The sequence below is a fragment of the Anopheles coluzzii genome, chromosome X (genome assembly GCF_943734685.1).
Source record: "Anopheles coluzzii chromosome X, AcolN3, whole genome shotgun sequence".
Classification (NCBI taxonomy): domain Eukaryota; kingdom Metazoa; phylum Arthropoda; class Insecta; order Diptera; family Culicidae; genus Anopheles; species Anopheles coluzzii.
Genome location: NC_064669.1, coordinates 18,581,477 through 18,725,655, shown reverse-complemented (window position 1 = coordinate 18,725,655; position 144,179 = coordinate 18,581,477). Strand labels below are relative to the sequence as shown.

Genomic DNA, 144,179 nt, shown 5'->3' with positions numbered 1-144,179 from the left:
AATCGAGCAACGCGCAAACTGTGGTGCAAATAATAGTTTATCGATTTCCTTAACACCACAAACACACAAACACACCTCCGTGTGTACGTATTGCGTTCGTGTGCGTCCGCGTGTGTGTTTGTGGGTTAAAGTTTACACATGAGAATGCGCGAGACGTTTTGGAGGATTTTGGGGATGTGATAGACGAGGAGCAAATGAGTAAGAGAGAGAGAGAGAGAAAGAAAGAGAGGGAGAGATGGAGAAAGGAAGGAAAAGGAGAGAGGAAGAGAGCACACAACTTACCGCGGGCCGTCGTCCAGTTGGGGCGATGATTTTGGGGCAAGGCTACCCTGTATGGCAGAGCTGCTGCCGCTGTTGCTGATAACAACGCAAGCTGCTGACTGCTAACCATGCCATGGTAGTGCGAGGCCGCCTTATGGGGTTTTCGGATGAGTTCGTGGATCATTCGTCTCCCTCCATCCCTGCTCACTTGGCAAGAGAGCGCGCATCCTCGGTGGAGATGGGCGCATGTCAGTTGGAATTCTCGGGCGGAAACTAGAGCATCTCGCTCGGGATGCTGGAAACTCGCTCGCCCCGAATGTCCTTCGTATAAGCATGCGCATGCGCTGCAGATTGGGTGTCGGATATATTCTGTTCACCTCTCGGTAGTGTACACGCTGGATTTATCTTGCTCCAACTCTCTTTCCTTCTTTCTTTCGCTTTCCGTCTCTTTCTGATCGCCGAACAGGTGGACCATTCTTATCTGATGTGAGAGTTTTGTTGTTGTTGGTGTGCTCAGCATACTCTCGCAGCATCCAACAAAAAAAAAAAAAGAGAACAAAAAACCCCTCAAGAACCGTAGCCTATCCTTCCTTCCTTACCGGTCGAGGGTTTGATTGAAAAGCGAGTTATTTATTCTACCTCCTTGGCTTGGTGGGGTGAAATTTTCCCAATGCCACAGAGAAAGGACACCACTCCCTGGGGCAGTGTCCAATCGTTTACTATCGGAATGCCGCTTTGGTCGATAATCACCAATGTAAGCAAAATGCAGACACACAAAATGCAAGAATGTTTAAACGCTTAGCCCAAGGGTAGATGGTTGCCGCAAGAAAGATCGCCTGGATGGCTATGTATGAAGACAATTTTCATGAACCGCAACAAAAAAATCACCATTTTACTATCTGAACGAAAATTAAAAGAAAAAAAAGGTAACATGTAGACGTCAATGATTCGTCATACGAGTTGAACTTAACAACACGCCTGTCATGGGTTCAAGCCCCGAATAGACCGTGTCCCCATATCGTAGGACTGACTATCCTGCTATGGTAATAAATAAGTCACTCAAAGCCAAACCCACTAGAGCTATAGGCCCAGTGGCGGATCTAACGGTAGGCGGATTAGGCGGTGGCCTGGGGCCCCGCCGATTTAGGGGTAGATCGCCATTCTATAGTATGCCGTATGAAGTATAAGTATAAGCGACAAGGGCCCCCGGTAGGGTGGCCGTTGGGGCCCCGAGGCTGGCGAGACTTGCACCCCTCCCCCCCCCCCCCCCGTCAGCAAAAATTTTATAACCTGTGACTGATGATCGAAGGGGCCCCTGACGGTGTACTGTTCAACATTCCAACAGCAAGTTTAGTGCCACTCAGTGGATTTTCTCAATAAATGGCACCGCATGGCAAGCAAATATCGACACATGGACGATTTTTGTTTTCTGATTTATTATCGAATTGTCAGCTTTGTGTTTTTGGTTTTAAATCTCCAGAAGTAACATACAATTTTGTCTTATGTTTGTGTTTGGTATAATGTTTGCGCGCATGTTGCTTATTTGCTTTCATTGTTTTAAATCGTCTTCCTTCACGCTGGGTTTCAATATTTATGGCTTTCTCGCCTAGTTACCACATTCAATAGCTTTTCTTGCAATCGATTGAATGGATGTTCGTGTATGCTTTGAATACTGATATTGTTTTGCTGGATTCTGTTTCTGTTTTCTATCAGCTCTAGTTCTCTTTAGATCTCCTCACATCAATATTTGAATGTTTGTTTTTTTTTGCAGTAAGTTAATTGTCTGTTGCACGATTATTTTATATTAAATCATCCTCTTCCTGCTCTCCCACTTCGCCCAGTTCATCCTATCCAACAGTCGGTTATACCGGAGGTTGGGCTATGGCAAACATACTATGCTTTCATTGGCGAAAGGGTATCGGACAAATAGGAAGAGTAAAATGAACATAAATGACATTTATTCGAAGAAAAACGGGAAGTAACGTATTCACATTGGAAACGTGTATCTGTCTTAAACAGCAAGGGTTCTGCTCTTGTTGACCCTTTCCAGAAATATGTAGTTCCTATCGAAGACGAACAGTGCACCCGTAGATAAAGCAGTAATGACACAAATTCACATATAATACGACACTGACGTATAATGGGATGCCTGGAAGCCACATTTTATGTGGAACCAATAACGGTGTGGTATTTCGGTACCGTGGAATCAGCTGCTAGTCCATTACCGTTGCTTATACTATTCAATCAATTAGTTATATTATATATCTGTTCTTTTAAATATTAAGATATTCTCCACCAGTTTGTATGAAAATTGGGCTGGAAAATAGTCTGCTACGGCTACTGTTTTGACTCGATGACTCGTTTTTCGTTTTATTTTTGCTTTTTCTGTGCATCCTTGGAGGGATTGCTCAACTGGCTTACCCATTCCCGCCTGATTATTTTTCATATGTTTGTGGACGACATTAGTTTAATGATGTACTAGGATGGTGGGAACAGTGGGAACTCATGGGTTGGGACAAATGGGAATATGAGCCGGCGATTTAAAAATGTCGATAATGATGATAGGAGTATGCCATGGCAAGGACCATGCTACAATCCACTATGAAGGTAGGCTGTCACTTCGCTTAATTCAGCCGGGTATGCGCACAATACTTTTGCTACACTTTCCATTCGGTGTTTAATTCTAGGTTGGTTTCGTTTTGTATCACTCATCCATGTTTTGTTTTTTTCCTATAAGATTCACAAATCGTGTTGGTGTTTGGTTGCATTGTCTGTCATAACCATTTAGACCCCCTTTTTGTGGCTACAAACATGGGTACGGTTGCAAAGTTTTTCCTTTTCCTATACAAGTCTTCCTGAAGTCTTCCTGGTCTCGCATGCAACTGCGAATGATTTGTTCTTTTTCTTATGATTAATTCTTTTGTGATTTCGTGCATAAAATGTATTGGAAGGTGAGGCTGAAGCCTTTTGAAAAAGAAAAAAAAAAGAATAGCAAGCTTCCAAAACAGCTTTGCGAGATAAAGGTGAATTTTGCTCTTCGAATAGCATACCTTTGAGCATTTTGACTATTTTATTTTATAGGTTGCGCCTTGCAGTAGGCAATCCGATTACCAGAAGCTCTTTTAAGCAATCTCTATTCGTACTAGTAAATTACTTGCCTTTTTAACGCCCGAAAAACACTGCTTCCTGGTATTAGCAAGCCATTTTGAGAGGCTGCAAATCGAAACAAAATGGAATGACTAATTCATTTCACGATTCATTTCACGAACGGTGATTGTAGATCTGTCACATGGAAACGGATTACTAGTTTGTTTTCATCTACTACTCGTTCATATAACCTCACTTTTACGATTACGTGTGTTTCCTTTTGAAACAGTTTCTTGTACTTCAAAATGGATGTTTGCGGGCATGTGTGCTGTTACCGCACTGCAAGCTGCATTTTTATATATTTATATAAAAACCTTATGTTGCTCGATGGTGCACACTGCACTGATCCACACCCATACACAATAAGAGATGCTCTAGCTACCTGTAGGACATGCCGGTACCAATCGACACCCGGATACGGCTGTTCGCACGTTACTTGATTTTGAGGGTTTTAAAAATGCCCCTCTCTCGTAAGTTTTACATGTTTTTTATATAAAATTTTCCCCTAAAAGAAACTACCTTCATTGTGTTGTATATTTGTATATTTTCGGTTCCCTTTTGCCTAAGCACTGTCTCACCCACCGCCAGATTTAACATTAATAGTTCGAAAATGGGTATATTCAGCATTGTTTCTGCGTATGCTTAGGGGTTGCTTTGTATGAGTATCGCTACCATGCCTTAGTTTGCTTTCATTAGCTACAGTAAGCTTTTGGAGAAGGAGGAATAGAGGATTGGAGGAATTGCTTGAATGTATTTTGCTCCAGTAAGCTTGTTGGGGTTTCTTTTCGACAGCAAATACGCACACGGTTCTCAAATACTGACACTGGATTTAGAATTCATTATGGAATTTGTTCGCATCTAAAACAGTCCAGTCTTTCGTCATGTCGTGTATCTGGCAAAGTTAACACTCACATACACCGATGCATTCCGCTAATACAACAAACACAAACCGGGAGTAATGAACGTTGGTGCGGTGGAAAAATATAGCGCTTACGCCCCTGAATTTATAGAACTATACAACCATGGCGAAGAGCGCCAAAGTTGAAAGTATGTATTTGCTCAGGTTGCATAAAATATAATTGTAAATAGAAAAATAATAAACGAAAGACGTAAAGCGTACACAGAAATGTGATGCGCATAGCCTACCTTTAGGCGCATCTTTAGAGCAATATGATATGGAAGTAGGCCGGGTCTGGACTAGAAACCAATCTGATGCTACTCAACCGTAACAAACCTTTCGCTGTTTCTTTCTGTGTGGAAGTGTTAACCAAATTACTAACATTTCTGTGCTGCGATAGAGTCGGTAAGGCTACTGACACAACACAGATCGCTGATTCAAATGAAAGAATAAATCCAATTTGCTCTATGTTTTGTGGGTAATTTTTTCGTTTCTTTCATCCAATTGTGGTACTATATTTCAATTGCCCTGTGTTGGAGTTTGAACCTGTTTTGCACCGTGAGGGGGAACGAGTGGAGATTATTTTCTTTTAGTTTTATCGGCTGCATTTGTTGAGATTTCCTTTTGATCTGATTTAGTCCTTGCTCATGTTTTGTTTTCCCGTTTCATTCGTGTGTTTTCTTTTCTTATTCTCTCTCATGCTGTTTTATCCCATTTCTTCTCTGTTCACTCTGCTGCTCTATCATTTTGTAACATTTTTTCTGTCATTGTGCGAAGAAAAACGAATGAAAACAGGAAAACCTAACGCATAATGCTTACTTGAATTACCTTTGCTTCATTTGCGGCAAGTGGACGAACGGGTGGAAGAAAATTCATTGCAATATTTCTTTTTGATACACCAAGTCACATAAACAGACATATGCTATTGTCGTCCTTTTTAGTTAGGGGTGTGTGGCATCCTGTGGTAAAGGATTAGGTTGAGGGCAACGAGCAACGAAGGGAGTGAAATTTCATTGCATTGTAGTTTACGTAATATACAAAATATTAGTTTGTTTTGTTCTTTTATGTATGCTCGTTAAATTATGTGATTTGGAAAACTTTTTTAAACATATATGTATATATATATATATATATATATATATATATATATATATATATATATATATATATATATATCTATATACATATATATATATATATATATATATATATATATATATATATATATATATATATATATATATATATATATATATATATATATATATATATATGTATCTATATATATGTATATATATATATATATATATATATATATATATAGATATAAATCGCTAAGTGTGTGAGGGTGCCCATGTGCACTGTTTTACCTTGCTAATTTAAACAACAGCTTGACGCAAACACACTTGCAGAGGATTGTGAATATCGACCTACATTGAACATAAGTTAGATAGGATTACAGAAAATGATAAAGGTTAACTGGCATAGACAGTGCTGCCCATGAGAGATGTTATGTAGCTCTGCGTGGAAATAAACGTGTAGCCATGTACAAACGGGCGCTTTAAATGTATGTCTTAACAAAAGTGCCTCAATCTATGCCGTCCGCATCATAATACTATCTGAATATGCTTGCTTTCCAGATTGCAAAACCGCACATAGAGACAATAAATACAGCTACCGGGTACAGAAATACATTGAAAATACGAATAATATTGTGTACGTTATTGTTTTCTTTTTCTCTAGTATTCTTCCTCTCACCTCCCTATCTCCGTATGCTTTGATAAAAATAGAGTTATGTGTATCTGCTAAATATGCTTGCCTCATGCAAGCAGTTCTACACTGCCCACCAAATTGAAGTAGAATTTTGACTAATAAGCACCTTGACTAGAAGAATATAATACCGTTGCCCCGCGTTTGTTTTCTGTCCCTACATTCCACCACGCTTCTTATTGTGCGCTTCCAGATAGCATTTTTGTTTCATAAAACAAGGTGTATGCTTATATGCTTGCGAGGTGGTGTAGCATTGCAATGAAACTCATATCCACAAATACACACCCACGCACGGTGTAAAGAGTTTTGTTTTGTTTTTATATCGCCCGATAAATTATCAAAAAAGCACTAGGGAATGAAATTGGTTTCATATCTCGGTTGTGTAATTCTGTTACTGTCCAATTATAAAAAAAAAGTTAAAAGGCTTCCTGTAATTTATTGTTCAAATCATTCAAAATAACATGGTTGTGTAGACGCAAACACGTGTGTGTCTTTGTAGGAGTGATTGGTTGTTGTATGCTTTTGTTTTGCAGCTCTCCTAGCTTGTAACATGGTTTGTTATAATTGAAACAAAATACTCAACTCATTCACAACGTATATACGTGGATAAAAAAAAAACGTCAGAATTTGTATATTTGGGGAAGAGATAGGACGGGAAGTTAAGTAGTAGGGTAGGAATAGTTTCATTACATCGCTTAAATCTCCTTTGTGCTCATGTATATTTTATGAATGCGTTACATATTTCTCTGTGTGTAATTTTTTTTGTTGCTCCAAAATTATATTACGATTATCCATATATTCTCAAATACAGGTTAAAGAGTGATTGATTAAATTGATTAGTTTAAGCACAATTAGATTTCATTTATTAAACTTAGTTCGGCTAAATATGAATTAAAGTTTGTTTCCTTTCTTACCGCGTTTATTGCGCCCTTTCACTCTCTTCTTTCCTACACTGTCCTGCTATTATTTCCCTCTTGTATCTGTTCTTCGCTGCGGTCCATAAACCCATTTCAATGGACAAAGAAGACACAAAAAACAAACACGAAAAAGGGTGAAAAAGTCACAGAATAAAAATTTTACTACAAAGAGATCGCTGCGTTATGTTTCGCTCTCTTTCTGACTCGCTCTTGACTAATCGTTCAATTGTATATCTTACTTTCCGTGTTTCCTTGCTCACAATACTCGTCCCAGCTTTGTTTGACTGCCCTCCGCATTGAAAGTTGCACTACACAGCAATAAGGTAATATTTTCATACAGTTTTTGTTTTCGTGTTTCCCATTATGCACCCACCAAAACCGCGCAACACAAAGAACGAAAAAGCCCTATCTCTCGCGAGGCGGGCCATTACACGCGTGGAAGGTAATGGCGGGCAACACATCGTACATGATTCATTTAACGTTCAAAGTAATTTGGTATTAATTTTGGAATTTTGCTACTAGGCTCATACGTTTCAGCATGTTTTCTCGCTTGCACCCCTCACGTGCCCCTGCTTCCACCACAAGCGTAGGGAGGTGTGAGGGGCAAATCACCTTACTTCATTACGTTCCGCTCCAACACACAGAGACACACACACATATTCGTACTAGGAATAACATAAGTGCTAAATTATTGAACATCTTATTTAAAACTTATTTTAAATGCTCCTGTCCCTCCTGAATCCCGTTAAAGAATCAGAACAAGATGGTACGTCCTCTCCTACTACCGCGCTCTATCTCTCTTTCCCTCTCGTGCGTTTGCACAGCGTAGCATATATTGGCTCTATTGCTTTCTCACCTCTCTGGCTACTGGATTGAATCGTTTTAGCTTAACAGCGACGTTAAATAAGGAACGCTTAGTAAAGAGCGTGCTGCCGGTGCGTACGCAAGAGAGAAAGAGAGAAAAGGAGCGAACCGCGTACCTGAAGATAAATTACTATTCATAATAATCGTTTGCATGTTGCGTACTTTACATACGGGGATAATACGATACAATTATTCGATTAATTGGAATTAAATGGTTAAAATTGAAAGGAAATAGTACATGGAACGTAATATATTCCTTGTTTGTGTCTTTTCTCCTCTTTTCCTTCTTGCTTTCCTTTGATGGCATTTTGCCATTCCGGTGTGCTAGGGTGTGTGTGCAAGTCTTCTTTGATTGCAAGTGGCTGGTTACATTTGCTTTAACTTCGGTGAGGAACAAGCTGAGATCAAACAAGTGTTGTGTTTTGACGTACTCTGAATCACAAACGCAGGCTTGCGCACACCATAATGCGTTCCTTTCTTTTTCTTTTCTTGTTTTTTTGGTTTTGAATAATGCTGATACATCGAATAATTAATAATTCATTACTCATTAAGAATGATAAGGTAAGAGATAAATACTTGGCTTACTTAGTTTGTGAGTACAGTACAGATAAATAAGATTAGAATAGAATGAGATGGAGAGACGATACAAAATAGTTATTGCCGAGGGGCACGCAGGAGAGAGTTAGAGGATTCTTCGCTCTTCCGCAAGGTGCGCTCTTTTAATTATCAAGGCGGCTCGAGCTCACTTGCCAGGATTTGTCTGCTGTATTTTCTTAGTGGGAATGTAGTACTCCACCTTAGTATGTTACCATTTCGGTTAACATATTTCAAATCTGCAAAGTGTAAACTGTGCGGGGAAGCGTAACGGGGTTGTCACGCTGAGGTTTTTAAACTTATCGTCCTCGCTCGCAGTGCGTGAGTAACGCTGCCTACCAACTAAGCGGTGATAAGTGATCAAATAAATAGGCCAATAAATAAATAAATAAATAAATAAATAAATAAATAAAGAAATAAATAAAAAATAAATAAATAAGCAAATAAATATATTTACGCGGTATGCGTATGAGAAAATAAATCGACCTAACCTAATCATAAAACTCTCCTGCGGTGATGCAACGCGGCCTCGAATGACTGCGCGTCATTTTTGTTTCCACCGTCCCCAGGTGGCATTTATATGGATTTTGCTAAACTATATATTATTAATTCACAGTTGTTCTCGAATGCCGTTGGCTTTGCTTTTTGTTCGTTTTAGATTGATTATTATTGCACATACACATTGTTCTAGACTTGTATTTCGATATTAGGCGGGAGCGCTCTCTGTAACGCGCTCTGTCACACCTTGCGAATGCTGCCCAATTATGTTTCCTTCAATTTCCTTTCTTTTCACTGCTCTTTGCTCTATACCCTCTCAATGTTTCAGACAGCTTTTGACAGCCACGATTGGTAAAAACTAGTCGGGTATAGCCATTCCCGGTTTCTATACCAGAGCGGAAGCTCTGCAAGCGTGTTCGTTTTTTTTTTTTTACATCATACCTTCCGTTTTTCACCATTCTAAAATATCATTTACATTTAATATATTTGCTTTACAAAGATTATTTGAGCGTTTTGGGCAATTTGACTCTAGTTATCAATTTCACTAAGGTGCCATTTTGGGGACTTTCACGGGGAAAAAGGGTGGAAACAAAACTGACTGCATCATTTGAAATGGCCGGCATAACCTTCGCACACGCTCACATATATAGTCTTGAAATTAAATACATTCATCCTTAATCGCTAGTAATGGGTTAATATGGCCAAGGAAATAATTATTGCACCATTTGTCGAGAAGACTCGTCATACTGGGGGTTTTGGAAAAAAAATCAAACACATACATTAGACTAGCGGGGATATCGATGGTTTAACGCACCAACTTACGGCGCTATTCTAGCGATCACTAACGTGATCGCATTGTGCGTGTTTCTGCCTCTGATTACTGTGTACGTCACATGTGCGCATGTTGTCGGTTTTGCTACTTGGGATAGTTTTGCTAGTTTTGTGTTGTTTGGTATGCAAAATTAATATTATGCTCCACACAAAGTCAACATTACAGCTCCCTGGCAAGAGTGGGACTACCGTTTCATATACAACATTCGTATGATTTGCATGTTCGTATCAAATTTGAATATTAACGTTCAAAATGAGGGTGCTACTAAAATCTTCCTGCATCTTGGAAGCCAGTTTAAACTAAAAGATAAAAAACCAATTGCACACAACCGCGTATGCAGAATCAAGCATAAAAGCGTGCAGAATGAAGCACGAAAGGGAGAGAAAAAAAATCTAATCTTAATCACAGTAAATTTTACCCATAATGGGTACACAATGGACTGGTGGGTGGTAAATGCATCAAAGTGAATCGAAAACCCCGGGAGCATAAGTGTAAAACGGTTTAAAGAAACTTAAAATTTTTCCCATTTTTAATTGGCCTTTGACTTGGTGTTGTTAGTCTTGAAGCTAACCTGCAGGACGCGGTTGCCGAGCGTGTAGCCGTTGAGCGACTGGACGGCGACGACGGCCTCGTCGTAGTTGGTCATCGTAACGAAACCGAATCCTTTGCACTTGTTCGTCTGCAGGTCCTTGATTACCTTCACGCTCTGGACCGCACCGAACGGACCGAACAGCTGCCAGAGCACGTTCTCCTCCGTTTCCGGCGCGAGGTTATACACGAAGATGCACCAGCCGGATCCGTTGATTGCGTTTGCGGATAATACTGAGCTGCCTAGGTCGCCGGTGAGGGGCGAGTAGCGGCTAAAGTTTGACGGCAGGCTTTACGGTAGAAACGGGTATGCCAGCGGAAGAGGAGGTGACGATGGCGGGAAGGAAGATACAAAAAAGCAAGAAAGAGAAAGAGAGAAAAACAATTCTATAGAACGATGTGAGTAGACAGAATCTCATGACTATGTGTTAACAAGGTGTTAACAAGGGATAGTCGCTACAGAAGGTGCGTCACTATTTCGTAGTCGCACAGGTGCGAACGGTTACTCTTCCTTGTTAACCCGCTTTTCTGTCGCCTACAAATGAGTCGCGATCACGTGCGTGTGTCTTCAGTTGTCAGACATAGCAGTCAAACGCATAGGTTGACTCGCATAGGGAGACTGATTGCAGATGTCCTCTCGGTCCGGATTGATAGCAGCTAGCTTGTTGGTTGATGGGTGCAGTTCGGATGCTTGACTAGGTTGACAACACGCACGTGTGAAGCAAATGACCACAACAATAGCAACAGCAAAAGTTACACATAAAACAGCAATCGGCGGCTTACCTGAATCTGCCGCTGAGCGGATGGATGGGTCCCGGTGGGAAGCGGCGCAGGTTCGGCGTTGGTGTTAGATACGCCGCCAGCGGTGGGATCGCCTTGTTGATGTTATTGCTAGGATTGTTGGCGAACTTCACCGTGATCGGTTCGGAGGCACCCTTCGGTGTCGTGCCGTTCAGCTGCTGGATCGCCCGTTCCGCCTCCGAGCGCTGGTCGAACCGGATGAAGCCGACGCCCTTGGATAGGCCGGTAATGTTATCACATAATATGCGGGAGGTGATGATCTGCCCGTACGCGTTGAACAGATTCTCCAGGTCTTGCTGGGTCATGCTCTTGGACAGGCCGGACACGTACAGGTTGGCGCCCTTGATCGCGTCCGAGCTTGGCCGGGCGAACGACACCTTGATCGTTTTGTTCTGCAGGCGCAGCCCGTTGAACGTGTTGATTGCTTTTTCTGCGTCCTCCGGCCGGTGGTAGTTGACAAACCCGTACCCGAGACTTTGCCCTGTGTGCGGCAAGATAAAGACAGGGGAACAATGTTAAGTGTTGTCGTGGCAGGCTCCCAACCTTCCCAACTACTTACCGGTGACTTTGTCGCGGATCAGCTTGCAGCTCTCGACATCACCGATGCTGGAGAAGAGCGACTTTACCTCCTCCTGTGTCATCGTCTGCGGCAGATAGTTTACGATCAGATTAGTCTTGCTGTCCTCCTGGCCGCTGCCGATCGAGCCGGAGCGCCCATTCTGCTGCACTGTTTCCAATCCGTTCGAGATCATCGTGTCGCCGGCTGCCGCGGTACTACTGTGTTCGCTAATCTTAATAAGATGGATGGATTCGCTGTTGCTTTCTATTTGTTCTGTTGCGAGCAGCTCGCCACAGCACGTGAGTGTTTGTTCTCTGAGTTCACTGAGTGGGGGCACCTTTGCTGGTTCGATCAATAGAGAGGGGAAGCGATTAGACAGATGAGGGGGGGGAGGGAATTGGGGGCTCGACTTTCCGGTAGTGCTGGCTGCTTTTGTGACTAGTTGCTGTCTTTCGTTTTCTCTCTCGCTATATTCCGGTACTGCTTACTACTGCTGTACCCCGTTCACCTGGCTAAGTGAATTTTCGTAAGTATTGCACGCGCGCTTTTTCTTTTTATAAACACACGCTACACACACTCTCTTGCTTTCTCTTTCATACACTCAAACACACATGCACACTCACGTCCAAACCACACCTACTCGTGTACGTTGCTTACGCTCGAAAAAACTGGAAATTGATGGGTGAGTTAAGAACAGGCTTCCTTTTCCTTTTCCTTTTTTTTATAAAGCGCTTTGCACTTTCGTAGTAAAAATTCGCTCAAACAGCCAATATACCGCGGACGATTTCTAAACCGTGGCGTGATGGGGAAGGGTGAAAAGGGTTGGTGAATTTATGCGTTTGTTTTGTTGTTGTTTTTGTTGTTTTGACTAGAATATTTAGTGGTTTTCGCTATACTTTGCTTTGCTAAATTGCTTGGCTTTCTTTTATATTCTTAAAAAATCCTCCTGCGGTCAACTTTTACACGTTTTCCACACCTATTTCGCTTGCTCGGCTCTGCCTTGCACTTGTTCGTTGCTTTGTTTACGACGGGAAATTTGTGTTAGTGTTGTACGGCTAAAGAAGATTTTTACCCTTTTATACACACATACATGTATATATAAATATATATAGTTGGCCGCTACGGGCGTGACGTAGGTGTGCACCAGGGGGTTTGTATTTTTTCTCCTCGTTGGCGGGTGTGTGTTTTCTTATCCCCCGGTTTGCACGCCGTTGGAATGTGAATACTGCAGGTTTATATTGCTTCTGCTGATCTGCTAATTCCACTGCGGAAGCTGGTCAGTTCGGCTGCTGTTTGGTTTGCCGATGTGTACGTGATCCGGCCAGTAGTGGTAGTGAGACACTCGAGACGGTACTTTCGCCCACGGACCGGGGGTTTAGGCCTCCAGTGGCGCTACTACGGCAGTCACGCGAGAGCGGTAGGGAGGGGGTGGCGGGGCGGGGATGGAATATTGTTTATGTTGTTTTGTTGTCTTTTAAATTTCACTCTTGGTTTTTTGTTCTCTTTGTTTGAATGCTAATGTTGATTGTCGTGCAGCTGTCACCTCACTGTGTCACTAGATATCGGCTTCACTCGTGTTGCGGAGGGGATGTTTCCTGGGTTGCGGAGGCTGCTGGCGTTTTTGGAAGTTGGGCACGATTCCGGCACCGGCAAGTCGGCGTACGGCGTGTGTTACTGGTGTATGTTGGTGTACGTTTGTCTGGCTATTTCAGCGCGTGGAATCTTGGGGTTGGCTACTGCCTTCGCTTCCTTTGCGTGCCTGTAGTGGTTAGCTAGTTTCGCCTCGCAAGGTTGATGGGTTCTAGCTGCTCTAGCCGTTCGTCGTGGACACGCGGTTTGGTTGGCGCTTTCGCTTACCTCCGGTTTTATTTAATTTATTTTTTTAATACTTGCTGTTTACCTTTTGTCGTGTACGCGTGTTGTAAGATTATATAATTAATCTTTACTAGGATAATTTTGTAAATAGGAAGCAATTGATCTTTTGTTTTCCACCTATTCCCCTTCTTTTTCGGTTACCGTTTTACTATGTAAATAGTGTTCTGCGTTCCGTTCTCGTTGCCCGTTTTCCGTTCGTTTCGCGCTCGGTCGGCTGTGGATGTCCTTTCGTGTTTTTTCTTCTGGTTCTTACTTCTTCCGTTTTCTGAAGTATGCACTTCCTGGTCGTTGGTTCCGCTGTGTGTATGTGCTAACGTTCTGCAATGCCGCACCGTACAGATGAACTTCTGACTTTGCCTGGTTGCGCAGCTACAGCCCTTATTCCGATCCGGGGTGTTGTAGATGATGCGAAGGAAAACGGTCGTAACGGTAATCCAAATCTCTGGTATCTGAAAAAAAACAGCGTAAAGTTAGGGAAATTCAGTTCAGAAACTTTTTTTTTCCTTTTCCCCAGCCAAGCGATGGTTCTAGCTTCCTATTGCGCGCTCCTTTGCGCGAACCTGCAAGATAGCTGGTGTGAGCTGTCTTACGGGCGTGGAAAAAAACGCGCTCCTCTACAACGAAAGGTTTCAACATTTCTTTCCCCTCGTTTTTCGAAGGGTAAGGGCGTGTATCTCCGTTTCACTAAGGTGCGCCCTTTTTGGTTCCGCTCCGTGGCCGCTGCGCTCACACTTTTTGCTCTCACTCTTACTCTCTCTCTCCCTATTTCTCTCCCGCTCTATCGCGCTACCTCTAAAAGGACTCAAAAATCGATCGCCACACTGTGCAAACCAGGGACGCGAGACGGTTCATCTGGCGGTTCACGGTGTTCGAAATTGCTGTGTAATGCGCACTCGCTGTGTTGGCTAGCCTTACCATAGCAGCAACGCCAACGCACAGTGCGGGACGGAGGGTACAAGTTTTTGGGAAAGGAAGGGCTAGCAACTTGGGCTACAACTAGCCTCTAAACAGACACTTTGCCGAAAAGATTGTCCCTTAGGGTGAAGGATACACGTGAAAGCTTGCCTCGAAATTCAAGGCTCTATTCTCGCACAATCGAACGGAACTGTTATTTAGTCCACCCGGGAAAGAAATAATGTAAAACGCACCTACTTCACACACACGCACATACACACACACATACACACAGAAAGACACGCAGCCGGAGCTCTAAGGATGAAGAAATGGTGTGCAAAATTCCGGCTAGCCTTATTTTAAACAACCATTCACCGGCGTTGTAGCACAGAACGACAGAGCGCGCTAGGCGTACTGGGGACGCTCGACATTTTCAGCAGATCGGAGAGAACTGCTCGAACCCGTGGCATTGATAAAATTTTTAGCAGCCGCACACGGCGGCTCTCTCACTTCCTGACGCTCTCACGCGGTCGACGCGATTGCGTGTGAGTGTGTGTATGCGTGTGTGTGTGAGAGAGAGAGAGAGAATACGTAAATCAAACCCGAAAAAAGGATCTCCCGCTCGTACTCATCCTCGCAAACCCTCGAAAAGGGAAAGTCCGCGCCCAAATGTAGGCAATCGACCGTTCGGAATCGTTCTCCTCTGTCTGTGTTGGTGTGCGTTAAAACGGAAGAGAGCATAAGAGAGGAAAACTATCCCTAAGGGCCCCGAACTGAATGAAGTGCCAAGAGGTATGGTTGTGGTGGTGGTGGTGATTGTGGTGCTAAAATCATATCGCACACTGTTAATTACACACGCAAAACATACGAGCGGGAGCTTACGAGCCGCTTTTGTACACGCCTTTGCCCGAATGAAGCTGAATGAAGAATGTAGTAAAAAGGTTTGTTTTTCGGACACTATACACCCACATGCACAAGCGACTCGAAAATGGAATAAACCTGGGAGCAATTCAAAACTACTGGTAAATGGACGATTGGGGATCGGTTTTTGGGAATGAGTTGATAAATCCTGCATTTGAGAAATGTTCAATAAGTATTGAGATATGTAGGCGAGTTGTAATCATTCTGATAGTAAAAAGGATTAATTTATCGATTCACAGATCTGTCTCTCTCTCTCATCTCTCTCTCTCTCTGTATCTTTTTCTCACTAGATAATGGGTTACATGTGCTTCAGGGCGTTTGCTTGCTAGCTTGATTGATCGAACAGAAAACCGGAAGCAACGTCCTTACTAGCAACAACTTTGTAAGTTCTGTCAGCAAAAATCCATAGCAACCACCGTTACATAACACGGCGAGTGCCAGCTGGGTGTAAAATTTCCTTCCGGCTCCCATTTTGCTGGTTTGTGGTTGAGTTTTAGATTCTGATTAGGCGAACATAGTTGGTCGTGATTTTTCGTGTTGCTCCTATGAAGCAAGGAAACGCCCTTTCTACCTTTTGCTTTCACGCTTCGCTAGAACATGATAAATTATGCAATTGCGTATACATCGTCTCGAGATGGCATTTGTCTGCTGGTGTGGGTGTGTGGTCGTGTGTAGTTGTATTTAGCACGGTCTCGCGCACACTCTCCTCGCCTAGCCTTTGCCCTAGTTCCCGTGAGCGAGCGAGTGCAGCGAGGGTGTGTGTGTGTGTGAGTGGGAAAAGATTTATGAATCCACCCTACATTCGCCGTCACTCGGTAAGGGGCTGGAGAGTGCGTCGACACTTGAGAATGAAAAGCACAAACCTACAAACACACGCACACACACATACACAGAAATACGGCGAGCAAAAGCCGTGAGCATGCACGCCACGAATATCCTGAGGTTACGCTCTCGCTGAACCAGTCACACACTCACACAGACCCACACGTGCGCGCCTCGTTCGGGAAAATTATACTGGAACATTCTACAGGGGGAGAATAGTAAAAAAAAACTCACATACACACACACACACACACACCCGTGCGCGCCTACAGACACACCAAGCAGGGAATGCGTCTTGGCTGACTGTGGTCTGGTTGAAGAAGCCGCGCCTGGCTACGTACGCTCTTTACATAGTGTGTGTGTGTATGTCGCGTGTCTGTCACCTCCTAAAACGCCTCCCACATGTGCGCGAGGGGGGAAGGAGGGCGTGGAGGTGGTTACATTGGAACCTTACGGGCGTTCTGGTGGTCGCAGGCTGAGGTGTTACCGTTTCTCATTCACACCGGCGTCGTTCTTACCCGCTACGTCTAGACTCTAGACGCAACCGAGGGCCATGCTGGGCTCCTACTGCTTGACCTATTTCCTGTGCGCTGTGCCTGGGGATCTTTGCGGCTGCGAGCTTATGTGCGAGGGTTGCGCACACCCTACACAGCGACGCGTTCGAAAACACCGTGGAATCCATTCGGAGCGTGAGGGCGTCTTGCTCCAGCCATGGTGAGAACACACCATATCAAGATATCAAGAACCCTGGGCGACTTTAGCGCCACTGCCACTGCCCGAAGTGTTTCTTCTGACAGCTAACTGGTACCATCGATACATGACGCCGGTACAAGGATATGGTGGCAAAGGGGACGGTTTTAATTAGGACACCGTTCCGTGCTCGGGCCAGTGCTGGACGGACAAAAAGGTGGGTAATACGCCGAAAACGAGGTGTTACCACGCTATTCCGCAATAAATAAGTGTTTTTGAGGGGGGCCGCATTAGTACTGGCAACACAGGATCTCGCTTACTACCCGGTCTGTAGTTGTTACTGGCACACATGGGTACGGTTGATGGTGAACAACACGCAAGGAAAATCATTCCACGCAACCAAAAAACGGCTGGATAACGTATAGACGGGCTGGCATCTTCTTCCATTATGGAGAACGTAGTTTTGAACGCAAGCAACCCCGCTCTGTGTAATGTTCGAGAGGCCTCACGCACCGATAGACACGTACAAGAGCAACTGTCCGGAGCAACAAATCCAGTGCTCCGGGGTCGAATGTGACCGGTCTATACGGGCATATCAAAGAGCGCACCGCTGGTGCACTTGTTTCAAAGTAACGTCCGGGCTGATGGACCGATGCGAGTGGGCTGCCCCCTTGCAAAAACAGCAAAAGAGCGGAGACACGTGCCGTATCAAGGAACGGATCTGCGGTTCTGCTAGGCTGTTTGTGCGCGTGCCCGGTCTGCTTTTTTTCTTCAAAATCCTCATTCTATTTCCATAGAAGTTCCGCGCTGTCTCACTCGCTCGTGCTACTAGTGCCACTGGTGGAAATCCCTCGTCTGTATTAAGGCTCGAGGGACACCATTCCCTCAGAAAGGATGGTAAACCATTTAACCATACTCTGGTAGCGCACAGCCTCCGATAAGTAGAGGAAGCTAGATCCATAGTAGCACTCCGTACCCACCCCAGCAAAATTGTTAGCCAAAAATCCGGTTCGAAGGACCAAATTGCAACGAGGGTGAAACAAGGGAGCGACAAGAGACCTGAGCAAGATTTACACCAGGATGTTGCAGCACTTTTTACAAGAATACACCAGAATATATCCACACACACACACACACACACACACACACACACACACACACACACACACACACACACACACACACACACACAATCCCTTACCTGCCTTCTTGCTTTCTCCCTATTCTTCGCTTGCGATAAGGATACGGAGAGGTCGCTGACACTTACCAATAAAAAAAACCTCTAGCCTTTATAGTTACGGCGAGATCCCGCACGCCTCACGCCTGCCGAGTGTGGATTGGAGTTGTTCAGTGTACGGGTTTCACCCTTGCTACTTCTTCCGATTTCACACAACAACACATTCACATACACATACACACACACATACGCAGATCTCGAAAGGATCCAACCCTTTACACTATCCGTAGCATTTGCCGCGCGCTACGTGCTGACGCGATTCGCAGAAAGTGCGTCGAAAAAGTGTTGCCTTCTTATGATGTTATTGTATGGGTTTTCCTTGTTTCGCCTTATTTCCCTTATTGTTGTGTACGTATATGAAAAGTGTGTGTGTATACATATATCTAAATGACTAGAAATATTACTTGTGGTTGCCTTATCACCTAAAAACCGTTCCGTGCCACGCAGAAGGCTCACACAACAGGGCTGGCCTGCGCCGTGTAGAGGATAAAATCAGACTGCTGGATCGCCACGCACACTCGTGGAACCGGGGGGTGGGGGTCGCTTTCGTTGCTGCGATGCCTGCAAACGAGCGTGAGCCTGCCCGTCGGTAGACGAACACAGATATCGTGTCGGGCCTGGGAAAGGTTCCGCCAGCACGCAACCATACGGGCGCACTTACTTGCTCTCTCACTAACTTTTCTCTCGTTTGCTCTATCTCGGTTTTGCTATCTCCTGTCCTGTCCAGCTCTCGGCTCGAGGCTTGTTTACTGCCACTGCGCCTGCCGTTTTGTCGGGGCGTCGTGTAGTGGTGTGCGCTGTAGTCGGCACGCTGGCCACGACATACGCTCCGAGCCTTACGCAAACCATACCGTGGTTCGGCCACAGTCCTTTGCAAGGGCAGATTCCCGAGAGTACACGACCGGACCGTAGCGCTCTTCAAATCTCCTCTGTTAGACGCTCACACGCTCTCTCTCTCTTTCTCAAGTCGCAGGATTGTGCGCCGGTCCTCGTTTTTAGGCGCTGGCAACTGGGACATCGCAAAAAGGGCAGTGCTGGCGGGGTAGCGATGTTGAGCGCCTGCTCGACACCTTGGCCAGGACTGTTAAGATGCTGTAGATGCGTGGGTTAGGACCGTAAAAAAATTGTTATTTGGATCGATTACATCGACCTGCTAGCGTGGATATGCGTGCCACGCTCCCCTTACCAGCAAGAAGCAGTGGTAGTAAAGGGATAAGCGGAAGGAGCAAGGAGTAAATCGTTTTCCCAATCGAATCCTCCCAAGGCAAAAAAAAGACATTCAAGATATACCTCTTTTTGAGAAACATTTTCATGTCAGGTTCTTGATGGTTATTTGAAATGGACCACTTGCCCATCTGCCCCAGGCTACGATAGGGAACGGATCATTTACTTACAATGGTGTGGGCAGAAGATGTTACTGGCGGTTACTGTCTACCGTATCTATTGGACCGGCATTTTCCTCGCACTCTGACACATACACTCACACACACACACACACACACACACACACACACACACACACACACACACACACACACACACACACACTCGGGCATAATAGGGTGTGAAAAATTGGTTCCCTGAGCGATAGACTAGTAAATCAGCGCAATAATCCCGAAAATCCCGGCACGAAATCTCAAAAACCGAGCTAAAACGCCTGAAACACCTTCTTTTTTTATTTCAGCTGACACCTTTTCCACACGAGATCTGGCGGGGGTGATAGCTTAGTCGGGAAACCGCTGGAATGTTCTGGACCACCACCCAGAACGGGTTCCCGCGGACCCCATTTGTCCCGCGGACTTTTTCGGTTGGGTGGGAGTCTGAGGGAGCTGTTCTGTGCTTCTAGAACCTCCGGAATTGGTTGATAGGAAGATATTTTGTCGTTGTCGGTATATAGATATATAAAAATATGCTTGCTTTATACGTGTATAGAGATGGGTACGTACGTATATCAATCAAAGACGGCACAAACTCAAAACCGCAAAATCAAGATGATGTACGAACGGACGAAAAATTAACTTGTCTAGCACGGGAAAATATACACTGGATTGAAGTTGATGCGAACAGTGAGTCGGGAGCTTAGCGAGGACCTGGCGTACGGTGCACACACAGCGAGCTACCGATCACCAATACTAACGTGCGAGTGATAGTGAGAGCGAGTGAGAGAGAGAAGTAACAAATAGAGAAAGTGGATTTTCCTTTAGAAGCGTAGGAGAGAGAGAGGGAGAGAGAGAGAGAGAGCGGGATAAAATGAGTGTGTGTGTGAGAGAGAGAGAGAGAGTATTAAAAGGCTCCAAAGGATCAAGAAAGTACAAGTCATATCCGGTTCCTTTTGCGCATCACTAACACACGCTCGTCCTATCCGGTGCAGACCGCGTTTGTGTAGTGTAGTTAATAGCAAATTGAGAGTTTGGATCCTTTCCTTGCACTACTTCAAAAATTGAAAATGCTTAGTAGTAAACTCCTTTATCATACAGCTTGCTTTCCGCTGCTAGGGATGCTTTCCAACAGGACATCAGGATATTTGTGAGCGGATATGTGTGTCACACGGACACACTCTCACCTTACAAGTAAGGCACGGCTCCCGTTCTATAGCACACGGCACGTAATACACTTGTCTCGCGGGTTTTCTCGAGTATGAACCAACCTCACAAACACTCACAACTACTTTTCACTCGAACGATGCTGATGTGGAGGTGTATCCGTGTACCCAAACTACATAAAAAGCAACAACGGGCAAACAAAAAAAACAAAATGAAATAAAATAAAGTCCACGCATGCGTGCACGTGAGCAAACGCGCTTGACCGGCACCGGTTCGAGTGGACTGTCCTTTTACCCCGTTCTCTTCCCCGTGTCCGAGCGAGTTTAGCAAAGCGATGGTGGAAATCCAATGCAATGAGTAGGCAATCATTTCGAAACCGCAGCAAAGGGTGTCCGCTTGCGCTTCGAATCTCGTTCTTGTTATCGTGTGCTCATGTGTGCTCATGCGTGTGTGTGTGTTTTGCTGCTGTTCGTCGTTGCATCCAACGGCTTTCCCAGACTTTCCGGCAACGGTGAGCTGCTGCAAAGCGACAGGGGGTTGCTGGGAATAAAACCCTCCTCCTATGTTTATGCAGCCCGTGCCGTACACGGGCTACTCGATAATAATGAAGGGAGCGAAGGTTGCAGAACGGAGCGAAGGTTGCTGAACGGAGCGAAGGGATTTTTGCTCGAGCAAAGCGTGGCCAACCCTTTTCTGGGTGTGTCAGCAGGGTGCAGGGTACAGCAAAGAAAATAAAACGCATCGATCGGCGACGATGTTGCAGCGTGACGGTGGCAGCACTTTTCCGCAGCTCGCCTGCGAAGCTGGCTGGATGCTGGAGAACGCTGGGTGGGAGGGGGTGGTCTCCCTTTTTTGGTTGGGTATTGTTTTGGACGGTTGCTTTGGACGCTCTAGCGCACGCATTACGCAGGGCACGGGGTGCGCGTTTTGTTCGGCTGTCGAGCAAATGGAAAGGTTTGCATGGAGATGTTTTACACCAATTTCGCGGAGCAAGAGTTGCACCCTCCTGTTTCGTGTTCAGTCACGGATTTTAATATTCCCGCTAGTGAAAGTTGCTGACCGGCACGCGTACACACATATGAGCGGTTGTGTATGTGTGTGTGTCTATGTCCAGCTACTGCTGGTGAGTGTATTAAGTATGCATATATTAAAACCGTTTGGCGTAAAATTTTATGCCATTTCGTTTTGAGAATTAAAATTTTAAACCCAAGCCAAAAATGCTTAAGTGTGGCTATGCAAATGCGGCACATATTTCGTAGAAACGCATTTGAAAAGGAAAACTTTTAGCAGGAAAATTGTTTTAGAACGGTGTTTTCAACACAGCATTTGTTCAGTTTCAGCAAAATTTCCCAGCAACTCTGCATGCTTCTCGCCAACAGCTACTGCGTTTCAGGCAGGACGATTTGTAGGGTGTTGCTAGGCAAAACAACAGGAAAACTACAAATTGGACGGTGTGCGAGAAAAGGAACCAAGCTAGCGGCCTAACGATATGGAGAAACTGTAGATTGCAACTTTATAACGAGCACGGCTAGATCTCCCTATCGCCCGCACAGTACCGTGGGATAATTGGTGGACGGCAATACGCTGCTTCTAAACTTTTATTTGTAGGCTGGTAAGACGACTGGCTGGAAGGCTGAAGATGTGATGAATATTTGCTTTGCTGGCTCGCTTTTACAAGTGTACTGATTCATAATATGAAGATTACAACTTTTTTGTACATTAATTTATTTGTATACACGTATATCAAAAAGAGTACATACTCAGACACGCATTACATGGTATATATTAGCTTGTATATAAATGGTTCAAATCGTTCATTCGTTGATGTCGTTTGGCGTGGATGAAGTGTACAGATCTTGAAGTGATATAGTGCTATGATATTTTACAACAATTTTAGAATGTTATAATTTTACCTTTAAAAGTAGAAAATGGGCATTACAAACAAAACAGCTAGTTTGCCAAAAGACACCAATACGCGTCATACACTTTCCTAGGGAGAGAGAGAGCTTTCCTTGAGTTGTTTGCATGCAAGCGTATTGCGTGCAAGGCGCGCCCCCTGTGTAGGCGCTTACAGCACCAACAAAGAGCTTTAGCATAACGCCCTCTAGTGCGGAAGTTTACGGACCTTATTTCTTTGGATCGGGGATGTTTGAATGATGCTGCTGTACGTTGGATGTGAAGCAGAGCAGGCTGGTTGATAAGCTAGGCGGAGATAGATGCTGAGATTACACGCACACTGAATATCATAGCGAATTTTGTGAATGAAGGTGGGTTGAAAAAAGATGAGAATCCTAGTCACACTCTAGTCGCGTAGCGTGAAGATGGCATCGAAGAAGAATAGCACCCCGTTCGTGACGGCCAGTGAACCCTTCGAGATGCCGATCTTCTTCGTGTCGGTGTTCCAGGCATTTTCCCACTCCTTCAGGATCAGCACGCCGGACGCGATGAACATGGCGCACCCGATCAGACTGAAGAACAAGTCCAGCTTCTTGTTGATCGGATTGCTCAGCATGTACCCTAGAGAGAATGAAAGAAAGAGAGAAATAGAGAGAGAGAGAGAGAGAGAGAGAGAGTCAGAGAGATAGCTTATCAAAATAGACAATGGTGGTCAAGAGGTGGAGGCCCTGGAGGAGTACTTACCGGCGAATAGTGCAATAAGAATCACACTGTACCCGACGAAAGTGCCGGCCGACAAGAGCTTCGTGATGTCATCTCGCTCTCCGAGACTTTTGTAGTGCAGTATCACACAGGTGATGGCCAGCGCCTGAGAAGAGGACAAAAAGTAGAGGTCGTAGGACGATTAAATGCTTGCCGGTCGTGCTGCGGCCCAGATCTGCCCAGACTATTATTGCACGATGAGTCAGCTGAGAGTTGCTTGAGATGACCTCAGGCGCCTTCCTGCAGATAGCTCGTAGGCAGCGTGAGCATTCGTCACCTTCTGGGGGCTGGAGCGAAAACATGCAGCGCGAATGTAGCCATGATAACGCTTTGTTGTTTGCGCTCAGCCAGCGAGTGCAATGCGCAAACATGAAGATATTGAGCAGTTTGTGATTGCTCACGAACTTTTTGTTTTTCCTTTTTTCCCCTTCTTTAAAGAATACACGAGCAGAGCTAGTGTTAATGCTCGGACCTCTCCTTCTACCCATGCATCAACCGGTCGAACTGGGTCAAGTTGAACCAGTTGCGGTGTTAGGTCTGATGCGCAGTTCGCGCGTGCCCAACGCATTTAGGCGAGCACGTGGAAAAAGTTGGTTGGTTTTTTTTGCGTGGTTTTGGAGTGCTGTTGATGTGGTTGTGAACGCATAGATGTAAACGCATGACTTTAATCATTTGCTCTCGCAAACTCAAACTGCTCGAGCAAACTCGCCTTTTCTCGGCCATCTGTTTACACCGCCGTACAAATGAGGAGCGAAAACGCGCACGTCCCCGAATTTGCGCGGGCAATTCGCGTGTTCGGAGCTCGGAAAGATTTTGCTGAGGGTGCATACAGTGACCATGGTCAATAGATTATTTTAAGCACGATCTTGCCCCTCCTACACAAGTTCTGATGTCATCGATCATTAAACCGTCCACGACGGTGAATGGTGATTAAGGCAGCTCCGCTGCAACAGCTTGAGGGACTTTGCTGTGTTAGTTTGCCTATTCAATTTCCCGAGATAGTCACAGCCACACGATCCATCTAATTACTTATTAATTCATTCGTATTTATTCTCCCTCGGCCGCCATTTTCTCCTTCTGCTCAGTTTTGACAGTCGGTTAGGCTTAAAACTCTGCGGAGGTTTGTAATTCGATGCGTTACACGCAGTCTCTAATTCCTGTGGCAACTCCCCACCAATGACCGGAAATTCAATCGCACTGCTGGTTTAGGAGCCGGTCAGTGGAAATGTAAACAATTGCTACACAAATAAACCGAAACGGAAAACACATTAACGGATGAAAATAGTAAGGGGCCACCACAAAAACAAAAAAGGCAACGATACGATGTCGATAGTTGGTGTTCGGTGGTTGGACGTAACTTCTGGGCATAGCATGGCTGGTGTTTCTTGGGGAAGATTTCAACTGTCTGGGTTGGAAATTGCTTCGCACCATAAATTTTTGCCCATAAACGCACGCACTTGGGGATGGGGAAACAGAAAAGGCAAACACAGAAGGCAGACTGTCGCCAGCAAACTGCGCGTATCGCGCCAAAGCTTCACACAACTTGATTCGGGTTCTATTTAGCACCACAAAATCCAAACACTTTGTCATTAAGGGTAGCTAATTTTTACAACGATAAAAACTTACCAACTCTAGGAATTTCACGATGGACAATCGACTCACTGCCATTGTGCTTTTTGTATGTGGACTTGTTTCTTGGGGCGGGTTGAATGTGATGCACGGTTGAACACGGTGTACAAAACAATAACAACACGGAAAAACGCACAAAGAAACACGCTCGCTGTGTGTGTTCGTGTGTGTCGGTAGAAAGTGAACCGATTGCTTGAACGTCTCGAGCACGACTGAGACATCGCCTGAACCGGGTCATCGTCGCAGGCCTGCTCTTCTGCGCTCGTGTGCGTGTGCACGCGTTGATGCGTGTGATGGAAAGCACGGTTGGTTGAGGAGTCGCGAAGAATGGGCCGGAGCACCGGGATGATGTCATCGCGCAAACCCCGTGCCGCTTCGAGCTATAGCGGCGCTGGATTTACAATGCCTTAAGGCGTGGTACAGTATATGGATCACAAAGATCCAAGGCCGGTTAGTTGAGACGCGTTCTATTCTAGCATCCGTCTTTACCGTTTCATGGCTAAATAACTATATGCGTGAGATAGTAGTCTTCTACACCTCATCGTGTGCCTAAACGTACCGATACAATTTCACGCCGTGAAGCGTAAAAAAGAAACCAAAACAAACTTGTCTAAAACAATTCACGCCTAAATGTATGTATCCAACTGTCATACTGTATGGTACGATGACATTAAAAAAAAGAAAAGCTTTCACTATTTTCAATGGAATTCTGGCCGCATGGCTAGGCTTTTTTGATGTTACTTTTTAGTTTAATCGTGAATACTAAAAATAGTTCCTCAACATTTCAGAAAGTGTAATGTTAAAAATCTAGTGATATATAATGAATTCCGTGATCGTGAAAATGTTCAAACCTTATGTTACACTCACATTTTGTCAAAAAATATGTTTGAAAAGATTAGGTTTGTTTCAAATATTTTGGTTTTATTATTATTATTATTATTATTCTTATTATTTATTGTTTAGCTTCAACGGGCCGTATGGCCGTATGTGTTCAACTAAAAACATATTTTTTGGGGATTTGGAATAATCGGAACCTGTAATGGGAAAGTTGGACACAATGCAGGGTATGATGAACACCTGTACAAAACGTTAGAAATTTAAATGGTTTACTATATTGTAACGTTCCCTATAACTTTTCGCTTCTTGGTATGTGCTTCTTGGTAAACAATAATTCATGGTCCTATGCAAAGACTGTTCGTTTAGACATCAAATTAGGAATCATATGCGTCGCTTAGGAGAAGTTAGGTTAAGATGGACACCTTAGGAAAAATGTTAAAATTCAAGAATGTTTAGGTACAGCGACCATGAAAATGTACCTATCTTATCTTACATTCATTTATTTTCAGAAAAAGTTGAAAGTGAATCTTTTAAGTTTTTACCATTTTTTATGTTTTTTGAAAACTGTTTAAGACAGACACCTGATAGGAGAAAGATGGACACCATGGAGGGTAAGGTATTCTTATTATTATTATTATTATTATTATTATTATTATTATTATTATTATTATTATTATTATTATTATTATTATTATTATTATTATTATTATTATTATTATTATTATTATTATTATTATTATTATTTATTATTATTATTTGATATTTTGATCATTGTTATCATTTAGAACCATTCATCTATTCCTGAATGTTGTCAATGTTTCTTCTTTTTGTTGATTAAAGTTGTCCGAGTCATGAAAAGATTTATATTTTAGTTTAAATTCAGAACTCATCCGCGACAGACCTGTCAGGCGGACCAAAGTTTTTTAATGACATTTTACATGTCTCACGCATAAATATATAATGCATACTTGCACATCCAATAATTACTCCACATATTTGCACGAATGTACAAACCTCAATTGAATGATTGTTTTCTGTCAAACAACCAAAACAAAAAATTCTTTATTGAGCAATTTTGAGTCCAACAACTCCATTTGGATTTGCGAGGACGTGACATTTAATCGTTTGATGAGTTGTGTCAAATCATTCAGTTTTTTTTTTGTGTATGCTGCATTTTTTTTCTCACCTTCATAGTTCGTTTTGGAGGGATCAACATTACCCTTGTGGGTGTGTGCTGTTGTGTACATTGTATTGATTGTAACAATAATTTTGAGAAACGGTGTTAACCAATAACATAAATCTCCTTATTTTTGCCTTTTAATTATACAGTCGCTGCGCTAACGCTAAAGTGGTGCTCATATTGGAATTTAGAAGTTAGTTCGCTCGATCATGAATGGTTAAACGTTTACCATTGCAACGCCATACTAGGCTTCTTAATGGTAGTATAAATTTTTAAGGTTAGTAAATTTACCCTCCTCGATGGTATATCGATACGATATTTTGAAGTAAATATATTATTTAGTTTCTCTTCTTCTTCTTCTTCTTTGGCTCAACAACCGATGTCGGTCAAGGCCTGGCCTGTACCCACTTGTGGGCTTGGCTTTCAGTGACTAATTGATTCCCCCCCATAGCAGGATAGTCAGTCCTACGTATGACGGCGCGGTCTATTTCGGGATTGAACCCATGACGGGCATGTTCTTAAGTCGTACGAGTTGACGACTGTACTACGAGACCGATTATTTAGTTTTTGGATTAATTATCGGACCTCTGCAGGTCTACATAAATAGATGTAACAATACTTAGAAACTAACCAAAACGAAAATGCTGATGAAGAAGATCTTGGAACAATGACGTATAAGTATTAAAATCGAACAGGTCACTCGTAACATTTAAAAAAATCGTTCTAGCTATCCTAGACGGTGCAACAACAAATCACGGCAGAAAAGAGCGCACGGGACCTTGCAGCAGCCCCATGTTTTTTTTTCTGACATTAAGCGACTCCAAACCAAGCAATAGGCACTGTTGATAGTAAGGAGCTTGGACCCCGTTAGACCAAGGAGGGAGTCGTAAGGCGAACCTTGTAAACTTGTGCTGAATACTTTCCAGGCGATTGATTGAACGGGTTGTTAAAGGACACCAGGCTAAAGCACACCAGATCGAATATACGGTTTTAGGCACATATATATATATATAGCCCAATATACGTGTTTTAGGCACATAAGATCATGCAACTCTTTACATTTTTTCATCATAGGTCCTAAAATAATTCAAAAACAAAAACCACCCTACGCTGGCGTGATTTTTATGCGCGTGCTGTAGATGGTCATTTCGCACCACCCGACAATTTTGCCCTGCGTTCCCCTATTGTATTCGTTCGAGAGACGTCGCTATGTTTTGACCATCGATGATCCTATGTTTTAATCCGTCCACATATTGTTTGTTATGCTGACGCTAAAATTGCTAAATGTTTAATTTTGTTGGTTGTGCGAGATAAAACTGCACGTTTTCATCATTGCTCATCGCGTTTGCAATATGATCCATGGAGAGATGCCGCTTTGTTGCAGCTGTAGCGTTGTAAGCAATTATGCTCATATGAATATGAATATGAATATGATCGTCGTGCTAGATCGGGTAATATCTTGGTTTGCACAATCAAGGCGATACTTATGCTTATGGTTCGCACCGGTGTATTTGGGTATAATTTTCTTCTTCCATGGTTGTGCTGCGCTGTAGCGGCCGCTCACGCTCTCACGCGCTCATTTTGCGCTACGAAAAGGGGGGGCTCAAGCGTTCTATACTTCCACTATTTTGTTTTGAGCTCAAAACTCTCGCTAAGCTAAATTTCAAATTTGACTGTCGCGCTCTAAACAGTAGCATTGATTCATTTGCTCCCCCGGTTTGTTGCTGCATTCCCGCCGGTGAGCCAGAGATGAGCTCATCAAGCAACGATTTTTAGCGTCAGGGACGGCGCTTGGAGCTAGCGTGCGCTGGCACGTCGATGACGGCATCGGTTGCTTAACGGGGGGACGGACGGATGATCAATGTTTGTCTCGCGATCATCGCGTCCATTCGGCAATCAAGGTGATCCTGGACTGCGTAGATGAAGCGCAGAGTTGCAGACGGTAAACATAGCCGTTTCCTTTTTTTCCTTTGTTGTCATAAATGGTGTGAGCAGCCATGGAATGGTCGATAACAGTTGAGGAGGAAAGCGTAGCACAGAACGTGTACCCTTGTGAAATAATATCCAGGGGATCTGACGTACAGTTGGTTTCTGAGAATTGTGGTTGGTGACATGACCAGCAGCATTATGCTTTCAAATATTCCAGTCACATCTTGGATTGCTTATTACGCTGCTAGGAACAGTAATGCTTAGGTATATGCAAGATGAAAGAGCTATTTGCAAAATAAAATGAAAACAACACAAAAATCATAAAACCAACAGCACAACAACAGTCAAGATTCGAAAATTTAAATAACTTAAAAATCTAAACTATTTATTCAAGTCACTATAACTCCGACTGATGAATGAATGGCACGCAAAGTGATTGATGCTAGGAATACTGAATTGAACGTATTCTGCAAATATTTGTTCATGATTTGGGGGTATGCATGTGTGTGTGTGTGTGTGTCTTTGACTGAATTACAATAGCCGTATAGCGCGCAGCTCGACCGTCAAATGATGCAAAGTGAAAAAACAGCAATGAAAAATGTTGCTGAACGAAATTCAAACAGACCCTTGGTTGACCTTGAACTGGTCTGCTTAGAGCCAGAGACTGTAATCCAAACAGGAACCAAAGTAATTAAATCGTGCATAAACAAGCAAGGGTCGGCACAACACTGCGATGTTGCGGCACTACTAGTGCCATCTATTGCGGAACACAACTTTGCCTAGCCGAGGTGCGAGCTTTCTGGGAGCTTTGCGACGGAAACTTGAGCTTTCTGGAGACTATCAAAACGGCAAAACAACGAATTGTAATGCTGAATCTTTATAATATTATCTTATAAATACGATACGATAGATAAATTCAAGTTATTACAGAGTAAATTTTCGATGTCTACTACTATGTCAAAATTGATTAAACGTGTTCAGCCTTACTGAGTAACGTCCACTGCTCCGACGTAAAACGTGACGACACTTTACCGCTCGGAACCAATGCAAAACAAAACAAAATGAAGTGAGGAGGTAAACATTGCACATTAAAATAGGTCGATCTGGGATATCGATCTGGACGGGATGCGAGTGCTTTGTACGATTGGGTGGAAATGGCACACAGCGAGGGTAGAAAGGAAAGGGTCACCGGGTTCAATTGAAATATCGTTCCCCATCTACCCGCATCCGGCGCGGACAGTGAGGAGGGATGGGAGGATGGGATGGGACGAACCATTCCTCCCGTTGGTATACCGAACCGGGCATGTATTGATTTTGCGTGCGTTTGTCCGCTGCCTATAAATTGCAATGCGCGATGTCGCGATGGCAACAAACTTTCCCGCCAGCCTTTGCAGCACGGCCTCGTTCGCTTAGTTTTCTAATTAATAAAATGGTTAACGCTCGCACCGACGCCCGAGTCCCGAGAGACGCGCTGCGTGGGAAGAACAACAAAAGCTTGAAACTTGTTAGCTGGAATTTCCATCCGATTCGTTATTCATTTGATATTTTGTTGTTGTTGTTGCTCTTTTCGTTTGCTGAGTTCAACAAAACTAACTCGAGATATTGGAAAAGCCCGTTATGTGTGTAGCAAGAGTTGGATCAGCATCATCACGTCCAACACTCGAGATTGCAGCAATGCCGGTGGTGAGAACTGATCTTGAAATCGTTGCGTCGTTCAAATTGATCCGGCAACGCAACTCCAGACGTACGTTGCTCGGAAGTACTTCAACCTCCCTCCCTATCCGCCCCGTCGCTCTCTCTCTCTCTCTCTCTCTCTCTCTCTTTCTCTATCCAGCTCACAACACACCCACTGCATGTGGCTTAGCACAAGGGGGAGCTATTTTTCGCTATCAATTAACCTCCAAACTCGGCCCGGTCTTGGGCCACCCTCATTTCATCAGACTTAATCTCGCACGTCAAGACGGCAACGGACACGCTGGACACTGGGGCACGCAATCTTCGCTGGTGGATTACGGCTGGTTTTTGGGGTGCGCGTTACTCAACGCACTGTTTTGAGCTAGATCTGGAACGGAAGGGAAAACTAGACGGAAGGGAAAACTACTGGGAAAAAGTCACGCTGTGCGTGAGGAATGATCTGCGTGTTAGTTGGGTGAGCGGACTAGAAGGAAGCAGTTCCCTATCGACGACAAGTGCGCAGCGTTGGAATACGGGTCGTCTTTTTGTCCGTTTAGTTCGGTGCTGGTCTGACTGGTGCAAGTGTACTGGAATGGCGGAAAATTCCGTTGCTCCTGCACCAAGGATACACCACAGTGTGCTACCCGTTGGAATTCATCCAACGGCACCAAGAGAGTACCGTCCGCCATTATCGATCATCAAATTTTTGGAGCTGGTAATTAATATCACTACGTCGACTGGACTTATGTGTGTGTGTTGTTGTTGTTGTTGTTGTTTGAGAAATCACCAGCTTCTGAAGAGCTGGAGCGTCCGAAAACCGCCTTCCACGATCAATCAATTGCTTTTTCTTCGCTTTGCTATCATCATTCAGTCACTGGCCGTTACCTGTACCACGCTGCACTACTACAGCTTCAACGATGGTGATCTGGTGACGGGCTTCCTGGCGACCGGGACGTTCTGTGGTTTTATCGTGATTCTGTTCACCGTCATGGCAGGTACGTTCGTTGCAGCTTGCCATGTGGTCATCGATCCGCTGTGACAGCGACTGAAATTTTTTTCAGGCTACCTGATGAAGGCGCACCTTCATCGTCGATTGAGCATCTTCTACAGCCTCCTCGGCTGCGTCTGCTTCCTGACGTCCGGTGTCTTCATTATCGAGGCGTGGGAGCATGCGTTTCGCACACGGACCCGCGATCTCGCCATCACCAAGGGCTCGATCGCGGTCATCAACGGGGTGATCTTCCTGATGGACACGATCTTTACCTTTCGTGAGCGCAAGTGAACAGCGCGCGGTCGGGGTGCTCTGGGTGCCCCACACCATCTGGTCCGACGTTTAGCGGTCGCCAGGGGTTTGAGTGTTTGGTTTGTTTTAGATGGTTGTGTGTAGCTTTGTAAAAAAAACCATGGTGTTGTTACTAACGCAACAAGCGCTGTTGGTGGATTCTGAATTTGGAACGCAATCGTGCTTAATGGTTTTAGGTAAATTGGTTTTCAAGGTGCACAATTTATATTACAATTAATAGTTATTTTTCGATGCGTGATTTTATGGCACACGTAGTTTTTATGAACAAATTAAAAGGACCTTCAAACACGATCAAACAAATAAGGTACATATTCGATAAAAAAAATTATTCGCTACGATTTTAAAGGGAAAGGGCCCATAGAGATTTAAAGGAGTTAAAAAAAACCAATCCAAAAAACTATCCAATAATAACAATAAATACCTAATATGTGGAGACCTTAACGTACGACACCGAACGTGAAATTTTATCACTGCTAATCAAGCTGGTAAATCGCGTTTTTAAGAAATCCAGAAATCCCATTTCAATGTATTATCCAAACGTTCTCACATACATTCAATCAAACTCTAGACAAAATCCGTCTACAATTTAACAGATAACAATATTTATATTTCTACGCCAATCTCACTCCGAACTTGCTTCCGATCATTTGTTAGTAAAAATTCAAATAAAAAAATATATTACTAATTAATAAACCCAACCCATGAGCATATAACAATTAGCATTAACAAGCATTAACAAACAATATTACTATCACATAGCTGAATCTAATTTTGCAAACAACTCAAATAGATGAAATGATAATAAAAGCTACCAATGACATCATGTATGCTCATCATATAGCTGTTCCAGAAACATGTCTAGGAAAAGCATAACATCATAATACCGGATGAGGTTGTATCTCTTATAAAAGTGCGCAATAAGTATAAGAAAAAAGGGCAGCGATACAGGCAATATTCAACTTACCTATAGCTTAAAGAAACCATCGACACTAAAACACCACTCTAAACGCTGCTTGGTCAGATAATCTTGAATCAAATAAACAGTGTCCGGAATTACAATGGGAGAATATAGAAACTAGTTAAAATGTTTATCAATGTGCTAAATAACTATCCAACCTCTTTAACAATATAGAAATTCGCTAATAACCACAAGAAAAATATGTAATACTATCAAACACACATTTTGAATACGCAAATTACACTACTAGCCATTATATAAGTTTAACAAAAAGAATAAATAATCTACTGCAAATAACTAATTATGTATACGATAGCCCGGAGTAAGTTAAAAAAACTGGCGATCTTTATTTATGAACTGCTGGACTAAGACTAACTTTTAGATACGGTGCTGCGTAGCTGGGTCTGTGTTTTCGGTGCTGCCAGGTCGCTTGCCGGTCACGTTGCCAACCACGTTTGTGATGATCATGTTCGCCCCGGTCCATCCGAACATACGACACCGCACCTGGTTGTCGTGGGAACCCGCTTCCAGTGGAGTTCCCGTTGGAACCTGACTCCGTGTGTGGAGTGACATCAACGCTTGCGACCGTTTGCTTACTTAGCAGCTGTGTACATATCTAACTATTTTCAATCACACCCCGTTCCAGTATTTACCTTCCAAAAAATCCCAAAAAATAGATTATTATAGTTTATAAAAAGTATATCTACATAAATCTTATAATGAAATAGTGAGTTTAGCCCGGTTACAGGTATTATCAACAAAACCTTAGATGTGTACTCAGAGCTGTGGAACCTCAGACTGCAGGGCATATTTAAAGGTTTTCATGCAAACATCGATAAACAATCCTGTTCTCTTTTTGATGTCCTTTTACAAGTACCCTATATGACCGCGGACTATCTTGGTACATGTTTCTATCCAATTCTTATCTCGGTTCATAGTCCTTCCATCTTTTTGTCTTATTTATAATATGGATAAGTGTTACTGTTGCATAACAATAGCAAATTATCGTACGTAAGTAGCAATACGGCAAATAAATAAATAAATAAATATATCAATAAATAACATTAGCAACCTTGGTCCAGCTTCTTGTTAAGTATAATCACACTATTCCGTTATCAATGACCGTTTTTGCAAACACTTACGATTTATGCAATTTTAATTTACTCGTTCTGGAATGTTGGAATTGTTGCTATAAAATGGCATGGCATGTTAATATAATATATGGGTCCGAGTCTTTCACAAACAGGACTCACTGCCACGGCTTATTATTGACCCGTGCCCTACCTGCTGCAAGACTATTTGCGCTCCAAGCAGCCATGGCAGAAGGAGAATGGGTGGTCGGCAGTCAAAAAAAAAATATCTGATTAAAAAAATATCGTGTTTATTAAAAATCTAAATCGTTAGCTAAGAAAAATATCTCAATCATTTCAACTTCAGAAGTTATATGAATTTTGAAGTTGATTTTTATTCCAGACTACGTTTTCTCCCAACTTTTGTCCTTTTTCACATTATGAGTTTAGGTGTGAATATGTATAGTAGATGGACGAATAATATACAGCACCTACCACAACTATATGGATAGTCGTTTTTCGCGATTTTTGGAAAATCTGTAAGAGATATTAATTTATTTTAAGATATATATATATATTTTTTTTGGGGTTCGATTGAATGCAATTTTTAATGCTTTTTATCGCTTATGTTAGAAGTATTTCAAAAAAGTTTACATAAAATAGACTTTTTCATATTATTATTAGTTTAGGCAAATACATGTTTTGTTTAACTAAATCTTTAATAAATGTTATTCTATTGCTAACAAGACTATGATTCAACATCTATGTTTTCATTGAAGATGTAGTGCAATCAGATATTGGTTTGTTAATGATTTGCTCGATCAAAATAGTTAAAAGGACAATTTGACATTTCACAAAATTTTCAACATCTTCAATCATCAAGAGCATATACTTTTTCCTCTAATTGAGAACTATTTTTAAACAATCAGTTGGAAACGCGATTGATCAAAGCATTTTACCAGGTACATTTGGAATACTCCAAATTAAATCTCATTCATGGTAGGCTACTAGGATCTGATAAAAAATGGACACGCACTAGTTTATACAGGGCGTCCGGGATAATTTTGACAGTTATATTTTTGTTTATAACGCGTGATCGAGTTGGCATAGGAAAACAAGCAATACGTCATTCGACAGCTAAAAGTGTACGGAACAAGCAGCGAAAACATCCCGTGATAAAAAAATGCCAAAAAAGAGTACATTGTGGAAGCGGTTCGCATGCATCATGATGATCCGCGTCGGACGCGACAACCGCGACATCATGCAGTGCGTGCAGTGTTCGCTGAACACGGTGAAGGCGATCCGGAGTGAGCTGGGAGAAAACAGCGACGACAACGAAGCGGTGGCAGCACGAAAACCACATTCTTAGCGGCGGGGTTGCGTGCGGACCGACGCTTTCCTGGCTGACCTACAGGCGCGCGTGATGGAAAATCCGGGGATCGGAATTCGGCCGTTGGCACCGGTCTGCTGGACGCCGTCGAGAAGCCTTGGATCACGAGAGTGGCCAACGGTAGACGGTACGTGTTCCAGCAGGATTCCGCTCCGTGCCATACAGCCTCCAAAACGATAAAGTGGTTGGCGGCCAATTTCAACGACTTCACCGCGCCGAATGTGTGGCCTCCCCGGATCTTAATCCAATAGATTATTTCGTGTGGGGCGCGGTGGAACGGGACACCAACAGAACCTCCAGCAACACCAAGGCGGAGCTGATGGCGAAAATCAGGTCCGTTTTCGCGGTCCTACCCCGCGAAACTGTCGCCAGGGCTTGTTCCCGGTTCCGGAGACGGGTGGAGGCCGTAATAGAAGCCGAGGGCGGATATTTTGAATAAAATGAATAAAATACATGGTAAGCTACTATTTCTAAAACAAAACGAAAATCCCCGATGATTAATTTTGCCATAATTTTTTTGTTTTCTTTCTCCGTAGGTGACTGTCACAATTATCCCGAACGCCCTGTACGTAACATGGTCGTAAAAAACGAATTGACAACTATTGAAATATCTTCTAGCAAGTTTGGGCCATCGCAGTCATTGGGTCGTTCTCGCTGTATGCACGTCTTGTAAGGTCAGTTCTTATTAGTCTGTAGTTACGGAACACTCTAGCAGGGACATTTATGTTGACTCTAGCCAGTAGTTCTGGCGAATCTATCTCACTGACAATAAGTTTGGACAAAAACGTACATTGGGCATTATCACGTCTCCTAGCAAGTGTGTCCAGACCAAACAACAAACAACGAGTATGATACGATGGACGAGGGGTTACATTACGCCACGGAGTGAAGTGTAGGACAATACGAGTAATTCTCTTTTGGACAGCTTCTATTCTATTGAACCAAACACTAGAGAACGGACATCAAACTGTAGAACTAAACTCGAGGATGGAACGAACATAGGACTTATACAGAGTTAACAGGCAGTGCGGGTCATTGAGTCCTCTCGAATGTCGACGAATAAATCCTAGCATTTTGTTAGCTTTGTCTACAATAACACAGTAATGTTGTCGGAAATCCTGAAATCCAGTTTCACTCCTGAGGTAGGCCAAGACCGCAAAGCGGTTGTAGCGCCGGATAAGTAAGTAAGTAAGTTGTCGGAAATCTAGTTTGCGATCCAGGGTGACTCCTAAATCCCTGACCGTATTGCACCGCGGTAGTTGTGTCCCTGATATGCTATAGATATACCTTATCGGACTAGCTATTCTAAAGAACGACATTGACGTACACTTATCAACATAAATTAGCAGGTCGTTATTGATACACCAGTCAGAGAAAACATCAATCGATCTTTGCAGAGAAAGAGAGTCGGAAGTGTTCCGTACGATACGAAAAAGCCTAACATCATCCGCATAAAGCAGACAATCTGCTTCCGTAATGGCCAGTGTGACGTCGTTAATAAAAAGCGAGAACAGCAGTGGTCCCAAGTTGCTGCCCTGAGGAACGCCAGATGAACTCTCGAAAACGTTAGAGGAGACACCATCGGTTTGTACGTAGTAGCTACGTTCAGAGATATAGGATCTGAATCAATTCACCAGCGCTATGTTAGGAGTTGTAGCTTTAATGTTTTCTATGTTCTACATTTAAAATATGTTCTACTAGAATCACTTAAACTTTGTGCATCCATGCTTGACACTCTCACTTCAAATTTCCTTTGGATACCGTTCCATCTTAGCCATGTCATGATACCAATTACATCCAATATAAAAAAAACTGACATTGGGGCCCTTTCTGTTTTAAGTTCGTAGGCTGAAATTTCAGCCTGTCAGCTGTTTGCATTGTATAGCAGTTTTTGCATTGTATAACAGCTGTTTGCATTGTATAGCAGTTTTCGAGCAGCTTTCTAAATGGGTATAATATACAGGTGGGCTTTTACCAAGGTGTATGAACTTTGAAGACTGATTTTTATCGTTTCTGTTTTTGAATGAAGATTTTAAGAGTGTTTTGAGTATTCGTCAAGTCTCCAGAAAGCTTTTTTGAACAAAAGTTTTCACCCATGCTGCCAAAAAGTGATATTCCAATATGGATATAAAAAAACATGCTATGATACCACCTGGACTACATACACATTGATTCTAGATTCCGTTACCAGATCTTTTAATACACCTTGGGATCAATAAAAACACCATCTTGTTTTGGCATTTTTCGAGCAGGTACTCGAATCTAATTCTAGCTTTGAGGCTAGAATAATCTAGACTGAAAATTGCAGGTTAGTTTTGTGTGTGGTTTTGTATGGAGTGTTTATATAATTTCATTTTTCAACTGTCAAACTCCATACAAAAACTGACTAGAATCGTGAAGGGCCCCATTAGCGGTAGCGCTATTGAGAAAACCCAATCTACCCGGAAAAAATACCGTTTTACCGGGTAAATAAACCTGTGGATTTTTTCCCGAAATTGAAAATACACGATTTGGTACATCCGTGCATACATAGTTAAGAAATGTAATCCTACCCTGATATTTTTTACCTCCCGCCATCCACTTCACCGTCGACGTGTAAGAATGTTTTAAAAAAATTGAAAAAATATATAGGAAGATATGAAATAGTATTCTGCACAACTCATACATTCACTGTTTCTGTTTATCTCTTACGGATTTTCCACAAATCGCGAAAACAACTGTCCATATAGTTGTGGTAGGCACTGTAACATTGAAAAGGAATTATTATGTTATTTTTATGAAAAATAAAACAAAACTATTCTTTTTGTGTTCTAGTACCTTCCAATTACCAATTACAAACTGGAAAAATCGTACTAAAAACAAAATTTTCTTATCATTGAACCTCAAATGTGTGAAAAAAATGCATTTAAACATGTTTAGAGCGCCCGCCTCTGTACGGCGCGTCGTACAAAAATCGTTCACCTGCACTATTACACAAACAACAACTTGGCGTTGCGGAGTGCTAGGGAGTCTAGTACTTTTTGATAAACCGTAGTATTTTGCATGTACCTGACATTTTGTAACAACATATCCAGAAACTGTAACACATTTTGTTTGTACCCGCTGAAGGTTTAAGCGTTATGGACGAAGATACATCAAATGAACTAACCGTCATAGGCCGGCGCTACCGGTGCTGAGCGGAGTTGAAAACGATGCGTTAAACTTAGATCAATCAATTGACAACATTGGTTATATTCAAATGTTTTGTGTTATTTAAAAATGTCGACCAATAAAGAAGAGATTTGCTTCAATGTTTTTGTTTTCCTTTTGAAGTATCAATTTGTTTAAGGTAGGGCGCTATAAGCACTTGGAAAATTGTTGAAACTTATTTGTTTTAGCTACTTGAATGATTAGTGGTTTACATTTTGTTGTAACGTTTTATTATTAAAAACAATACAATAGTTCTCAAATATTTAATCAAATATTATATCAAATAACTCGACTGTATTCACCGATTGAAATATGTGTCTGTGGCGATGTACCGTAAAGGGATGCAAAGTTTTCACTCGTTACAAATACTTTTTCACACAATCTAAAGATTTCAACTTTAGAGTATGAAGACCAACACTTAGAGTATAGCGCAATAATTCCCTTGCTTAGTCTTATTATTGGGCCGAATGTCTCTAAATTGTGTGCCAAAATATTTCTACCACCTGTAAAAATGGTGTACAGTGGCGCCATCCAGATTTCTAACGCGTAAAATCATATTTTACAAGTAAATTTATTATATAAAACAAGATTCGATACGATATATATCATAAATAGTACAAAAATGATTCATGACCACGGTTTGTTAGAGGCCGCCCCATAGTGTATGGATGTCCAGGTCGATTAGTGGCTTAGGCAGCGTCATATCGGTTCAGGTTGCAGTGCCAATTGCTTATCAAAATAATTGAATCAATTTCATTCCACTTCGTTGCTTCATGATGTGGTCATAAAAAATACTACCTGAGTAAGCTAAAAAGATTCCATAACTTTTCTCGATCCTGTCCTCCATTCCTGTCATTTCATTCTTCTTCTTTGGCATAACAACCGCTGTCAGTCAAGGCCTGGCCTGTACCCACTAGTGAAGTGAGCTTGGCTTTCAGTGACTTATTGTTACCATAGCAGGATAGTCAGTCCTACGTATGGGGGCACGGTCTATTCGGGGCATGAACCCATGACGAGCATGTTGTTAAGTCGTACGAGTTGACGACTGTCGGCCCAATTTCACCATTCCATTTCACCAGACCGGCCCAATTTCATTATTTTGTTGTTTTTTTTGCCCATTACTATTATTACCCATTACTATTATTATAAAGTCATTACCATTATTACTATCCCAACCCAAGTAGTATTTGTTCTAAATTTTTAACTATGATCTACTCGAATGGTGCTTGAAATATCATAACATGTGGATTTGTCCGTGATAAACCGCACCAAAATTACGTATTGACGTGTGCATGACTTTTTTTTTCTATCGGATGATAGTGGCGTAAAATTAGTTTTAGATTTATTTTTTAAATGTTTGGCACTACAACCGTATGAAGCCTTAGCCACCCATCAGCGTATGGAGGCCCGATCCATGGAGAATATAATCCCATCACAGGCATGAAAAAAATGTTCATCATTCATAGTGTAAGATTTTGAAATCTTTTCAATTGAGCATTTGGCTTCACTTTTGTGATAGTTGGAAGCAAGTACATTTTTGTCTTATTTTTTTTTAACATTTTGATATTTTCAGCACACATTAAACACTACTATAGATGACCAAATCTAACACCACTGCTCGCCTTTACGAACGGCCTTTACAAAATTATCCATGCACCCATTGTTGGTTAGCAACACAGTTCTATAGTGAGTATAACATGTGAGCTGTTTTTACATTGTTTCTTTTATGTAGATGGTATAGTGAGCAAGCGTCACCAATGAGCGTAACTTTAGTACAACATGTTTAGTACAACATGTCACGTCTTACTTCATTTTGCATAGAGAGATAGCTGTCTTAAACTGGAACACTTTCCAATCGAATGGAAAATTTGCAAAAATTGTAATCAATCCGAAAACCGATAATGATCTAAGTAGTGTTGCCAATTATTGACCGATTATTTAACTCAGTTGTCTCGGGAAACTTTTTGAAAACACTATCACAAACAAATTTGGAACACATATAGAAAAGTGTAATATTATACAGCTCACAATATGGATTTCAACCTGGTTTATCCGCGGTTCATTGGCTTGATAGACTTAAAACAGACATTAAAATTTGAAAATAAAAAATTATATAGAAAAGTAAAATTTTATTGCATTGGTATTGCTTGACACCGAAAAAGCATTTGGGTTGATAGCTAACCTTATCAATCGGATTCGTCGGATTCCAGGCGGCGTTAAAACATACGGTTAATAGTATTACGGTACAATCTTGCCCTTATGTTGAAGGAGGGGTATTGCTGATCAGACCAACCTCCTGAACAGCTGATAACCAAACGTGGTTACCAAGTTGGACAGAGCCTTCGACGGAATCTGCTATTGGGGAGAAACACTAGAACACGAGTGATCTATGTGTCTGAAACTAGTGAACTGTCTCAATGTTTCAAATAAGCTTTATTTATACTTTAATTATCGAATAGTGATGACACAATGTCTTCTTTATTTTATGTTTACGACTACGATTGATCTATTTTCATTATGCGGTTGCTAACCTTCCTGGTTTTAGGTTTGCTCCTCAAAATATAAAGTTAATGTGCGGGTGTTGTTTTGCCACTTGATATTACTATTACGCTATCGTTTTGCAGCCGTTCTAGGTTGCGAGGCGCATTCCATATAACCGTCGCGTTATGTTTTTTTTTTTTAATTAAACGGTCAGTTCGCGCTTTCTGCCACATGGCTCGTGTATGCTAAGCATTTATTGCATGGTAACTCTGGCCTGATTCGATCGCTGGTAACTATTTTATTTTGATGTTTTTTAGTTGAATGGTTTCGGCTTGCAACGATTATGTTAAGGTGGCTTTTTGAGTTGGTCACCTCTTAACTGTAATTCTGTTAAAGTGTTTTTGCTTTGTGATTGAGCTACCACTAGCAGTAAATCTGCTACACCATTCCCGGGACCTACTTTTTTTTCATTTAATGAGTTATAAACATCATATAATACTTTCTTTATTTATTTATTTTATTTATTTATTTTTTATCTTATTAATTGCTCGGCCACGTTGGGTTACAGCAATAGTGCTTACTGACTATAGTATACAATTATTCACGAAGGAGTTGGAAGGAGTTTATGGTACGGAAAAGGAGCGAAGACGGGATCGGTAGACAGGATAGGATATGTTGAAATCGAACAGATCAGAAGTACTATTAAAAGACGACATAGCTCTTACAAAAGGCTCATTGCGAGCAAAACGTGTACGACATATAGGTAACTGGAGACGAAAACGATAACGTAAGGTGCGACAAGGTGCATACAAATGTAAGCGCGACAGAAGTGAAGGAGTATCAATCGTATTGAGTAATATGCCAGCGACGAAAGAAGCCTGAGCGACCGAGAGGCGGTGCTCCAACTTGGCAAGGCCTAATAGAGTGCATCTATCGTCATACGAAGGAAGCGGAATAGAGTGATGACCCAGCGACCTACGAAATACGATCCTTGTAAAACGTCTCTGGATCCTCTCAATCCTTTGGAGCAGAGATAGTTGAACAGGAGACCAGATGACACAGGCATATTCCAGTACGGAACGGACCCAACAACAATAAAGGGACTTAAGACAAAAAGGATCACGAATTTCAGTGGACATGCGACAAATATAACCAAGACTTTTGTTGGCCTTGTTGATGACATAGTCCGTGTGCTCCTTGAAAGAAAGACTCGGGTCAAAGAAGACGCCAAGATCCTTAGACAAGGACGCACGGGGAATAGGGGCATCACAGACACTATAAGCATGAGTTATACTTGTGGAAGATCGGAAGAAAGACAAGACAGAACATTTTTCAGGACACAGGACTAAACCGTTAGAAGCACACCATGTAGAGAATTTACAGAGCCAGGATTGAAGGACTAGACAATCAGCTGTAGAAGATACAGGAAGAAAAATTTTAACGTCATCCGCATATAGCAAGAAGCCGTTAGGAGGAAGGATCGAAGTACAGTCATTGAGGAAGAGAATGAACAGTAAGGGACTAAGGACACTACCTTGAGGGACACCCGAAGAACTAAGAAAACATTCAGAGAAAGAGCCACAGATTTTAACTGCATATGAACGATTCTCAAGATAGGAGTTGAACCACGGCAATATAGAGCCACCGAAACCTAGTTTTCGAAGCTTAGCAACAAGTAATGATAGAGGTATACTGTCAAATGCCGCTTTGAAATCGGTATAGATAGTGTCTACTTGCTTACCACTAGACAGATAGTGATATAGAGAAGACAAAAAACACATTAGGTTGGTGGACACTGAGCGATTGGGCATAAAGCCGTGTTGTTCCGCAGAAATATAATTTTTTACACAAGGCATTACAGATAAATGGACAATTGACTCGAGGATTTTAGAACACGCACAAATAATAGAAATGCCTCTGTAGTTTGATGCTAGTGTGCGGTCACCTTTCTTATAAATGGGAACAAGCCAAGCTAGTTTCCATTGACTAGGAAAAATCCCTACACTAAGCGAGCGAGAAAAAAGACGAGTGAGAATAGGAGTGAGGGTATTGCCACATTTTTTCAAAACACAGGCAGGGATGCCATCGGGGCCTGGTGAAAACGAAGTTTTAAGTTTGGATAAAGCGGATTTTACTAGGCTTTCACTTACAACGACTGAATTACATGATATCACATCAGAGGGCGTGTAAGACAAGCCTACGTCCAAAGGAACCTTAAAAGTACTAGGATCGACAAATACACTAGAGAAATGTTTGGCAAACAGGTTACATATATCAGGATTGGACGTAGCAGAGGACAGATCAAGAAACAGGGTGGATGGAAGGCTAGCAGAGCCTCGCCGAGAGTTCGCAAAACGAAAGAATGACCCAGGATCAATAGTGAAGCGCATTTGAAGACGCCTAACGTAGCGACGATACAGATGGCGATTAAGAAGACGATAAGCCTTAGCCGCATATTTATATACACAAAGATTGTGTAAAGTATTATTTAAACGGTAGGCGCGTTGAGCGCGGTTTTTGTCCGATTTTAATAGACGTAAAGCTCTGTTCGACCACTTAGGATTAGGAGCGGGTTTAAGGAGAGGACAGCAGGAAGGGAAGGCGGAAGTGATTACATTAGTAAACGCTGCTACAGCTTGATTTATGTCACAGTCAGCATCAATAAAGGACCAATCGGTATCGGCTAATATACGATGAAGCTTTTGGTAGTCCAATTTCCTAAAATTGAACATACGAGCCGTAGGTATTCGTTGGGAGGATGCAGGGCGAGAGTGCGTAAGGAGCACGCTTGTCTCAAGAGCAGGATGATGATTGTCTAGCGCGACGAGTGGAACAGGTGAAGCTATGACGGGGGAGCAGCACTCCAAGAAGGCAGCATTGGCAAATAGAAGATCTAATTGTCTTCCGCGTATATTTTTTATGCCGGATAATTGCAGCAAACCGTTTACCGACATTCCATCAAGCAGAGAAACATTTTCACGAGATACACCAGTAGGAATGAACTGATTAACGCACGATGCCGACGGTTGCCAGGAGAGTGATGGTGAATTAAAATCACCAAGTAACACCATAAGATCATTTATGTAACATAATGTAACATGTTATAACAACTTCTATGAGCGGTTAAAGTTATTAAACTATATACACTAATATATTCGTTGGTTGGCTTAAATTGGTACCAAACATTGGCGGCAACGACTGTACGCAGGTACAACAACTGGAATGGCGTGCAGGCAAAAATGCAATCAGTGTCGAAATGCAATTCAACTTTCCGGCACCGAACGGCAGAGGGGCAATCGGAAGATATTGCCGAACGGTAGCAGTCGAAGCTTGTGTGAAGAATGGAGGACACGAACAAAACAGTCAAAGCAAACAATGAATAAAATAGCAAAACTATGCACGCCACCAGCCGTCAGGGCGCCAGGAATAGGGAAGGAAGGAAAGGGATTTAAACATTGGTACGGTGAAGCAATCAATGAATGAATCGATTAAGAGTGCAAGAATGAATGACTTGCCGCTCGAACCGAGCCGAGACCGATGCTGAACGCGGATCGACGAATTGAAATTCACGCGATGATGACATACATAAATACACACAAACACACATGGGATGCTATCTGCATGACAAGTTCATTCGCTGCGCACTGTGGACGGGGAAACAGCACGGAGGCACCAAACTTTTTCCTGACGGTCAGAACAATCCCGACCGATGAACAATCTGCAGTGCAAAGGTTCGGACCCGAAGCGATTTAATCCGGCCGAAGTGAGGTGTTTATCAGGCGTACACAATTTAGCACACGAGCGTGCTTGATACTAAAAAGGTTCATCAGGCGAGTTCACGAGGGAGTAGTTCATCTTTTTGGACGCGACCCAGCTGTCGAGTCTTATTAAGGAGAACTCAATACTTACGATGACATTGGCGAGGTAGCAAAGTTTATACTGGATAATTTAAAAGTATGTACAATGTTAGCATTTTTTTTGTTCATTACAGGATGTCGTGTGTAGTACCTCGTTCAGTAAAGTTGTGTTTATTAATAGACATTTATATAGGCATGGTTTAAAAAACGCCTAAATTTATGCAATGCACGAAAGAAAAGTTTATTTAAAAAGACATGGTTGAAGCTGTTAACCTGCTTAAGCTGTAAACTGGGTCGGTTGAGTGTTCATGAGCACACGTTACCTAGGCGTTACACACGTTATCTCACAGCAAAATGTTTCGTGCGTGTCGTTCTGCGTCGGGCATTGAAATCGCAAAATGCGAAAACGTTGGGACCCCACCGTCAAAAGCCTTCAGCACATCCAGGGCAGGGCATACATTTTGGGACAACAGTTCGGAAACAGTCGAGATCGGTCGTTAAATGAGACGGAGTGTGTGTGTATGCGAGAGAGAAAGAGAGAGAGAGAGAGAGAAAGAGAGAGAGAGAAAGAGGGGGGGGGGAGCGAGAGCGAGCAGATACTCTAAATTAAATTCCACTTTTCTTTTACCATAAAACAAACACACCGCATGACTGTCAAAGCTGTCTTGAAATTATTTTGGGGAATGAACCTACATCTTACCCACTCCCATCTTACGTTTTCGTTCTATCCACAGTCATTCTATGTCTCTCTTTATTACACTTACCCGTTTCCTGATTGTAGCCATTTGGACACGGTCGCTCGTTGTTCCTCTTACGGCCATTTGTCTGCAACCGGAGGCTAATATATATTTGTTTACTCAGCTTCGCTTGCAACTGGCGAATGCAGCACGGGAGGACAGCATAGAATGGCTAGCAATTATTCATGAACATTCATTGCATTAATCATATTTCAACTTCCCAGTGAGACGAACGATCTCACCAGAACCACTCTCCACCCTGCCAAACCGAACCGTTCACATATAGACACACACACACACAGCGTGCACTCTAAAAGCGCGCCGGTTTGCAGAAGATCCTGAACGCTGTCCAAATCGTTCGGTAAATGTTGGAATATCATTTATATTCCGGCCATACGTGTACCGCTCCAACACCGAGGGCCAATTCCACGTGCCGAGTATGCATACGTTTGTGTGTGTATATATGTGTGTGTGTATAAGTATGTTTGTATGTGCGTGTGTGTTTTTGAAGCAAATATTGCAAGGACATCACTGCATACGGCACTTGTCAGGCTGGCAATTTTAATTAAACAATGCATAATCTAGTGCGCTACCAGCCCACTGCAAGCGATGCTTTCTGCGAAAGGTGTGTACGCCGGAAGAAAGTGAGAGAGAGAAAGGGAGAAACGGTCCAAAAGAACTACTAAAAAAAAGAAAACATGAGAACGAAAGAGTTTGGCGGGAAGTGCGTTTGTTCAGCGCGATGGGGAGGAGCCAGACCTGGTACGGGAAGATGTGCCAAGCATCCTTCGGTATCTGTGTCTGATCCCGCATTTTTAGATTGCACCAAATTAAGAGGCCAGTGGGTAGCACGGTGAGCCAGACGGGTGCTTTCAATGTTTTGAGCTGAATTGCTTTTTTTATTTAAACATTCCAATAGCAACGCACCAGCACTTCGTTTAGATGGTAAACATTTAGAACTCCACTGCGTAAAATTTTAAAGAAGTAAAGTATGTGTGAACAGCTGCGTACGTGTAGCTATGTATTCATTTTCACATTTATCGATTAATAATCATTGCAAAAGTTTGTGAATTGTGACAATAATCTGTATGCAAGGTCATTGTATTTCCCTTTCGTGCTGTTCGATTATGGAAAATGTACTGTAACACATCGCACTGGCTATCATCAAACAGTACAGAAATATTTCAAGGAAATAGATCACCACTTCCTCTTCTTATTCTTTGGATCAACAACCGTTGTCGGTCACAAGGCCAGGCTTGTGGGCATGTGGATAAGGCTTGGCTTTCAGTGACATAGCAGAATAGTCTGTCCTGTGTAAGAGGACATGGTGCATTCGGGGCTTGAACTCCATACGGGCAGGTGTTGTTAGACTGTACCATTAGACTGGCCCTCCCCACTTCCTAACGACATACATTGTAAAACGTATAAATTTTGGTGCATGCATCTCATCATGCACAGATCCATATTATATATATAGAACATCCATATTATATATATATATATATATATATATATATATATATATATATATATATATATATATATATATATGTGTGTGTGTGTGTGTGTGTGTGTGTATATATATACGTGTTGCACAATCTAATTCGTAACGCGTAATTAACACGCTCCGCAAGGTCATCAAGGTTTAATAGTTCAAACCATTGGGATTCAGCCTCCTATTTTCATTTTGGTCCGTCTCTTTGCCCTACACACTGGCATGAAGTACCGTCGCGACGCAAATGGAATGTGCCATTTGCCAAAATCTCGTGGCATCTAAATCGGTGATTTGCGCTTTGCCCATCCGCCCTCACCGTGCAAGCGTGTCATTTCGCTCAATACGCTCCACTGTGGGATGGAGGAGGGTCATCTGAACGGGTCGCAAGGGTTTGTGTGGTTTTTCACTGCCGTGCCAGGGCACTGATTTTGTCGCTAGCACTGTTCTGCAACGTTTTGACGACTCTATATCTGCAGGTGCTGCAGGTCCTGCCGCTACCCGGTATCGTTTGCCAAAGCAAATGGTTTGAATTGTTTGCGAAAGAATTATTTGAAGATGCTCCTTTTTAATTGTACAGCAATGTAGGACTGAGTTCGGAGACCAAAATCTGGATGATTAGCGGATGATGTACTACCCGGAGAATTTTGCGACGGTAATATGCTCCTGTAAATATGCGAGTTTTGTTTTTCAGATATAGGGAGATCAGTAACCATGCGTAAAAAAAAAGAACTGCTAGGTTTTGCGCAGGTTCAACATTGAAGTCCAAACAATTCACAAAGATTACAATTTTATCTCAAGGTGCACCTCAATTCTAAACAGAAATACCAGCTTATTTTTTCCGTAATAATTTACTCGGAATTTAAATCAAAATGAAAAATAACCAAGATTTTGATCAACTTTATCCAAACATACAAGAAATCATAGCCTAATAACAAGCTCCTGCTTCCGAGGTATGTTCAGCTGAATCCCATTATCCAACACTGCACCGCAGTAGTTTTATTGCAGTGTACCGAGCTCATTATAAACACAGTACCTCCCACAAACACACACACACACACACACACACACACACACACACACACACACACACACACACACACACACACACACAAAGAAACAGCCAAACATTGAAACCAAAACAAAAAAACATCCAAAAATCTGAAACAATCCTGGACAAGGTGCCAAAGTTGCCAACAATCAAATAGGCAAACACCAGTGCTTCGACTGCCTGCCTTTACTGCCACTACCAGATGCATACAGCGATTGGATGCAGATAATGCAACTGCAGATGCTGCCACCACATACCGTGCGTTGATCGATAGGCAGCAAGTGCTGTTTCAGGGCTGAACGTAAACGGAAAGCAGAGAAAGAAGTTTTCCTCACCCGGCCGCGTTGAAAGATTATCGGAAACAATAGTTTAAACTGCACAAACGGGGCTGGCGATACGACTCACGAACAGGGAAGGCGGGGAAATGCACTGGTACGTGATTTGCCGCTCTGCCAAACACAAATCCAAGTGCTGGCACCGATTCCTAGCAGGGTAACAAAAGGGAGTGAATATTCAGTGAGAGTGAGAGGGAATGCTGGAAGGAGCACTGCGAGCCATTGCAAACGGGTTGCAGGGAGTTTGAAGAAATATTTGTTTAGCTTATTCTTAATTCCCAATACGCCTTTCTACTGCAACCTGGTCCCGTCCCATCACCATATTGAAGGATGTAGCTGTGTATGTATCTATGTGTATGTGTGTACAGTTTAAAAGGGCGCTACATTTCACAGCAGTTTGCTTAATCAGTGAGCGCGCAGTGTTGGCAGGCATGACACACATTACGGCTACTGGGTCGCTTGATCTCACTCGAGCGTGCAAATGTGATTCGTTAGCGTGTTGGTGTGCTACAGGGACACCCCGTTGCGCTAACGACTGCTGCCGAAATCTGTTTTGAATAACTACCCTGTGCAACTGCAAGATTCGCAAGCGATTGATGTAGGTCGCAAGTTTTCTGTTCCCCTAATGGTGTTTGCCAGAGCTCTCACCTACTGTAAAACAGTCTGCATGGGTATAAAGCACCAAGCGAAGCATCTTCTAAAGATCACTGTCAAGATTCTTTAGACTCTTTTGAACTTTTTGCCAAACATGCACAACATTTGGAAACAATTGGTTTACATTTTGTGTAAAAAAAAAATCAAAACTCTCTGCTGCTGCCAGTTATTAATCCACGATCTTGTACCATTCATCAAGAGCCAAAAGCTGGATTGGGGTGTTTTGGGCCCTTTCCTCAGTTCTATAAAAAAGAAAAAAATGCACTGTACGTAGAATGTTGCGATCTAGTAGCTCTTTTTGGTGGATGCGTCGTGAAGGAAAGCTTTCTCGCACCTTAGACCCGAGCAACTGCCGCTACATCTCGTATAGTCATAATTGGCGTGGTGCCCAGGATACACCCAGCATTGCTTTCGCAGTTCCATTTCTTCGCCTTCGCTTTGGGAGCATTCGTAAAAGAAAAAAAAACAAAACAAAACAAAACTAATATATACATCGATGTTTTACCTACCCTTGCATGAACCTGTCTGCAGCGCAGGGCAGGGCGAAGATCCCTCAAAATGCCCGCAGGTTGCAGCAAGAAACAGGAATCTTTACTCAAACACCTTCGGAATCTGGGCACGGCATTTCGCATTGCTGCGTTTTCCTTGCGGGTTTTTTTCTTCTTCTATCCTTTTCTTTTTGAAGTGCAAAGAGAGAATCGGGGTGGTTTTGTTTGCTACCTAGCATAGGTAGGTTGATGCTGCTTCTGCTCGAGCGGAAAGCATAGGGCGCGCGGTAAAGATTGCTGAGTGGTTCTTGCTGGCTTCATTGCGGCAAAAATGGGAAAATATGTTCCCGTACATTACGTGAGCGGTTTTCATTGTGTGTTTGCTTGTTTGTGTATGTGTGAGTGTTTGTGTGAATGGTTTTTTGTTTAGTGATCCTCACTCCCACACCTTCACCTTCTCTTATTTTACAGTCCCTCTTTCCCGGTTTACACGACACCGTGAGCTGTGTTGGTTTCATTTATAATGTTTTGTTTGTTTGCTTGCCCCGTTGTTGTAAGTGTGGTGGAAATCAAACCAATGTGGCAAGAAGGGTATAAGGTTTATTATTGTAGCATTTTCACAAGAATGCTTTTAGAAAAAAGAACAGGAAGCACTGCCAATGAGTATCTCGGTGCGGCATTCGTGTGTTTGTTTGGATGGAATTCAATTGAACAGATAGCTGCAACTGGACAGCAGATCTGAGCACACATACATGCGATCGGGCTTTCCATTGAGCACCCAACAAGAACCACTCCATGCTTGACTGGTAAACTAACCAGGCCAGAGAAAAGAGAATAAAAAAAATCCACTCTCAAAGCCAAAACTACTAACCGTTGGGGCGAATTTGAAGTGGCTGAAAAAGATACAGCATAAGAATGCCGGAACGGAAGTTACGTTTAAAACGCTTCAGCAAAGGCGCAATATATAGAAAAACAGATGCAAAAAAAGAAGAAAAACCACTCCTAAAATACGTCCGTTCGTGCCCGACGGCGTTTTACAAACACACAGTTGGAGGAGAAAAGCTGGTGGCAAATACTTTTCGCAAGGTTTTGTGCACCTTACCACAGGAATGTCTTTGAGTACGAAAGAAAATAACAAAAAAACAGCACAAGCAAATGGGAGGGGAAGGGAACGCTAAGCTGAAGTGCTCAAGTGTGTTCTGCCTGAGAAAGTTTCCCCCTTCAAGCACCAAAAAGACCCAGCTGGCACACACACGCGCGCGCGTGTGTGTGTGTGTGTGTGTGTGTGTGTGTGTGTAATACAAATGCCCGCGCAGATTTGTTTATGCTTCGTGCCCACTGTAACGAAGCTAACCCTTCTGCCGGAGCTGCGGGCTGCTGGTGGGCTTGCTAAGAAAATTCTTCCACGCGCGTCGAGTGTGTGTCTGTGGCCATGGAAGGAGCACCACGTAATTCCAAACAAACGGGCCGCGGCTTTCCTAGCTTTTTTTTTCTTGGTGACGGTGGCTGGGAGATGTGTTGATTGATGCGAAGCGCGTTACAGCAATACATATCAATACAAATCGAAGCGAATACACGAGCCATGTTGAAGGGTTAAATATGATTGTGAAGGGTCTTTACGAGGGCATCATACTGATGGAAATGGAGCGTTTTTGTCGCTGATGGGGACGCCTAGCTAATGGAGACGCCCGGTTGGTGGAGCCGCCTGGTGGATGGAGACGCCCGGTTGGTGGAGCCGCCTGGTGGATGGAGACGCCTGGAGGATGGAGACGTATTCAGTAGGTAGCAAGAGGGTGACTAGTGGCAATTTATAATGCCACATCTCGGTCGATACATCTAGTATGGGGTGGAAGTGCACACCGGATAGTGGTACAATATTGAAGCCTGATGAATGAACTGCACCATGCATCATAATCTGCCTGCATCGTGTGCACTCGAGAGATGCTGTTCTAAAACTCCCCTGCCTTGCACCAATTGTTCTTCCACCGGCCGCCCTGAGGGGGGTTGTGGGGTTCATTTCATCGGGTCACACTCGGGATGCTCGATCGGGTGAACTTCGGGCCGTGCACGTTGTCCGAAAAACCAAAATGAACCAGTTTGGTCCGACTCGTCGTACGGCAAGCGCAATAGTGGTGAGCAAGGGGGACGAATTTGGAGGGAAGGGATTTGGTCTCACGTGGTACCATTGCGGTTTTTCATTCGGATGCGTCGCTTCGGGTCGTCCAGAACTCACCACCATTCTTCCTTTCTATCTATCCCCTCCGCCTTCCCTTCATGTCTGCGTCCCTGCTACCACTTCTTCCACACATCAACCACACAACGGTACTGACCTTTTCCTGTCATCAATGGTAACAATAGGGAATCAAATAAGCACGCAGGCATTTGCCATATAGAAAAAACTAACACACACACATAAGTAGGAATGACACATTTCATCATGCTATGCTAAATGCTAGTTATCATTACTATAATCTCGATGATGCGTTACAACTAAGTAAAAACTGCTACCAAACCATTGCTATATCAGTGTCTCTATTTGGTATGACTCTCCCCCACATTTGGCTGTAAAAATTAGGATTGCTGCATTACATAATACCGATCGCTAGCGGCGTAGGCACGCACACATATTCCCACTTTCGGGAAGCATCAGCAGCAGCAGCAGCAGCAGCAGCAATGTCAGAAACCCCTTTCCTATATCTTCGTCCTTCTCGGTCGGCTGCTCGAATGCTTTCCCGCGTGTGACACGTCATCGTTTTGCGCCATTTTGCAACGCACTCAACCACGGATGGGATGAGGAGCAGTAAGGAGAAAAGTGGCATCGACTGTACCTTTATACGGCCGCGTGGATCGCGGCTGGCGCTGTTCATTCAAACTCCAGCAATTGAATCCCCCAAAGGCGAAGCAATGACGTCGGCGTTACTGATTGTAGCGTTACGTCGGTAACGCGTGTCCCGTTGCGCAATCGCCGTCGCACCGAGTCCGAGCGGTGTTCACTCTGACGCGCTTTTTCCGTGCACTTCGGCTCGCTTCGGTCCAGCGTGTGTGTGTGTGTGTGTGTGTGTTTGGGATGCTTTGTTTCCGCGTCGTGCCGTTTCACTCGCCCGATGCCGCCATGCCGTGCCATGCTGTGCGCGGGTTTGTGTTCCTTTGCACTCCCGCTTCGGTTCGGTGACCGACATTACGAAGAAGGTTTGTACACTACCGACTCCTATTCCCCCTTCCTCCCATCCTACCCCTTTATATCGCGTCGGACAGGCTTCGAATGCATAAACCGAGCTCGGGGTTTGGTACGGTGTGAATCCGTTGCCTGCCTTCAGTTTAACGTAGCGGCTCGATCCTACCGAACGGGTTTTTTATCTTGCTGCCTGGTCCGGTGGAAGCCGTCGACTGCCCCGGGTACAAAAAGCACTATTCACACTGACACTATACATACAAACATACGCACACACACACACACATGCACATCACATAAACGTAACAAAACATTTCGGGTGACAGTGTTTCAGTGTACCGAAAAAAGTGAAATCGTCTCACGTGTGTATGCAGGCCACTTTGGTGTAGAGCGAATCCGAGTGTGCACGTGCCTATTTTCTTTCCGAATTGAAAAAAGAGGAAGAGAGAGAAGAGAGAAAAAAACAACAAACAGCTAAAGCACACACGTACACACACACACATAAACTCCCGGAGTCGCTCAATTTGCATCAACCAATCAACCACCAATCATCGAGTGCGACAAAAAAAAAGAAGCTTGCTATTGCTAGTGCTCGACCATTGTTTCCTTTTTTGTGTGTCTTTGTGTGTGTTTCTGTGTCGTTTTTGTCTGAGTGTGTGTGGTTTAAGTGTTTTTTTTCTTGCTCAAATTCTCCAATTGAAAACCGTTGCTAGCAGCCGGCATCGTGAGCCCTCGATGTGCTTGCGCCGGCACGCGTGATTTAAATTCCAGCCAAGCACGCACATACCCGCGTGCCTGTGTCTGGATCACACATTTTATCCACATCTCCGACACATACAAACCAGCTACACATACAGACGCACACCGGCAGAGCAAACGTCCAGGAAAGGTTAGCGCTTTTCGTGTGGGTTAATTTGAGCCGCTCGAGTCGCACTGTTGAAAGGTGGAGCTTGGAGGCCGTTTAAGGTTACGCCAAATTATTCTACCTACACAAAAAAAGCCAAAGTATTAGTTTCGGTTTGCTGTGGTGTGCCAAGTGATAGTTTGTTTTTTTTTTATACAAACCTGTTGGTGTGAAGCCACCGGAGACTCCTACGAAATGGTCGTGTACGGTGCAGTGCGGATGGGCCTACTTTTCAGTGGAGAGCAGAGCATACCAAACGCACGTGCCGATCCGTCGTGTGTTTTCGTGCGTTCTTAACCATCAGCAGCAGTAGTTAAATAGTAGTAGCAGCAGCAGCACCAGTAGGAACACTCGGTTTTTTCTCGTTTTTTTTTGTGAAGCTATGCCTCAGACCGCTATTAATCGCTGGTTCGTGTACCCGGTGGGGACCACGCTTAACACTTATACAAAGCACAAACACTCATACACATACAAAAACACATGCACATACGATTGACAGCGAGGAACAGTATCGACTCTCCAACAAAAGGCACGAGTATACGAGTCTGCAAATGCGGAAGTCCGTCTGGGCTTTGTGTACGTGTATATATATACATATATGTTTGTGTGTGTATGTGTTTTGGTGCTGCCAGTTGTGTTGCGACACACTGCACCGAAAGCGTGACCGGTGCGCCAACCGAGCAACAAGGACGCCCCGCAACAATCAGCTCCGGCAAGGGCCGCAATCTCCCGTCGAGGGTACCACGACAATCAACCGACCGAACACTCATGCTCAACTGTGTATTCCTATGTGTGTGTGTGTGTGTATGTGTGTCTGTGAGTGGTGAGCGATGATCGATTCTACACGTCGTTGGTGCGCTTTTGCTGCAATCCCTTGACGCAGAAGGTCCCTCCCTCTGTCACAAACGTCCCTACGGATACGTGTGAAAAAGCTAACGATCGACGCTGGCGTGTTGTTTGTGTTGACCACAGCCATTGCAGAAAAGGCGAAACGATATTACATATAAATAGCCAAAACCCTGTTCTGTGTTTATTCCCCACCGCTTCCCTACCCAAGCTTCCGACACAAGTCCACTATTTCTCCATTCTCTCTCTTTCTCTGCCATTCACTAACACCACAATCCCACATTACTCCAGCCAACATTTCACAATACCCGATCGTTCGATGGCGTTGAGCGCGGCTCACTTTGATAGGTTCAATATTTGACAGTTTCTGTTTCGCCGTCCACAGAGAAACGATCGCGTGTGTGTCGCGTGTGCTGCAAGTGAAAGCAGTACTAACCCTTTCTTTCGCTACTTTAACATAAGGAAACCAAACATCAAACAAAAACAAAAAAGAACATAATAAAACCTTACAGTCAAGTGGACAAAAAACAAAACCAAAACAAAAATACACACGCACACACAGGCACATCAGGCATCAGGGTTCTGCAGCGCAGCGATTATGAAAAGTATGTCGGCGGGCGGCTTGAGTGTGCCGAGTGTTCGATAGCCAAAACCAGCCTTCACACACACATACACACACACACACATACATAATACACATACACACATCTCTCTCACGCTTCACATCCACCCAGCGTGCAGCGCGCGTATGTTGCGATAATTTTGTCTCTGCGTTTTCCTTTCCTTTGCGATTCCCATTTCATGCAACAAAAGAGTGCGCGTGTGTATGTGTGTGTGTGTGTGTATGTGTGTGTGTATGTGTATGTCAAAGAAGCAAGTGCATACAAAGTGACCAGTTCCATTTTTCGGGTTAGCGGCAGCGCTTTAGCGCGGATGTTTTGATTTGCTTTTGTTTTTTGCCCTCACCCTTTCATTCACCAACGCTCTTCCTCCCCTCCCACCCTTGTGCGATGGCAAAAGAAAAAGTGTGTAGCACCTGCCGGTGCCCTCTCTCGACAGGAATAGGCGTGCGCGCGTGCCCGCTCGCACGCAGGAGCGCAGGATCAGTCGTTGGCAAAATGGTCGCCGCCGCCGCGCGCTTCGATACTATGGTTCGCCGATCGGTGCCGAGGGTTCGCGCCACAGTTGCTGGGCCGCAGCAAAGGAAGTAAAGTGAACTCAATACCTCTCAGTAACAATTATAGCCAGTAAAAATAACTAAACAAGCAAAAACAACAACTACAACAAAAAAAGCTCCCCGTTTAACAACACCTTTAAACCAACTCACCTCACCCACCCACCCAAAAACGCATTAAAGAAACGCTCGTGCGTTTAAACGAAAAGCAAAACGCATTAAACCGGCATTAAAAACGGCATTAAAAATTAAAACAAACCCATCTTTCCCAGCATTCGACTCAAGCGACGGGAGGGGGACGTCCCGTGGACCCCTCGTTTTCATTCAGACACCGCGGAAGGGAAATAACGAAGAAGAGTAAGAAGAAGAAGAAAAAGAACAAGGAAGAAGAAGGAGGAAGAAACACAAACACACACATACAAACAGAGAGAGAGAGAGATAATTTGCTGCCTGTTTATGAACACATCACGGTAGAGGCGCAAACTAGGAAAGAATGAAGCAATGTAGAGCGCAGAAAGGATAAAAGGCACACATAGAAAGGGTCTACATGGGTCTGGACAGCAGCGACAGTTAATGAGAGAACTCACATAAACAAATATACGGTGTGTTGTAGTACCAGTATACAGCAGGACTGGAAAGAGCTTCAACAGCAGCAATAACACCAACTACCACCAAACACCATCACCCCAACAAGAACAACAAATTCAGCACCACCCCTAGCGCCGTCTTGCGCGTAGCCAGAGAACGTACGCTGCGTTGCGCAGCTGTTAAAGACGGTCGGTCGCTGATACTGACACACACACACACACACACACACACACACACACCGGCAGCTGTGGCAGTGTGTGGAAAACGAAGCCTGTTCATCGAAAAAGAACACTTGTGGGGAATAGCTAAATAGTGCGCATGCAGCAGGCAGCAAGAGTCGATTCGACTATTTTTGACAAGGCAACTCTGTACAAAGACACACACACGCACAAACTGACAGAGGCGTTGAACACTTGGGCCGATACGTAACGCACGGTTATGCGTTACTCTGTCGATCTCACAGCGTGCGTGTGTATGTGTGCGTGCACGTGTGCAATGGTTACTAACTTTAAGGGAACCCTACATTCATGTGTTTGAGAGTGTGCAGACAGTCGCTCGCCCCCGCAGCAGCGTTTAGCAGTCACGGAATTCTGGATGAAGCTAAATACAACCACCCTTAACAGTGCGCTAAAATCGTGCAGAAGTAACTTCCACTTTGCGCCTTAAAGAAAACGAACTAATCGCCATAAACTGAGCCTAATTCTCCAAAATCAACTCCAACTAACAACAACCACCCACACACATGTATACCGCACCGGCCTATTTAATTTGATTAAAGTAAAGCTTTTGCTGCATCCTAATCGACAGCGCGTACTCCGCCTTATCCGCCACGCACCGCTAGAATGGATGCGAGGTGCTCCAAACAAGCAAAAAAAAACTGTTAAACAAAGCCAAGTAATAATTAAGTTCACTAAATAACGCACGTTTACTTAGCTCTCCTTTCCCTCGCCAACCCACCTACCCACCCCGCCGCTCCCTAGCCCCACAACCCAACGAATCAACAAATAACAAATCAAAAACACTAACCCCTAAAAATCAGCCATCAAACCGGAAGTGTGCACGCGGTGTTTGTAATATCGAACTAAATAGCACTGTAGTGGTGCAGTAAAAATCAAAACAAACCAACTGAATTTTCTATAGTCCTACAACACGCCCCCTCCCCCCCACCCCTATTCAAAACTGTCATTTTCGCCACAAGCTGGAAACCACACTACTCACACTGTCTTCTTCGCGCGTTCTCTTTCGCTCTCTCTTTATTTCTCTCTCTTTCTCTCTTTCTTTCTTATCCATCATACTCTCTTTCTCACTACATGTCACTCTATCTCTTTGTCACTGTATTTGTACGTATCACTTTCTTTTTCAATGTTTGTGATATCTCCTGTTCAACTTTACCCAAACAAACAAACATAAAACTCATTCTTGCACGAACAATTGTCTGGAAAACAACAACAAAACAACTATTGCAACTACAACAAATACTACTAAAAACGTATAAACCCAAAACCAAAAACTTCAATAATCGTTGCTTTGGCAAACAAACAAAAAATCCTCATTTAACAAACTTCCCTAAATCAATATCAACAAACAACCAACAACCAAAACAAACCAAAAACCAACCGAATAAACGTAAAAAAATCAACTGCCCCTTTCCTTCCCACGCTTCTCTTCTGTCGCCACTGTGCCCCGGGCTGTTACCACTGAACATCAGCCGCGTAAAGGCAGAACGAGCCGGCCTCGGCGGAACGGCTTACCACCCTCACCAGCACCGGGCCCGCCAACAGCGAACAGGCGCGCGCCCGCCCCGCCCCTAGCGCCCGCGTTCGCTAGCACACCGAACCACCAGCACCACCAGCGCCACGACCGGTAGCGCGACCGGTCCACGACCATGGATGTGATGCAGGCAGTGACGGTGCCGGTGCTGTTGCTGCTCGCAATCTCACCGTTCGCGGCGACAGTCACCACAGCGTGCGCACCGGAGCGTTCGTACCGCACTACCATCTTTACCCCTGCACAGCCTGCCACGATCGGGCTGGCAATATCACCACCGCTACCATCACCTACCGGCCATGCGCTCGGCTCGCTCGTGACGGTCGTTACGGCGTCGATCGGTGCGCTCGTCGCTCTGCTGTACTGTGCCCGTGGCCCAAGCGGTCTGCAGACGCGGCTGTCCTCGATCATCGGTGCCGTGTCGGGACTGGCGCCGGTCGCCGCCAGTCGGTGCAGCAGTAGCGCCGTCGGCTGTGCTGGCACCCACACGGCCACTGCTGTAGTACTGCTGTCGGTGCGGCAGCTACTACCACTCATACTAGGAATTGCCGCCATGTTGCCTGGTAAGTAAACGCTGCAGTTCATGCATGTTTCAGTTATTGCGTTTGCTCATAGCTGGTTGATTGACGCTTTGGGCAGCGCTCTGTCAGCAATCGAGCATGCAATGAAACAAAATTTTGTTCGATAGATGCTCTGTATTCAATAATTCAAAGAAATTTGATGTTGCTGAGACGGCTTGAGGACTTAGACTAAACTTTATTTTACAATTATTCTTACACTAACCTATCTCATCCTAATCCTATCACTAACACTAGTATATGTAACGATTGTGCCACGCTCTAGGCGTGAACACTCTGTCATAGGTTTCTTGTGTTATATAATAATTTTTATATTTTGTTGTAAAAAAAATGTTTTCTACATAGGCATCATCCATTAATTACGTAACTCTAATAGGGGCGGAGATTTCGTCAAATGTTAAGATTTGTTACATTGGGGACAGGGGAGCTAAGCTTGTGTTACGTAACGCAGAGTAAAATGTTTGATTTGTTTTTTTTGTAATAACAAATAAGTATTAAACGATAATACTTTTTCTTCACTTTACAACCTTCGAGGTAAAGTCGGTTTAAAATAAATCGCTACTTTTTACATGCACTAAATATGTATATACCACGCAGGAGATAGAAAAAATTACTCAAGGATCGTCGCAGTGACGTTACATTCCGTTACTGCGACGACCGTAGTGGCACGTATTCGAATATAAAGGCACGTATTTGATGACAGGGACATGCGATTTGCGACGCAAGAGGTACGAAATTTAACTGTAACGCTGGAAACAGGTGGAATATCAATTCAATTCCTTTCAAACCCAATTCGTGAAAAAAAACTGGAGATGGAGTTGATGCAGTTTGCTCTTTTTTCGTCAGAGTTGATCATTGGTCGTAATGTTATGGAGAGTGCTGCATTATGTCATGAGCATTACTTGTTAATAACCAACAAAAACAACGAACATATCCATGGTACCTTGATGCTCATTGCTGATACTCAATGAAAGTGCGTCATGACATACCGAATGCGACATGCGAGTGCTTGAGTCCAACGCAATACTCTGACTGACAAGCTGAGCTGAATGCCGGCGCAAGGATTATCATGATATTTTCTAGTTGTGAACAGTGCTGCCAAATGCCACTGTTTTAATCACCAACACTGATGACTGAAACGAAGCATCAAATCAGCTCACGTACACAACTGAGATGATCAGAGGTAAGACTGAAACAGCTGGTGGATCAATCAAATGCTTGGTGACATTCTGTTTAGCACCCAACTCTTAGTCACTCACTTGGTCTCGACATTTTCTGTCGGTGTTTCTTGGAATGTACTTCTGACGACATTCTTGGAATATACTTCGCGTGTGGTCCCAAGCAAAAAAAAACAAGCATACTTTCTGGCTTTACTAATGCTAAACATGCAATGCACCACACGTGATGGTCGCAACAATAGTTACAGTCTCACCTCTGATCATCACAGTAGAGGTCGTGACGCTTACATTATTTGGTTCAGTCGGAATTTATCATGACTAGATCAGTGACATTTTGCAGAATTGATCACAGAAAAAACAAGTCATGACAAAGTGACTGACCAAGCGTTGATCACTAAAATATCACCAAGCATGTTTTATACACACCGACTGTTTGTGCCTCACCTATGATTATCACAATTGAGTACGTGACGTTGAAATGGATTTTGTTTTATTCAGATTTTTGTATGACATTGACAGTGACATTTTGCGGCACTGGTTATGGATACATCGAAAATACAGCCGAAACTTCGTCGAAATAGTACCGATTTTGTTCGTAACTTATAAGACATGTGTAACATACTAAGCATCACATGATGTATGAAATACAATAATCAATTTGATGACGACACAAAATCCAAAGCTAAAGAAACATTTCTGGACACATGGATATATTTATGAAGAACCAGGAAAATGAAATCCACTTCTGTTGATGATGATGCAAAAACATTGCAAACAGCGCTGAGTATCGGATTAACACAATATCTTCGAACTTGATTGCTCTATGGAACACCTTTTTCTTTACATAAAAATAATATAATTTTATCATTTTTCTATCCAAAAATTTTGAATATAGCGCAATCAATTAAAAAAAAATAAATGAAATATAAAAAATCTGATTTTGTTCAATAAAAAAAACCATTGAAATGGGAGGGGGCACAGATATTCATAATGTTTGAGGGGAGGGATGTCTTCCAACGTCACACTATTGTACAGTTTGTTACACTATGGTCAAAATTATGCATTTTTTGTGTTACGTAATTGATGGATGACGCTATAGGAATATGCAGCCACGAGGGGAAATTGAACACAAAAAAATAATATGCAGTTGATTACAAAAATATTAAACTTAAAGATATTTGATATCGAGAACCAACAAATTGAACATACAATTTTATGACAAACACATTCCTGAAAGCTATTGGACGCGTCTGACAGTTGAGATATGCACAGCATTTGTGAGAATCGAACTTCAACTGTTTTGGGTCGCGGTGTAGATTGTCTAGTTTGTTCTAGAGTGTCTGCCCATGCACAACATACATTTGTTCAAGACTTATGTTTTGCTCGTTAGGAGATGTCAGTGCGCAGTCTTATTGGTACTTGTTCAGTTAAATTTACTTTAAATCCTTACTCGCAATGTTTACAAATTACAATCAGATTTACAAGTAATTAGTTGAAAATAGTGAGATGTGCTAAAACTGGAACGATAATACATACCTAAGTAAGATTAATTAAATCTTTGGTCAAGCACATTAAGATGATTAGACGACGACTTAAGCAAAAAATACAATAGAAAAGGGCATGGCTAAAGGCTAGATCAGAACAAAATAAGTGTAATCGCTAGTACATTAACCATAAAAACAACATTTGTAGAGATTTGTACAGTGTTCCTGATTCTGCTGTCTAACGCTGTTTAATAGAATTGTAACGGACAAAGAACAAAAAACAGACTTTAAAATAAACGCTACTTAACGTGATTGAGCGCTCAATCCATCTAGCACCAAATGCACTAAGCTAATGTACTAAAAACCAAAACGCTTTGCTTGTTAGCTCACACCGTTTCGCTCAGACGATCGTGGCAAGGATTAGCGTTTCAGGCTGAGCAGAGTCTTGGCGGCAGCTTGGGAAATGTGTTTCATCCCTCAGCAAGCCCGCACCAAGCGAAACCTGCAGGTCTCGATTTCGGTCTAGATTTAGCTACAATTTATTTCATTCCTCATGCTCGCCCTACGGTCCCCGAAACGATAAATAAAACTCTCTCGTGTGCTCCGAGAAACAACAACCAACACAATAAGAACAGCCTTAGCCCAGGAAAAATGAGCATTAATTAGTCGCTCGAGTGAGTGACGGTCGGAGCACGATTGAACCGAGCGAAATTGGCAACAACGCTGTGGTATACGACGCTAAACTGATGAACTGGATTTGGCGAACTACAAAACAACGAGCATCCCCAAAGCAAATAATAGTAAAATCAAAGAGAGGGAGAGAAAGAGAGAGAGAGAGAGAGAGAGAGAGAGAGAGAGAGAGAGAGAGAGAAAGAGAAAAGGAAGTAGTAGCGAAATGAGATGAAAAAAAAACAAAGCAACAAAACTGCAAAAAAAGCAAAACAGAAAAAAGCAGCGAAACTAACGCGACGAGCCCTAGCGCCGTGTTTGTGATAGCGAGCGGCAGCGGCAGCGCATCCCGGCGCATTTTACAGTTCGCGCGGTACCGTGCGGAGCATTCTGCACTGAAGGGGATTACGGTTCTGATTACATTATGCTGATGATGTGCTTGTTCGTGGAACCGGTTCTCAGTACCATCCGCTCCGCCACCACCCGATAGTTAGTTAGCTCTCGCAATCGAGCCTGATTATGGGGCTTTGCCGGCTCAGAAAGAGTTGAGCCAGCCTTGGGAAGAATACGTCACATTTTTATGTGTATGTCTGTGTGTGTGTGTGTGTGTGTGTGTGTGTGTGTGTGTGTGTGTGTGTGTGTGTGTGTGTGTGTGTGTGTGTGTGTGTGTGTGTGTATGTGTGTGTGTTTGTGTACGTTACGTTATTTTCATCTCCGGTTCGCTGCATCAGCCTAGCCACGCCGACGTTTCCTTCCCAGGCCACGCCGTCCAACCGATTGCGCGATGGGTGCCATGCGCCACGGAATGCATTCGTTTCGATTGATGGCGAAAAGGGAGGCTGACGATGGTGTGCTACACTCTTGCCGGAACAGCCGCCTGCCCTACCGGGGTGGGGAGGGTCGAGTGTGGAAATTCTTGCAATCATTCCCAGTGTGCCTTTTTAATGTTTTATGTATGTGTATGCTTACTTTACTCTTTTGCATCCTTAGCAAGTTCTCTCTCCCTCTCTTTCTCTCTTTCTTTCTCTCTTTCTCTCTATTTCTCTACCTCTTTCACTTTCTCCTCCTCTATGAAGAGGCCTTTTCTCAGCCCATCGGCTGAAATCAGCGAAAATGGTGCCCGGTGGTAAATGTTGCTAATTTGATACTTTGTGGACTGCCGCTCTACTGGAAGTGGAAGACGTAACAAATAATAGTTGCAACAATATTAACAAGCAAAACGAACGAGAGAATTGCATACTTTCAGTCACTTTGGAGTGGAAAGAAGAACATAACACGGACGCTCGGATTTTTCGGTGCCTGTGCTTCACTCGTATGTTGGAATGCCCGTGGGAGTGAAGGTTAAGGAGTAGTGGAGGAGATCCTCGTTGGGAGAATGGCTCTCGATGCGGGAAAATGTGCCCCAACTCCCGTCGCTAAATTTCAATGAGCTATCATTTTTATGAACGCATTCCAGAGGCCATTTCCACCCTTTTTTTCTGTGCCGACGCTTTTCCCCTTTCGAGATTCGTTTTCGGGACGGGAGAAAGTTCTGTTCTGTCAAACTCAATCATGCGTCCGTTCCGCAGCCTTCCATCCAACACACTACGGGCGGGCGATAATAGGAGCAGAGAGCGACGAGAACAGGGCGAGGAACAAGAAAACAAACCAAAATAGGTTACACCAAGGCGTCCACGGTTTGCTGCTCCATCGGCAGCAGTGCGCGGGCAGGATGGAAATAAATTAATGGCCAACCTAGCTATAGCCCTTTTTGGCTCGCACGATTGTCACTCGCATTTGGTGGTGGTGGTGGCACCAGCCGGGTTTGATTGTTAAACTTTGCCCGCGATAAAGAAAGAAAAATAAAACAACCACGAACGCCCGGCCGGGATGCGCCACGAATGTGCCCCGAGAAATATTTAGTTGGCCTGGCCTGATCGCATAATCGGGGGTCGGGGGGGGGGGGGGGGGGGGGTGGAGGAATGGCGCTGCGGCTAGATCTTTTAGACACTCTCGCCTATGCGAGCTGAGATACTTCTGTCGCAGTATTTCGGGCCTGCCCAGCGTCAAGCTTATCAGCGTTGATGTGGCCGCCCTTGATGTTGCGATAAGCGGCCACCATCCCACAGATGCCCAGCTGTGCATCCGAGCTAGCCTGCCCTAGTTCAGTCATCACGTCATCTTCAATCAGGCTTTGTGTGTGTGTGTGTGTGTCAGTGTGTATGAGGATGCTGTCCTTTATCTCCATTAGCAGTGGTAACATTTTCCCGGCTCTTCTATCCGCAATAGCATACACACACACACTCACACACATGCACTCTGAGACATGATCAAAGGCGCAGTCGACAGGCAGGAAAAATGGCTTGACTTTGTCCGTTGCCTGCACAGCATTCGACTTACTCGGCGTGTATGTGAGTTTGAGAGTGTGTGTATAAATGGTGAGGAGTAGGGCAAATCAAAATGAGTGTAAAAAGAATGCCATTGACTGTTTCGATGTGTTGTTCGTGTCTCCTTCCCGCCGGTCGGCTCCCGCTGTTCACTACGAAACGGCGAACGGAAGCAGCTGCCGGATGGTACAGTGCGCATTGTTAGGCAAGCGTAATATGCCGCGTCGACTACTCACATACCGCTGAGGCTGCCCTGGTTGAATTCTTCATGCCGGTGCCGCGGCTGCACGAAACGGCTTCGTGATTAATATTGTGAATCATTCAGATAGTTTTCCCGATTTTCACATCGCTCGAGCATCTCATTACCGGAGATCGGTGGCGCAGCCCACACCATTCGACATTGAGCGAGTTACACAAGACGTCATACGGCACACACAAGACGTGAACCCGGGAGCGTGTCATACAGGGAGAGCACAATGGCTAGCAAGGCGCACTATTGTTTGAAATTAAACACAGAACGAGACGGCAGAGCACGTGTAGCGAGCACGGTGGGGTAACTGGAAATGCTACACTATTTGCTCACCCGTTTCGCGTGCGATTCGCATCGGGTGCGCTTGAATATTTCACCACCTTTGCATTGAAACGGTGTCCAAAATGAATATCCTATCCCTATGTATTGATTGCTCGCGAAACGTTGCGATTGCTTTGCAAACGGACAGTATGCAGCGGAATATGCGCGCGCGCTCGGTTTGAGAAATTCATAAAATGATCGAATTTGAAATACGTGTTGCATAAATACAGTCGCGACCGTTTGGCGGACTGCATACATACGGTTGAGCATGCGGAGTGAGTGTAGGATGCGGAGGATGTGTTATTTTGGTTCAAATGAAAAGTTCTGTAAGTGTATAATTGACCGCTGGATGAATGCCTAAGGCCTCTACTGTGTGTGGCAAAAGTTGATATTTATTTTAGTTATCGTAATGAAAACGTTTTGCCATTTTGGAAACCCACAACACACCGTCGTTGAAGGGAATTGCATGCAGTGCTGCAAAATGTCACTGTCAATGTCATAAAAAAATTTGACTGAAACAAAATCCGTGTCAGCGTCAAATAGTCATTTGTGATAATCAGAGGTAGGTGTGACCGATTGGTGTTACCAATGAATGCTTTGTGATATTTTTGCGACCAACGCTTGCACAGTCACTAAGTCATGATTTTTTTTTTACTTCGATCAGTTCTGAAAAATGTTACTAACATAGTCATCACATAGTCCGGCTGAAACAAAAATCTATATCAGCGTCACGAGCGCTACTGCGATGATCAGAGGTGATACTCAAAACGATTGGTGTGACCATTGCATGCTTGGTGACATTGTGTGTGACCAACCCTTGGTCAGTCACTATATCATGACTTGTTTTACTGTGATCAGTTCTGCAAAATGTCACTAACATAGTCATGACAAATTCCAGCTGAAATAAAATATTGTCAGCGTCACGAGCTCTACTTTGATGATCAGAGGTGAGCCTCAACCAGTTGGTGCCACCATGACATGCTTGGTGACATTGTGTGCAACCGGCTCTTGTTCAATCACTGGGACGTGACATTTTCAGTCGATGATCATCGCGATAGTCATGGGATATATGCGATGCGTGCGAGAGGTTCCAAAAAACAAAATGAGCATGGTTTCTTGCTCTGGTTGACCCGACACACCATCAAACCAGACAGAGCGAGAAAGAATGTTCATTTTGATGCTTGGGACCACCCACCAAGTATATTCCAAGAATGTCGTGATTATCATAGGGAGAAAATGTCGTGACCAAGTGAGTGATCAAGAGTTGGGTGCTACAAAAAATGTCACCAAGCATGTGATTGGATCACCAACTATTTGAGTCTCACCTCTGATCATCTCAGTTGTGTACGTGAGCTGATTTGAGTTTCATTTCAGTCATGAGTGTTGGTGACTGAAACAGTGGCATTTGGTAGCAATTTTCGTAGCCAGAAAAAATCATGATTATGCTCGTGACGGCATTAAGCTCAGCTTGTGAATCAGAGTATCGCGTTTGACAGATCAAGCACTCGCATGTCGTGTTCGACATGTCATAACGCACTTTCATTGAGTATCAGCAATGAGCATCAAGCTACCACGGATATGTTCATTGTTTTCGTTGGTGAATATCTCGTGATGCTCATGACATTTTGCAGCACTGATTGTATGTTGCTAGAAAAAAGGTAAGCTGCCAGCATTACGTTTGGTGGTTACACAAACATAGCATACTTTGATACATGATATTGCCAGCTATATCCAATGGTGTTAATGATATAATAACATTTCCGGTAATTATCGCATCTTCTTCGGTACTTGATTGTATGTAAAACGATGCTTTTTGTTTCAGCCAATCAACAACACTATAAAAATAACAAATGGGATAATTGCATGCTGCTGTCTCCTGCTACCATTAGCCTGCGTTATCTTCAGATTGTGGAGAGCTTAAAAGTATGCAAATTACTGTCGTATCAAAGGCGATGGTGTCCCTCGCCCGTTTCTCGATATCTGAATACCTTACTTATTGAAGAAACAAACATCATACACGTATTCATCAATTTATGCAAAACGTGTTGCGTGCCTTTATGCGCTCTGCTTCCTTCCCGAGCGCCGCCAATGAGTAACACATGCCACACACAGTTCAGCCTTTCCAAGTGTTATCTTATTGCGCACACACATGCATAGCCACAAAACAAAACACACACACAGTCAAAATCATCTGCAGCCGGAACGTTCTGGTCGTGATTGCGGCTCGCTCGTCTTTATTAATCGCCACGGACTAATCTTCTCAGCCCATCTCGGGGGTTCTCGAGGGCCCCAGGTAGCTGCAGTGTGGCGCACGAATGGCGCCAGACGCGGTGCCTGGTACGGTAGTCTAACCTGACATCCGGTTTCGCCCAGGTCGCGAGAAGCTGCCAAGATGCGAACGGCCGTAAAATGTGTGCTGGTCTCCCGGTTTGTACAGGCAGTTGCATACACACACACACACTTTGACACACACATATATATATAAATATACGAATAGCTTTGGAGCCAGCCAGCTTCTTGGCAGTGGTAGCCATTGCCACACGGAATGAAGAATGCAAGAAGAAAACGGTCAACAATGCTCTAAGAGAGAGAAAGAGAAAGAGAGAGAAAAAAGAGAGAAAGAAAAATAATAGAGAGAGAACGATGCGGGATTGTGATTTAGACTGTTTTGAGAGTATAAGGGCAGCGAAAAGGGAATGTCAAAAGAGTTTGTTGTGCCTCGCTTCCTGCTGCTCTGCGATTTTTTTTTCTTTCTTATCTCGGCCCGAGACATCGACTTCACCCTACCCGTGTGCTTCCCATGTTGATTATCTACCCAGGTCAGCGGCAGGTGCCGGATTGCGGATCAATGATTGCCCCTGTACGGAACGAATTTCCGAGGCCGCCGCGTTATCTCGCTTCCGAAGCGAACCAAATGGGAGCGAGCAGAACCCCATAAAGGGCTGGCGCTTTCCGGAAAACGCCCCCTTCTCCTGCCAATCTCCACACCACTGCCAGTTCCGAAGGAAACGGCAGTAAAATAGTGCCCAAACCTTGACAGTTTGCCAAAAGAAGTGTAGAAAGCGGGTGGGAAAAGAAAAACCGAAATTGCCATGTGCATGGGGAAGAAGGGAGAGTGCTTTACACGGTCGTGTACATGTGGTGCGCACAAATCCTGCTGCGGTTAAATAATTTAAACGGACTGGTGAAGCCGTTCAACAACAACATCAACAACAACAACAGAATGAAGAGAAAAAAAACATACACACAACCCCAACCGAGGCATATTACTCGTTCGATCGTTATTTTACAAATCCCCATTTACTCCGGGATTGCACCCGGGGTCCCAGGGATCAATATTCAGGTCAAAGCGTTTACCACCACCACCCCCTCTGCCCGATTGCACTTCACCATGGGAAAGCATAGGTTGGTGGTGGCCGGTTCGCATACGCTCCCAAACTACTAGCTACGGTGGGGATTTGTATACCCGTAGGTTTTAATAATGTAATAAGCGTTTTTATGCCGGGGTGCGAGGTTGCGAACTTCCTGCCTTTATTATTTTTTATTTTTTGGTTTTTGTTCGGCTTTCACTGTCCATTTTTTCACCTCATTTCAAAATCCCCACTCGACAGCACAACACCCATACACTGATTGCACGGATTCAAAAACCAATAACATTCCGATAAACCATCGACCCGCGGGATGGAGCGTCGGTGCTGGAACAGCCTCGGAAGTAACGGGGAATCATTTTGCGGGGGTGCGATCTTCCCTTCAGCATGTTTCCCGGAAATGGTACTCTGGTCCATTCCGGCTAGAATTTCGAGTGTCTTGACGTCGCCGCCACCGCACGCCTAATGGCACCCAAGGGGCAAATGTCAAATTTGTCGAATGGCACTGCTATTAACGCTAATTAGTCGTACAATTATTTACACACTCCGGGTACGGCTGTAGGCCGGGCTCGGCTGATGCTCCGGTATCGGTTTCAATCGACACGACTCGGCTCGACAATCGTCCTGGAAGGTGGGGTCCCAACCGTCCACAGCTCTTTTTAGGGTGCCGGCATGTGTCTCTGTCTGTGTGTAGCAACACACACGCTGATGGCAAAGGAAGTTCGGTGGATGGGTATGGTTAGGTTTGCCCGGGCAAGTGGATGGCTCCTGTTCTTACAAGCAGCAGGCAGGCCCGCCTAGCAGACAAGAGAATCGTCGATAATGTGATGTAATTTATGAAAATTCAATTGCATTTCATTTGCGAAGCGAATTATCTGCTCCGCCCGCTCTGTGCTAGCCGTCTGCCCTGTCGCCTCGCATCGATGCTGAGTGCGGAGTGAATTATAGCGATATCGGTGGGATGCCAATGGGTACAATTGCAAACAAGAAGGGATCAGTAGCGTGAGAATGTCGATAAGGCCTGCCAGCCTGGATGTCTTACACCGTTCTTTATCATCGGTTGTTGGATTATTCTTGTGTCGCAAAGGAGAAGAGCTCACAGTCTGATGTTTGGGTCTGTTCGTAATCAATTTATGAAGAAGAATTGAGTGATCCTGTCAAATGCTTCATCTTCTGGCATTTAAAAACTGTCACATTTTAACAAAAGTTAAAGTAAATGTTAAAGTGCGCTAGATTTCTAACACAATCATTATTTGGTCATTTGGACCTCGGTTCACTAAATATTCTATCAAGTTGGCAATTTGCAATAATTGAAAAATGCTACCCGAGCGAGCCGGAAAGGGAAAGGGAAACCGGAAATGCAGATAAAAACTGCTCCACAGCACGACCGCAGCAAACACTGTCACACGAAATGTCACGTTTCTACACCATTAACTGGAATGAATGGTTCGTAAGTAATAGGCGAGCCGACGGTCTATTGAACAGCTAACAAATATTCGGCCCTGTTTCGGGTAATCTGATTTGGATCGACCTCCGGAATCCAGAAATGGAGAATGCCCGCTCCCTCGTTCTCGCCCACTACCTTTCGCTATCCTGCCTACCTCTCTCACACACACTCTCTCTCTCTCTCTAAACCACTTAAAACCGGAAGAGATACCGGTTTTGCGGGCGAGCCAAGTGGTGCACGCGTTTATTATTCAAAGCGAAATTATGTCTCAGATGGTTAGCCGAATCGGTCGAAGGTGACAAAACCATTGGCCAAACCCTAGTGCTTTCGATGGGGGTGCTGGAATATTGGGACCGTTTCGCTTGTGTCAATTCAAAATTCATACCACCCCGGGGGTTTTGTGGTTGATTAATTTGCCAGCGCGAACAACGAACAAATGCTCAATACTTCAGAGTGGCAAATAAAGCGAGAAAATTGCGACGTGGCCAAGGGTAAGCTGAAAGGGTGGTCGTGGTAAAATAAGGAAACGCTTCTACGAAATGAAACCTTGACATAGCATCCCTAGGCTGCGCCACGTGGTCCCCGGAAATCTCCTCCCCCTTAAAGACCTGAATGCCTTTTGTGACATTTGTTCGGGCTCGCTAGAACAATTTGGCCCTTCGAACCGGATTAAATAATCATCCATTTTTAATCGACTCTTCTCGACCTTCAAAAAAAAAAAATGCTGAGCTTGGGAGTTTCAACTTTTGCAGCCAGACACGGCTAACACACACATATACATACACACACTCACACACAAAAATATACATATATACACGCACACAGAGTTTTAATGCGGTTTGAAGGCAAAGAAACGCGGCCCTGCTGGCCCCGGGCGAAGAATCTAATTTATCTCGACACCCTAATTATCAGCGCACTGCTGTGTGCGGACGAGCGAACGATGCTAATCGGATGTCACGTCGATTTCTCGAGTGCTTCACGATAACGCTGCGGGACACTTCTACTTGGGGGCGAAACAAAAAAAATAAAAATAAAAAATCGATGTCTGCTACGTCCGGCCGAAAATTCGCATGTCTCGGGCGAATCACATCGGCGAACTGTTAGTGCCACTAACGCGCTAAGCACGAATAGCACCCTTCCATCTCCCGGTAACGAGCGTGCCGCCAAAATTCAAATAAACACGGAAACGGTCCTTTCCCTCCTTGTGGGGAGCACTACCTCGCGAAAGGTAGGTGGAAAGGGAGGGAGAGGGTTTGTTTCCTTTCGGGAGGGGAAATAAAATCCACAATATTCCACCAGGGCCAAAAATTAATCTCACTGTCGGGAAGGACTCGCTGCGAAAGTCTGAAAAGTAGTGCAACCAAGAGACGAGAAAGGGAAGGAAAATAAAAAAAGACAAGTGTATCCGTTGCTTTTAATTAGATTTCGTCCTTCTCGTCGTCATTTCCCATCACACACACACGTATAGAAAGATACACACATACACTTACAACAGGGAGAGAAGGAGAGACAAAGCCAAACAGAACAGCACACTGAAGACGGCGTGGACGACAATCGCTGTCCCGTTGGCAAGCGAAGTTAAACATTATGGCCGAAGACTTGGCCAGGGATTTGGTATGTGTCTATGTGTGTGTGTTTGTGTGTATCTGAGTGTGTGTTTTCTAAAAGAATCAGCAATGTTTTTCGTTGCTTTCCTGCTTTGCCGCCTAAACGAGCCGGAAAAGGTTTCGAAATCCGGCTGCCAGGGACAGTGTCCGGAGAAACGTAATGAAGAACTCTCTCGCCTACACACACACACACACACACACACACACACACACACACACACACAAACACTGTGATCGGCGTCGACCGATTTCTGTACCATTTAATGCCTTAACTTATTCTACCAAAAATGTATCATTTGTTTAAGGACATACTGTGGTTGTTGGAGACGCTTTTTTAACATGCCACCGAGCTTACGGAGAAAAAAAAGCGAGTTTACACTGCACGTTTGTTGGGCGGTTCGTGGTGTTGTTGAATTGTTTTCGTTAACAAAGTTCAAAATTATCCTTCACACCCAAACAATACAGTGTGGGGATGTCTCCGCGTGCTAGATGATCGCCTACATCATTATAAGAGCAAGAATTAAGGAAGAAAAAGAAAGAGAAAGGGTAACAAGCATACCTTCCTGCCCTAAAAGCACAAACTGTACATTTTACAGGAAATTTAATTAAACATAGTTGCGCACGGTGTCGGGCGGCAGTGGCTGCCAGCAGCAACAAGACACAGCAAACCTGCTTACCGCAGCGCGCCAGAGCAGAGCTTCGAAGTGGAAAGCTCGCTTCGAGCGCTCTTCACAGGTTTTATGACATTTTGCTCGGTAGTTTCTTGCATATGTATCTGCGTGTATGTGTGTGCGTTAGCAAAATGTAATCCTACCAAACCGTCCTGTGCAAACGCAGCTTCTGGTCGCACACGCACACACGAAACAAAAAATCCCAACCTGCCTGCAGCTGACGGCTAGTTTATGTGTTGCATCTGTTTTTTTTGTTCTCCCTTCCCTCTAAGGTATAAAGAGCAGTATAAAGCAATGATAATGAGAGAGAATACAATCACACACATACACACACACAGTAAGAGGTAACGTAACTTCCCGCTTCAGGAGGTTTTTGATGGTTTTTGCCACCAAGAAAGCCCCACAGGCGATCAGCAACAATTAGTTACCAGCGGCACCGATAATGCTTCACGCCGGCTTGTTCAATCTTTGCACAATGCACGACTGCTGTCGGCAATTACCACACATCGGAGTGGTGGAATCTTCCCGCAAATCTTGAACAGCGCCACATCTTTCGGTGTGGTTCGCACTCGTGCCAGAAGCCACTCATGCCGCTTCGCAAAAACGGACCCCGCCTGATGATGCAATCGGGGTGTGACACTGTCCAGCCGTGAGAAGCAGATGGGAGACACGCTCGCACCCACATACGCAAACCAACACACGTGGAACGATCGAAGCGAGCACGAAACACATTCATTTGCCTAAGCAGTGATGCGGTACGGGTACGCGGGAAGCTTGTCATCGTCAGATTATATCGTTTCTGCCTAAGCTACCCTGCAGCTGGGAGTCGCTTTTGGAGAGATTCTTCTAGCTTTGTTTCGGTTTTTTGTTTTGTTTTTTGTTTTTGGCTTTGTTCCCAGCATCTTTCGGAGACTATCGAAACCGCACACTCTCTGGTGTGACGTGAAAGATCATCCTTTGTGGGGAGCGCCCCTGCCGGAGCGTCCCAACAGCGAAAACCAAACAAAGCGAAACAAAATATGTATGTGCGGCCACAGCTCGAAACACGGGATGGCTGCGAGAGCACACTTTTGCTGCGTCCCAAAGCCACACACACACACACACACACATTCACACACACACACACAATCACCCCTCACCTACCCTTCCCTCACTCGCAGGCAAGATGTGTTGCTGCGTAGGGGAAACATTCCACAGCAATATATAAGCCAAAAGTGACAGTGCATTTTGCGGCTGTCATGGCTGGGCTGCCCATCGGTATTTCGTTACAGGCTTCGCAGGGGGTGTGCAACTAACACAAAAATAAAGCACATCGCGCCCCCCCCCCCACCCTCCCGAGCCGCCATTACGCTCGCTCTGTGCATTGCGATAGATAGTCACAGGGACTAAAACACCACACTCGGTCGAGTGGCACAACGGTGAGCGTAGCAAGCGTACAAGCAACACACAAAAGAAAGCAGAAGCAACAGAGAAACGAAACGAGAGGAAAGGTATTCAGAGCGGCGGCGGCGGTTTTAAAAGCGTTTTAGCATCTTCAAGCTTCTTCAACAGAAAAGCCTCAACCCTCCTGTCTCTTGCTCGTTTGCGAGGTGAAAACACCATCTCACCGTTAACCGATATTATACCTATCTGGAGCACAAAAATCGCACAGTTCGTTACTTTGCAGAAACATCATGTGCAAGCTCAGTTCGCACACAGTCTGCGCCACACTCCACCGGCACGTTTTAAGAATGTTTTCAGTTTTTTTTTCTTTCTCTTTTTTTCGTTTCGTTTGCTGCCTGTCGTCGGCAACGTCGGGCAGCGGCTGCTTTGAATGCAGAGCGGACCCGGTCGATATTTCTTTACCGTAAGTGCAACACACAAACACACACACGCACACCGACACATCGATTACTGTATGCACTGAATGCATCATGGCACAAGAGTTCATTCATCTTCAGCCCACTAACAGGGACAGGGCAGGGGAGAAGGAGACATTGTGTCGTTGAGACACACAGAGACCAGAGCTCGCACTGGGTTTGTGCACCCTCACCCCTGCCCATCTTCGACATGTACCCTTTCAAGCGGTGACCGATTAAAGTACTCGAGCAAGCTCCTCGCCCGCTCGGTGCTGGTGGGTCGTGTGTGCGCTGTTCATTTGGAACGGATTTTTCACCAAAAAAAGGGTGCCGTGAAGAGTTGTGTCGCTAAGTGGACCAAGCGGCGCACCAGCGTGTCTGTGTGTGCAGTGTGCGCACAGAATTTATGGCATAATGGATACCGAAGCACGAACGGGAATAATCTGTTTCAGCAGGACTTCACGGGGCTCTCAACTCTTAGTCCTTGCTCGGTGTCTTGCCCGAATGTCTCGGCACAGCAAGTATGGAAGGGAGCAGCAGCAGCAACAGCAGCAGCAGCAGCAGTAAAAAATATCGAAAATTGTGGCAACCCCTACCCCCTTCAGGGTTGGGACGCGGCCGGCTGTCACACAATCGTGTCCGTGCTGAATGAATTAAGCGAAGGTTGCGTTTCGAACGGTAGTATTATTTGCACACTTTTCAAATTGTTGCAGCCTTTTTTGTTGGCTGTTGTTTCGTTTTATGTGGTTTGAAGTCGCACTACCAATTCAGAAATTAAACAAGCACAACGAACGCCAACCAGCACCGCATCTTCAGGGTTCGTTATTTGCTCTCTGGACATTTTTATTTAGACACTGGTGACGGTAGCGATAGCAGCGGGGGAAAAAGGCAAACAAAACTTTCATTGTGCACGTTGGCACGAAAGGACACTCCAGGGACGGCGGGAGAATGTTACAACACTGCCAGTTCCATTGTGCGAAGTTGCATAGTACACAGGCGCACATCCCAAAGGGAAGAGCGGGGGGTGGGGGGAGGCAATGTCTTCGACACCGCGAGTTTGAGGCACACAAGTACATTGGGTTTGTGGGATATGTACACACACACACACACACACACACACACACACACAATGAGACGACACGAGAGTCCTTTATATTTTATGCATTATTTTCGCTCCGTTGTACATTGTGGTCCGCCGTGTGGCGCTGAATGCTGGCAACAGACACAAAAGGTCGCTGTTTGTTGTTGTTTTTGTTGTTGACCTCCCTTCCCGTCTCTCTCCGTACTACCCCCCCTCCCCCACCCCTTGCCTCGTCAACAATTGTCCGGATGATGCGGCCTCCTTATAAACGCGCTTTCTTTTCCCGAAGGATACAAACACACACGTGTCATGTTTGCATTGGAGGTGGGATATTCCTATTACGTAGGATCTGCATTCTTTGTTCTTTTTGTGTGTGGCAATTTCGATGTACTCCGAACATTTTAAACTTCAGTTATACATGCTAGTACGTTGCGTTTCAGATGCTAGCCACTAACGGCGTTATTGCAAAATCCCAAAGTCTTGGCAGTGTCTTGACTGCTGCCTGGATTAGGCGCTCTAATTCGACACCTTTTCAATCGAGCATGAATTTCTAGCCGAATCCCCCTCGTTAACATTCAGACTTTCTCTTTCGCCTTCGCTCCCTATTACGTGGTATATCGTGCACGAGAGCCGATTAATGTGTGTATGTGTGTCATTGACTTCTATTCGACCAACAGTGCTCCTGTTTGCCCAAGCCCAACGTAGTGTCTGACCTGTCTGGGGCGCTATACGACAGACGTATCTGACTACGGGTACAGTATCGGACAGAAAGATAGGGCATTGGGTTTTTAACGCACCGTGCACCCGTTGGGCCAAGTTTATGTGTGGTTTGTATGTGTGTGTGTATGTGTGTGTGTATGTGTGTGTGCATGTGTGTGTGTGTGTGTGGATGTATGTTTGAATGTGTATTGATGTGTGTGTTTGTTTCACAAGTAGGTCGTTTCGGATAGATTTGTAAGTAGCTTTTTTGTGTTTTGGGTTAGGTTTTTGGTGTGATAAGCAGGACCACCGCCCTCGCGATCAGTGTGTTTTCGATATATTAACAATGTTACGGTCTTCTTTCGCCGTGGTCTTCTGAGGACGTCCGGTTGACTTGCGCGTTTCGGTTGTCCAAGCGCGTTTCAGTTGTCTAAGCACGTTTCGGTTGTCCGAAGCGCGTTTGCCACAAAAGTGCGCGATCGTTCCATTACGAACTCGATCCTTTTGCGCTTAATGCCAGCAGCAGCCATTTGCTTTTACATATGGCGCTGATAATCGGTACAACGTTTACCTCGACCCATTGTTACTAACATTGCTTGCTTGGACCGTCAAGAACGCGCTGTTTAAAGACTTGGACACGGCTGATCCCGTGCTCTGCCTGCGTTCTACTTCTATACGTGATGAATTACATCGTTGTCGAGCAGCGAAAACATCGCATGGATAAAAACTATCAACGAGTACGCGAGTAAGCGTCTTCCCTTCAAAATCGAGAACAGAATACTGCCGCGCTCATGAAACAAAACGCCCATTGAAAAGAACAACTGCGCGCCAGCTCAATGCACGCACAAAGTTTACCATTCGCACACAACGTGCAACGCAGAGATGCACGAAGGCCTTTCAATGGCGTGCACTGGAGAAACACCTGTGAGAGAATGCCGAGTTCATTGATATTGTGCGTGTGTCCATTTCGCACCGGTGTCGCATTCACATTCATGAAACAGCACACCTGCGTTTTCGTCCGAGGAACAAGGGCTGCTGTCGATGCAAACTTTAGTTTTTATCCAAGTGTAAACGCACAATGTTTCACATGATAACACACATAATAAGAATAATTTCAACGCAATATGACATCATGGCAAGCTATGTTTTTCAGACACAAACCCGCGCACTTGCAAATACACATTAAAAAGCACACTCACTTTCTACTACTACTACACACACACACACACACACACAAACACACACACACACACACACACACACAAACACACACACACACACACTCACACACACACATACACACACAAATACACACATACACACACACAAACACGAGTAACGTGGCAAAACAAGTGCACGGTGCATTGAAAAAAAAGGGTCCTATCTTAATGTCCGTTACTGTACCCGTGTAGTAGTGACGGTGGTCACTGTAATCAGCATACTCTCTTTCACCGCCGCCGATCGCACACACGACCTGTAAAAGCTTCGCAGTATTGGTGAGACACCTGGCAGTCGTCGTCAGTCTGCAAACGGTAGCTTCCGCCATTCCAGGTGCGGTGCCGCGCTTGTTTGGCAAACAACATTTCACATTTCTGGTTGTACCGAAGACAGATTAGCCAGGATGCCGGTGTGTGTGTGCTTCCCCCCAAGACAAACATAACCTGAAAAGCGTGTCTTTCAGGTGCGACATCGCGCTCCTGCCTCACATGCAAGAAGTGTGTGAAGAATGATCCAAAGCCAAGATGGCTTCCTCAGGGGGTGATGTACTAACAAGAGGAGGGCTGGGTGGGTGGCAGAGGGGGGTGGTTGCAGAAGGCAGAAAATTCGTCGTTGTATCTTCCGACGACATACAGCATACACACACACACACACACACACACACACACACACACACACACACACACACACACACACACACACACACACACACACACACACACACACACACACACACACACACACACACACACACACACACACACACACACACACACACACACAAACACACACAAACACCTAGTTTGTAATCTCATCTTAACCATCCCTCGTACAGAAGCAACGGCAGATGTGCGCAGATATCGCGATTGGGCAAAACCTAACGGGATGGTTTCCATTTTCTTTTCGGAAGCCGTTCTCAATTTCCTCGCATTCAATAGACGGTGACAGGTTGTGCACACGTGCAGTGCCAGCTTAAAGATGGCTCACACGCCAATCTCTGGCCGGGAAAAGATCACCGAAGCCGAAGTGCCAGGACAACCGCACTATTTCCCCGACATCTTGGATTAACGCTATAAAAGGCGCTCCCATCGGTAAAAAAAAAACACACACACACACACACATAACACGGTCCAAATAGAGCGTTTTAGTTGTTAGCTTCCCCACTTCGTGTGTTCCATAATTCCCTCCCCCCAGCGGTAGCTTTTATATTGCTTTTAATGGCAGTTCAGTTTAATCGGGAACAAACGATTAGATTAAATCGAATCGCCGCATGTTTCGCCTTTTGCTGCTCTAGACGCTGGTCTAGATCAACTGAATGGAGCTGAACGCTTCTTGGGAGCTCTCTTCCGCTTCCCCAACGCGTTGCTTCTTTGATGTCTGTTGGTGGCAGGTTTGTGTTTTCGCTTCTCGGCTGCTACAATCTGTCGTCGATTCGGACGTAGAAAGTAAAGCCAAGATCTGCCCGCAACTAATAGGCAATTTTGGAGATTCCGAGCCTTTGCTCTAGAAGGCATATTGTCCGCTGAACCAATCAGGGATGTAACCAGATCCGGAAGGCACTCCACTGTCTGGTTTTTTTGTTGTATATTCTCCAAAAAATAATATCACACCAACATGGCAAGCAGCACGTGGCCATAGGGAGTCTCCCCAATTCTCAATTTGACAACAGTAGTAAAAACAAAGAAAAAATAACACACACAAATGAAAATTTAGCAGACAACGGCAAAAACAAAAAAACTACCAAAGATTAGGCAAATTTGTGCCCAGATAGAACTCGTGACCGAGTTCCCCACTCGTGCTGAGTGTGAGTGGACAGGCGGAAGACGCTCCCTTGTGTGTTTGCTGATTATGGATTTGGCCGGGCGCTCAGTTGAAGCTAATCCAGCAAAAAGGGGTTTCCCAAGCGATGCTGAGGTGCGTCGAAGCGATAAAGCGAACAGACAACAAACACGCGCGCACACACACACACACACACACACATGCTGAAGGAAGGAACTGTGGCAAACGCCTTCCTCCCTTGTCCGAAGGTCCCTGGTTTGTTGTAAAAGCATGCTGCCAAAACCGCCAAAAACCAACCCATGAGGGTAGGCAACAATGAGCCCCCTCCCCCCCACGCACCCCGCCTCCCCCAAAACATGAGTGTTTATTAAAGGGCCTCATGGGCCGGATCACAAGGTGGAGGGCGTAAATTTGTTTATTCCGTCTTTTATGCTGAATCCACCACCATCCCTCAGCCCGCGAACCCCGCAGCGTGAGCTCTCCCATCCCAAACAAACCCATCAAGGCCCCCTCCAAAACGGTTCGGCACTGCCAAGAAATCCGAGGAGGATCCTTTACTCGCGAGTCAAGCGTTCCTTGAGCAGGTAGAGATATAGCGAGAGAGATAGAGAGTGTAAGAGAGAGAGAGAGAGAGAGAGAGAGAGAGAGTGAGCGAGAGAGAGAGAGAGAGAGAGAGAGAGAGAGAGAGAGAGAAAGAGATAGAGAGCTTGGGTGTCGGATCCTCCGGTATCAGCACTTCCCGGTTAGATTGTTTGCTTTGGTATGAAGTGTAGATTTTCCGAATCATAGCCACACGCGTCTCTCTTTGTGTGTGTGTGTGTGTGTGTGTGTGTGTGTGTGTGTGTGTGTGTGTGTGTGTGTGTGTGTCCAACACCTTCTGCTGATGTGTTGAAGCCACAAGGGCGGGGCGGTGGGAAGCAAGTGTTGTTTGATTTTCCCTTGATTTCCACAACTTCCCCCCTGCCTCCCACCCTGTCAAAGGTACAACATGCTGAGCTTTCACCCCCAGAACCTTCCCTCCCCTTTCTCGAGGCTTATCGCACGGAAGTTGTGCAAGTTGCCTTACCGTCTGTTTGACTTGTGTGTGCGTGCGTGCAGGAAACCGCTGAATAAAAATGTTTTTATTACAAACGAGGCGGATAATGGCGCAACACGCTACCGGGAGTCCCTAACTCCTCGTCTGCCTCACGCTCGCTGTCGAGCACGGATGCGACGCAGTTACCCATTGTTGTGTGGGCGGCCCAGCAGGCGAGGCGTTTAGAAATATTTGAGCTACACACGACCGATGGCCAGCTCCGCGGGGGAGACAAGGAAGGCAGGGTGTTTTCGCAGGGTCGGTCAACAGGAGACCGACCGTGTGTACGTAAACACGCCGCAACCAACGCCAGGTGGAGCACGCTACACGATTAATTCAATTATCAACTCAGGCACGTAGATAGGACCGTAATCGCTTCACGGATAATTAAACATTTATCGAATCAAGGCTTTCATCAAACGGAAGATCCAACCAACACTACTCACTACCAGCAGTAGTGCTGCCGTTCCTGTCTTTGGCACGGTCTCTACCGACGCACTGCCACAATAGTTTGTATCCGCACAGCGTTGCCTTTTCCTTCTGTTTCTAATAGAAATTCAGCGTCTTAAAGCCTGCCTGTGGTGCTTGCTGTTTCTGTGTGAGGGGGCTGCTCTATGTGACTATCCATGAATTGAGGTAGCTCCTTCTATCTAATTGATCCTGCAGTAGGCATTGAGCCTTGGTGTACAAGTGAGCTACCTGTTTCACGCAACATCTCCGGACCATGATGAAAGGGATCCATCTCACCTCAAATAAATGGGGCGCTTCTTCTCAGCTATTCGGCAAATTCACGTCGAACAGTTTTTGGCAGCAAACAAAACCGCCTACTTTTAGGCAATTTCAGCGACCAAGCTTAAGCCCCTTTTCTTTAATTAGTCTAAATTACCCCTTTTCTTTAATTAGTCTAAACTCGTGTGTAGATGCTGCACGGTTCGTCGCGCTGTTTCCTAAAATGCGCCAACAAACACGTACATTATGGATTTGCCTACATTTAGGCGCCGTCTCGGTTTACCGAAACCTGAGCGAACTAGCGGCTTGCAATTAAGCAATCTGCCCGAGAGAATTTCGAAGCAGTTTAAGATTCTTTTGCCACTTTCAAAGACGCCACTCTATGGTCAGCCCATTTGGAAGCGGGACGCCGTTTATAAAGACGGCAAAAGCAATGCCCGCACGCCCACTTTGAGCGCCCGAGAAGAGGGAAATTCAATATCAAATCACAATTTTAATTTGCCGTCTTCTAGGCATCGGCCTCTGTACTAACTAGCTCATGCGGACACACATACACACCTGCACATTTAGTTGGCATAGGCCCGGCCAGTACCGGTGCTTACCTTGCAATGGCTAATTTAGCTGACTCACGTTGGGTAAGGCAAAACGGCAACATCTTAAAAACGAAAAGCTTTATGTTGAAATGGATAGAGCATTCTACTTTGTAAAAATATAAAAAAACACCTTACCCCCAGGAACACTCATCCGGTTAGAATTGCAACGTCATTTAACGCCTTGCGAATAACAGGGATGTCTAAATGCAGGCTCAAGAAACAACACCCTGTCATCTTCACTTAGACTGAGTTTGTTTCATCTCTCTTTTTTTCTCACACACGCTCTCTCTCTCTCTCTCTTTCTCTCTCTCTCTCTTTTACCCATTCCATGGCTCACGCGTCGTTGGTTAATTATTGTCAGTAGTTAGTGTTGAGCACTCCATCGAAACAAAGGAACGGAACGAGACGGAATGGAATTATATTTTGAAAAGGAACGGAACCAGTGGTGCATTGAGTTCACAACTTGTGATTACAAGCTAAATCATTCAATCAGCATCGTGTCCTGCGATATAAGCACCATATCGAAAAGGGTACAGGCATATAAAAAGGGATTTCTGCACACCAAATCTAGTACTAAATGAAGTTGGGTTCAAGTTTTTCCTATAAGCTGTGTACCACATCACCAGCATTTGAGTTTTTGCGCAGGCATTCCTTTATGATAACTCGGGCTGTCTTCATTTTTCACCGAGCATATTTTTAAAAAAGGACCACACCGAGCTTTGGTAGGTAGGTAGGCTTCTGATACATGATTTTGGTCATAGTTATTCTAACTAGCCTTATCAGTTTGGCTGGGATTCCAAAAGAGCTCATAGCGTCGTACAGTTTTACCTGGCTATGCTATCATATGCGGCTTGGAAGTCAATGAAGAGATGGTATGTGTCGTGTCTATTCGGCCATCTTTTCCAAGATCGGATTCGCATGGCGAAGACCTGATCAGTGGTTAATTTTCCTCTTTTATTTCCGACATTATCTCTTCGTGTGGGACAAAACGATCCTGAAGGATAAGGGAGAATATTTTATAGGCGGTATTCAACACCGTGATACTGCTGTAGTGGTTGCAGTCCAACCTATCTCCCTTCTTGTATATCAGGTCGCCACCCGAATTCCAAACCATTACAAGATGATGCCTTTATAACACAGTACTATTTTAAAAACAATATTATTTAAACACACATAGTTCGTTAGTACATTCCAGCACAAAAATTACATTCATTTATATTATAGTAACAGTTAATATCATTAAACCTAGCCAAATGAATCACACAAACTATGAAATATATGAAAAAGATTTTTTATTTAAATTTCCTTTAATTAATTCAAAGGAAGGGAACCTATTGAACAGGTGAAAATTGTTTGACCTATGGTTGAAAACCCCAATTTGTTGGCAATTTGTTTTATTGTACATACATCCCTTCCAGATCAATACACCATGTATAACAATCTTCCAACTTTTCGATACCCTTTTTCCGTAGTATGATTTATTCTTTGTCTCAAAAAAGTCTCAGTTTCTTCATTTGACGAAAATTTCTACACAGCGAGTAGCCTCTTGAGATCCAAGAACAGGGAATAGTCGGTGGGAGCCCGCTCTGGGACATACGGTGAGTGGCGAAGCAAATCGTAGCCCAATTCATATTTTGCCCATTCAGTTCTGTGAATTGTTACTTATCATCTCGATGTCAAATGTGAGCTCGCACGGCAGCCTTTCTGCACAGCTCATATCCAAATATTCGAGAAATATATGTGTAAAATGTACTTCTAATATCTTTAGGGTGTCAGCTTTTTCGATCAAAATCGCCTTAAGGGTTCTTATAATTCTTTTAATTATTTTGTGGATATTATTTTATGTTTTCGTCAGTAACCACCTCTTTTGGGTTTCCACTATGTGCATCGTCCTCAGTGCTTATTGCACCACGTTTAAACTAAGCATAGTAATACTTTAAGGTTGGTTTTGATGAGCCAGTGTCCGAAAACTCTGCATCAAGACAATTGTTACTCCGGCTGTATTTTTTGCCTCCAACAAGCAGTATATTATATACAAGCAAAATTTGTTTTGTCCATTATTTTTCAAAACTCGAAGGTTGCTTCACAAAAATTGCTATAACTCATGAAGCAGCTGTCCGATTGCCGTTTTAATACAATTTTAATACAATTCGTTTCAAGGTTGGTACAAAATAAGAAACATATGGATTTAGAATCTCATAGTAGTATGTATGTGTTAGGCCTAAACAAATTTCAACCGACCTGTTAATAAATGCAAATACCATTTATTTGACGCTTACAGCACAGCAATCAAGAGCCAGTTCAACCCGGTTTTTTAAAAGAACGAAACGGAACGAGTTTGTAAAAAGTATCGGAACGGAACGGGCATCAAAATGAACTGAACTTTCTCACTGGATTCAAACCAGAACGACCAACACTAGTCAGCAACAAGCCAGCAGCATGATTGACGATAAAGGCACGCTTTGCACTTTGTACGTTGTACCGCTGAGAACCAATTACATAATGCTTCGCCTTTAGATTATTCGAGGAGGTAAGAAAGCAGCAATGGCCAAAACAAAACAAAAAAAGGAAACCCCGCAATAGGTGGCCTCCGGGCAGCACTGTTCGGGTGGCGAAGCGGGCAGCTTTCTGCAGAGCTTGTAGTGGAAAAAGTGCCCCACCTCTTCAACTATGACGTAGATGGGAAAGGGTACACACACATTCCAGAAGCTCCTCTTCGAACCGGCCTATAGATTAGGCCTGGGCAGGGCTTTGCTTTAGATCTGCTGCCGGTACTCGGGTAAAAGCGGCCAGCGGTGCTGCATCTAGCCCAAAATTAGAAAGGAAAAGCATCAATCCCGAAAGCATCCTTCCCGCTACTGGAGGAGTGTACGGTACAAAAACAGGCAGGGAGCAGGGTTGTTGTGAAAATATGAAACCTTCTCCCTCTGTCCCTCTCTCTCTCTCTATAGCTTATCCGCCCTCTTTCAAACCATCGATCAGAATAGGAAAATTGGGGGGAGGGGGAGTGAGAAGCGGTTTCGGGAAACGCTGGGCGCAAAGGGCTGTTGTGTGCAACAGCAGCAGCAATAATCCCGCTCGTTTGTGCATTTGGTTGAGCCAGCAAGGCGCTGGGCGCGAGGGGTTAAACTCGTAACAAGCTCAAGCGAGGAGCCGCGTTTGCTACACAACCTGGCCGTCTCAAATTTCATTTCAAATTTGCCTTCAAACCGGCCCCAAACTATTTAGCCAGCGCACGTGGAATGAGGTTAAACAGATGTTGCACCGTAACCGTTTCCTGTCGTCCAGGGCGGGGAATGTTTTGCTGGGGGAGAGTGGCATGGGATTGAGCGTTGGCAAATCGGAAAACCCTCCACCCCTCGCCCCATTGCGAGAGCCCGTTTCGGGGCATGGCGGATGTAGCCTGTTTCATAATTTGCTGCTTCCCGACGTGCGCAGCAGCATGGAGTTTCTTCGACCGGCCGATTCCCCTTCGGCATGAATCGACAACCTCTGGGGCGTGGAGCCGCCGGGACGGACGACCAGGGCAAATTGAAAACACGCATCCACGTGTGTTCCGGTGTGTTTTCCGTCGTGGTGTGTATTTCGCCGGCGCCACATACGTCGATTCCGAGCGCTGGGAAAGCGGAAACACGCTTAAAGTGCACATAGAATATTTTACATTCTTCTTTCGGGTTTGTTTGTTGTTTTTTTTTCTTTTCATATTGTGGTCAGGTTAGTTAGGGAGGGACGTTTTTTGTGTGTTATTGAACCATTTATAATATTTTTTACCGAAATCATAAACGTCTTGTACACACAGGCATACGCGCCATTGCCACTGATTGAACTGGCGCGAAATGGCAGTTTTTCGTTTCGGCTAGTTTGAGGAGTCACCATACTGTTAGGATATCAGCCATTTTTTATTTTTTTCATCCATACTAAGCTAGCGCCCGAGTGATCGCGGGTGGCATTCTTTCTGGCACACTTGACGCTTAACTCAAGCCTAATTGATTTTACGACCTCTCGCGTGCAGCTATTGTCGAGAGCCTTGTGCCCAGAAGGAAAAAAATAAAATCCTACCCACCTTCCTGCACACACACACACACACACACACACACACACACACACACACACACACACACACACACACACACAAACTCATAATCGCACACTATGGCTCTTGGCAATATTCTCTGGTTAAACTCCGGTTTTAGCCCCATCCGTACCACCTAAACAAGGTGGAAAGGTGGAGCAATAAATAAAATTAACGACGTCTACAGAAAATTGATGGGATGAGTATTAGGAAAGGGGTGAGGGGTGGTAAACGTACCGAATGGGGGACGGAGTTAAGGCGGGATTGAACATTTATTAATTTTTGTATCCCTATTGCCACGGAGGAAGTTTTTTTGTGTGTTTCGTGCTTTACTATCCTAGCCTAAAATGCTGAAAACCCTGGCCCTTCTCTATACTACAATAAATCATTTTCCAACGACGAACAACCGATCCTTCCTTTTCATCTGGCTCTCCTGGTGTGAGAGGAGAGGCGGAAGGACTTGCCCGTTTTTCTACCATACATTCGCTAAATTAAACGTTGACAGATTTAAGCCATGAAGAGCAAACGTGGCCGGAACGCATAAAACGTGCCACGACACTGCGAGGAGAATGTGCGATTTCTTGGTACGATTCATCCTGCTCAATATTGCGATATACGGAGCCGGAGTGTGTATGTGTGTTACTCTGCCAGATTTCCACTGGAAATCATACTTTTATGGGTGTCTTTATTTCGCAACCAAGCTGCGATCGCAATGTTTGGTATGAGCAATGGTTCCAGGTATTTATAGCCTCGTCGTCTTGGGGTGTTCTTAACACTTTAAGCGCCGTGTCATATAAATTCGCATGACGGTTTTGCTCACCGTTCATCTTTGCATCTGACGCTCAGTGATTCTCTTGAGAACGAATGAGGTAGGAAAGAGAGAACGAGAACGACATGTGCTACGCCGCTTATCGCAATGAAACAAAAGAGTGATAACAATCGCACGAGAAACTGTCGCTCTAATCGCTCTCTTGTCATGCGCTACGTGCTCACTCAAAAACTGTGTCGTCAGGCTGGCGGTCAAAGCGTTAACGCCGATTTAAGCTCGTTTCGGATGTGAATCTTTGCCTTGAAAGCTCCCGGAGCCTGGACACAAGCGACGATGAGGTACCGAGCTCTGCACTGTTGCATTCCCCAGTAAAGCTAGCTCTTCTGCGTCCCATAAATAGCATCGCGAGCTGTTGCGGAGTGTGCGTGTCTAATGGTGATAATAATGATAAGGCTCTTGTAGAATTTGCAACTGGAAGGTGATGTTATGGATCATTCAAGCCACTTACAAATGCGAAAATTTGCTTCGAGGCGTATGGAATAATAGCCAACGGGATTATTGACGGGATTTACTTGAGATGGGAGTTCTGGAGAATGGATCGCAAAGAAAATGGTCTGCATGCTCCATAAATAGTATTTCCAGTACCTGTGATTGCCTCGGTATTTTATATTTCTCCGTTTTCATGGAAAAGTTTTTGAAACGCCACTCGCGGGAACAATATAATCTATCTCACATGTACAGGATTCTTAAAATTGATATCCTTATAGTGGAACTTGGAAAGCTTACCGGAGTGCTCAGTGCGGCAGAATGACCTTTCTCATAGTCCAAGCGGTCAGTGTGGAATTTAATTGTTCGCAGTTCCCACAAGCAAACAAGGTGCCAGAGTTCCAATAGAAACCCCGTTCCGCTTAAGGCTATCAAACGTATCAATCGCAATATAAAGCATGATAGGTGTGCCGAACATCTTCTCAGTAATGCGTGCTAAACCGTGAAAGGGATTCATTCCATTGGAAACCGATTGAGAAAAAAAAATCAATAGATCGGCAGGGGGATGAGTTTTTTTGCTCCCCTGCTTTTGCTTTTTGATTTTTCTCTCGGATGACGGATCTTTTCCAATCCAATCTGTGCACAAATGGGCAGAGAACTCTCCACAGCTGATTGTATGTGTATCAAACCTGGCAGTGTGTATGCAAACGGCACCATCTTCCGTATCACAGAGCTGCCGCGGGCATGAAAAAGGAAACATTCCTCCCACCCCAACCATACCACCAAGGATGGTAAACTTGGACGGATTTTTGATCTGGATTGATGACCTACTAATGGATTCCGGATTTTAGCCGACATTCTCTACACACACTCTCCCTCGTTCTCGTTCGCTCTCTCTCTCTCTCTCTCTCTCTCTCTCTCACACACACACTCTATCTCTCTCTCTTTCTTTCACTCTTAATACTTCCTGTTCGTTTTCAGCCAATTGTAAGCTATTTTTATGTTAATTTCCTAGACAGCCCAGACCAGATACGGGCAGTACATTGGCCGTGGCGGGACATCCCCTTCCTCTTCTCTCTTTTCCTCTTTGGCTATTACGCAAACAAACTCTCCTCGCAAGCATGGAGAAGGGGAAGCGGATCCATTGTAACGCTTTCCTTCCACCTAGCGACAATTCTGTTTGACTTTCTAATCCACTCCGCCCACGAGTGTCTCCCACACACTTCCTTTTTTTTGCAGAGGAATTCAAGACGACAAAAAATCTTCCCTTCAGCAGCAGCGGAATGAAACCTCACCCATCTTCTCACTGACTGGCTGGCCCACGCTGATCAAATATTTGCATTCTCTCATGCAGCTATCAATGGCACTCCGGTTCGCTTCGGGATGGGAGTGCGAATGGAGGGGTTTTTCGGTCGTTCGAAATTGAATTTCAAATCAAACACTGCTTTGTCATTATTTCGCAATCTGCATGCATGCAGTGGCACGAGGCCCGGCATCGATACGACACAGCGGTGACGACATGTCGGCATATCCCAAACATGTGCGCACTTCCGGTTCCAATTTTAATTGGGTGGACGTTTTTGTTTTATGTTTTGGACACGACGTCGGTTTGGCTTATTTGAAGAAGACCCAATTCTAAAGCTCGTAAGCATCGCTTCGAGAATCGCAAGTATTGCCGCTGAAAAGATGTGTTCGAATCGAAATTTACCCTGCGTTCAGTTGAAATAGAAAGGAAACTTACTTTCCATCTACAAAATCACATCCATCCGGTTACGAATGCTTGGCACACAAATTCGGCTCATCCGTATTTGAACAAAAAAAAAACACACACTAATACCAGTAACCCAAGCCGACGACTCGGTTGAAGTGCACTCGAACTCGAGCTGACGGCGAAAACAATAACAAAAAATGGAAATCGGGAGACAAAAGCGCCATCGCAAACCAAACGAAGGAAATGAAATCCGGAAACCGGGAACAAGGCACCCACCCACCCACCCAGCCCAAAATACCAGCAAAGCGTTGCTGCTGCCGGAGTGGGACGTCACTGGCAGATGTTATTATCATAAAACATACCCCATCCGCCCCCGCCCCGGCCACCTTACGTAGAGCTAGATTATGTCGCAGCAGCTGGGGTCGGTGCGCTAGGAAAGACACTCGTCCGTTGCCACAGTGTGTGTGTATCCATGCGCGTGCAGCAGAAATGTATGTTCTAGTCATTCAACCATGCACCCTCCATCCTTCACCCTTACCCTTACCCTTTCGCCGTGTAATGCTGCAAATATTTTTCGATCATTTCTCCTCCGCTTGTATGTGTGTCTATGTGTGTGTTCATTTCCGTTGCATAATTCTTCTTCCTCGCCACGACCTTTGCTGCCAGTCTACGCCGGATATTGGTTCATTCTTAGCAACACTTCCTCGTCAACCGTTTGCTTTCCCTCTCCCCTCCCCGCGTTCGTTGGTTAAACACGTTTTTCCAATCAAATCCATTTTGCGTGAATTTTGCATCCAGAGTGTGACAAAACAGCAACTCGCGGCGCGGCATCTCACAGAGGGTTACAAATTAATTGGCAAACGTAGCGGCCAATCGTGTGCCACCCATAGCTACCCCTTTCATCATTCGCTCTTTCCTTCCTTCCTGCTGTTCGGCAATCGTCGAAAGAAAAACATTAAATGTGGAATTTTACGATCGACATGATTGCATCGGAAAATTCGAAATCGTTCACACCAGAGCGGGCGTGAAAGAGATAGCGAGACTGAATCAGCCAGAGTTAGAGAAAGAACACACACACACTCAAAAATCGATGTCAAAAACGAAACGATCAAACGTCCTTTCGGCGTTAGCATTTGATTTTCCTTGGTCGTCGACACACACACACACACAATATTAATAATAATAAAAAAAAAACACACACACAATCCTCGAACCGATTGCTTCGAGTCAATCCAGCGTATCCGTCTCGATTTGAAAACGCTTAAAAACTTCCTTCCTTCCATTCGCGTCGGGTGGGCTGAAGTGTCGAAAAGTTCACTCGATTTACCAGTTTTTTAGGTTTATTTTTCGAGAGTGTATTTGAATCCGTTTTCTTTTCTTGCCCCGCTTAACCACTGCTCGCAACCCGCGCGCTTCGCCTGACTCGGTTCGGGAGTTGGGGAGCGACCACCACGGCCACCACGTGTGCCAGTCAGTCAAAAGTTTCGCTTCTAATGTTTCCTTCCTCCCGTACGCTGGAAATCGATTCCCATAAATTCACAGCTGGCAGCAGCCGTCCGCCTGAACGAGCTCGAATCGCTTCTTGAAGGTTTTACGGAAGGGTGAGGGTATATTTTTGTGTGTGGCTTGAACGAATTCGTGAACGAAATGCAATCCCGCGTAGGAACACCGAATGCAGAAATGCCATATTTTATTAAAACAAAAAGCCCCTTTCACTTCACTTGCTCACTCACGTACCCCGTACGTCTCAGCTTTTATTGTGCTCGGTTGTTTCAGTTTCGCCATTGGCTCGGATCCAACGCGTTACGACATTTATGGCAATGATTCATAGACCTAGTTCTTCTAGGCAAATGTCGACACGCTTGAGAGAGAGAGAGAGAGAGAGAGAGAGAGAGAGAGAGAGAGAGAGAGAAATGGAAAGGACTGACATGGATGGCAGGTCGAAATCGAACAGATCAAAAAGCGAGCGAAGGAAGTATTTCGACTCCCACAGATGGACCCTTCTCGCCCCCAGCACCTAAATTATCAAACGGGAATAGATTACCATGTGTTTTAAAGTTTCGTCCGCATTTGTTTCCCTCCAGACCGTTTCCTGCCATCATTACGGCGGTTACGAGTGTGGTTTTTTGGCAACCGACGCCACGGGCTACGATCATACTAATTTGAAGCTATAAGCGATATTGCGCAAGGACCTGTGTTCATTTTTGTTCCGCCCGGCCTATCCAGCGCCAGCAGTGTGGGCAAAGAGAACGGGGGGGGGGGGGGAACGATCCAGGGCGATACGAAACGATGCCATTTCCATCATCATTGCCAGCTTCCCGAAGCGTTTTCTTCTGTCGCCGGTTACACGTTCCGCTTAAGTGTATGACAATTTTATTGGGGTTTTGACCCGCGCGCGCCCGCCGGGTCAATGTCCATACAGCGCTGTTTCTCCACACACCCAACGACCGCTTGGCTTGACCGCTGTTAATATACTATTATTTGCACTCTTCAGCTTGGAAGGCTAAGTTAGCAGTGTTCGTAACAGGAGCGTGCTCGAACCCCAAGCCCAATACGCGCACGGGCACAATTCCGTATTCAGTTGTTTCGTTGCATTTTGCCCCCGTTTTTTGAATACGTTTGATATGTATTATAATTACTATATCATAATGGTGCACTAGCCGGTCTCGTAGTTCAGTCGTCAACTCGTACGACATAAACAACATGCCCGTCATGGGTTCAATCCCCAAATAGACCGTGCCGCCATACGTAGGATTGACTATCCTGCTATGGGGGGGATTCAATTAGTCACTGAAAGCCAAGCCCGCAAGTGGGTACAGGCAGGCCTTGACCGACAACGGTTGTTAAGCCAAAGAAGAAGAAGAAGAATGGTGCACTAATTAATTGAATAGGAGTAAACAGAATCACAATTTCTTCTCCCTTTATCCCAGTGGAAAAATTCAAATCAAATGTTATCCAAAATTATATCGTGCAAGAAATAAATTTTGAGATTGATTTTTGTTTCTCGAGCAGCCTATCGTAGGAAAAGTTAAGCTTTCACATTAAAGATCCACGTGTTTCGTCTTGCGTGTCTATCACCTACTTTACATAATCGTTCCTAATGCACTTCAAACACATACACCGTTGCCGTTGCCAACAGCTCTGGCTCTTGTCATCGCCCTGAACCGGTACTTGTTGTGTTACAGCCATCAAGCGAGTCGTTTAGATCCAATGCAGGGCTTCGGTGTACAGCTCGCGTTTTTTGTTGAGCTTATCCCCGTGGTGCTTAAATTAGCCCTCCGCAAACCCACCTTACAACTCCTCTAGTCGTGAGAATCTCCTCTTCCCACCCACGACGCACAACAAAGCATTAGTTTCTGGGAGATTAATTCAAGACACGCGACACATTCGCGGGGGCATGGTGTTACGATAGTGAAAATTTTCCCAAGGCACATTTATACATATCCACACACATAAATGAGGCAAGACCGGTGTATTTTCTTTAACCCACGGTATCCGTTGGTGCTTTTTAGGGGGATAAAAAAGGAACAACACACAGGACAGGTGGGCATAGTAAACGGTTGTTTGATGCATTATGGGACGCATTCGGTGCGCAAACCGCGTGCAACCTTCGATCTAACCGCGTACTATACCCTCTGATTTTTTTTTTCTTTGCACTTTAGCTTCGATCTTTGCCTACCTCATTCTTTCCAGACTAGAGATGGGAAAGATGAAGTTTTGAGTCGGAATCGATTCCAGCTAGCTCCGAATTTGTGCGGAATTGAATGCAGATAGTAGGTTCGGAATCAGCTTCCAGAATCGGAATCAATGCCGGAATCGGAATCGACGTCGGAATCGTAATTGGCTTCGGAATTGAAATTGGCTCTTGTATCGGCTCCGGTATCCACTCTGGAATCAGAATAGGCTTCCAAATAAAAATTCGTTTAGGCCTCTCTTTGAAACAGGCGTTTGGATTCAATGTAGCTACGATTGTATCAATAGTCGTAAAAAATACAAATTTGAGGCCCTTTTCGTTTTAAGTTCGTAGGCTGAAATTTCAGTCTGTCAGCTGTTTGCATTGTATAGCTATCAAAGTGGGTGTAGTATACAGGTGGGCCTATCCTAAGGTGTATGTATTTAAAAGGCTGATTTTTACCGCTTCTGATTCTGAATGAAGATTAAAGAATGTTTTGGATATTCGTCAAACTACCAGAAAGCTTGTTTGGGCAAAAGTTTTCAGCTGTCCTGTCAAAAAGTGACGTTTAAATTTGGTTATAAACAATATGCTATGAGACCACCTGGTCTACACATACTTTGATTCTAGATTCCACCACGTGATCTCTTTAATGCACCTTGGGATAAATGAAAACACCACCTTGTTTTGCCATTTTTTCGAGCAGGTACTTGTATCTAATTCTAGCTTTGAGGCTAGAATAATCTCGACTGAAAATTACAAGGTAGTTTTATGTTTGGTTTGAAGTGTATGAAGTGTTTACATAATTTCAGCCTCCAACTGTCAAACTCCATACAAAAAGCGGACTATAATCGTGAATGGCCCCTTTACTGGTAAACAATCCATTTGAAAAATTTCTGTTATCAATTCCAAAACTTACTCTGCTTCCGGAGCCAGTTCTGATTCCGATTCCGGGACGTTTACGATTTCGGAGCCGATTCTAACTCCGGGTCGATAACGATTCTTCAGCTCCGATTCAGCACCGGAATCGGAATGGATACCGCAATCGGAGTCGGCTCCGGGAACGGCTCAGAAATCCGAATCGATTTCAGAATCATAATGGACTCCGAGCTCCCACCACTACTCCAGATGACATGATCTGGCACAGGAGAAAGGATGGAGCAACATTTGAAAAAAAAAATTGTTCTCTTTTGATTCGCATCCACGCCATCGTTTTTCGCTAAATAAAAGTTTGTTGATTTTCTGCTGGTGAAAGATTAAGTTGAGTCAAAGGCTTCGCTTCGATGCCCGTTTGCACTTCAATAAATATGTGTGTACGTTTTTTCCTTCTTTTGTTTCGCTGACTGTTTGCCCTTTTCTCTTTCAGTGATTGACGCCGGATACCACGAGAAACGGTTGCTGCACCATCTGCTGGACAACTACAACGTGCTCGAGCGGCCCGTCGTCAACGAGTCGGACCCGCTGCAGCTCAGCTTCGGGCTGACTTTGATGCAAATTATTGACGTGGTAAGTAGACGGCGAGCACCTAACAAACTAGCACTAGCCACGGATCTGATCAGGAAAGCTACAGAAACAGATGAGAGCGAGAAAAAAAAGGCAGCACGGAAAAGCGAGAAGTTTTGTGACGCAATCTCTACGGAAGCAAACGACCTCCTAATGCAGGGCTCGTGGTCCCGATTACCCCCCGCCCCCTTCCTCCATCACGTGTCATGCTCACGATTATCCACTCCACGTGGAGTTAACGGTCGCTTTGGCCATCATCGTTTTTTTTTCTCACTCCCATATTGAAAATAGAGACCGAAACAAGCGTAAATCCTAACACCGAGCGAACCCACCAGCGGAAGCTGGACGCTTGGAATCACATGACCCACGGCAGGAAATGGAATCCAAACTTTGCTCTATCGCTTGTCGGGCGGCTTGGGGTCGCGCAACGGCCACACTCCACTCCTAGCAGGAAACCCTGTGGCCTGGGCGTAATGTAATCGGATTCAGTAGCTCAGAACTTTGCCTTTCACTTTGTTCCCGAAAAAAAGTTGCGGCGCGAGTCTCGGTTCAGGGCGATGGATGAGTGACTCGGACATCTCGTACCGGCTGAGCTCCCCGCTCCTCCCCGCCGATCTAATGCTACGGGTGCAGCAAATGTTTGGAGTCAGAGAAGGACAAAAAAATGTCCACATAGAACAAAAAAAAAACAATCATCCATACCTAACCGAGAAGTGCTTGGTGTGGTGTTGGAAGTTGGCGCGAACTCCGACGATACACACTGATGGGCGGGAGCTGCTCCTTTTTTTTTTGTTCCAGAAACAAAAGGCCGTGAGTTGGCATCCCCTTTCGGGTAACAGGATATTGCAGCTTGCTCGCTGTAGTTCAACTGTGGCCGAAGGTTGGCGGAGGCACAAGTGGTCGTGTCGATAATTTAACACATTCCCAGAACCTCCATCCCTGCCCGCAGTAACACGTTCTGAAATATGGTTCCCACCTTCCTCTCGTTCCGACACGAAACACAGCACGTATGTCACGCAACTTCGCGCCAAGAGTAACAGTCGGTCCACGTCCACGTTTCTCACCAAAACACTCATGCGGGACATGATTTCCGTGCGCCGTGGCACAGCTGCACCAATACCACGGCTTTAGACCGGAGGACGGGCGAAAAACGGGCAAGCCGATGAAACTTTTCGTCACTTTTCGCCCTTTTACGCCCCTCCACACACACACACACACACACAAGGAAAAACACGCACACAGCACTCCAGAAACAGTACACGCAGAAAAAACGCGTGGAAAGTCCACGACCCAGTCTTATGTGTTTTTTTGGTTTGTCGTTGGAGACGAAGTAAGCGACCGACGATGGCCCAAAAAAAAACTTTGGCATTCAACGCACTTGGAAAGTTTTTCATTTTAACCATTATCCCCCGCTCCCCACCACCCTCTGTGTTAAAGAATGTCCTCTTAAAAATTGCAACCCATAAAGCGGATACGCAAGTGTGTGTGTGCCATACCCAGCTGCAAAAGAAGGATTGGTGCGAGAACGTACTCGGGGAAAATTTCTTCAAAATTTTCACATTCCGCCTGCCCGAACGGGTGCCTGGCCGATTGCCTTCCGGGTGTCGCGCGGCACTGTGTATCAGTGGGCTGACGCATATTTAAGCACGCGTTCGGCTCTTGCGAGGCGCGTTGTAGGACGAAAGTAGGCAAAACAAGAAAGAAAGTACAAACAACAACAACAACAACAACAGTAAAAAAGGTCCCATCACATTTTGAAGCGGGACGGGTTTCAGCACGGGCTTTTTAAAACGAAGCGCACACACGAAGCATATCATCCAGTGTGACAACAACTGGCAGTTTTCGCCCCTTTCCAGTCGGGAGCACAAAACAATGCACACGCACATGCGATGATGGTGTGATGACGGCAGCAGCCGAACTGGGAGTGGAGGCGGCTGACGTGACAACTTCTGCGCGGTTAAGGGCACGGGCGCCTGGAATGTCGTGGGAAGATGATGTGTCGTAAAGACGCCAAATTACCGTCACCGACATGCAACATGGTACACTGGCGGGGATTTTGGATGGCGGGCGAACGGGTCGCTCAGTGGTTTGATCTTGATTAAAAAATTGTTGACGAAAGTCACGTTCGCACAATGCCGCGTGCGACGCGTAGAAGGATGGAACTGGGAGACTTCGAACAGGCGTGCCCATTTTAGGCAACTTTGCTGTGCGGTACAAATTGAAGAAACACATCAATTGCATCGAGTGTGGCCAAACTATCACCACCCGCTGTTCCAAGCTCCTGAATAGGTCCTCACGCAGCTTCTTAGGATTTGAGTGCTTGTTACTTGAATGTTCATGACTGTGCTTCAGCAAAGATTACAATCAATTAGTAATTGAAAACTTTCTTTCTTGCAGGACGAAAAAAATCAGCTCCTAATCACAAACATTTGGTTGAAATTGGTAAGTACGCGCTGTACGTTTTTCCAGCATACGTTAACACTGGTAAAAATTAACTTGACCAAAGACTTCATCAAATTCAATACATCTTTTAACGGATTGTCTGCAACATCTTGTATAACTAGGGAAATATTCGTTAAGTACATGCGTCGGTTACGAACAGTGCATACATCAGTGCAGCTTTTTTATACATGTCTGCATGTGCCTGCTTCCGATTTGTGAGATTTTCGAAGAATTGTTCAAAAACGTACTGAAAATGTACAGAGAACAGCAAACAATACGACACAGTATTGCAAATCAACAAGCTAACAGCTCCATTGTTCTGTTTTGTTCGCCTAATTTTTGACAAATCGCACTACCACCATATTCGATCCGTAATCTCGTTGAAAAATTCTGTAAAGTTTAATAAAAAATCCAAACTGTGCTTGAAAGTTTATTAATTAGTATACGTCCTGGGATAGTTACAGTCGTTGCCACCAAATTATCGCTCTAAGGCATCAATTTTTGACAGTGCGCATCAATTTTGAAGCACAGTTAATAATTGATGCCTTAGAAACAAACAAATATGCGCACTGTCCAAAATTGGTGCCTTTGAGATAAAAATAGGTAAGTTAGAGTTAAAATTTAGCGGCAACGACTGTAATGGTGAATGTTACACAACAAGAAGGTTACAGAAAACTCTAGATCTTTACATAATTCTAGCTTTCCATCTTATATAGCTAGTTCTGCTATACAACTACAACATACATTTATGATGACGGCCACATTTCAAATCATTTTCTAAGAGTTACCTTAATTTAAAATATTATGTTGAGTAAAGTCTATTTTAATCAATTATGTTATATAAACATATTCACAGGCGAGTCTCAAGATAAACATATGTACAGGCGAGTCTCAAGATAAACCCCCTCGAGTTACGAAGATTTTGGTTCGGACGATTTTGGTTGAAAGCTGTCATTTACAAGAAATCGGTTTATTTTAATTATTTTATTACTGATAACTGCTGCATACACATTTACCAAAATTCCCCAACTACTCAATCTTAAATATTAGTATCGTGTAAACGACTTATCGAGTGAAAATTAATACATTACAGGGTTGTCAAAGTCAGTTTTGATTGTAAACGTTCTTATTTACTGCGTGAAAGTTGTTAACCCACTTCAATCTGATAGTTAGTTTCCATCAGCATAATTTTTATTTCCTCAGCATGATTTTCATCTTGAGATAAAATCTTGCAGTATTGAGTTTAACAGTTTTTGTGATGTGTTGAAAATCATGTGTAAAAACTGAAATTTCATTTTGAAGCAAATACACCATTCTTGAAAAACATCTTGGAGGTGGTGGATAATTATGTGCACATTCGAAAGAGACTTCGAAAATCCTGTATCGAACATTGTTTTAAATAAAATATACGATATCATAGATTTCAACTTCGGTTGTAAACTTTATATTCAATTTACGACATTTTCGACTTACGCCTTCCCAAATGCAGTCTTATCGTATGCTGATGGAAATGAAACATCAGATTAATGTGGATTAACATCTTTCACGCGGTGAATAAGAACGTTTACAATCGAAACTGACTCGGAAAACCCTGTAATGTATTAATTTTCACCCTTATTACAAGGTTAATCCGTTCCAATGACTCACTCGTTATGCAAAAAACTCGTTATGCGGGAGGCTCTTTTTCATACAGTTTGAATGAAAAGTGAAATAACTGGCTCCAGGTCAAAAAAATTGCGGGTATATAGGGATTATATGCATCACAGTCATACAGAACATCTCAAAGTGGTAACAATAATCCATTGATCAATTCTTAGTATCGAAATTTTCGCCTTCATGAGCAAGGAGATCAGGAATGCATGCAAGAACACACTCATCAAGGTGTATTGACACTTATGAAAAACACGCATATTTGGGAGGTTCCCTCAAATCCACGTCCTACACACTTCCACGGCCGACGCCGAAGAGAGCCGCCAATATTATCAAATAAGAAGGAAAGAAATGGAGCAATCAAACTGAAGAAACTACCTCACTTACTCCACCTGTTGATAAGCGCAGCAAAACTCTCAGCTCCGCTATCTGATCTGAAAAGAGTTAAATGGACGCCCGCTCGGCATTTTCGATTTTTGTATGACTTCGTGAGTTTTAGACTGGCAGTGGGTGTTAATGTGTCATCTTCCTTACACTTTTCATCCACACTTATACCTGCCTCTTGTGCAAATAGCTTGATATTTAATGATTCTTAGTATTTTTTATAGAGACTTTGAGCCAATTGGCCTCCTTTGCCTTTTAATAAATTCTTAATATTGAATCTCCCAAAATGAAATTGTTCGTTATGCAAGATTTTACTACTTAAGCGGAGTATTCGTAAAGCATTTCGATTTGTTCGTTATGCAAAAAAATCATTATAAGGGGTACTCGTTATGAGGGGTTTCACTGTATATACATATATATGTATATATACTTAAAGCAATACGGCCTTTGCAGACCGTTCCTACGGAATGAAAAATGTATATATTATGAGTTACATATGCATGTACATTTAATTGCAAATACGGTGACGGCCTTATAATTAGAAACCTCTTCAGGCCGTATCAATCGACTGCTGTTACTTATTTCATTTCGATTTGTACTTACTTTCCTGGCATGCTGTGGAACCATCCAAAACGGTATCATGTTTCCACTCTGTGCTTCCTTGGCAACTAATCCATCCGAAACCGTTGACCGTCAGATGTAGATCGACGTCCTGACGTTTGCAGGGATCGCCTTCGCTAGCCCCTTTTCCTTCCGTCTATTGGCCCTGGCTTCTGCCAGGACGTATGCAACACGCGTCAATTAAAAGTCGGATTGGTGGTCACTAGGGAAACGGGAAGCCACAGAAGAAATCACGATGTTTATCAATGTAACGAAAGCGAAAACGCACACATATACAGCAAAAAAAAACAAGCAAACTCATACACTAACACACACACACACACACACACACACACACACAATGACACACAAAAACAGGCAAAATTGCGTGTGCAGAACAATCGTCCAGCAATCAAATGGGCAAACAATCACGGGCACCCGACGCGCTCACTAATGACAGATGCTGTTGCTGACGTGACATGGTGACATTTAATTGCTGCCGATGGTTTCCTTTCCACCGTTCCTGAAAATGTGGGACCCTCGGGCAGCAGCAGGGCACAGACCACTATTGACATTTGGAGGAGGCGGATGTTCGGATGCGCTCCACTTTTGTCCGGATTTTCGTCCTTCCGAACATTTCCTTTTCGACCTTTTGTCCATTCCCTCTTGTTAGTGACGCTCCCACCCACATGCAAGAATTCTGGTGTCTCCCGATTTCGGGGAAAGGGGCCCGATGATGATGTTGTCCACGGTTTGATGAATAGTAGTAATTACCTATTGGTGATCCGGTGGCACAACCGGCGGTGCTAGAAATCAATCAACCTGTGCTGCTGAAGCTGGATTTACAGGTGGATTACCTTGCCAACATTCGGGCGCAATCAGGTTGGCAGCTTTCCAGACTGGATAGCAGGTAGCACCAGCGGCAGGGGTTAAGCGAGATAAAACATGGCGCTCCATTGACACGCCATCACTTTAAAGCTGCTTCATCTGTACCTAATGTTATAAGCGGGCGGCGTCAAACCCGAGGGCGCAAACACTGGAAGCGTCCGGCGAACACTTAAAGCGACTTATCGTGAAGGGTTTCCGTCGCAGGACGCTGGAAAACAATGTCCAATGTTTATGATGATTATGTCGCTACCGTTAGCGGTGCTGCTAAACCAACGTGTCGCGTAGCGACTGGGCGCGCACTCATCACGCTACACGCTGCTCGGTTTTATGTGCCCTGTTATTTCGGTTTTACGACCGGCCGGATGTGTGTGTGTTTTTTTTTTGTGCCACGTTCACTTTCGGTTACATTTGTCTAATGTAACGAACGAACAATCGAACCGTTGCCCTGGAACATAGGCCAAGATTATTGGGCAATCATTTCGCAATAGTTGTGTTCCGAAATCGAAAGACAATCACATTACGCGCATCAAGCAGAACGCCCTGGCAGTGCGCCTACATATGGGCAAACGCTCGTTCCAGCCTCTTGATGGAAAGGTAAACGTCTAAACCGAACCGTCTGAGCGATGCGTTAGTTACACTTCAAGCCCGAGGCACGTTCGCCACGTTCATTTGCAAAAATTACCAATTAAAACGAATCTCCAATCCATCGTTAGAGGGTTCGTTAGAGGGCACGGGTGTGCCGCAGAAGTCGTTAAGGTTAACGCGCTGGAGTACCTGTCACCGTACCACCGTGCTATGGCGTGTACAGGGTGCGGCACAATGCACTGCTCCTTGCAGGGAATTGAATCTACCGCAGCAAATTCTTTTCCTTTCCAAACGCACACACCAACACACAACCACACACACACACATACTAACGATATAAGTGTGGCCGATGAGACGAGAAGCCCTGTTTCCCACTTGACGTCCACAGAATGAAGTGCACTTTAGGCATGGTCGGTCATTAGTTGACGACTCGACGGAATGTCTTCAGGTCGACCCTGGTGCTTCCTTGAAGCGGTCTGAAAAAAAACACACACACTCACACAAACACACAGAAAAAAAAGACGAATCCTGAACGACAGGCACAGCGGTGCACCGGTTAGGTTGGGCTATTTCATTCATAGCGAATAGCGCTGGCTCCCGTACTCACATCGTTTTCACTTTTGTCACGACATTCTCGGACACCGCCACCAGCCTTCGGCCCTTCCCAAGCACCTTTAAGCCGGAGCAGGCCATCCATGATGATGAGTTACCACACGAATCCACGAGACCTGTCACTTTAAGTGGACTATAAATCAGCGCCATCTACACCGCCGGTGCACCCCCGTACCCATCACGCGGCTGACTTTGTGCGCGCTTGTCAAGTACACGATGGTTCGCAGAGTTTATGCCATCAATCACGAGTGGTAGAATGAAAAAAAAACAGAAGCACAAACACACACACATACACATGAAACAAAGCTATGGTGCACAGCAGCTCCATGCAGCAGCCTATACCACAGAGGCCACCTACATCATTGGTACCAGGTACCAGGCTGACAAGTGCTCCACTGCGCGTCTTGCAAATATGCGCACGGTAGAGGTTGCTTTTTTTATAGGTTGGAGCGTCGTGGTCCTTTTCGACGACGCAGAGCGACGAGTTGTAGCACTTCAATGTCCATGAATGTGTCTTGTTTTGTTGTTGTTGTTGTTGTTGTTGCTGATGCAAAAAGATACGGTTTTCTTTCGGCTGCAGAGTGTCCACCAATTGAATAGAATTTACTGCAGAGCTTTTACTGCCGCCTGTAAAAGTAAATGAGAGCTCATTGAACTGCCTGCCCGCAGCCAAAATACCGGTCAGGTATTTTTCAGGTATTTGAAGACTGCCGCGCACGAGTCGACCCGAGCGTGTCATTTGATTGCTCCAACTTTTATTTATTTTTAAGCAGAGCTTTTGAAGCTGATTGACCTCGGACCTGGCCGACGAAAACTTGAGTGTCTTTTTTTCCCTTTACTACGATAGGGGGACTAAGCCCCTATCTTGATGCTAACATCTTTGCCTGGGTAGCTATTCACAATGCACAATGAGTGGCGGTTACCGTCACAAATGTCAAAAAAGTTTACTTTATTTAGGCATTCAAAGCATCGGTATCTTAGCGCTAAAGCGACAGTTTTTGAAAAAAAAAAATGTGCATCCCTTTAGCCGCTCATCAGGTTCGTACAGTGGGCGTTTTTCAAACGATGTCGTTTAAAGAATTAAATTGAGATACATTTCTGATTTTGAAAAAAAAAAACGATACTTTCGGCTCTACAAACCACTCACTGTGCGCTACAAACACACAGCAACGGAAACAACAGCAAAAAAGGCTAATCGTGCCCTTTTACGATTGACCTGTCCAGGACCGGCGGGCCGAGGGGTTGCTCCAATCGACCTTCGATTGGATTGCCTTATCTTTGCGGCATACCGCGCAGACCGTGCTCGTCGTCGCCCTTCCAATCAATGCGAGTGCGCCTCCTTGGGGCCAGCGGAAGCGGCGGAAACGGCCGAGCACCGGAAAGGGATACCCTAATGATCGATGATCTTCGTAATAGAATTGATTTCTCGATTGATCTTTTCAACTTTTCCTCCCTCGCCTGGTCGCCTCTTGCCGGAACAGCGCTTGCGATGGAACAGCGAGACAGTGAAAGGAAAACTCCCGGAACGCCTTTCGCATTCGTCGTTAGCAGCTGGAAAAGGGCGTAACGATGTCTCGGCATCGATGGCTGAGGTGGACCACCGAGCCAACTCAGCGATGGGCTGTGTGTGGGTGTTTTTTTTATGCGCTTCAAATCCACAATGGAACGTCTAAGCGATAACGGAAAAAATGAGCTGAAAGCAAAAAAGGAAAAGCCACAAACCCGGCGAATCACTTAAAATATGCGAAAATATTTATACCGTAGCGCTTTTTTTGTGAGAAACGCACCAACCAGCCCCAAAATACGAAATTCCAAGAGGACAAAAAATGAAACCATTGATACAGGAAAATGATTAGAAACCCTTTTTAACGCCCCATTTTCAACGATATTGGCCTTGCTAGTCCATGATGACACTCGCATAAACGTCTCAACTTAAGGGAAAGCAGGGAAAAATCTATCTAAATCTAAACATCCAAACAAATTGAACATCTCTCCCGGTTCAATTTCGTCCTCGCAGTGTCCGATTGGCACCCAAGAAGACGAAGAAAAAGCAGAACCAAGAGAGCAACAACGAAAAAAAGAAAAAAAAAACATGGACACCGACGCCTCGATGGGACCTTTCTTTCGGGTGGGACAATCTTAAATAAAATACCATCCCGTGCACGTTTCTCTGTTCATTCTCGTCCACCTTACCTTGATTCCGTTCCTTTCCGCTCGTGCTCGTGAAACGCACCAATGAACTATCCTATCGGGGACGCTAGGTCGGGTAAGTGATAAAGAAGAACTGGCACCGCTCACCCTCACGCTCGATGTGGCAAGAATGAACAGTGGGTCGTAAACGTCCGTCGACCGAACGGAGTATCTTGTGGTGATGTGTTTGTGTTTGTACACGTTTGGTAGAGTCTGTTTCAGTGTCATGCAGAGGGCGCCACTGCAAAGTGGGTTAGTGAAATCTTTAATCAATAGAAACCCGTTAGAATCAAAAGTTTATGGGAAGATAGTTTTAAAGCAGTCAAAGAAATTGTGTAACTTAATGGAACTAATCAGAACGAGAATGCTAGCACATCTTCAACCTTTATTTACTTACACTTGCCGTCTTGTGTATCAATACAGCTGGATTTTATTGTTAGCTGTAGGAAAAAATGCATTTACGCATATATTGCCTACTTTTAGGCGGACGCTATCAACGAAACGCCACAAGTTATGCCACAAATAAATTCGCCTCAGCGAAACAACACACACAATCATTAAACCGAAAAGGAGGCGAATGAGGCCAATCGGCTGAAAGTCTCTATAAAAAATAAACCGAATATGTACATCATAAACATCATGTACTAACATTGTAAAGCCATTATTGAATAATTCAGTTTTATTCCAAATGTCCTCACGAATGCCCATCGTGCACGCGGGTTATCAAAAAAGGCAGAAAAGTAGAAAAAGTAAGCGGAAAAAAGGAACTAACTAACCTCCTTCGAGCCATAAACCTTTTCGGGGCAGAGCACAGTTTGCCACCGAATCCCAGGGGGAAATTGTGTGGACCCTTGCAAACCCACGCGCACACACAGACATACACGGGTACACCCACTTTGATGAACCGGATTCGGCAAAGCAGTGTTGATGAAACTTTTCACCCACCGGGGAGCGCATTGTAAGCTGAAAAGATGCATAAATTTTGACTACGAATTAACAGTGGCAATATAACTTTTCGTAGAGATAAAAATGTGTTGAGAACAGCACAAAACCTCCAGCACCGACCGGTCAGTCCGGTCGCAGGATGAGGGCGAAGAAATTCCATCGATTGTGTAATCTACTGCCACGAGGTGAGGGGATAGTAATGGAAGGCGTACTTTTTGCCGAGTAAAACTTTCCAAACTTGCAACTTTGTAACGTGCTCCTGCAAGCGCAAAACATTTCGATTCCACATGATTTTTTTTCTTCTTTTTGTTAGAGACCTTGAGCCAACAAAAGCGAAATCCCAGCAGTTACGATAAATGCTGCAAACACTCAAATGTACCCTTTATGACAGAGGAATAATACCCAGCCCTCCATTGCGTCTCAAATGCTCAACCACACGTTTCGATTATTGTGAGATGCTGCTTAAGTGAAATAGAACCCAGTGAAATAGAAAGAGAGGGCGGAGAAAAAGTGGCTGAGGTCCGTATCGCTCGACCGGTTTCTTCAAACACTCTCAAATAAGCACGTTTTCCGCTTACACAGTGTTATGTTCGCTTGCTGTTTTTTTTTTTTTTTGCCCATTACTTTTTGGGCTGGAGGTACGTTGCGGTTTCGGCTTGCTCAAACATTCTTCTCCTTCGCTTGCGCTAGAATCGTGTCCATGGAGGAGGAAGGAACGAAAAAAACAGAAAGTAAGCCACACCACAGCGCAGCACGGCGGTACGAAAGTCATGCGGCCGATACTGCCTGGTGGCCACATCCATAATTCAAAATTATTACCTGTCGCAAACATTATAGCCCGCGCTTCTCACTCCGGCCGGTCGTAACCGCTTGCTTGATGGCTGATCTGCCTGTCGCGAATCCTTCCAACCGGTCGGGCAGGATCGCGAGCGGGCGACAGGAAGAGAGATAGCTCTGTTCGGTTGATGTATCATCAATGGGAGCCTCCTATAGTTCCATTAAAGGTACATCGCCTCCTCACCTTGTACAGCGCTGGGACGGTTCAGCTGTTAGCTTCACCGGATTGTATTTTTAAAACAGAATTGAAAAAACGCACTTTTGTCGCCGTGAATTGCATAACTTCGAGCAACGTAGCAATGCAAAAATATTGAAAACCAAAGTTTATTTTATTTTAGATGTAGGAAGAACTATCTTTGAGCATTTTCCCCACAATATTTTACAAAAAAATCTTAATACTTGTCTTAATGTAAGCAATCATATCATGCTAAGAATATTTTATTATTTTTGTAAAAAAAAACTAGTTTAAAAGCTTGAAAATGTTCTATTGCCAACCATGTTCTATTGCAAATTCTAAGAAAATTCAAATGAGGTTATTTTAATGTGTATGTAAGCTATTTAATTATTAACACTTTAACATTTATTCCAAATGCGACCAATCTTTTTATGGTAAAATAAGTAACGTTTCACCAAATCACCTTGCGGTATGCATTTTTACGCGGCAACATATTTCTGTATGCTTGTTATTTAGTTTATGCGACCTTTTTATAAAAGGTCCATGTCAACCGGGACACACAGCAGGAAGCTCACATGTGCCTACACGGTCGATTTTCCTAATATTTTTGTTTATTTTTTTTAAGCTTCACTGGTTTATGAGATCAGAAAAACGAGGGTGAGAAAGCAGCGTCGACAGCAACAAAAAAGTCGCTATAAATAATCCGATAAAGTACGCATAACCTTAGAGGGCCGGGAAGGACGAAACACCGACCGTGCATTAGCGACACGGTTGGCCCAGGTGCTAGGGTGATGGCCCAACATTTTTAATTTACATTAGTCGCTGTGATGTACGACGGTGCGAACGTGGTAGTTAGTTGACAATCGGGGAAGGGAGAGAGAGGTCGGCTCATTTCCGGGCGATGACTGAACGGTGTGACGGCGGTATCGCTATCAGCTAACGATCCAACCGCCCAACGCACCATTACGGCATCATCGGACCGCCAAACACCACGGCAGCTGGTAGGCGCGCAAACTCCCTCGCATCAAGAAAAGCAGTCTTTTGTGGTTCATTTGTCACCGCTAGGAGGGGCAAACATTCTCGCGGCTCGAGCTTTCCCCCACGAGCTAGAAAATAGGAGGGAAAAAATGTCAATACAGGCTCAATCAAGCCGTCCATCATCAAGAGCCTTAAGCTTCGCTCGCTCGCTGATGATTTCCAACGGCACGCGGGTTTCCGTTTTCGCATTTTTATAGCCCCAGTGATGTAATTTATTGTAGCCAGGGCGCTCTATAATGCTTTTGGTGCGGCTCGGATGGGAAATGTTTTAAAGCCCAGCCCTGCCAGACCATGCTGCATCCCGTGCCAGACAGTCGAATGTTCGATGACCGGACGCAGCCCACCGTCACTAATGAAGTCGCACGAAATCGCAGCTCGCAAAATGGAATAAACATTTTATGCAAATCCTTTTTAGAGAGTTCATAATGGGGCGCAAGTGGGAGCAGGCGGATGAAAAGTTTTCCAACACGTTGATACTATGATGGAATTGCACTAACAGAACGTAGTGGGAACGTTGACTTCAGAGAGAATGCTGTTATTTATTTCTGAGCAAAAAAAAACCCTCAAAAAAATCAAATTGCGACTGACGTTCGGTGAGTTTGTTTACGATCTGATTTTATGCGGCTGTGCAAATTTCATCAGTATTTGCGGGGAATATTGCATTAGTTCAAATTCAATTAGGCTTGCCATCATTTCAAACGACCTTTTATTCAGATTACGCAAACATAACAAAAATAAAACACACTTAAAATCTATAGTTTGTTAATCCAGTTGCATACAGACAGGCGTTCAGAATCGATGAAGCTTGATTTGCCCCTAAATGTTCAACTCGCATTACAAAAACAAACGCAAATAACAGCCATCAACGCCATACAGCAATGTATATCACGTGACAAAATCACCGTTTGAAGCGGAAAATGGATAAAGTTTGCACAAAAGTGGACCGCAAAACTACCATCGGAATAGATTGCAAGCGTTTAGACACGCACGTACACCGACAAAGTCAATCCTTCCCTAGGGGAAAATATAACCGGTTTCCAATGAGTTTGCGTGTCCACGCATGTGGCAAAAGCATTCTTTCGAATCACTTCCATTCCCAAAAAACGGCACCACACGATGAACTACAACATACGACGTCTTTGTAGAACGCAAACACGGGTGTGGAAATTTAAATTTGCAGCAATCAATTTACGATGGCCGTACTATTTTGCTCTTCAAGATCCCACAGCCAGCGAGCTCGAGAAAATAGCATCGAGCACCCAACCCCATCGGCATCCACCGCATCATTACTTAATCAATCAACGGTTAATGGGAGAGATGAGCCGGTTGTTCTTCAACTATCAGTAGATATATTTTACCGGATCGAGAATTGGGTGAAGTATTTATTACAAACACACACATACACATCGGCACACACATACGCATCGGCATACACATCTTGGCGAGTGCCGCCATGACAGGTACAGCAATCTGGTGCTATATCGTATCCGAAAAACCTGCCGGTATGAAAGCAAGCGCTTTATTTCGTGGCTTTGATTTATCTAAGCCAACCCACACTAGCCGCCTCCTGAAGAAATCTGATCTGACAGAGCACGTCAAGCACACGAGACCGGCTTGGCGAGTCCTGGAGGTAGGGTGAGGCGAAAACGCAATTATTATTGCTCCATGCTCGACCGCCACGGTATGGCGCTACAGAGAGCCTCATTGGATACCCTCCCAAACGAGGGCAGACTAGAAAACTGCCAAGGGGAATCACATAGCCCGGCAGCCATTGTACGGACCTGCCACCGTCGACGTGTGCAGGAATTGGAGCGTGTGCTTCGGGGTTTCTTAAGAACGATAGCTCACATTCCCTTAATAACCAAGCCAGAGTGTTGGTGTAGATCGGCACGAAGAGCCACCAGACACGGCCACCATGATGCGGGTCATATCGCGCCAAGGCTACACGAGACCCAAAGTCATGGCCCATTAATAATTGTGCACAAGACAATGAGCGATGGATGGAGGAGGGATTGGGTGTGATTTTGTCATAAAGCAACCTGCCCGGCGGCGAAAAGTTACTGCTCTAGCGGTGTTATCGCGAGTGCGCGCGTTCTCGAACAGAGGGCCCTCTGTGCGTTTTAGCCCGGTTTTATTGATATTGATTGTCCGTAGCTGTTGATTGGAGCTGTCTTGCGGTGCGATTCATCACCGCGTAGAGGAGAAGCTAATTTATCAAGCAACATTGACGAACGGAATACTTCCTGCGGGTGAGCGGTATATCCGAATGCCCTGTGGTAGGATACTAGGAATTATGGAAGAGTATTTTTTTTGTGCGTGAAGACTTTCAGCAAACTTCCTTCGCTGGTCCAGCGGACACACGTGTTGGTAATTACGCAAAACAAATAAGCTGTTCCGGTGAGTCAGTGTATGGTAGAGATACTTCTCGCTTACAGCAAATATGTTAGTCGGCCATGAAGACGACACTGGGTTGGACAGCGCCGAGAGACATTCATTCAATAATGATGCTTGTGATGATGTTCTGTCCTGCTTAACACGCTCATCAACAACACCATTTTGATGGCCTTTCGAAGCATCTGTGTTTCTGTGCTTGTTACGCCAATAAAAAATGCTGCTTTTAGGAGGTAGGAGGCTGGGAGGATCCATGCGAAAAGTTTTAACAGAAGCTCACTGTGCAGCAGAATTTATCAAAATAACAAAAAAAAACAATAAATTACAGGCTTGGCAGGGCTTAGAGGACTCCGTTACTCCACAACTATCAGAAGGCAACCGAAAAAAGCTTCCCACCCTGTTAGAGAGGCACCAGCTGAGCAAACTGGGAATGGCCAGAAAACAAAGACAAAAAAAACTGCGTGGGTCATAAATCATCATATCGTAACGGTTTCGGCTTCGAGGCGCACACTGCTGCCGAATGCGTAATTGCCAATCAAGGCGTGGAATGATTGCTTTCGGCAGGCGAGCGAATAAAAATGTATCATTCATCTAAATTAGAGTTTTCTGTTTCTCCCTCGAGACCTCTGCTCGCTCTCATTTCCGGACCAGGTCGGGCTTGGGGAGGTTTCCAAAATTTGATACCGATCATCTTCCGCCAGACGCCCAATCAAAGATATCAAAAGTTGGACTTTTCTTGCATGCGATAAAGTATTCCAAAAAAAAAGCCCCTCGATGAGGGCATCATTGTAGCCTACCACAGGAGTTAGATCGGAAGTTTGTACGGTCACACGAGGCCAGTGTCTGCTCCGATGGGCCACCGAAGGGTAAAGCATAAATAATGCAATAAAACGATTAATTAATTTTGCACGACAACGAGCAGAACAGGCTTGTGCCCTACCGTACACGGAAAGATGAGAGAAGATGGACTACACACTTAGCCACTAAATGGATCTTGAGAACTGGAGGTACGTAAACTGGCGCAAATTCTCTAGGAGCTCTCATCCCACCCAGGCGTGGAAGGATTGCGCTACCTTCGGAAACATCAAACGAAAGAGGTTCAGGCTTCTTCAACCAACTCCTCCGACGCAACGTAGCCGGAAGAGAAGAAGCGCCCCTGCCGGCTACTGAGAGACCAATTTAGCTGCTTACAAAGTGCTCCCCGCGCTCCAGCGCTCAGAAGTGGCAGAATAATTTATCAGCCCGCTTTGCACCGACGCTCCTCTCCAACTGCAGAAAGAAACGTCAAGCGCGCCCGCTGCTGGCGTAAGTAAGTGTAATAAATACCCTATTTCCCGATAGCGTCCCCAACATACCTCCGTCTTCTTCGGAGACTGAGGCTGTATGATTAAATGCCTGGACTACGTCAACACACGACCACTAGGCAGCAGCACCTAATTAACGTTATTGGGCACGGCTTCGTGCACGCTCTACTGCGTAGTTTTTTTTTGTCTAATATTTTCCGAATAGCCGAACTGCCAGAAGTTTCGATATTACAAAAGCTATCGGTGCTGTTTGATTCGGGTTCCTACCGTAATCCTTTAATCTTGCCAGCCAGAAAGGGAATAAAGGCTCACTATCGGACAAACCGATTACTTGGGTACCGAAATCATAAAGAATACCTTCGCATTGATAATACCTTCGACACAATTTTCCAACCTTAGCGTACGCACCTTGAGGTTGTGGTTGGCGTCACCAGGCAGTCGCTTCTGTTCCATTACGCAAAGGTCCGTATACGACGGCTAGTGGGTTCACCGGGAACTGGCTGATTTTAGCAGGTTTTCGTCATATCGGTAAGCAGTAAGAAGGGTTCACACTGGCACACAAAACCCCAAGCCTGCTTTGATCAGAGCCTTCAGAATGCGCTCCTCTGTAGGCATTCTTCGCGATACCGGCAAGAGTAATTGTTGTTGTTGAGCTCCGAATGTTACTCCCAAAAATTTAAATTTTCCCAATCCAAAACGGATGGCAAGCTTCGCAAGCGAAGGACTGTTCACGGTTCAGTGACCAAACCCCTCTGAGACACCGGAAACTCTCCGGGTATGCGCTGCCGGAAAACGCTACGTATTAGTTCCACTAGATTAACTAACCTGCCTGCCGTTCCTGGGGCGAAACTGTGGCGTTTTTTCATTACTTCTGGTGCCAAGACGGTTTATCTTTGAAAAAAAAACAACAACAAACAGCCAACTCTGTGTTAAGTGCTAGCAGAACTGTTGTTCGAAAGCTTTCAAAAGATCTGTTTCGTTTTTTTGCTGACATCTCTTAGCGTAAATTAGTTCACTCCGTCCGTTTTAGAGCAGGGCGCATAGAGTTCTAAACTTAATAAACAACTTTTACTGTGAAGCGAGACTAAAACATTACAATTTACACGATCTTTTGAGCTGTTCGAAATAAGCAACAACTTTTCCCAACACCGTAACACTGCGTGTGTCAGCAGTCCAGGTACACGTTAATGTTTAAAGTTAGCTTCCCGGGCCTCTTTGCTGTTTTTCTTATTTTAGTTCTTGCTTGCTTTGGGACACTCTTGACTCGATTGTCGATAAACTTTTGATCAGCAGGAGCAGCATACGCCAATGCGCGAGAATCGCTTGGTGCCCCATTTGTTTCTAGTTGTGTGCTGATGAATTAATAACAACCTTTTACGCTCGATTCCGGTATCGTGGACTTTAGGTAAGCCTAAAGTTATGCAATTTTCATTACAAAATCAACTTATTACGGGGAGAAACGTTTCAGACTTTGCCAGCAGGGTTTTTAGGGCTATATAGTGTACGAAAGGATTGCGCTGTTCATAAAGCCACATGATGCACAGGAAATGTTGAAATGTTGTTGAAAAGACATGTACCCGGAAGCGGCTTAGAAACGCGCTGGGCCCGAAAACAATAGCTACCATCACACTTTCTTGCAAACACCATTTGGAGGTATCGGAGAAGGGAAAACGCAAACAAGTAAACGACAAAAGACAAATACTACCACCGACTTTTTGTAGCATCGCTATCTTTGGCTTGGCAAGACATCTTGCCATACTTGTGTGCCAATGTGTAAATAAACGACAGCCAGCAGCGAGAAAGTATTCTCCAGTGATTCATAATTCAATTTTTACATTACTTCCCGTACTTCGCACCACACTGCTCACACCTAAGGGAGGAAGTCAGTATGACAGTGGCGCTAACAAGGGGAAAAAGAAAACATTTGCTAACCTGCAGTAGAGTTAATATTTTGCGCGAACGTTTGTTTGTTTGCTTTTTGTTGCTTTGTTGAACACTTGAGATTTATTTCCATCCCGCCGTCAAGGGCACATTGCTCGCGAGTGTGGCGCACTCCTCGCGGTAGGCAGTTTATTTTCCCCGGTTCTGCTTGCCTTTTGCTTCCATCCGCGAAAAGATAGAAGGGAAAGGTCAAAACAAAGGCAAAATTTGTCAAAGATGTACACATTGCCCCCTACGCGAGTGTGCTAATGGTTCCCAAACTTGAACCTTAGAAAACCAACCAACGAGATTTGTACAATCTTCAGAATGTGGCTTACATCAAATTTTCACATAAAGATCGTTACTAAAACGCGTTTGTAAACTAACCGTTAGAAAGTTCACTTTCGAGGTCTCATACCTTTAATCATTGAAGTAGAAATGCTACGCATGCGAAAATCCACGCAATGTTTCCCGATGGCAAGGTTACTTATCCGCGAATGTGTCTCGGACAGAAGCTCGAATATCTCCCTATACCTTGTCATATCATGTTCATATCATATCTCCCTATAGTCGTGCCATGTTCCTTCGTCTAAAGATTTGACAAAGTATGTCAACCTGTTCCAGAGATCGTGAAATACACCCTGTATACACGCTGTGCAATACTAGGATGTACCTGGCTAGCAATTTATAAACAGTTAAAACATCCCCTAAAGTAAAGACAGCAAACTGATGAAGCTGGATGATGGTGATGAAGATATACGACCACCAGTTCCTAGTCTGACGAGTTTCCGAGGAATTCCATCCGCGTGGAAGCTTTTCCGCGGCCTCAGCGAAAAGAAAAAGTCATTCCATTACTCGTAATTAACTGCCATACGGCTTCAAAAGACAATGCAAGCAACAGCACAAGATCACAGGCGTCCCCCGAGCTACGACCCCTCGGGTTACGACGATTCGCAGATACGACGATTTTGATTTTGACAGTGAAAAGTTGTCAGTGACAAGAAATTGTTTTATTTTTTGAATTTCTGTGCTGATAACCGTAACCCACACATTTTCAAAGATTCTATAACTACCCGATCTTCAATATTTGCATCGTGCAAACGACTTTTGCTGTAAAATTAATACATTATCAAACATTGTTGCAAATAAAAATCACAATAGCATAGATTTCGTCTTTTCAACTTCGGTTATAAACTTAACATTGAAAGATATTCGACATACGACTTTTTCGACTTACGCCTTGCTTTGGGACATTTTTTCGGTCCCAAATACAGTCGTATCTCTGTCGTATCATACTTGTTCTAACTATTCGGGGGCAAAAGAATTAATAACTAACCAAAACCCAGAAAAAAATATCCGACCTTTTAAAACATTACTCCAAAATTGCTCCAAATATATGTACGTGTGTATGTATTTTCACAATCTGTTACTAGTGTTTGTAACATGCGAGTACCGCAGTTCTTGTGTCCTCCGCACATATAGGCAAACCCCTTTTCTCTCTAAACAAAAAAGGATAGAATGGTTTGACCTGTTTTACTTGCTTGTCCAAGGACCCGGAACGCCATGCCAACCATGTCCAACGGGTGTTCCGAAATTCCCGGTACCTCCGTGTACCCAGGCTCTGCACGAATCAACGACGCATCTCTACACCACCCGTTTGAGGTTATACACAAGCGGGCAAGAGAAGTTATGGTGCGAGAGGTTTTGCGGCTTCCCAAAAACTTGTACTCCGGCAACCGAGTGGCTTTCTGGTATCGGTTCTCGGTTGTGGAAGCGAAAATTATGCTCCTCCCACACTCTGCACTCCACTCCCAGCTCATCTGTTCGGTTGTCCTACGGAGTACGAGCGCCGCGGGAGCTGGGAGCAAGCGCCGAGGCCAAGTGCGAACCGTTCGTGTCTAGAGAACCGTCGTTTATTGTTCATTTAATTTATTGAGTTACAAGTACGGTTGGAAAATGCCTGCCCGCAGCATCCAAGCCGGCAACTGAGACTGACGCCAACAGCAAAGACAACGAGATGTGAACAGGCAGCGTGTGCGTCCCTATGAAACGAGCGAACGAGCGTGTGCGAGACAGAGCGGGAGCGATCCGCGCGAGGACGTGACTTTTCGGTGCACGGAACAAAAGATTCAACCGCAAAGCTGGAGCAATGGAGCGCTAACAACGTGCTCGCTCCTGCGCTCTCACTCACACATTCGTTCGCTCGAAATTGAAGGATACTTTGCGAGCCGGGTTGGTGCTCTTTCCACATCCGGCGAGGGGGAAAGTAAGGGAAAATTTTATGCCAAAATATGCATAAATCATACCGTCGTATCTTCCGCCGGTCGCTTTCCACTTTGAGTATCACGAAGCTGGATTTCATCCGCTTTCATAGGCATTTTTTCCTTGTTTGACTGCTGCTATCGGAGCTGATCTCCTCAACGCTAGCACCGGTGGGGATTTGGCATGACACTTTATACGGCGTACGCTATCCGATGATGCGGGACTATCAGCATCCCAGCCGTTTGTTTGAGCCGCCTCTTTACACAATCCAGTTTACATATTATGCTTTTCCTCCCTATCACAGTGCCAACAGATTCAATCTTCAATATTTACATGCAAAGAGACTTATAAAACAAAAAACACACACATACACACAAACATACACAGAGCTGAGGCATTACACATATACAGTGCGTGTGAGTGCCGTTGATTCCGCTGAATTAGACAAATAAGCCCAATAAATGAACATAATTTCAGAGGGAGTTCCCTTTCTCTCATTCATACAACCAGTTGCGGTTGACATTCAGTAAAGTACTTTTTGGTGCTTTTCGGTTTGCGGAAACTCGTTCGCCACAAAAAACGTCACTCGTCGGCTCTGACAGCTAGTAGCTGTCAGTTACACGTCAAATCACGCCGATTTTATAACTTCAAGTGATGCAGTTCCTTTTTTTTTGTTATTATTGTTTTCGGACACGCACTTACGCAATCTCTGTTGCTGTTACCGCTCGCCAGTAAACCCGGAAGTTTTCTGCATGATTTTGTTGCGAGAGGACACGGTAATCAAATCATTTCAATTATACCGAACGAGCCATTTTGATGGCTCATCCGTAAAATCAAAGCTCGTGTTTGCTCGTCTCCGTGGGTGTACACCGACGCTGCTTGGTCGCTGCCGTTGACAGTGAGGCTCGGGCTTTTTAATACGTTTACGGTAGGATTTTATTAGATCATGTTTTACTCCCCGCAGCCAAAAACCGACCCAAAAGCGAAGGTGAGATGCGAGTGCGGTAAATACTGCGGACATTGGAAATAGCTATCATTACTTTGTTCTCCCCCTTTTTTTATTCTCAGTCCAACCTACAAATTCTACCAACACACACACATACACTTTTGTGGTTCGCTTTAGCTGTCGCTTGGTCCTTTTTTGCGTTGCTATTGTTATCAACTTTGTGTGTTTGCAACCACGGTAGCATTCGAGCTCTGGTGCCCGCACCTGTGTGCGACCAGCAGCCAGAATGCGTAAGCTTCAATCCCGCTCCACGGCAAACCATTGACCCAGCCAATTGGATCGTGGCGGAGCGGTGAACCCAACCGAACCACTAATCTCCTTTGTCCGGTCACCGTAAAAACCAGACCAGAGCTGTCAGCACGCGAATCTCGAGCCGACCACGGCGGTGGTACCATGCCGCCAAGACAGCTAATTTGGCTCCCTTTTTTTTGTTCTAGCGTAATGCGAATACATTTCATGTCCCAATCCCTTTTCGATAATCGAAAACTATGGCGGGTACGGTTCCATCCTGCACCGGAGGATACAGATTTCATTTCGTTCCCCCTCCTACTCGTTCTTCCCGCCCACCCAAAATATAAAAGGTTGGATAACCTAAAGAGCTCCACCGGAAATACGTCAACCGAGTGGTCAACAACTACTAAGCCTAGAGCCGCACCAGCCACTCCCGGCTGAAAAAGAGTTGAAGTGGATACGATTTCGTACGTTTTCGCTAAGGAAACATTTCGGCAAATGGGAAGTGGAAAATAATATCAAATCCCATTTCCATTCCTATTACTTTGTTTTGTGCCGTGGACACAAATGGAGAGCTTTCGTCTTGACCTCCCCCCCCCTCCCCCACCTTCCCCGCCCCAACACAAAAAATGGCAAATTGGTAGGCGTGCTCGGAGGTTCAAGAAACGGGCAAACCCTCATCCCCCCTCCTCTCCTTCATCTCCTTCTCGCCTACAGTAAACATCATATGTATCGTTTGTTTGGGACCACCATTTTCAATCGTACAACCGAGCTGAAGAAAGCTCAGTTCAATTGTTCGCAGCCCCGCAGTCGCAAAAAAGGTTAGGCACGCTGCTTCATTTTTTTTTTTTTCATCCGCTGGCTGCCTGATTTTGCTCACTATCTAATTCATGTTTATTGTTTCGGGTTGCCCGGGAGCGAGAAAATATCCACGGCAGCCCAGAAGTGCCCAACCTCCCTTCCCACCAGAGAGATAGCACACGAGCACGGGGAGGCCCGTCCCCGGCGCCTGATTCGGGTATCAAATTTTATTGTGAATGGTATGACAGTAAAACGAAAACCAAAACCGCTGTTTCTGCTACCGTGTGGTACCGAACACTGGGTGTATGCGGGTGCTTCTAGGTTTTTTTTAAACCACATTGCGTTTTGCTATCCTCTTTTCATTGCTGCTTTTGCAACAGCAAAGCAAAACAAACACAACCAAGATTGGAATGTCTGAAAGGAACAGTGAAGTGGTATGGAAGTGAGAGGAGGAAGGTGATGTGATCCCTTTTGAAGCACACTTCAAGAACAGAAGTGAAGAGAATTCTGCTTTGTTTCTTCTTTAAATTGTACTTGTCGTATTATGATTATGTTGTATCCAGTGCCCGAGGACGAAAGAATTGTCAAGTCATGTGGACTCCGACACGTGTATTGCAGAAATGTTTGGTAATTATTGCATTTTTATTTTGTTTCGACACGACAAAGAGGCCAATTCAACAAGCCCTGCAAATCTGTCCGGACGTTTGTGTGATGTTGATTGCATACTTTCAGGCGATTTGCGTGACAAAGCAGTCTCTCGTGGGCTTTCGTGCTAAAACGTAATACAATCAGATTGCACTAATATCGTAGGATTTCTAGTATACCAGTAGTGTAAGTGTGCCAATTATGGCAATAATATGTCATCATTATACCGAGTTTACTACTGTAAAAATAAGTATTGGTTAAAATTTCAATTGTATACATGTTTTCTTGAAGCCTGAAATATGTAGAACACGAGACTATTTTTTTTTTATTTTGACTCAGTTTTTATCATCGAAATCGTCGAATTTTTTAATCTCAAGGTACCAATTATGGTTATGGCTCCTAGCACTTCACTGTACTTCTAACTATTGTGGTTGTAAGCCAAAACTCGTGCATATTTGCACCAAAAATCATTTTGTGACATTATTTCAACTCAAATCAAGTAATAATAAGTTTACTTCAGGTAAATAAGTATATAAACACTATTAATTTCGTAAATTTCATAGTTTGCAATATCGTTGTTCTAACACTGGCTGTGTAACTAGCCATGCTCAATTAATCACACAATGTATACGGATAATCCTTCTAAAAAAATCATTCTTATTCTACTAATAACACAAATCTTGATCACTGTTCTGACACGCTTCATATCATCTAACAATTCTTCATATCACCTGGAAACTATACGCCAGCTACTGTTTTGTGGTATCATGGCAAATCATGGTGGTCTGTTTGAATTGGTTTAAATGAAGTTTCGTAGCCAATGTCCAACTACCTTGAAGATGCTTCTAGCCGAGACTTGCCCTAACTAACGACCAGGGAAGAACAAGTGTGCGCTTGACAAAAGGGCCATACGAAAGGAGTTCGCTTTTTTTCGTATGAAAGTTTTGTTGCGTTATGTTGATGAAACTGAATCCCTTTTTAAACATTTAACACGTAACCAATATTTAACTCATTTATGAACGCTTTCTTCTTCTTCTTTGGCACAACAACTGTTTTGGTCAAGGCCTGGCCTGTACCCACTAGTGAAGTGAGCTTGGCTTTCAGTGACTTATTGTTACTATAGCAGGATAGTCAGTCCTACGTATGGGGGCACGGTCTATTCGGGGCTTGAACCCATGATGGGCATGTTGTTAAGTCGTACGAGTTGATGACTGTACCACCAGACCGGCCCAACTTTTAACGCTTTAGATTGTGAAAATAACAACGAGAAACCCGATTTGTTCACTTGTAAAATTTGCACTATGGCCAAAATGGCAATACACTGCGTTTCATAATGATAGCCTCACCTTCTTCTTCTTTGGCTCAACAATCGATGTCGGTCAAGGCCTGCCTGTACCCACTTGTGGGCTTGGCTTTCAGTGACTAATTGATTCCCCCCCATAGCAGGATAGTCAGTCCTACGTATGGCGGCGCGGTCTATTTGGGGATTGAACCCATGACGAGCATGTTGTTAAGTCGTACGAGTTGACGACTGTACTACGAGACCGGCTCAAGTTTTGTTAATTTAAGGCAATTAAAAATTATCGGATAATTTTGAAAAAAAATCACACGTTTTCAAATGCGTTTAAACAAGCTGCTGCATGAAAAAAAAAACCCACAAACATGTTGGAAATATTCTTGATAATTAAAAAAGCTTGAAAACAAGGCGTTTTAAAATGAAAGCCTCACTTCGGTATTTAATTGAGAACTAACGGTTTTTCAAAACCTAGTAATCCGTTGATTATCTATTACGGTTGATATCCTGAAAAATCCGTTTCGGCATACTTTCGGCAAGTTTTAAAAGGAACTGAAAGCACGTGCTCAATGAGAAGATATGCGCACCAAACCACCCTCTGACTACTAGCTTTTTGTCAAACCATTTTCTCAACCCAAGCAATGTGTCACGATCGGGCAAGATGCCTTCCAAACGCTTGTCATCAGCGGATGAATCGGCGACACCCTGACATCACGGTTCTGGCAGTTCCGCCGATGTTAAAACAACAACCCTTCACCCGTGTTAGATTCGAAACCTGTACAATCAGTAGTGGGTGGTTCTGTGGGGGGGGGGGGAGGAAACAGCGGCCATAAGGAACCACCACCCTCTGACATCTAAAGTACAACCAGCCCATCTTTTGCCTTCTATTTTTCGATAAGCCATTTTGGCCCCGTTTTGGTAGCGGCTGGTCTTGGTGCCTCGCATGAACAGAAAAGGTTCACCAGGCACTTCTAATCGCTACTTCCAGATGCTGTACGGTCTCCTACTGTTCCCTTTCTTCATATACTTTTCAAACTTACATGCCCCAGACGTTCTCGATGGGATTTAGATCAGAAGAAACGATAGGCCAAGTCAAAGTATTGATTTGCATTCCTTCCAGGCGATCCTCTGTATTCTTGCTGACATGTACGGAAGCGTAATATAGTTGTAATATCAACTGGATGTTGTTGTATATGTTCACGTGAGGTTTCAAATAATTGCCTAGGATATGGGTGTACTTATCACCGCCCATCCGTGTTGGAACAATCGGCAAATCGTACTTCTCATGACTGCTAAATGAACCTCATATTTGCGTCAAATTGCGTCTTGAACAAGAGCGTGCATGTCGCAAATTTCGCCAGTAGTGAGCCTGTAGCAAATTCTAATCTGACATTTTATCAGGAGATTGCTCGAGTGTCCGCCACACTATTGTTTTGCTTTTATTTAATTCTAGTTCTCGTTTGATTCTCAGACATCCTTTTGTTGTGTTCGAAGCTGCTCTAATTATTCTTCGTTTATCTCTCACGGATAGTATGAACGCCCCGATGACTTCCTTTGGCTATAAGCACTTGGATAATTGAGATAATTGTTAATAACAATCGCAGTTCTTTGAACAAGTACACCGAGATCGCAATTAGATTTGCCAAGTGTATGGTAAGCATCAATTTGGTCTATTTCGCGTTCCGAGAGCTGTTTTCCTCGTACTATTCTTAAACTGGATGACAAATTTAATGTAAGCAAATTCCAATAGATGCCATTTTAATTGTGTATGCTCTTGGTTTCATGCAAGATAGTTCTATTATAAAAAAAAAGTGAGACTATCATTTTGAAAAGCCTCCATTTAATGTTTCTTTTTATTATCAAGAATATTTCCAACATTGGGGCCCTTTCCGTTTTAGGTTCGTAGGCTGAAATTTCATCCTGTCAGTTGTTTGCTTTGTATAGCAGTTTTCGAGCAGCTATCTAAAATATACAGGTGGGCTTATCCCAAGGTGTATGAATTTAGAAGGCTGATTCATATCGTTTCCGTTTCTGAATGAAGATTTTAAGAGTATTTTGTGTATTCGTCAAGCCTCCAGTAAGCTTGTTTGAACAAAAGTTTTCAACGATCCTGTCAAAAAGTGATATCAAAATTTGGTTATAAAAACATGCTATGAGACCACCTGGACACTTAATTACACTTGATACACTTTGATTCTGGAATCCATCACCAGACCTGTTGAATGCACCTTGGGATAAATGAAAACATCACCTTGTTTTGCCATTTTTCGAGCAGGTACTTGAATCTAATTCTAGCTTTGAGACTAGAATAATCTAGACTGAAAATTGCAGGCTAGTTTTATGTATGGTTTTGTATGGAGTGTTTACATGATTTCAGCATCCAACTGTCAAACTCCATACAAAGCACTGACTAGAATCGTGAAGGGCCCCACTTTTGTAAAAAAAAATCTAAGCAAAACTTTGTTCAAACGCATTTGACAACGTGTATTTTTTCAAAATTTCCCGATATTTTATTATTGTCTTAAATCAACAAAAACACGGTGCGACTATCATTATTAATGGCAGTGTAGTAAAAATCATGAATGGTATATTGCGATAATTGGTTCATCAGTGCTGTAAAATGTCATGGACATCACGTGGCCAGCGTAAGCAAAGTTATAATTTTGGTTAAATGCTTGAAAATCTCTAATATTATACAGCGCTACTCTAAGCCAAATGGTAAAACATGCCAAATAACTTTAAATTGATGATATTTTACAAACGGAAGTGGCTAGCACGGAACTAACAAAGCACAAATATTTTAAAATGTTTATATTTTATTTAAAACATTCGAGGGTTTGGAACGCCAATTAACTGTTTCAGAGAAAAAAAAAAGCTCGTTATAGTCATAATGGATGATATAACCACAATTAGTACACTTACTCTGCCTACCATCATTGTTTGCAACTTATCATAATATCATATCTGCAAAAATGGAAAAAGAAAATGATCACAATTTTTATTACCGATTTCAAGCATTTACCATTTAAAAAACAGAACACACGACCAAATGGATTAATTCCGGTTTACTTTTGCCTATACAGGCCCGATGTGTCGCAAATGATACCAGATTTGGAATTTTTCAACCCAATTTTGTTGGATTGTTTTAACAGCGTCATAACTGTTTATAAAGTTACATGATTTATAGTGTTTTCTTTACGATAATAAATCATCATCATCGCCCCTCGTCCCCCTACCCCCCCCCCCCCCCCCCAACCACCGTATATCTTACAGAATTTTTACAGAACGCTACGAAATGTTCACATTTTACACAAAGAAAGGCAAATAACTTTCTTTACATATAATATTACATGCGGAATATGAAAACTATTCAAGTTACTTCATTGAATTATCCATGATATGAACGTGCGATGAAGATCGAAGCAAAACGGAGAACAAAAAAGCTGATTGACACTCTGAGAAATCACTGAATAGGTTTAACAATTCTGACAAATCACTAGCAATGATCCGAATATACTCATGCCGTTTTTCTTCAGTGCACATCAGCAGAACTTCATCAGCTGAAACTCGCCCATGCTAACCAACCAAAATTTTTTTCTTGCTCTTCTTAATTGCCTCTTTTCCAGGAGTGGAACGACATGAACGTCAGATGGAACTCGTCCGAGTATGGCGGGGTGCGCGATTTGCGGATACCACCACATCGTCTCTGGAAACCGGACGTCCTAATGTACAACAGGTACGAGGGGAAGCTTCTCATTTCAATCTAGTTAATCGTCTAGTGTTATGTAAGCTAGCGATAAAGGAATATCAGGAGGGCAACGCTCGATTAAAAGCGTTAAAAGAAAGGCACAAACACCATACCATCAAAGTACGACCCAAGTCATCGCTGAGCGTCGTATCCGAACGCGTCGCTTCAACAATTTAATTTCTATTGTTTGCGCTGTTCCTGTTGATCCTCCCGGCACTGATTCGATTTGCTGATTATAGCACCTTGTACATGGCAAAGAAAAACACCAAAAACAAACTTGCAGCACACGCTACAAAAAGAACGCGTTACTCTACTGGACGACAGCCATCATCCCGTCACCCGGGATCCCCTCCATTAAGTGGTTTGTGGCAGGCGTATGGATACACGAGCGCGCGAAACAGGCTGTTGTAAGCGATAGGGAGCAAACAGTTCATCTTGCTGTTGTAATTAAATTTCCTGTCTTTTGCACCAGCGTCCAAACATTACGGACGGTACCTGAGCACCGACCTGGCGGGAGCACATCCTTGATTGAGGGTGGCGTGGTGTACATTGCACCAGGAAATTGCCGATTTCCGACAGAAACTACCCAGTGTCCCCCTCGGTTTGGATTGCTTTGGATTTGCCACCGGGGTGGGAAAGTGAATTGTTTTATTTATTTTTTTCCTTTTTTACCGCATCGCTGGTGATCGCTGCTTGTAATCTCTTACGCTCTTCGCACAGTTAGAAGTCGTGAAACGTGGAATAAACTTGTAAAACTAACGTACAATATTCCCGCGGTGATACGGAGTAGTACAGACAGTGGGACAAAAAACAGACACGCACAAAACGCTCCACTTGTGCAAAGTGTGTTTGCCATTGGTGATTGCACTGTATACACTCAGAAACTCCCTCTCCATCCCTGCCACCTGTATACCGCCCTCTTCACATCCTCAAGCAGCAGCCACAACACATCAGACGCTTGACAGTAGAATTTAATTCCGAAACTCAAGCTCATTTCCATAATCTCCTTCAGGACTCCCGCGAGTAAATTGTGCTCGAGTGGGGCGCACCAGCCCGATCCAAGGTGATATTGTTTTTCCGCACTACACTAATCTTTCACCCAAAGGCGTCCTATAGCACCCCGGCTAAACCCGGCGCTTTGCCAAGCAGTGTGAGCGCACTTCATCCTACCAAGCAACCTATCGTACCGAGCGTTTGGTCCTTCGAACCGGATATTTTTTGTAGTGCACACGCGGAAGAATGCTCAACACTGCTCCTCGATCCACGATCCCTCCAATTGGTGTGTGTGTGTGTGTGTGTGTGTGTGTGTGTGTGTGTGTGTGTGTGTGTGTGTGTGTGTGTGTGTGTGTGTGTATGTGAAAATGGTTGCGAATGTGTGTTACAACTGGCCACAGTTCTTCGTGGAAGAATTTCATTACCATTTCGCGTCCGTACCGTCATGCCGGCAAAACGACAGCCCGAACGGCCATATCGACAACAAAATATCGCCCGGTGGCAATAAAATTCCATTGAGTGGGACCCCAAAGTTTACCTCGGGGGTAGTCAGAAAATGGAGGTTAGGCTGGAAGTAGAGGGTAGTGAAAACACAAAGAATGTTTGCCTAACCCCTACCCCGCACACTGGACGGAAGTCGCGTGCAATCGCGTATTCGGCATAATGGTAATTACGTCTTAAGTGAAGCGTAAGTGAGTTTCATTTACATTTCAGCAAATGGAGGAAAGAAACCTTATACACACACACGCATGCACACACACATCTTTATGTCCTTACGCAGTAGTGAGGGAGGATCCAGCACGAAGCTTAACATTTTCGCCAGAACCATGAAATTGCTCGTAACTCGACCCACTGGATGTGACTGGCGTAAAGATTTGTGAAGCGTATGATTGCACCAGTCGTTGTAGTCGGGATTTTTTGTTTCTTCTTTTTGGTTGTCGTCAATTGACTGCTTGCCTAACAGCAAAAGAACAATTCCACCAGACCCGCAAAAGCGCAGCGGTAGATTCGAATCCATAAAAAAGCTCGACGCACTAGTACCATGCTTGCCACGCATAACAGAGGTACTGGCCTCGGTGCGTTCTGCAGAAGTTGCAAAACAGCACACTGTTGACGACATAGATATTCATTTCAGAGCAGTGCTGTCTAGTCTTGTCCAGATTAATCATTCCCAGTACTTTCTTTTTTTCCTTCTCCGAAACAAACAGTGCCGACGAAGGGTTCGACGGAACGTACCCGACCAACGTGGTCGTGCGCAACAACGGGTCCTGTCTCTACGTACCGCCAGGAATTTTCAAATCCACCTGCAAGATTGACATCACCTGGTTCCCGTTCGATGATCAGCGCTGCGAAATGAAGTTCGGCTCGTGGACGTACGACGGCTTCCAGGTAGGTAACCGACCCGGCAGGAGAAGGAATGACTTTCTACCTGTCAAGCCCATAACTTCCTGCATGCGCACAGGCCCACCGGTACAGTTGTGCAAGTATTTCCCGTGGCAGGTAGTGTCAATGTCAGTATTCTACCATAGTGCCGGAGCGCAGTTCTTTTGGTTGTACCATACCATTCCAGAGATCCATCTAGAGCTGCAGAAAAAGAGAGAGAGAGAAAGGCACACATACAAACACATACACACCAGGAGCGTCTGATGATTGTATCTGCAATTATCGTACCAACCTACCCTATATTCGTGGCATCGCTTCTGTTTTCGCAAGGTCGTTTCTGGGTTAGAAATAATGCATGTGGTTTGTCGGTCCTTCGGAGTTTACTCGCACTGTTCGCGTCACACCGCCACATCATTCTGGCGTCCCCAGTGGACATATGCTACTGGTGCTGCTGTTGCTGCTGATGCTGCTGCGGCGGCGGAAGGGCAGATTCCACGTTTCATGACAGTGGCTTGTCGCGCGCCCGTCCAGATCCCGAGGGCCCAGATGGGGACATCCAATTTTCGGAACACTCACGTGCGCGAACATGCACGATGCCTTGTGCCTGGCTCCGACAAGGCCGCTCGTTGAAAACAGTGCTCTCTGGCTTCCAAGTAGCCATGTGAACCGGCCACCGGAAGGCAACGTGCACACCGTGTGCCAGGAGGCGAGAGATTATAATGTTGTTATTCAATTTAAAGTTCTAATTGATTATTTTTTCTAGTAAACCTCAACATCCCTTTACTCCGCAGCGTGAGTGCCATCGCTCGTATCAAACCGGGTGAATGGGGCTGCTGCACATTTCCGGGCGTTGATTTTGGCGTGTTTAATCTGGCCACAAACATAATACACACATACACGTACACACACACACACTACAGATAGAGATGCGTTTAGGGTTCGTGTGAGTGAACATGAATGCGGGGCGAGAAGGTGGTATGCAAATGCGCCAACCGGTGCCCGATTCAAAATAAGCCACCATGAAACTATGCTGCACGTGTTTTGCGGAGGAGATGTCCCGTGGGAATGGGAGAAAGGGAAGGGCCGTTTCGGGGACGAGTCGCTATCCCGCACAGTTAACGGGGGTGTGCATATGTTCGCCATCGTCACATGTGTGGCTTGCATCGTCATGAAGAACAGATAATGTGTGATTGCACATACATGTTCGCGTGTGTGTGTGTGTGTGTGTGTGTGTGTGTGTGTGTGTGTGTGTGTATGTGTGTGTATGTGTGTCTGGCCACTAAAGTGCAGCATGGAAACGACAGCTACAACCTTAGCGGAGCAGCCAAGCCCAGTCTGCGAATGGCGGAAATGATATTACAATAATTGCAGTGGAAAAGCCGGAACCGTAATGGAGATTTATGCGCACAAACGGTTTTGATGGGGGGGTAGGGGGCGGTCGCCGTGATGCACTCTGTGTCTGACTGGCTGCATATGTTGCGCAAACCTTTCAATTCGGCATTATCGGTTGGAAATTCAATACACGCTCGCATGATGGTGGTCATCATGATGGCCCGTCTATTTTTAGGTCTTGTGCCTCTCGAAAGTGGGCACGGTTACAATGTCAATTTGTTAAGCTTTCGAACGAGCACAGGAGTGTGGGTGTGTACATTAGGGGAGTGAATTTGCTTTGCATAAAAGTGAAACAACCATAAGGGGAAACGACCACAAACAGAAATATTGAAAAATGGTCGTTGTCTGTGCGCATTTACGAAATTAAACTCCTTCGATGCAAGCACACCGCGTGTGATGCGAATGGTTGTGTTCGTTTTTGATTGCCTATCTTTAATGAGAGGTTAATAAAAATAGATTTGGAGAAATAGAGCGTGGAGACGAAAAAGGAACCATTTTATTCCTTATTTCACGTAACATTTCCAAATAACTTTGTAATGTGTTGATCGTACATACGTCACAGTGGTCGTCAAGTACCGTCGAGGTAGGTCATTGTTTCTCTGACATGCTCCGAGTTGGAATAAAACTAGTTTGCAGCGTACTTATCGACACTTGATCGTCCAGGCGATCATAGAAACCCTGAAGGCCCTTTTCTTACTGAAATCCTTTGAGTTTAGAGGGGATATCTGATGTATATTAGACTCTAGACTATTAGAGAGGTTTAAAAACTCACAATGTAACTAAAATATATGTGACTACACTATATTGATCGAAGGAATTGTTATTTTGCATTACCATTCTCGATTTTTTATCATTTATGGGTATCAATTAATTATTCTAAAATGGGAAAAACAAAAATTTGCAAAAAAACATATAAATTAAAAAATTATTTAACATTTTGTTAATCTTTTTGCAAAATTTCATGATAATACGCCCAATTTGTTAAAAGATATTAAGATTTAAAGTCAGTTATACCTGGCTATCACATATGATGGTCATGGTATCCCAGGACACATAACTGGCTATCATATGTGGTAGCCATGGCACTCAAAGTGATAAATGAGAAGTCGATAGGTTTATGCAGGACATAGTTCTATCCTGACAGTTGGAACGGATCTAATCTACCATGGTTGGATGTGGTTTCATTTATACTCAAACAAAGTTATTGGTTTCGTACAGTTTTGGAATGTATTTTTGTCCTAATTAAAGGTTATTGATACTGGGTGCAATGTTCAAACTGTATTGGTGTGAGATGTTTGTTGATATGTGTGTATGATGCGCTTTTAATGTTTTGCGAAAGAAGGTTACAACTGTTGTTGCTAAAGAACGGATGTTTTCGTTGATCGTTGTCTAAGCTGCGCTTTTAATAAGCTGAGTGCCAACCATTTTTGTTAATGTTCCCCGGTCAAACACTTTTTATTTACATGTTTGATGGCTAGCATGTATGTTAGCCATGGCCCCCAAGGGAAGTTTAATTGAATGTAAACATATCTAAAAGGTGATAAACATATTGGCTGGTATTATTGAATCCGTTCGTAGCGGCGGCGTACGTCCCGACACTCATTTTCCGAACGTACTAGATGGTTGCTACAGTTATTCACCGTGGCGTTGTAGGGCCGGGCTCATGAGATGTGTTGCCATCCCTAGAATTTCATGTGAGCGCCGTACGTTCCCGCTACGAACGGATTCAATAATACCAGCCATTGATTTTTAATACAATTTTACTGGAGCTCCACAGTTTGCTTGCACGATTTCACTACCCGGTTGAAACATTCCCTTAACCGGTTGAACTGTTCGATTTGATTTGATTCGATTTGAAACCCTGTTATTCAAAACGACAAAGACAGAGAAATATCGCATTGTAGCATATCTGCTACATATACCTTATTGTAAACCACACTATCAGCTATAGACACATTGTAACACACTTCGGAAAGCCAAATCACACTATTGCAACACATAAGCAATTCAAGCGATTCTGCAGCAAAGTGGACAAACAGAGAACGCATAGCAATTTATTGCTAAAAGCGCAGTGTAGGCAATGATCGACGAACGCACCCGTTCTTTAGCTAGAACAGTTTATACTTTCCAGAACCTTCGTAAAAATACTAAAAACGCAGCATAGGCTCATAATGACAGACACCTCACTCCAATACAATGTATAAATTGCACCTCATATCAATAACCTTTAATTAGGACAAAAACACATTCCAAAACCAATATTTCGAAACCCATTGAGTATAAATAAAACCAATTCCGACCGTGGCAAGTCAGATTCGTTCGGACTGCCAAGATAGGACGTTACGCTTCCTAATACTTCGCCTTCCAACTTATTTCAAGAGTTTAGCTATGTCCCCCTACCCAAGGTAAGGCTTCTAAACTCCAACGTTTCCAGTAAGGGAAACCTCCTAAAGGTTTCTATGATCGCCTGGACGATCAAGTAGTGAAAAGTTCGCTCGATCGATATTTTATTCCACCTCGGCTCATGTCAGTAAAAACTGACCTACCGCGACGTTGATCGATGTACATTAAGTACCGTATGTACGCTCATCTCCGAACTAATTACATGGCGACCGTAGCTATCTCCTAACATACTACAGCTTCTTGATGACCCTCTGCTTCCATTCCACAAAAATGATAAGGGATATTTTTTAGAAGACAAAAGCCTCAACGGATGAAAAAATATGAAAAAAAACGTAAATTTGGTAACTTTCAAAATACTTGACGAACAAGTAATTCTATGCCAGACAAATTTATCTGATTTCTCATGAAAAAGCACTTTACCTATCGTTCTTCTCGTAGAAAGCAACATATAACGTCGTCGTACTAATAATCACAATAATAATAATCAGGGTTGGTTATTGTTCTTTTATGTTTCAAATGCAACAAAAATATTCCTGTAATAGATAAAAATGAAACGAAGAGACAAAATGAGACAGAAATGAAAAAGAGACAGAAAAATGTGTGGAGCTGTTTTACAATTTCTAAGATTTTGTGTTGTAAATCTGTATGTATCGATTATCACATAACGCAGCTAGACACTAGATTCTGTGTTAATGCGAAAATCGCATTTTAAAACTTTTTATAAAACCACTGATATCAGACAAGAGTTATTTTAAGCTTTAAAGCTAAGCTTTTAAAAATTGCGTATGCGATTTCAACCATTGTGAAAGTCTCATGGTCGTGTACAAACAATGGGCTTGATCGCCAACGAAAGTCGATAAAATTTATCCGATCGGTTAATATGCTCGAATCTACCGATGGAATTTATTTTCCACCTGTGGATAATTTCTCCACTGGTGGATAACTCTTTTCGATTCGAGTAGCCATTGGTTTTGCCTATCTGTCAATCACAATTTTGTTTACATTTAGAGGTGTTGTTTTGCGGAATGAGTAAAATAGTTAATTTGGCTTATTTACGGACCATCTAGTGAAGAATCCACACCAGAAGTGGCCTTAGACAGTACCGACTGTAGGCCTGTACAAACAATCTGGGTAAAGTGTAAAACGGGTTGTTAGCTGAACAAGTCTAGATGAAACAAAATCGTATGAACTGGAGGACGAGGTTTGAATCCTTTCTGAACTTGCCGCCTTCACTTACGCTTGTCCTGTGCCATGTACCATGTGCGTCCATCAACTCCAGCCACCGCGAACGTTGGATTCGTCAACATCCGTATTTTACGCTCTCGTGGAAAAATATTTTGAAACAACGCGGTACACTTATTCCGTGCAATAAGGAGTGTCTGAAACCGCTCACGGTCTCTCGCCCTTGCCAGTCCATTATCCTGGCCTTAATGGCTGAAGCCTTCAAGTCATCTGGCCACTTAAATTTAAACCTACTACGCCCCCTCTGCAATGGCGGATTAAACGGTACGCGGACTGAGTGGCCGCGGATGAATGGAGGCCCCGTGGATATAAAGTCCAGCATATATGGCGTGTACATTAGTCTCATCGCGGGCCTCCGTGAACGATAGAGGCTCCATGGACGAAGGAACTCAAAGACTACAGCGGGCCCATATATGACGGATTCCGACCAATACCCCTTACTCCCCTTACTTACTTTTACTTTAAGAAAAAAAAAGGTTTATTTTATTCAAATCCAAGTGACGAAATCAACCCCCCCCCCCTCCTTCCAGCACAACACCTGGGTCGTTCCTTTCCATGCTTTTAACATCCACTGAAGCCTGGCGAGCTTGATACGACAATGAGTGTGCTTCCACACATATGATGATGATTTCGTCAGATTTGATAAAAATAAAATAACTACATTTATTGTAATCTATGTGATTCAGTATAGATGCTATTCAAGTGTACATATTCGTTTAAATGGATTATCAAAAAAAATCATTGAGTGACGCGTTTGTCACGAGGCGTGGAACTTAGCGATGTGTGTTTCAATCCGAAAATTCCCGGGCTGTATCCATCCATAAGCGACCCCGAGTTTTTGGGGATAGTCCGGAAGGTACAAGTAGGCACAACACCTTCGATAGGTGCAAGACAACGCAAACGATTCCGACCGGAACTCGTCGCTCCAACGGATATGAGTTGCTATGAGTCATTCTTGTACCTATCACTATAGTGATCCTACTAGTGATCAATCTCGTTGCATTTACGTGTCGGAACCGATTCTAACATGCCATAAGGCCATAACATAAGGTTGGATAAAAGAAATTAATTAGCAGAAAAGGACTTCTTTTGTTGGATTCTTATTTCGTAGCTTAAACTATAAAAACTAGATACCTGTTATAAACCTAAATTTATGTGTTTTGATTGTTTATAAAAAATCAAGTAAATTTATATTTTCTAAAAAATATTTTTACTTAGTCGAGTGATAAAACATCTCAAATAACTGAAACAGCGATAAAACATCCTTTTTTGCGAGCTGTTAAACATGGTTTTTAGTATTATTTAGTTTTCCACTGTTATATCAACTGGTGTGGAGCAGTAGATATGGCTATCCTACTAAAATGGTTTTTTTATATGAAGTTTTCAACTGCATATCTCACTGCTCGACTTTTTAACCACGTTGCTATGGCGGCAAACACCATTCCACTCCACTGCCAAACCGATCGGTTAGCTAAGATTCTGATTGAGAAAACGCAATTGGAAAACGCAATCGCCAATCCAAAGAACGATAACTACAGTTGGTGGAGTACGACGGTATGAAATGTCATAATAAAAGATGGTCAGTAGTTTACGAATACAAATATTGTTTTCCCATCTTTGCAAATCAGAAATATCCTTTCGCAGCCCGGATTGATTGTTGCGGCGGTCTGCATTCGACCCACAGGCCGTATTTGCCGACCGCTGTTATCTTGTATTTATATTCCCGACGTTTGACCAGTTATCGATATCAATGAATTATTCCATTGAAAAGGAAAAAAAATCCACCGTACACATTTCATTGTTTTGTTTGAACACTATTGCAATCGTGTGATTAGGCTTTACTAAACGCATTATTATTGTTATAGTGTGTATTTTAATAAGTTCGATAATAAGTTCTATATAGCAGATATGCTACAGCTTGATGAATGAATTAATAAACGCGCTTACTATTGTAGTAAAGGCTGGACCTTATCTAGACCTTGTCGCCAGACTCCAATAAGGAATTAAGATAATAAAAAAACATAATAAAACATCATTCCATTGCTCCTGTGGTTCTTTTGACTTTGCGAACCCCCCTATTATTAATTCTACTCCCACTCTAAACTCCGTTCATATACCCAAGTACCCTCCCACCCCTATGCACATCAGCAATCCATCAGCACATCACAATACGCGGTGCAGACTAAGATACGAACGTGTGTCGCCTTGAATAGCTTTGGTATCCCAACCCACAGGTCCGGTACGTTTTGTTGGTTGATTGTTTCGGAAAGTGTGCCGCAAGACCTAGGCGTACGATGATTGTGTAAATAATCAATTAAATTAAGCTACAGCAAATTAAATTTAAACCTTCGCTCGAGCACAAATCGGTACCACTAACCGCGGACTCTTTACCATCCGAACCAACTCTCACCGGGATCGTCGATGTTAGTAATTCATCTTCAAACTCGCTGGTGGTGGTAGGGTACAATGAACATGAGCTTTGGGAAGCATTTTGTGACAAAGTAGGTCAATGATTAATTGAAATTAACGTTTGCCAGAAATCAAACATAAACCCCTCCAATGTGGCACGACGGTTTGGGCTGTAACTTGCTGCGTTTATCTGCCCGACAATGACTAGGTGACAATCGCTGAAAATGTTAGACACTTTCAATTCAACCTCTTGGATGATGGAATCGGTTCAGCTGCGAAGGAAACAACGTTACAGCAAAATAAATGCGATTTAGTAAAAGGTAGCAATACTGCTGGGGCGAGATTTAACAATACATGAATGTTAGATTTTGGTTCAATAGCTCCTTACTATACGGTCCTTTCTTTGCATGGCTGCGTAGCGTATCAGATTGTTCTCCACGAAGGAAGTAACATAATTTTACATCATTAGAGCTTACCGATTGTCAGCTAACCATCCGCCCGCAATCGAATTAATCGCAATCGAAACAAAATGAAGGAAGCGGGACTTTCCCAAGAGTCCTTGCTCCAACATTTTAGACCGTAAAAGCATCAGAGTGTCTGTGTGCGTCGAAATTAGTGGTAGAAATGTGACAGAAAGGTATGGTTTACGAAATCCGTCAGGCAAACACCTCCTGTATCAACCGTCCCTGTTTTCGTGGAAGAATTTATGGGTCGTACGTTCGAATGTGTCACACTTCCGGTTGGCAAACAATGCTTGACTGATCCGCCTCATATGTCGCTTGTCGTTTTAGCTCGATCTCCAGCTGCAGGACGAGTCTGGGGGAGACATTAGCAGCTTCATCACCAATGGGGAATGGGAGCTGCTAGGTAGGTGTCCAGGCGTGTCCGCACCAGTCGTCAAACAAACCGTCCGCTCGTAACATTAAACTCCATCACTGTATTCTTCCTTCGTAGGCGTGCCTGGGAAGCGGAACGAGATATACTACAACTGCTGTCCGGAACCGTACATCGACATTACTTTCGCGATACTTATCCGCCGCAAAACGCTCTACTACTTCTTCAACCTGATCGTGCCGTGCGTGCTGATCGCGTCGATGGCGCTGCTCGGTTTCACGCTGCCGCCTGACTCCGGGGAAAAGCTTTCGCTCGGTAAGTACGCTATGTAGCGCTTCTTAAGTACAATCATCACAGCTGCTGCTGCTGGTAGCAGGCAGCTGTATAGGCCTTTGTGGACAATGTTCCCGTTTTGCAGGCAAACCAATTTCGTATCCCGTCATGGGCAGCAGAGATGTGGCAGTTAGATATTTGCTCATTTCAGGCTCGTTCAGAATTCGGTTTTCCCGGTCGAGAGGCAATGGACCGGGACGGTGCCGGCTTTGCAAAAATATTTCAATGAAAAACGAGCTATCTTTGCGATAAATTATAGTGAACGCAGTGATGCAAATGGGGACCACGGTGGCATTTGCCATCCATGTTTCGTTTTTACAGGGCATGTCCATGCATGGGGCTTTGGAGATGGGTTTTTTATTCCACTTTCTGAGAGAGGAAAATAGGGAGCGTGAAGAAAAGAGCAAGAAAATTGGACACAACCTCACCCCCTCCCCCACCACTATTTTTCATGGGGTGCCCAAAATTGCATTTGCATCGATAAAATATATCGTTCCTTTGGGAGTTTGTCCCCAGTAAAGGGGAAACCACGGGCAGCACGAGTGTCGAACGAAGCGAACACGCTCTACACAGGCGACCCTGGAATGCTGGTGGAGTTCTTTTTTTTCTTGTTGTTTGTGTTGCGCTTGCGTTTCCTCTGCAGCCTGACCAGTGTCAAAGCTCAAGATGGCAATTTGCCAACGATAACCCCAATGTCCGATGCAATTGCATACCGGCCCAACAACCTTCCACCGGGGAATGGCGCACCAGTATCAGCAAATCAGCCGCATAGCACACACTAGACACACCCAAGAGCCACGCGAAAGAAGCAAAACAGCACAAACAGCAGCTTTGGGTATGTTCAAAGGGGGTTCGTTTCTTGTACAGCAGCCTCGCCCAGCAATCGATGGCTCGCTGCAACACATTTTGTGTACCATACCAGACAGCCTGCAAATAGTCAATAGTCAGCAATGGAAAAATTGAATTCCAAACTCAATCAGTTGCAGTAAAGTACTAACAGCGTGTAATTATTTCCCTGCCCAACCAGGTGTCACGATTCTGCTATCACTCACAGTCTTCCTAAACATGGTCGCCGAGACGATGCCGGCTACATCAGACGCAGTGCCTCTTCTAGGTAAGATTGCGGTCGGCTCTGCCACACATGCAACTCACAGTCTTTATTCTGGTGAATTATAGGAACCTACTTCAATTGCATCATGTTCATGGTAGCCTCGTCGGTTGTGTCAACGATCTTGATCCTGAACTATCACCACCGTAACTCCGACACGCACGAAATGTCCGAATGGGTATGTCTCTATCGCAAACTGTCATGAATCTCTCTCTCTCTCTCATATATATATCTCTCTCTCTCTCTCTCTCTCTCTCTCTCTCTATGTAGATTCGCGTAGTGTTCCTGATCTGGTTACCGTTCATCCTGCGAATGAGCCGACCGGGCGAACCATACCCGCACCCGTGCCGTCCGACAGTGGACGAAAAGAATAAGCAGCTGCAGGAGGTGGAGATGCGTGAACGGTAAGAGACTGGTGCGATGCTCGGCGATAACTTCTGTCCATTACAAACGTTTTGCTGGATTGTTTCGCGTTAGGTCCTCCAAGTCACTGCTGGCCAACGTACTGGACATCGACGACGACTTCCGATGCAACCACCGGTGCAACACGCTTCCACATAACCCCACCTACTACCGGACCGTGTACCGCCAGGGTGAGGATGGCAGTGTCGGGCCGATCGGGGCTACCGATACGATCGGGCGCTCGGCCGGCCTCGGCACGATCAGTGCCGGCGGGGGCCGCCTGCACGAAACTGTTTCCTCGCACACCTGTCTCAGCTCGTCCGCAGAGTACGAGCTCGCACTTATACTGAAGGAGCTTCGCTACATTACCGATCAGGTAAGGTCTGTGCCTGCAGCTAGGCAACTAAGGCCAGCTGAACAGTGGCAGTTTACTAAAGCATAGTTCGCACACCGCCTTGTCTAATATCCGTTCTAATTTCCACAGCTCCGCAAGGAGGACGAGACTGGCGAGGTCACGCGCGAATGGAAGTTCGCCGCCATGGTAGTCGATCGTCTGTGCCTTATCATATTCACCCTGTTCACGATCATCGCCACACTGGCTGTTCTGTTCTCTGCGCCGCACTTTATCGTTTCATAACAACCATCAGCACGGCGGCACACCGGCACACACGGTCACGGTCAGGATCGTACCACAACCACAACCACCACCATCAATACCCTTTCTTCCGGCTCTACTCTCACCACCACCACCATCACCGGCACACGCGAACAGCACGACGGGACGGCACAGGACGACGGTTGCAATGGTTTCGCGTACGAGCTGCAGAGCTGCTTACTGCCCCCGCTCCTGCTGCTGCTCGTGGTGGCCGGTGGCGTGCTGGTCGCCTGGCTCGCCCACAATCGGCACACGCTCGCATACGGTCTCGCCCAGCTGGTAGCGGTCGCTGACTACCGTCTGCGGCGGTATGTGTACATTTTCGTGAAGAATTTTAAGCTAATCAGTGACGCATAGAACGCACAAACGGCCTGAGAAACAAGATTGTGACCGGGTCAAACAGGTCCGGGAATACTGATTGACAGAGAGGGGAGAGGGAAAGAGCAGGAGGGTTGGGGAATGGAATGGAATGGAAAGGATTATCAGGGCGGCCTCGCAGTCTTATGAAGAGACGAGACTCACCGGAGCGCAACCACCACTCTGCACTAGGACGAATGTATGTATATGCGCAGAGTTCTTTTTATATCAAAAAACCTATCGCTATCAAACAGGAAAGCAACAAAAAAAGCATAATAACGTACACATATAGACACAGTAAGCAGTTAAGAAGAAAAAACTGATCCTCCAGGCAGCAATACGACGACCGGGACAGAGAAATGCTTAAGCGACAGCACACAACGCGCACACAATCTCACACCGACACGGAGGGATTTTGTTCTGATACCAAGATCCTAGGCAACAGAGAAATAATACGAGAAAGCAAGACAGAAGCAATGAAAAGCACAGCTGTGAATACACCATGCCTCCCATGGCCACAGTGAAACCGCAGGACAAAAAACTGACCGGTACGAAGAAATAAAGAGTACCAGAGTACCTTAAAGAGTACCAGAACTACCGTCATAAAAATCTTCTCGTGCTACTAATACTACTGTTCATACACAATACTACTACTACTACTACTACTACCACTACTACTATTACTACTACTACTACTACTACTACTATTACTACTACTACTACGTCAACTACTTATAATACTATGAAATGAGTGAAATGAAGGGTAACAGGCGTAAGAGCAAACCACGAGCAAACTACTAAATGCTTCTACTAGTGTTGTGTCGTGAGCGAAAGAGCTACCTCGATCACTCCGCGCACCTAAAAGAGCGCGCACAGTACGTACTCTGTGCGAAAAATCTGGTAGCTCCATACTGAGCGGTGTGTGGGGTGAGCGGTGTGCCAAATCTGCCCGATTCAGCGGCAGTGAGCAGTGTTTTTACTCGAACGAGTAGACGATGGTTTGTGCACAGTAGTGTGCGATAAATCGTACAAACGAATCACATACATCCTTCTCTCTACGCTCTCTGCGGAGCCAGGACGCGCTCACCGCTCAGTTTGATGAGCGCGAGCGCTTCGCTCCGCTCACTCATAAGAGCTACTTGACCCAACACTAGCTGCTACTAATTGCCAAACTACTATGATTAACATGATTCTACCGATAATGGCGCAACCCATGTGCAGGCTGTGCTTAATTGATCCTAGGAGAAGACCGCATTCACAGAGACAGAGAGAAATAGAGAGAAAGTGAGAGAATGTGAAAGAGAGATACATAAAATACTAGAAAAGGAACGCTAAAAACGAATGGAAGCTAATCGAAGTCCAGGATAGTGTCGCTAGTGATTCGTACGTAATCAAAACGAAAGTCAGCAAAAACACCATAAAATCAGCATTTCCAGTATATGCCAATAGTAGCCGCGTAGGGCCTGAGTTTTCAGTTGCACCCACTCATAGATACTCCAACCAGACAATTTCGGCAGCTTGCGTGGGGCTTCTTCTAGTTCTTCTACGTGTACTAGTTGGTTCATCCTAGTTTCAAATGGTCGCTTTGCGCGCAGAAAATATAGGTTAGCTTTAGCAAACGGTTATTTTAACGCACGCGCACGCGATGCAACGGTAAAGTGATGCTAGTTGAAGTACAGGGTGCAAGGTTTGTGACAGTAGTGAGAGGCCTTAGTTTGTTTTTCCACCTTGTGTGTTAAGAAAAGTATCTTACTTGTTTTTACCGTTCCTGTTAAACGTTCTTGTACAACTTGTTCAAGTCAACATTACAATCACATCCCACTTATCTAAACAATTTACTATAGTACCATCATCCCCTTGATTGTTTGACACGGGATGCTGTTTAGCTCCGTGCATGAGTTAGCAATCATGCTGGGTATCTTAGAGAAGCTCAAACAGAAACCGCCGTTTTGTTTGTTGGTTGCGATCCGAATATATAAAGTGATACAGAACAAAAGACCTCCAAAATATCCAATATTCCAAACATGCAGCCTGGCTTACTGTGATCCTGGTGAAAATTAGTTCATGAAAGCTGTTGATAAAAAGAATAAGCCAGATTAAGACAGGAACTCGCATCTTGAACTCAACGCAATGATAGTACTGTTCTGTTGTTGTTCTTTGTAGGATGTGGCGCCAATAGATTGTGGATCTTCATCTAGCTACTGAAGTGCTGAAGTGCTAGAGTGCTTGAGAAACGTCAGAAGTGAATGATAGCTCACTTGGTAAACGGGTACGGGTGAGTGATAAAAGACAAAGTATTTGACTTGCTAAAGTAGCAAGGAATCAAAAGGCAGGCAAAGCGAGACAAATCATATTCCAAGTGGCAAATCATGATTGGTTAACTGAATTAGGCCACTAGAGCCTAGATCAGTAGAATTGTAGATGAAAGCCTACGATGGCTTCCCAGACGTATTTGGCGTAACGCATTTCACAAACGAACACTGGCGTAAAAGTATGCGCGTGGGAAGGTGAGGCTCACCCTGTCGAGGCACCTTACTTCCGCAACACTACTACACAAAAACAAATGTTCGACCGTTTTACAGTGCCTAGAAACTACGCAATGCTTTCACAGCGATTCGAGTTATAACTTCTGCCAGCAACTATCTCGTGTGCAGCTCGATTCGTTTTGCGTTATGGTTGCGTTAAGGCGTAAGGGTTGGTTGGTGGTTTTTCTCTCATTTTTTTTCTTTACATTGGCTGGATTTTTTAGGCGTTAGGCGTTAGAGAAAATTAAAGTTGTAGCAAAATAAAAAAAAAAAAGCTAGTCAAGTAATGTGAGACATTTTTGGTCTACCATCAACGTAGCAACGTTTAACGGTGATGTGGTGTGTGTATGTGTGTGTGAGTGTGATATAGATGTGAAGATGACTACCAGAAAAGAAAACACACCCACACACACAAACACAAGCTCGTAGCTCAATTTCGATACTGGTAGCGTTACACGGAACGTTACGTCAAAAGCCCCGCGTTTGCACGTTTTATGTAGTTGTTAGTAAACTAATTTTGTTAATATGTCGCTCAAGAGCATAATATAGTAGACACAATTGGAAGCTCCTTTTCACGCCTGTTGTGTGTGTTTGTGTGTGATAAGGGATTGTCAAACAAAAGTGAAAAGAAAAGTTATTGAAAATGGGGAGAAAAGCTAATAAGTAAAAGTCAGACAAGGAATGGCAAAATGATGACTTGAACAACAGCTGGCGTATCGTAAAAAATCAGGATGGTGCGAGACATACATCAAGTGCGATAGTAGGCGGATTTAAAAAATATGAAAGAAAGATAAATGCTGTGATATCCACTAATGACAAAAACAAAAGCTAACAAAACAAAACAAAATCGAAGAAGGGATTCATTGACAGAAGGACATTCAGATACATTCACAAAAACTACATTTGAACACGTTTCATACTAAAATGGCTATTTCGTATGAATCACAACAAAACAAATGCGAATCAAACAGTTCTCGACAATGAAAGAATAAAATGTTAAATCCTTATCGAACAAAAACAAAAATAACAATAAAAATAAATCGCAGGCCCTCCCTCTTTCCATTAAATATAAAACAATATGTGAATAACAGAGATACAATTATGAGCCACAATTAAAATCGAATACCGATAAACAAATAAAATGAAATTGATCTTGTTCCCATTTCAAGGCAAACCGTTAGCATCTACCCATCTTCGGCAAACCAACGCAAGCAGATGAAGGCAAGGGCGCAAACACAAAATAAAAATTGTTTTCTAACATTATTAACACCTCAGAGGCAAACAACACAAACATGAAAATTCCGCTTCTCGCTGTCCCTGTCAAAAATCGGGAAAGAAAGTTTGACAAGACAACTCAATCTTCAACATTGAATGTGGCTAAAAGGCTTTAAATTGTAACCTCCTGCTAAAATCAGTCACAGTGACAATGACGCACAAAGTGGCGCAAATGGTTAAAAAACACTAAACAAAACGACACTCTTTGACCCCTGATCTTGCGCACAACGTTCGAATGATAGAATGGAAGGGGAACATGCAAATGTTACAACTAACGCCCCCAAAACAATCTATAACCTGCAAGTAAACATATTTATACAACATATAAACGTTACAGCGTATGTTAAAACATAATGGAACATGAACCCATATTAAACACAAACTAAGGGAAGAAAATAAGAAACTACCAAACAAAAATACTCAGCCAGCAAAATCAAACACCGGAGAAACGGAGAGTAATGCAATCAAACGAACAAAGACAAAGCAAAAACTAAAGTAAACAAACAAAAGTGTTTAAACATGGTACTAAAATTTGAAACCCAATTTGTAATACGAATATTTAGCGGTCAATACTGAAACCTTCCCGTACTTTTAGCACATTAGCACAACCGAACCCTTCGCCCTCTCCGGTTGCTTCCTCCGATTAACATCCTGAAATACGTCACATCTTCGTTCGCGGAACATTTCGAAGGACAAAATAAAAACAGCACACACATGCAAACACACATTGACTTAAAGAAAACTAAAAATCCAGGCGGAAACTGTTGTTACATTTTTATACATTAAACAAATAAAATAAACCAAATCGAAAATGAATAATACAAACTAGAAACTCTCCTCAAAGAGGTTCCGTTGTTTCAGAGAGTGTGTGTGTGTGTGTGTGTGTGTGTGTGTGTGTGTGTGTGTGTGTGTGTGTGTGTGTGTGTGTGTGTGTGTGTGTGTGTGTGTGTGTGTGTGTGTGTGTGTGTGTGTGTGTGTGTGTGTGTGTGTGTGTGTGTGTGTGTGTATGTGTGTGTGCATGCTTGTGTATACGGTTGAGTGAGTGCATTGAGTGAGCCCGCCGTGTAGAGAAACCAGAGGAAGAACAAGCAAAAAGTCATGATCCGGCAAAGTACCAGAGCCCGGACTCTTAATAGTACACTCTGTAAGCAACAAAATGAGTAAAAATAAAAACAATGAACAAGTAAGTGTGCGTGTCTGAGAGAGAAAGAGAAAGTGAAAGAGAGAGAAAGATAGTGTGTGTGTTTGAGAGAAAGAGAACTGTTAAATCAAAACTTTAGTAAGTAAGTGCATAAAGTGGTACTATTATTCTACAGCAAGACCGTGCAGAACCGGAAATAAACATTAAGCTAATGCTCACTACCAACACATTAAAAGAATGACAAGAAAAGTAGTAATATATTTGTAATCACCAGACCGCATGATGTGACGCACGAAAAGCAGATCGGTTAGGGGAAGGGGTAAAGTAACAATGATAGTAATAAACGATATTTAAAAGCAAACGGCATAAGTAATGCAACCCTGTCCCTGTCCATAAAGAAAACGATCAGGTGAAACTTTCAAACAGGACTAAAGAAACCTGATCGTTACCGGAGAGGAAAAGAAAATGGGGAGGTAAAAATGTGAGATTAAAAAAAGGGTACGATAATGTAGTTAAACCACTTACCCGCGGTGCAAGCGATATATTTTGCATTAGGAACAGGCGCGAATGACAGCAATCGTTATCCGTTAGTAGCACACACACCTGTCAAACCGACTTTCGAATAGTAATGTTTGGGGTAATAAACCACTTACATATATTATACACTACGTTCTCTGCCTGACCGGTAGCTCACATGCGAAGGTGCGCAATAAAGAGAAACAGCGAAGGATAGAGAGAGAGAGAATGACTCTCTAGACGTCTCAAAATGAGGTAAATAAAAATTAAATAAACTACGATTGTGACGAGTAGTGATAGATGAGTACAATACTAAGAAGAATGATGCCAGTAGGGGACGGCAGATGACGTGCACCGGGCAATGCGAGCGAAACAGAGTGTAAACACAATCATGGCGTAACTGAAAAGACTCCACTCTCTCACCTTTTGTTTTTGTTTTCAAGATACGATCTGAAATTTAACCTAACCATCCGTACGCGTAATACGGAGTCACTCACACAGCAGCCGTAGCTAGGGTTTAGGGATGCTAGTCGCGATCGTTACCAAACAGGCCGGCAACACAGGCCGGCAACAGAAGTCATAATACACTCGGCATCATCCACAGTGCCACTTAACACGGATAACACAGCACACATTTTAACACATATACACACACCCACACACACAAACACGGAACTGTGCCGTTATGGAGGAGTCACTCAAAAGAAGCTAAAACCTAATATCTCTTCCTTAAATGCCATCAAACCGAACCCCATTTAACACGTCTCCCTAGTACCAGCACTGCTAAATGCATGCGCACTTTTCTTATTATGCATGATACTAAATCATACTAAGCAGGCACTACTGCTACGGGCGAGAATTGGGTGCGCTATCGATTGAATAATAACCGGTCTTCCAGTGATAAAGAAAGCAAAATAAGGAAAACACTAACACACAGAAAGCGATATCAAACTATCAAAGCAAAATAATTAAACACTCAACACACATACACACACACAAACATGCATTCAAATATTCAGGCTTGCTGAGATACAGCTGGATAAATCCCCGAAGTGTCAAATGAATAATGGGAAACGATATAAAAAAAGCCATTGCCAACATAAAACATTGCCAAGGTTCCCTCAAAGGGTAAGGATTAACAAAAAAAAACAATAAAAACGAAGCGCCAAAGTAGAGCGCCAAACTAAAACGGCGGAAGAAATGTTTAAAATCATAAATCATCACTATAAGACAAGTTACATAGTTAATTATATATTAATCCGGCTTTAAAGTGTTCTTTAAAGGAAGTGCGTCGCCGAACTTCCTCTCCCAAACTACTGTTTTCGGGCACTACTATTTCCCTAGCGCGCGTGCGCCGTACTTCCTTTTGTGCCCAATTTTCCCCCAGAAAATAACCGCAAAGTGTAAGGTTTCGTGCAAGGATTCGTATCCTTCGTTCCGATTCAAACGAAGTATAACTGCAAAAACTGTTCATGTTCGTTTCCTTCTACTACGCATACAAACAAACCAAAAACTACACCTACACGGTTTTTTGCCACAATCAAACCTATTTCGCACATGTACACATACCCTAAGGACAACGCCACACACGCACACACATGTACACAACTTTTCATACTACGGACACGGCTCTTTTAATTGATAAAGAAATATATTTAAAGAAAAAAACAAATATACATATATAAATAAAGAAACGATCAAAAAGTAAAGCATAAATGTCTAAATCACATAAATTAAACACACAGTTAAACGTGTTCGAATACTTCCGGTTATCCGGAGTTCTATGGTGAAGTGTGCTACTAGGTGTAAGGTGAATCGAGAGGAAGAGTAAGAGTAGAGAGAGAGAGAGAGAGAGAGAGAGAGAGAGAGAGGGATAATAAGAGTCAAAACAAAACCAAGCCAAAAGCCGATCGGGTGTACCCCTTATAAAGCACTCGCCACGGTTAAGCCGGTTTGGGAAAACTATTCCAACGTAGTGCAATTACTTCTACTAGCACGTCTACTACCACCTCTGCCAATCCACTTCCTCTCCACAACGGTTCCATTCCTTCTACTCGAGCACTCCTCCTTCCCGCTTCGTGAGAACACACTCACACATATCTTGACACGCATACTATTTTTGTTAGGAAAATTGGAACGGAAAAGAATTCGGTAACAACAAAAAATAGTAATAAAAAAACGACACACAACACTAAGCAACCAGTTCATGTGGGAGGTATCGTTTTGTTGTTGATTACTAACAAATCACAAATCAAGACGCAGATGAACCTTCCCGAAAGTTGGATTAGAATTAAGTTTCATGAAATTGTTCGAAGCTGCATGAAGAAGGACCTTCAAATGTGCCAGAATGCAAGACAACATACGTTCAACAGTCGTATGTTCCGGCTCGAGCATGATGTGTTCGATGTTGTTACACCAATGGACGAGTAGGTGTGTGTGAGAGTGTGTATGTTAACTTTTTACGATAACAACTAGTACACCTTTAGGAATACTCACTCCCCGTATTCTATCATTCAATTATAGGTTACTATGAAGCAGTTAGTAAATTTTATACTCATATATAAGCACATGTCCACATGGCGCAAATGTGTCCAGATGAACAAAGCATCCAAAGTGAGCGATACCGTGTTGCATTCCCCCACATTTCACTCGTTAGTCAAAACAAATAGTCAATTCATTTCTGCAAACCGATATCGAATAAGAAGCTGCCGTCGCGCAGATCGTAAACGGATGCACTCGGTGTTCGCCGGGCGGCATGCTGTTACGATTCTGAGTTATTAACTAAGCCGACATTATTCAACTGTAGACGTAAGAGATTTACTAACACAATACAGCTGCACACACACACACACACACACACACACACACACACACACACACACACACACACACACACACACAAACACACAATTCAACAATTACACTAGACACTTCAGTCAAATGTTCAACTTTGTACGCCCTTTTCCACTGCGGAAAACTAATAGCGCATCTGCTACATAGTGCCAACTGGTTTGCGGCTGTTAAGCAATGTCGGAGCGATGTGGATTGTACACTTTGTTTGGCTCAATGACTAACGCCTTCATTACGGTTTCCTTATGCAAGCTAACTAGAATTATTTGTGCCACATCACTGAATAGCATCCCAGGAGTTTAACGCCAAAGCTATAAAGTTGTTCATTTTTATTACTCTCTATTAGCTTGCTTCAATATATGTGTGAATGATTCAATGAAACTTTTGTCAGTATAATACATTTAATTTTCCATTACTATCTTTTTAGCGCGTTTCAGTAATACATAAGACATTTTTTTTAATTAGCAGACACGTGTTTCAATAACAGTTGCTATGTTTCTCAATATTTTGATGCAGAATCAGCACATTTTTTGTATTGGTTATTAGAAAATTATCGTTTCCAACTTCTTCAACAAAAGACATTATTTTAACCACGCAGCCAGTCACAAAAAGGGGTAGACTATTGCTAATCTTAAGGTATTGTATGTGACACGTACCACACGTGCTCTTCGTTTTCAGTTGTCAAGGCACTAACTCTCATATGGTTCTAATGCATTATAACACAAGCAGACACATGGACAGGAGCATCCAGCTAAATAAGTCTCAAACACTATTAAACTCTAACCTTAAACCAGTTGCTAAATCTGTTTTCAATTATATAGTTAAACTTCTGAAAAGTTTGTGAAGTGTTCGATTGCAAGAATCCCGAAACCAGTAGGCAAAAACAAAAGTTATTAGCACGACAGGCACTTACAATACGGGGAAACTGGCTCACCTCCAAGCGGTAACGTTCACAGCGACAGAGACACACACATAAACACCGAATGTTGGAATAATTGAATACTAAATACTTACCCCCTAAGAATCGTACACGGTGGGATGAATTTTAAAAACTAATTCGCGAAAGCTGTTCAAGCATCCATAAGGAGCCACGCAGTGTTGCAAGCCACGTGGGGAAAAGCGAAAGCGACAGACATAAAACACTAGTTCACAGAAACACAAACATACAAACAAC

At 44.0% G+C, this 144,179-nt stretch overlaps 5 protein-coding genes across 10 annotated transcripts in view; 2 read left to right on the top strand and 3 right to left on the bottom strand.

The window, feature by feature from the left end:
- Positions 1-570, bottom strand: part of LOC120953433 (acetylcholine receptor subunit beta-like 1) — a 6,467-nt gene extending 5,897 nt beyond the window's left edge. The window contains exon 1 of the mRNA XM_040373347.2: positions 283-570. The gene's annotated coding sequence lies outside the window, so the exon portion shown is untranslated. The remainder of the gene's footprint in view (positions 1-282) is intronic.
- A 6,333-nt stretch (positions 571-6,903) lies between these two features.
- Positions 6,904-20,268, bottom strand: LOC120961680 (ELAV-like protein 2). Of its 3 annotated transcripts, none has more exons than XM_040385621.2 (4): positions 20,115-20,268; positions 11,730-14,053; positions 11,153-11,651; positions 6,904-10,659 (listed from the first exon to the last, which is right to left on the bottom strand). In XM_040385621.2, the coding sequence occupies exons 2-4, from the start codon at positions 11,920-11,922 to the stop codon at positions 10,311-10,313; spliced, it is 1,041 nt and encodes a 346-aa protein (XP_040241555.1). In that variant the 5' UTR covers positions 11,923-14,053; positions 20,115-20,268; the 3' UTR covers positions 6,904-10,310. The 3 variants fall into 3 exon arrangements, with proteins under 3 accessions (XP_040241555.1, XP_040241574.1, XP_040241565.1); XM_040385640.2 differs by lacking the exon at positions 20,115-20,268 and adding an exon at positions 18,199-18,584; XM_040385631.2 differs by lacking the exon at positions 20,115-20,268 and adding an exon at positions 14,753-15,034.
- A 2,138-nt stretch (positions 20,269-22,406) lies between these two features.
- On the bottom strand, positions 22,407-25,233 carry LOC120961698 (uncharacterized). Of its 2 annotated transcripts, XR_005752720.2 has the most exons (4): positions 24,996-25,233; positions 23,352-23,475; positions 22,837-23,228; positions 22,407-22,701 (listed from the first exon to the last, which is right to left on the bottom strand). XR_005752720.2 is itself a non-coding variant. In XM_040385680.2 (3 exons), the coding sequence occupies exons 1-3, from the start codon at positions 25,035-25,037 to the stop codon at positions 23,014-23,016; spliced, it is 381 nt and encodes a 126-aa protein (XP_040241614.1). In that variant the 5' UTR covers positions 25,038-25,233; the 3' UTR covers positions 22,407-23,013. The 2 variants fall into 2 exon arrangements, 1 of the variants encoding a protein (XP_040241614.1); XM_040385680.2 differs by having other exon boundaries at positions 22,407-23,228.
- Positions 25,234-27,018: 1,785 nt separating this feature from the next.
- LOC120961695 (uncharacterized) lies at positions 27,019-33,180 on the top strand. Its single transcript, XM_040385664.2, has 3 exons — positions 27,019-31,333; positions 31,490-31,613; positions 31,680-33,180. Exons 1-3 carry the CDS (start codon positions 31,211-31,213, stop codon positions 31,898-31,900), a joined length of 468 nt encoding a protein of 155 aa, XP_040241598.1. The 5' UTR covers positions 27,019-31,210; the 3' UTR covers positions 31,901-33,180.
- Positions 33,181-50,724: 17,544 nt separating this feature from the next.
- On the top strand, positions 50,725-142,029 carry LOC120947777 (neuronal acetylcholine receptor subunit alpha-7-like). Of its 3 annotated transcripts, none has more exons than XM_049608533.1 (14): positions 50,725-53,019; positions 55,008-55,150; positions 58,016-58,637; positions 93,103-93,242; positions 95,637-95,681; positions 121,066-121,175; positions 123,389-123,569; positions 131,801-131,876; positions 131,964-132,158; positions 133,204-133,290; positions 133,353-133,462; positions 133,555-133,688; positions 133,762-134,062; positions 134,171-142,029. In XM_049608533.1, the coding sequence occupies exons 3-14, from the start codon at positions 58,193-58,195 to the stop codon at positions 134,321-134,323; spliced, it is 1,977 nt and encodes a 658-aa protein (XP_049464490.1). In that variant the 5' UTR covers positions 50,725-53,019; positions 55,008-55,150; positions 58,016-58,192; the 3' UTR covers positions 134,324-142,029. The 3 variants fall into 3 exon arrangements, with proteins under 3 accessions (XP_049464490.1, XP_049464487.1, XP_040219423.2); XM_049608530.1 differs by having other exon boundaries at positions 54,931-55,150; XM_040363489.2 differs by lacking the exon at positions 55,008-55,150.
- The last annotated feature ends 2,150 nt before the right edge of the window (positions 142,030-144,179 follow it).

Coding starts and splice junctions, on each gene's coding strand:
- LOC120961680 (XM_040385621.2), bottom strand. CDS start 11,922: ATGATCTCGAACGGATTGGAAACAGTGCAGCAGAATGGGCGCTCCGGC. Junction 11,652..11,729: donor GATCCGCGACAAAGTCACCG/GTAAGTAGTTGG, acceptor TGCCGCACACAG/GGCAAAGTCTCGGGTACGGG. Junction 10,660..11,152: donor CCGCTCAGCGGCAGATTCAG/GTAAGCCGCCGA, acceptor TCTACCGTAAAG/CCTGCCGTCAAACTTTAGCC.
- LOC120961698 (XM_040385680.2), bottom strand. CDS start 25,037: ATGGCAGTGAGTCGATTGTCCATCGTGAAATTCCTAGAGTTG. Junction 23,476..24,995: donor TCGTGAAATTCCTAGAGTTG/GTAAGTTTTTAT, acceptor TCCTCTTCTCAG/GCGCTGGCCATCACCTGTGT. Junction 23,229..23,351: donor TCTTATTGCACTATTCGCCG/GTAAGTACTCCT, acceptor CATTCTCTCTAG/GGTACATGCTGAGCAATCCG.
- LOC120961695 (XM_040385664.2), top strand. CDS start 31,211: ATGGCGGAAAATTCCGTTGCTCCTGCACCAAGGATACACCACAGTGTG. Junction 31,334..31,489: donor TCATCAAATTTTTGGAGCTG/GTAATTAATATC, acceptor ATCATCATTCAG/TCACTGGCCGTTACCTGTAC. Junction 31,614..31,679: donor TCTGTTCACCGTCATGGCAG/GTACGTTCGTTG, acceptor AATTTTTTTCAG/GCTACCTGATGAAGGCGCAC.
- LOC120947777 (XM_040363489.2), top strand. CDS start 58,193: ATGGATGTGATGCAGGCAGTGACGGTGCCGGTGCTGTTGCTGCTCGCA. Junction 132,159..133,203: donor CGGGGAAAAGCTTTCGCTCG/GTAAGTACGCTA, acceptor CTGCCCAACCAG/GTGTCACGATTCTGCTATCA. Junction 134,063..134,170: donor TTCGCTACATTACCGATCAG/GTAAGGTCTGTG, acceptor TAATTTCCACAG/CTCCGCAAGGAGGACGAGAC.